Here is a 144179-nt window from a genome sequence, read left to right on the forward strand (position 1 = left end):
CTAATAACGGAATCATAAGTACTACAAAAAGGATCAACAATATAAACACCTAATATCATAACTATTGTCCCACAAAAGACCTATAAAAGACATTTATTAAAGTGAATGACTTCCCATAAAAAATTATGCTCAATACCTTATATACGAACAAACAATCTTATTCATCATGTAAGAAAAATCATATAAAAATTATTTTATAAGTTAGATCATAATTTTCTACACTTCATATGCTACTTTTAATGCACCAAGAGTAAAAAAAACATTAAACACTAGTTCGTGCAAAATTTCATAAAATTAGACTTGTAAAATACACACATCATTATTTTAAAATATCTCAAATTATTTTAAAATATATGACAATTTATCAAAAAACAAAACAAAACCAAGTTCAATAATATGAACATGATTTTATAAACATGGCTTGTTTAAATAAAGCATTTAAATGCCAACAATACATGCTCAAGCATACATGATTGTATACATATATATCAAATAAAACAAGTTTTAAAAAATTAAGATTCAAACATGATTTCAAAGCATACATATGTCTAATTTCTCAAAAATAAATAAGTCTTATAAGATATTTAATAAAAAACAAGTCCAACAATGATTAAAAACCATTTAAAGAGATTTTTTTGTTTTAATAATAATAACAAATATATATATTAACGATAAAGAAAATAAATGTTTTCTCGTACATAATGCATGGAATAGATAACACATGAAATAATTAAATATATAAGATACACATCGAGTCTATATTTTCCTTGAATCCAAATCACATAAAGATCATGAATCCTTCACAAACTCGAACTAAATAATCCCAAGACCCCAAAGAGGAAAAATGCCAAGAAGAAATTCTTGGCTCTGATACCATGTAATGACGAAAAATACAAAAATAATGTAAATAAGGGCTTTACAAGATTACAATCACAAAAGTGTATAGGTACAAACCAATGTCATTCCAAGGTGAAGGGGGCGTGTGGCGACCTTATTTTACTGATGCTAGTAGGGATTTGTTCTGGTTCTTCTTGTTATTATAATAGCTTATTTTACTGTCTGCCACCTTTATAGGTTTGTTGGCGAATCATTGGTATACAGCAGAAGGACAACGAAGGGACACCTGTCTCAAAAATTTATCACGAAGATGTCCCTGTTTTAATGATGCATTAAGTTTGATAATTACAATATGTCAACTTCAATAATTAATATAAATTTTTATACTTTGGTTGAATGGTAATCTCATCGCATACGTAATGAGATGTATGTAGGCTGCCTACTTCTAAGGTTGAATTGGTCTCTCTTGACCAAGGTATGCAGTGGATGAATCCAACTCCAAATCTTTTTTATTTTCCCTAATGGAGCTGACTAGTCGCAATCGTTAGAAGTTGGGTCTTCACAATTGCGATTTTGGTGTTGGCTTCGAAGCTCTTTATGTTTATCAATGACTATTCTATTCGGAAGGGTTTCATCCAATACGTGATGGGAATAGCAGAAGAAGATATATCTGCATATTAAAGAATAATCAATGCCCTTCTATTTTAGAACCAGAATAAACTTGGATCGAAATAAATCATTGGGTCGAATTCTTTTTTATGTCAAGATGGTAGCTATAAATAGCCATCTGCTCCTAAAAAAAATTAGAAAAAGTAAACCTATTATGTGACACATTTTTGCCAAGGATCACAGCAGGGGTCCCTTTTCATTAAGAGATGAATGACATCCAACCACCATGGCCATATTTTTTTTTTTTTAAAGGCAAGCTGGGGTTAGGAGAACCCCTACGAGGACAACAGTCGCCCCATGTGACAAGGGATTTGATCCTGGGCCTTCAGCTTGACACAGGACCCCTCTTACCACATGGGATACCACCTCGGTGGTAACCATGGCCATATTGTTTTGCTATCAACTGCCCATTTTAGACACTGTAGATGCCGTTGATCTAGAGCTTAATTGGACGGATTTCAAGTTCTTGTTGGAGCCTATCTACAAAATAATCTATCCTGCTGTAGTGGTTGGATCACCTTTCATCTCTTGGATGAACGGCAAGGGGTGAGAGTACCCTTGACCTGTTGTGTGCTCATTTTTCACCTGCTCTGTTCGCTAAAAAAAAAAAAAGAAGGGGGGTAGGGAATGGGATATGGCATCTCGAGTGGCAGAATCCCATCAGCTTAGCTGAGGGGTCTTGAATTAGTGTCCCACTAATAAGCATGTCAACATTCAAAAAGATGAACAAAATTGACTTATATTTTAGCTGTCTGTACAAACATTATTCTTGCCAGCAGAACCTGGCCTTTGAAGTTTACAAGGGCATATTGACAACGGACAGCTGAAATGCTAAGTTTACTTTATCATAGATTTTTTCCTCACAAAAATCTAATCTATATACAATATATGAGAAGGGAGACTGTTCAACCAAAGGAAGGTCTAAAATCTACAGACGTTTTTTCTTCTCTAATGGTTGAGCATCTAACCAAGCGTCAGCAATTTCAGAATCTCCCTGTTGAATGGCCTCTTCTCCTGGGTCAGAATAGGTAGGTCAATTCCTTCCCTTAGAATCGTACTTGAGAGTTTTCTGCCTCATATGGCTCAGCAGTCAACTCTTTCTTTGGCGTTACATGTTAATCTGAGATTTATCGGAAATCCATCCCATTTTTTCTGGGATTAGCCAAATCAAATAATGTGAAGAGGTTAAGTTAATTACATGAGTTTCAAACTCGGATTTGGATCAATAATCAGTTTTATCTCTTCTCATCTCAAAACTCATGTATTTATTTTTTATAATTTATTTAGCAAAAAATATGCTTTAACATGTCATGAAAAACATGCATTTAAAATTTTATAATACAAAGTATTGTGGGTGGGACGCTGATTTCATAATTCAAAGCATATCGTTCACTAAATGAATGATAAAAATTAGGATCGTTGAAAAACCCAAGTGCTAGAGAAAAACCCAACCGCTACGTGTGGCTGTTGATTTTAGACCTTGGTCCTCCTTTCCTACAGTATATAGTGAATTTAGGTGATTAATAATATCCAGTAATAAAAGTATTTGAATTCTGTAATAAATCTGAAAAGGACTTGCCACCACCAGCACCTGCATCACTGCCAACTGGCTTTCATTCCCAATATGCATTTTCTTTGTTGTAAAGGGAAGCACTGAAAAAAAAAGAAAATGAAAGCCAACTAAAACTTAAAAAAAGCATTAGATGCCCCTTAATCATAGAATTACGATAACGGAAAGACCAACGTGCCCTCAACCTTGTAAAGTGTCGCATACAGTTAAAAACGAGACTAATCAAATGTTAATTTCTAATAACTCAGACTTAGGACCCTACAGTAACGAGATCTTGTGGGTCTGGCCTGATTAGCTAGTTGGACCTATATCTTGTTAAGCTCAAGCCTGGATCCTATTGAGTTCGACACCTGAAAGCTGGTTATACCTGATCTATTTACAGCCCAAATTAGTAATTATTAGCTCGACACTTATTAAGGTTGCTGAATGACTATCTGATAATGGTCACCCATAGAAAGGTTGGTGAGACTTAATCTCCCTGTGGACCTATGCTTAGGATGGACCTGGGTTGGAAACAATTGCATATAGGTTGATCAGATTCATAGACGAATTAATAGAGCTTATGTCGAATACAAATCCAATTACGATGTATATACACTAATCAGATGTACATGTACGTATGAACAGTTCAAAATTTGTGGGTCACGGAGCGGGACGTAGATTCGGACAGAGGAACACCAAAACCGAAACCGAGTCTGATTATTAATTAGATATGGCAGTTTTGTGATTGATGACAAAAAGTAGGAGTAGTTTTGATTTTTAGGGGTAAAGTGACGGAGAGTTCACGGCTGGCGATGCGGATGTTGGGGTGTCAAAAGCAGACAGGCTTTATACGGGGCGGCTCTTTCTCTTTCTTCGATGAGATGACGGCGTCAAGTTTTACGACAAAGCTCCGTCAGACACGCAAAATAAATTTTCTGTGTCAGTAATTAATTAGTCGCTCTTACCGCTCTTTTTTAACTTTTAACCTCCTCAATCATTGTTAGTCACAATGACCAGAATAGCCTCGACACTTTGCGAGACGTGCAACCAAAACACCCCTCCGACACTTTGGAACAGGAATACCAGGAACAAGAGAGGTCTTGTGTCCCCAAGTCCCAACAGGGAGAGGTGTCTTTTTTGTCCCTCCAGGCTTTACGTAGGGCATAATACAAATTGCTCCAGAAGAAAGTTTTTTTTTTTCTTTTTTTGCACTCCTTTAAAGCAGCTAACGAATCTTGACTTATTATTAGTTTAAGTAAAATATAAAGGCATTGGCTTGCTTCTAGTTAGATATGATATTATATGACAGGTGAACTCCATCATGTTTGGTTTGAAATCATATGCATTCTATTTCTATAATCACAAGGCCAAAAAATGCAGTTTTGGCAAAACGAGCTCAAATGAAATTTCAAATTTGACTGCCTCATTTTTTTTCCATGTCCACTTATACAGTTATACTGTTGAGAACCTCATTGCCTCATGTGCCAAGTTCAGAGTCAATGACGAAACTGCCACTTAGGTCACTGCATGGTATTCTTGTTAAATGTTTTCGACTCAGGTAAAAGAATACAGCCATTTTTGTTAAAAAATTGGATAAAAATACTTTGTAATTATGGAAAATAATAATGAATAAATAAATAAGGTAAGAGGAATACACCAAAGGCGAAACGCGGGAGTTACGGTGTTCAATTTTGTCCAATTGTTATTATTATTACATTTTCTTCGTATTGCAAAAAAAAAGGAAATTTATATGCGAGCGGGAGGAGGGGAATAGACTGCCGCGCAGTCGAGAGAGAGTGTGTGTGTTGGGTGATTTTGGGGGGTCGGGGTGGGGGGTGGCCCTCAGAACTCTCTGGACGTCAAACTAGGAACTAAGGAAGAAAAAAATAAGGGAAGAAACTCAGGGAAGAGAGAGGAAGAAAGAAGGGAAGCACAGACCTCTCTCTCTCTCTCTCTTTCGGTGTTGCCTTTGGCGCGCTCTCCAGGTAATCTCTTGATTCATATTCTCTTGCTCAAATTTTCTGAATTTGGTTCTCTTTTAGTCTTGGAGAAATGCTGGTCTGAATCTCGGTTGTTTGTTTTCTATTGAAGGTTTAGTTCTATTTCTTGTTTTGATCTTTTCGATGTTGGGGACCGTAAAAACTATCGATTTTTCTTCTCCATTTTTGGTTAGTCGTTGTGGAGGTGGATTTGCTTATTGTCAGCCTGTTTATGCCTTGTTCGTGAACTTTTATGTAGCCGGTATTTTCGTGCCGTGAGAAAGAAGGGGCTCCGAAGGGAAAAGTTTTTCCGTTTTGGCTTTGTGGGGACGGTGAGTTAGAAGAGAAATTGCCAGAAGATCAATAAGAAATTTGGATGCTCCAGGACTTGCAAATCGTTTGTGTACAGGTTATTTATCTAGCCGTTGTGTATTATATTTGGTTTAGGGATCGCGTAATTGATGGCGGTCGTTCGATCTGTGCGATCTTTAGATTCGTTTTGATGCAAATTATATATCGATTTAGGACTGTCACCATCCGAATTGGGTATTGAATTGTTCTCATTTTTCTCTTCTCCCAACAAGAAAGAAAAATTCTCAGTTATCAAGTTTAAGATGCACTCTTCTAGTTTTGGAGGGGGTGTACTGTTCTCCATTAGTCACTGGAGTGTAACCGAATGTTTATAAGAAACTGTGGTGTTAATTTTCGTGCATCTGTTTGACAATTTAGGCGTAGCCCTAGCGTTTTGATATCAGTTGGATTCTTTATTTGTTTAAGGTGCATTTACCATGTTATTTAGACGTTGCTGAATCAGAATTCACCAAAATCAAAAGTATGGGCTTGTCAATGAGTTGAAGTTGAGCTAGTTTTATATGAACTTTGAATTTATGGTGTTGATTATGTAGTCGTGTTGGGATTATCTTGATTAGCTTCATTCCGGTGCCAGGTCTTATTACATCCTGTAGATTGAAGTTCCAAGCTTCGCTTCTGGTTAATATATAAAGTTGCATGTAGCTCTCTCTTTTTCCCTTTTTCTTCAAGGGTTGCATAGGATTATGGTTTCTGTTTTATGTTATTGAAATGTTCTTAAACAGATTTATAATACTGATCTTCTCCATTTGTTATGTTCTCTAATGTGTTTGCTTCTGCATGGTAGAATTTGAACCTTTCATGCATGAGCCATGTCTGACTGCATTGTGGTTTCTGAGATAGGTGAATAGTCTGCAAGATCTGAGTTATAACGGCTGGTTTTGGGGGGCTTGTGGCTTCAAGAGTGCTATCAGGGTGATTCTCCAGGAAAGATGAAAAAAGCCTTGGACCAAACTGTCAGGGACCTGTAAGTAGTTACTTTTAATAGGTTTTCTCTGTTACTGAAGAAATGAGCTAATTAGACATCATTAACAAAGAATTAACACCTTATTTTCTGTTTTGCAGTAAGAGAGAGGTTAACAAAAAGGTCTTGAAGGTCCCTGGAATTGAACAGAAAGTGAGTATATTATTTTCGTTTGTTTGTGATTCTGGATTTTTCCCGTTAAACTTTTGTGGCATCAAATTGTGCCCCCGCAGAATGATTACATAAGGTTGGAATGGCTAGTATTTGCACTGAAAAATACCAATTTTTCATATACTACATTATGTTGTAGTTCAGCCTGATATGCTAGTCCTGGCCAATGCACCTTTTCCCATCTTTTTTCTTTTTCACTTTTTGTCCTGGCAGATTCTTGATGCAACTAGCAATGAACCTTGGGGGCCTCATGGATCACATTTGGCAGATATAGCACAGGCTACCCGAAACTTGTAAGTTTTTTACAGTTCAACTCTAATTCTGGGCACTTGCTTGGTCTGTCTCTTGGTTGTAAAATTTATTCCATTTACACTTTACAGCAATGAGTATCAGATGGTCATGGCCATCATTTGGAAGAGGTTGAATGACACCGGGAAGAATTGGCGGCATGTCTACAAGGTATGATGCATGGTTTTGAAGTGGGATGTATTGATGGCAACTACTTTTATGCTCTTCTTCATTCACTAAGTGGGTATTAATTTATATTGAGCTGCAGGCATTGACTGTTCTTGAATATCTGGTAGCACATGGATCAGAACGAGTCATAGATGAGATCCGAGAGCATGCCTACCAAATATCGGTAAATTCTTTACTTATTTACTGCATTCAATCACAAAATCTGAATTTGTGTTGTCTTCTGCAAAGCATGATGGGTCTGGGTGGATACGGAATAACCACTTCTGCTATCGTTTGTTATGGTTGATTGCTAATATGTTCTAGGCATGGTGGTTCATGCTGGATCTGGAATGACTGTTTCTGCTAGCATTTGTGATGGTTGATTGCCAAGTGTTCATCATGTTGCAGGCTTTGTCCGATTTTCGGTATATTGATTCGAATGGAAGAGACCAAGGGAACAACGTCAGAAAGAAATCTCAAAGTCTTGTTGCACTTGTGAATGATAAGGAAAGGATACAGGAAGTCAGGCAGAAGGCTTATGCTAACAGGGACAAGTGAGTTGATATTTGGAAATAAGAGTTCATTTATGAGTGATTTCCTGTTAAGAGGTGCCCAAAATTCATAGGTTCTTTTTGTAATTGGGGTTGTCATCTGTAGGTACCGTAGTGCATCTTCAGCTGGTGGAATACACAAATCAAGTTCTTATTCAGGTACTGGAGGGGGTTATGGTGATCATTATGATGATGATAGATTTGAAAGCCGCTATGGAAGTAGAGATGAAGACCAAAATGGATATGGGAGAGACAGAGACTGGAATTACAGGGATGAAGACCGTTATGGAAGGGGTGGTGACTCATATTATCGGGATGGGGATCGTTATGGTCGAGACTCTGATGAACACTACAACAGAGATGGCTATAAAGATGATAATTATAGAGGTCGCAGCAGTGATGATTATCAGTTTGGATCAAGAAGTAGAAGCTCCGATAGAGAAAGAAACCGGTCATATGATGAGGATGACAATTATTCTTCTAGGTATCTATCCTTTTGTCTATGGTTATGTTCTAACATGCTCAAGTGAAAATGCTGACCAAAGGTTGTGTTCGATTTCAGTCTTTCTTCAACTTCATTTTTGTTTTCAATTGAAACTTTTCTTGCAACAAATTTTTTCTTGATTATGATTATTAGGTGGTCACTGTAATTATTCTGATATGTGCTTTAACAGTTTAACCTATTTCAGAGAGTTTCTAGTCTAACTTTTATCTCCAGTAAATTGATGGTTAAGGTATTTTTTTATATGTGCATGGGATTTGGTACATAAATTGCACGGAAAGGGGTAATGACCATTTTCAGGATAAAAGGTGATTTAGGGCAAGTCCTGGAACCTGATTTCTTGCTCCTCTTGTGAAGCACAATTTTGTTTCTCTAAGTTCCAGTGTAGATTTTCTTATGGTAAAGTTGATCTCAGTTCTTAACTTTGTTTTCCTTAGGCAATTAGAGCATCAGTCTTCTTCGCAACATAGTGCACCTCCAACATATGAAGAAGCTGTTGCTGATGCTCAAAGCGGTGCCCATGATGAAAGGTCTGTGTGGATATCTATTTGTATCTTTTGGAAACACCACATGGATTTGTGAACTTATTTAACAGTGTTGTGCGTGTGTATTTATTCATCTAAAGGAATGGGGGGTGTCTAGGAGGCTCCGTGCATAAATCATCTCAGCTTGGAAGTATAAGTCAGACTCAGAACACTACTGGTGCTCCTCTAAGTACTGCTCCTGTGAGCAAGGAAGTCAGTGAAGTAGATGAGTTTGATCCTCGGGGATCTGTATCAGGTCAGCAATTAAATGTGGTTCTTTTGCTTGGTAATGTAATTAATCTTGATTTTCTTGTGTTGTCATGCTCTCTAAACAAGTGCTTCCTGATGGATTTTTCTTGTTGCTTTCAAAGCATAAAATGCTAATTTCCTTCAGTTTCCTTTTATTATTTTAATGATGTGGCGTGAAGGCCGAGTCAATGTTTGCAAAGAAAGTTTACACTAATGGACTTTGTTTTAACTAACAATCAAGTTTCCTTGACTTAATTACGTGAAATGGTTTAGCTGAACTGGCTGAACTTAACCAAGTGGCATGTGGATTTTGCTTTTAGTTCCTTTGTGTGTTAGCTGGGTTTGCTTATTTTAACTAGCTTCGATCACTTATTTATGAGTTCACATGTAATCCATCTTTTTCCTGTCTGTCTTTGTCTTATTCATCTTTTTCCTTCTACAATTTTTTGATGTATCTAGCTGAACATGTTTTGTGTTCTTTGGTTCCAGAACAAGCTCAATTTTGGCTTCCTCATGATATTATACATAATAGAGGCTGCATGATTCAGAGAGGTCATCAATAGCATCAGGATGTTACTGATTACCATCTACCTGTATTCATTGAGCTCTTCTTGAACTTATTAGCTAGATGGGTGAGATCTGGCCTTGGCATTTAAAATCCAAACATGGAAAACAGGAAAAGAGGAAATTTTCAAGAAGGCATGTATAATTTTGCCAATGATCAATAAGGCTCCTATTTTTTTCCAACTTTAAATTCATGCCCTAGTCTTTCCTTTATTAATCAATGAGATCCAAAGTGTTTTTTTCATCAAAAACTGCCATGTATTCTATTTTAGAATGTCCATTTTAACTGCACCCCTCCCAATCCACATTTATCTTTCATTCTTCATTTAACCACCACCTTCCACCTCTTATTCACATCTTTCACCAGTCCCATCACCAATGCCACCACCTTTTCCCTGTATTCCCACTAGTGACCACCCTTCCCCTTTCTCCTGCCACCACCAGTGAACTCTCCTCCCTCTTCAACCATTGATACTACCCTTGCTCATAACCAATACTCTACTAGGCTGTCACATAGATGCGGGTGCGGATGCAGCGATGCAACACTTTAAAAAAACTTGGGTGCGAGGGTGCATGGAGGGTATATATATAAATATAATTTAACAGTTTTAAATTAACACTAATGAAATAAAAACAACTATCATATCATCAATTCATCATGCATAAATCAAATTAATAATCTACAATTGTTATTCTTCATCAATAAAAAATAACACCACAATTAAATCAACCTAAATATATTATAGCTACGCTAAGTGAATTAAGAAAACAAGAATCAAACAAGTCAAATAGAAAAAAAGTAAATTATACTAATAAAAGAAGCAAACAATGCATAATTGCATACAAAAGGTATATCATACACAGTGTATATGACGATGAGGTAATGATCCTATTAATTTTCTACTTCATCATCAAGTTCATCATAAGAAGGAAGAGTAAACTCAGTTAGGTCCATGTTTATAGTGGTGAAATCATGCTCTCCCTCCAAGTCACACTCCTCTGAGTTTACATCCCAAACTTTGAATGATCTTTATCTGCATTACAATTAAAATTTAAAAATGTTAAATGCATGCATATTTAAATGAAGAAACTAATAAATGGTCAAATAACTAAGAGAGTAATTAAAAAATAACACATATATTCCTCATTGGAATGAACAAAGCCTAAATCTTCTGCACGCTTGCTGGTGAGTTTGTTTCTCTTGATGTTGTGGATTTGGGCATATGTGCTCTAATTTCTTTTACAACATGATGATATAGCAGGTTGAGATAACAATTTTAATGCAAAACGTTGAAGAAGATGTGTTTCTGATCCATATGTTGACCACCATGTAATAGGATCTATATCACATGGACTCTTCTAACAGGGCACCGCACCCGCACCTAGGCAGGTGCGACACTTGGACATAGCTTTCTTTATGTTAGGTGAAGTCAACCACACTGAGGTCCATTTCTATCCAAAAGTAGATTCAGTTAACCCTAATTAAGTCCATTTTTATATATATTATATATATAAATACATAAATGCACACAAATACACATAGTGTTACCTTAAAAATGTTAAAAATTATATATATATAGATATATATATATATATCCTTCCTTCATCCCCGCACCCAAGTTTTTTTAAAGTACCGCATCCGCATCCGCACCTATGTGACATAAAATAGGATCTATATCCTCCTCTTTCACTAGTAGTGCATGCCCATAATATATTCTCAATAAAGTCTTGTCATACACATATTCTTATGCTTTGATAGTTCTGGGTGTCACGAGCATAAGGCTCGGTCCAGGAAACTGAGTCTAGATTTGGAGGGACACAACCAACGCCTCATTCCTGTCACTTTGCATAATATTTGGGATTGAGAGAATGCACCATGCAATGCAAAAAAGTGTTGCTTTTATCCTGTTTTTTCACTAAAATTGAATATATATAATTAAAAAAATCAGAATCATAAAGTGCAGGATCTTTTCCCTCGTGGATGAAAACTGCATCTTGAATTTTTTCAATCATATTATTCCAAATTTCATAAACTTTGTAAAGCATAGGCTCATCTTGGTCAACTTCTCTCAACATTTCTCAAATGGATTGCGTAAACTCAAGAAAGTACGAGACTCTATTCTAAAACTCATCATCAATAATGCATTTCTTAATTTCTTGGGCCTTGATACCATTATCAACACGATAGAATGTCCAATTATCATTAATCAACATGTTAGTTAAAGCATTTTTGACTTCCTTAATTCTTTTCACCATCACAATCACGGATGCAAAATGTGTTTCAACAACCTTTAACAATTTTAGATCATAATGCCTATTAAATATGGCATTAGCATGATATGATTGACAAAAAAAATCCTAATGTTTTGACATCTTTTTCTACTTTCTTAATCCATGAACATAGAGCATATGTAGGTGAATATTCTTTCTCTTTTGGGTTGCAGATGCTCTTGAGGGTCAGATTGAAGCTGAGGGTCAGATTGAAGTTGTGTATGAGGGTCAGATTCAAGCTATGTACTACATAGGGAGTCCAAAAAATTAAGGATACTCTCCAAACTCAATGTTGCACTTTTACACACTAGAGCATTGTCTATGATGATCTGCACTACTTTTTCATCACCTACTTCTTTTATTACTGTTATAAACAACCTTTTCAAATACTCAACATTTTTATATTACCCAAGTACATCAACTGCTTTCAAGAATACTGACCCATTAAGCGAAGAAGCAATGAAATTAATCAGTGGATGCCTTTGGATATCCGTCCACCCATCATAAACAATGGAAATTCTATTTTGTTCCCATGAAAATTTCTTAATCTCTAGCAAATCTCACTATTTTCCATCTCTTCTGCAAGAATTGTTCATAGTTTTTCTGAGCTTGGAGGTATATAACCACTCAAGTTACAATTTTTAGTGAAGTAATTAAATCCTTCCAATAAGGATTTTTTAGTTGCATTACATGGAAGTAAACTAGAATAAAAATACCTCCCTATTTTTTTATCTATCTCTTCCCTTTCATAAGTATCGAATAATGCTTGTATAGTTCCTCTACCTCCTACGTCCACTTTTTCTTTTTTTGAGCATCTTCTAAAAAGAAGTCATCATTCATATATGGGTTTGGATTCGAGATCCCGACCCAACTCGAGTTTGTTTAGTCACATGTTCATTAATGGTTCATTGTAATTTAGCTTGTTGTGTGAAGGGTATTTTAGTACCCAAGTCAAGAAATTGGAGTTGTTTAACTTTTCATAAACTAGTTGGCTAAGGAAGTTAGAAAAAAGACCCATTTGTGGGAAGGAAGAATCCATTTGAAAAGGACACAATAAGGAAATGATGTTGAAATAAGAGGGAAGAATTTTGGACCAGATTCAGTATACGGAAGAATCAGCCACTTTTAATATTCTCTCTTTTTTTTGCAGAAATTTATGATCTTTTTTTTGCAGAAATTTATGATAGGAATATTATATCCTGACGTGACCAGAGAACATGAGAGGTCTTAGCACTACACTGAATCAGTCCCAAATTGATAAAATCCCTCGTTGAATAAAAAAATGACTTCAAGAAACTTTGTAATCTAGAATAGTAAAGATAATGAATGTAAAGCAAAAGGTATTTCAGATAAATATCAGGATCCGATCGATGATACCTTTTAAGATAAATGAAGATTTTCAGATTGTCAGCAAGAGAAAATAGAGAAAGAATCGCTATTTCAAATATGAAGAGACGTTCTAGATTTACCGAAGAAAGAAGATTCAAAAATGTTTAACAGATTCTTTAGAGAGTAATGAATCAGATCTAAGCAAGAAAGAAGTGAACAAGAAGAGGATCTCGAGTTATTACCAGAGACGGCAAAGGAGATGGAGAAAATCGCAGATTGAAACACACAGATTTAAGGAAAAACGCAGATACAGATTTAGAGAAAGACGCATATTGAAAAACGCAGATTGAAAAACGCAGATTTCTCGGCTTGGAATTTAAGATCATCTCTTTGGACATACCTTTTGGAAAAACAATCCTAGGCCCAACTTTAACACAGCTTTGATACCATGTTAAAAGGAGAACTCCAGATTGACCTGCAGAGGGAAGAAGAAGAATGATAGAGAAGAGGGGTTGCAGAAGTTCACGGCTGAAAATCTTTCATACGTGACTGTGTTGTATTCAGTAACACATATCAGAGAGATTACAATCATTAGGGTACGAAAATACCCTTTAATAAATAACCAAATTTACAACATAGCATGATGGCATGTTCGGATCCGGGTTGGATCCAGATCCATGAACGACTTCTTTTCAGCACCCGCACCCGCGTTGCGTCGACGCTGGTGCGGCACCTGGTTGGCCGTATCCTTGTGACATAGTACACAGGTTTTGCCACTGTGTTTGGTGTCATTGGTTCATGACCTTTATATTTTTCAGATACTCTTGCTACCCCTGCATTTGGATGGGATCTTTATTAAGTTTTAATAGTTCAGTTATTTTTCTCTCCTTTCATCCATGCCGCCATGTCCATTTATACCGTCTACGCAATTAAATAACACCATCCTTCCACCCCTCATTATCATCATCATACCTTGTTGCATCTAAATTTCAGTCATAATTCCAATAATAGCTCCCTGAGTTTCTTCCAAACCTGTTGGTAAAGAAACTAGTTTATAATGCAATTTAGGCTAGTTTGCTTTTGTCATAGAAGTTCTGCTGCAAGGTACCCTATGGTTAAGTTAGTCATCTTTTACCATGGTTGTAATACCACAACAAGGAGCCTTTGTGTACGCCTGTTTCTGACCTTTATAAAATGGGAAAGTTATGGATGGTGCTTTTGCAAATTAAAATACATATCTTATACTTGCAACCTATCTGTCTCAAAACTTATGAATATGTACGTGAGCATGGTAAGTCAAAACATTGCTTAATTTAATCTCCAGAGAATGGGGTTTCTTGCAAATTTATGAACTGGAACCTGACTTAAGGGCCTGTTTGATGGCACGTCCCGCCTGTCACGCGGGATGAAAAGCACTATTTTCACACAATTTGTAACAAACATGGGACGTGGCGGATGAGCGGAATGCCGTCCGTCACGTCCAAAATACCGTGTAAACACCGTTCCGCCTCCCCCTTGTTACAAAAATAACAAGGATGATAAGAACAAATTAAAAAAAGGTGCATCGACCGGGGCACCCGTCTCTCTCTCTCTCTCTCTCTCCGCAGGAAAGATCAGGGCGATGTGCTCGTTGGCCGCAGCCACCGTCGTGGGTATCGCGGTGGGGGATTGCGGTGGGGAAACACGGGTTTTCTGTTCCTCCTCTCTCTTCTCTCGTTTTTACGAAGCACACAACTCCCTTTTCCCCCCTCGTCTTTCCCTCACCTTCATCTTCTTCTCCCATTCTCTCCTCATTTCTGCCGATTTCTCTCTGGCTGAGATTGATCCACCACCGGTGGGTGGTCATTTCCGCCTCCCCCCCCCCCCCTCTTCATCTCCTTCCTCACGTTTGAAAACCAAGGAAGCTGGGGAAGATCTGCACTAATCCACCATCGTGGAGGGGCAAGATTGGTGTTGTTTGGACAATGTGGGAGACGCTGGTGGGAGTAGGAACCATGCGGAAAAATTCTGTTGGGGTTTTGATTTATGGTTATATTTGAAAATTTCTGTTTTTGGGATTGATTTTAAGCAAAATAGAAAGTTGGGTTTTGGGGTTTCGTAATATCTTGTGGTTCATGTTCATATTATAACATGATTTTTTTTTCTGCTGAAATCATTGTTGATAAACCTCTGTTATTAGAATATGATAAACCTTTCTTATTGACGTGCTTTTCTGCTAAAATGTAGTATTGCTGATTTTTTTTTTTGAAAAATAAATATATTGTTGTTCATGTTTCATACTGAAAATTTTATACATAATATTATTCACGTTTTCTACTGTTATTATGTAAATTTTGTTGGGATTTCGATTGAGAATCCCATGTTAACACGAAATTTCTGTTGGGATTTCAGTAGAGGAATCCTCAGCTATAATGGGTAATTATGTTGAAATTGCTGTTGAGGAATTTCCTTGCTGTTAAACCGTGTTGCTGCAGGGACTTATATTGAATACTGTCTTACTGTTAATGTATTTTGCTGCAGGGATTTGTGATTAAAAATCCCTGTTATTAACGTGTCTTATGGCAAGGATCGGTGTAAATAGGTCATACAGACTGTGAGTGGGAGAACCCCAATTCCAGTGCTTGCTGTGTTTCTTTGTGTTTTTGTTTGTTGGGTTTTTCCTCTACAATGAGAATATCAGATGGATCCAGGAAAAGAAGGCTGGTGAGCTTCTGGATTTTAGATATACTCTCGTAATTGGATCCATATCCGGGCCAAAAATACATAATAAGCTTGTTAAAACATGTAAAATGATGGACAGATCGAGTCATGCGATCCAAAACGAAGTAATCTGACCCATTATTCATGTCTGTCTAAGTTGTCCGCACATCATCACCAAACAACGGACATTTGGAACACAAGATCCAAGTACGGTTCAAACAAATGTTGGACTTGGTGCAGTTGTTACGGAATGAACAGAACCAGTGTTCTGTCCGTTTTTTTGTTCATTTTGTCCAATCCTGGACAAGCCATCAAACAAGCCCTAAGTGAATTGGTCAATCATCTCATATTTGGAGTATTATTGTGTTCTTGATTTTGCTCTTTAACCGTGTAAAAGTCTTTACACATGATTACTGGAACTTGAATGCAAACAACTGCAATCAATTACTCTGAAACTTAGCTTGACATTGACTCAGCCATGTAAACTGGGTTTCTTGTTTGACTTCTTGTGGTCTGTGACATTTTTGTGTAGATGGAGAAGTTGAATAGAGGTTCCTCATAATGATTTTCAAATTAATCATGAATGGTTCTTCCCAGGTTCTCATGGAATATTTCAAGTGGTATGTCGGAGCTCAAGATTTTCCAGAGGGCCTGTTGCATTAGCACATATGTAAATGTGGTTAACTGGTTATTGTCATATAATGCCACCTAATGTTGTTGGATCCAATTCTTCCCTGGCTGTAGGGTAGGAAACATTTTCTTTACGTGGACTTTGTGGTTATAATAATTGACTAGTCATTGGGACAGCTGCTTTTTGTTTGAAAAACTCAAAGGACACTTCTTTAAGTACAAGCATAAAATATGTGTAATGTGAGATCAGTGTATACAAGAATCATTGATTTAGAAGTAAAAATGAGTCATGATAAAATCAGTGAAAATGATGACATATATCATGTTAAACTTGGTTATAATCACGTGTGATTCACTATGCAGCTGTACCTGTTAATGTAAAGTCACTAATTCTGCTTATTGGTCGTAAGCTCCTGAGTTTGTGAACTTATTCGTGCTTCAACTTCTGCTACTGGTGCAGAAGGGGATCTTTCTGGTTCACTCATGGATCCTAGTTCACAAAATGCATTGGCCATTGTTCCAGTGGCTTCCTATACTGCCACTTCTGGTGCAGATCCATATGCAGGTCCTGGTATTAGGACAACTTTTGAAGCTCTGTCACCTGCACCCACCGCGTTCGGTCGGGTATGGTTATTTGTTTCTTTGCATATTTTGATTCTTTATTTTTGTCTATGAAGCATGGATTAAATGATAATGTTATTTGTTCTTCCATTACCAAAAAAGAAAAAAGAAAAGGAATGCACACAAAGTTCTAAAGTCAAAGCTGATCAACTAATACTGGTTATGTGCCTAGGGTTGGGTTGGGTGCCTCGTATGGAATCTAGTCAAATATTTGACTCAGTGAGACTCCTTTTTGTGTCTTCTACGAAGGGGATATTACCAAACTTTTTTAAACAACGGAAAAACCACGTTGTCTTACTCTTTAAGGTGTTGCAATCCCTAGTCTGGTGCAACAATTAGACATTTATGACAATTTGCACTCTTTGACTGTGAGCAAGTTTTATTGAAATGCAATGCCAACTTCTATTTCTTCATGTCCAGCCCCAGTTGTTTCATTTGAGATTTGGAACTTATTCCTCAGAGCCCATTAGGTCAGTCATCCCATTATCTTTTGCTATGTTTAAATCACCTGGGTTAGATTGTTCTTTTCTTGGTTTGGATTGTGCTATTTATATCACTTGTGCATGTGTATTTTTTCTGTACACTGTTTGCATTTATTTGACTAATCATCTATAGCTGATGCTCTAAACAGCCCAACGAGGATCCTTTTGGGGATTCTCCATTCAAGGCTACACACTCTCAAGAGTCAGTGACCTCTCAGACGCAGAGTTCTGCTCCTACATCTACCTTTGCAGCTAAAATTCCAAGGAAAAGATCAGAGTCTCTTCATCCTTCAGCACCTAAGGTGGAGACCGTCACTGATTTAGGTTTCAATGGGTCATTTCAAGCCATTTACACTCCAACCACTGCCCAACCTCAAGCAAACCCCGTATTTCCACCCACTGAACAACCAAGACAACTTCCACTACAGCAATATCTGCAGCCACAGCTTCCACTGCAACAGTATCTACAGCCACAGACACTTCTACAGCAAACACCACTGTTGTATGTGCAGCCGCAGCCACAGCTGTGGCAACCTCCACAGCCATATTTGCAGACAACACAGCTGCAGCAACCATCACAGCCATCTCTGCAGCCACAGTCACAGCATCCACCACAACCACAACTGCAACATCCTCAGCCATATCTGCAGCCCCAGCTTCAGACACAGTTACAACCCCAGCCATATTTGCAGCCACAGCCGCAACCACAACCTCAGCTGCAGATAGAGAAAAGTAGTGATGTCCTTACAAATCTTCTTCCACAGTCAGCATCAAGTGTCACACCAGCTCCACAAACAGCTGGTCCAACTCACGTGACTTCTAAACCTCAGGCTCAGAAGGATAAATTTGAACCCAAGTCGGCAGTTTGGTCCGATACATTGAGCCGTGGACTAGTCGATCTGAATATATCTGGACGTAAGTATATATATATATATATATTTCATTTTAGTTGTAGCAGTGAGTCAGCCCAAACTGCTTCATTTTGTCTAATTAAGTGCTTTAGCACATAAAAAGTTTGAACACCACCAAACTTTCTTAAAGTGGCTTAATTGATCTTATGTGACTAAGTCCATGGGTCATCTAACCTCACGTCTAAAAGAAATCATGACGTTTTCTCCAGATCAGCCCCATGTACTGCTTAGTCACTGATTTTCACTTATTGCATCAATTGAAATTGAGAAACCAAAATATATTCCTATCCGAAGATTACATGTTACTGTTTGCAAATGAGTAATTTACATAATGAAACAAATTATTTCGGTTGAGTAGGTGGTAGTGATTCTTCAAGGAATATCAGATTTCAGATGTTGATGCTATCGAAAGTGAGATATTGTAATAAAATCGAATTGGATTTCTCTTTTCCTTTTTGCTCTTTCGTCCTGAACAGGCCTAATAAAATTTCAGGATATGGGGTTGATAACATTTGTGTTTTTTTTTTCAAAATATTTTCCCCTTCTACTTCTTTATGTTGAAAAAAATATATTCCCTTACACCAGATGCTTGGTGGTCTTTCAGCAAAAATCAATCCCTTGGCAGACATTGGTATCGACTTTGATTCTATTAATCGGAAAGAGAAGAGAAGGGAGAAAGAGAAAAGTGCTGCTCCTTCTACCTCTACTATGGGTAAAGCAATGGGAGCTGGTTCAGGGATTGGTCGTGCTGGTGCAACAGGTTTGGCTCCTCCTCCACGCCCCATGATGGGTGTGGCCTTGGGCTTGGGCTTGGGCTTGGGAAATGTTGGTATGGGGATGGACAAAGGCATTGGCGTGGGCGTGGGCACTTATGGTGTTGGCATGAATCAACCGATGGGCATGAGCCCAGGAGCACAATTTCGACCTGGTGCAGGACTGTCACCTTCTGGTCCAGGCATGGCAGGTTACAATCCGGTGATAGGCATGGATGGTTATGTTCATCAAAATCCGTATGGTGGCTATAGATAAATTCTTTCATGGTAAAAACAAGAGAGAGCAGAAAGAAGGGAGAAAAGTTGCTCAACTAGCAATTAGTTTTGAAACACGGATCATGACAAGAGACACTCGGTACACCTTCCTAGTGTGCTTTCTGGCGGTATGTGTAAATTTGATCTGCCTATTGTATACATCGTCCTTGGCCATGTTTCTGTTTGGATCAACCAATCTCTCAAGGCTTGTTGCAATACGTTTAGCCTGACTGGTCTCATCATCCTATTTTTATTGTGCTGCCTTTTTTCGCCTGTCAATTGTTCTTTTATTGTGGAAATGCTTTTAGATGCTATGGAATCATATCACTGTGTATTACTTATCTCATATTCATATTCTCTTATATGGATGCCTGATGATAGAGGAGGAAATAATAATTTGATGAATTTTAGCTTTTACGATGGCAGATAAGAGGGATACCAACTTTATGTTCTTGTTAGTTTAGTTAAAGAATTTCTGATTTAGCATTTTCCTGTGTTCTTTTGGGATTACCTGTTAGTATCAGTACGCATTTTGAACCGAGAAGAGGGACAAAGAAGGGAGAAAAAAGTAATATTAAAATAAATGCTAAATATGACTATTGACTTGATTGGCTTAATTTTTCTGTACATTCTTGACGTTCTTTATCATGATTCATGTAAAAATTGTTGGCTGCATGCCAAATCATGAGCCAGTGGAACCATTTTTTACTATTTTTTGGGTTTTCGGTGACTTAGTGAGTTAAAATTCAGGCTGTTTTTTGAATTATCCTTCTATAGTCTTATTCCTTTTGAATGTTGAAAATTAAGACCTCACGCTGGAGCAAAAGAACAGTTTGATCTGATTAATGATATGCTTCTCTGTTTAGATCAGTATCTCCTGCATCTGTATTTTTTCTACACTACTAATTTCACCTAAACTCAATCTTTTTCTTCTAGTTTGCTAGAGCACGTTATGGTTCTTGTTTTCTGTCTGTGCCCGTTTGATAGTGTGTGGAAAACTTGGTCTTTGAGGGTAGAAAATTGATGTAGAACTGGGTTTTGGTGTATATGTAATGAGCATTTTGCAGTGCAGCTTTTCTTCTACTTCCATTTTTCCAAGAAACTACAGAAAGGAGTTGAAGGAACGGCATTCATATGGACTAATTATTTCACAAAATCACATTTAAGATAAAATTTGCATATTAAAGAAAATTTGTTTGTGCAAAGGGTAAAAAGGTTCATTTATAGTCGGAAATTTGAGAATTTAGACATAAGGCAGGTTTTGAATATATATATATATATATTCAGGTTGGGCCAGTTCATATGAATGCCAACGGAGGTGGCGCTGGGTAGACTGGCAGCGATGATGGTGAGACGAGCGGTTTTTTAATGTGCATCACCAGTGGATGTGAACTATCCATCATCGATGCCACAGGATCGTCCATTTGATCGGAATACTTGTTGCGGACCAGTGGTGCATGCATACTGTCACTTTTCTCATCATCTATGCCGGTGGTCCCTGCATACTTTCATTTTTTTCATAATCTACGTGCTGCATAAACTCTTTGAACTTTTGATCTGCTTCTTTTAGTCGTTCATTTGCTTGCGCAATTATTCTAATCCCTTTTCTTATTTCTGTCATTTGTGAATAATCTTATGGCCACATGGCGTTGCCGTTTGCCATAATATATGATCGTTTGATGTGGTTTCTCGGATTGAATTTTGTGTGATTGGTGAACTAGACAAGATCGTCTTTCCGAATGAAATCGAGGCAAGGCCTGATACCACTTTTGATGCAACCTTGGAGTTTGAGATCATGAGAGAATAATTAAGTTACACTACCCATTCGAATTACGCTGTCAAATGATAGCGGAATTAATGAAAATAAGCAATTTCTAATGTACAAAATTAAGAAAAAACAATAAGTTTCAATCCAATCAATGTCTCTAAACAATCCTTATAATGAGTATTTATAGGAGAAGACGAGAAACCTTAACTACTTCAAATATGAGATTGATCAAAAGGATCCAAAGCTAAATATAAACTCAAATAAACCCTTGAATCTCTTATAGATCGTAGCTCTTCTCCTGCATCAGTTACGATTGATATTTTTTATCCGTTTGGTCATCATGCTGGAGTGCCCAACTAGCCAAGTTCATGAAATCACCTATTTCTACCCAAGGAATCTTGATAAGCGATTTGTTTTTTTGTGTGGCTAGTAGGTCCTTCTAAGTAGATTTTCCAATGGTTAAAATGAAAAGTGCCATCTACAATAGAAAGCTTCTGTTTTCCCTCACGAGGCACGACATTGACACAGGTGCTTCAAAATTCTCCTTAAAAAAATTAAATTGTCTGCCACCATCCTTATGGTGAGCGCAGAGCTCACGCAAGATCTGTTGTAGAGGAAACACTCCTGCCTCTTTAGAACTAGGAAGGCGAGGTCCTCAAATAAACAACAGGGTTTGGGTCCGGATATGGGGGTTACATTGGGTCGAGAAAATGGCAGCCAAACCTGACCCATGTAATCTAGAAAGTATTTAAAATGTGCAGTTTTACATAAAAATACAGATAAAGTATTCTGGATTCAGTGGATATGCTGAAAAATTCATAGTCAAACCTAACCCCCATGGTACTCGGACCGTGTTCACTTCAACCCAAATAAGATCCAAGTCAGCATTTTTTATGCCTACGCTCCCAAGTTCATACAAACGTGATACTTTGACAACCCTGCTGGCCGCTTTTGACATTCAACGAGATCTATTTGGGTTGGTAAACGCTCGTTGAGCACAGGACCAGGTTCGGGTTCATGTCCAGCCAAGCCAGGCTCATCCCTAAGCTGAGCGACCTGGGCTCCTATAAAATGGTTTACCTGTGTTTTGAAAGAATGAAACTGGTGATATTTGAACCATGAACCTCCATGGGCAAAAGTCACAGATTCTGGGGGCTCCGCTTGTCTGGTAGGAGCAGCTAGTGCACGTTACCAAGGTTGTTAAATGCGATGAGGCAAAGCGAGGCGTTGAGCCTGCGCTTCGCCTCTGAGGCATACGCCTCTCACAACGACCTTGCTCTCAAGTATCCGTGGTAAACTAGCCTTGAAAAAGCTGAAACCCCGATAATACCATTAATACGTATTCGAAGGCATCATAATGACCTTTGTTTAATGATCAGATTTGGAAAGCTGAAACCCCATCTTTAAATAATCAGATTTTTTTTTTATATTTACCTTAGGCGCATCACTGCAACGTCTGAGTACCTTCAGCGTGCGCTTCACCTCTGAAGCGTAAGCTTCAGGTACTGAGGCGTACGCCTCTCACAACACTGCACGTTACCTTGTGTTGGGACGTTGCAGGTTCAAAACCCAGTGGTATAGTTGTATAACTGGTAGAGGGTCTCCCTAACCCCAGCTTGCCTTTAAAAAAAAAATGTCACAGATTCTAACCAACTATGCCACTCTAGCTTTTTTACAACATATATTGCATATAAAAGATATATTTTATATACGCATGCTTACCTGTGCCGAGCCGAGGAGCCAAACACTCTTTATTTGTACTTTACTCATTTAACCTAAAACCTATCACAGGGACACGTCATTTTGACTGTGTCCCTGGTGACACGAGTGGATGCGACACATACAACATTATTTTAACATTTTAAAATAATATTGCATTATATTAATTTTATATTAATAAAATGTTATTTTAATGTTAAAATATTAAAATTTATTGATTAAAAAACAAAACAAAACAAAACAAAAAAACATTCGTGTCCTCGTGTCACACTTAAAAAAAAAATTGAACTTCTGAGTTGAATCCCAATCTTGCATCCTCAAGTCCACGAATCATTGTAACATAGCCTAAATGAGCTGCTTGTGGCTCCACTAACCAGTTCAACGAACTGAATACAAGCCAATTTATGATAAGCTGAGCCACAAGCTCTCCGTTCGTTTACCAGCCCTAATGAAATCCATTGTCGGATCTAGTAACTGATTTTGATCCAAGAACCAAATCTGAAGCTGGATCCATATTGTTTCTAACAATTGTCACCTATCACTACACGTTCCAAGCCTCCACTAACCCTATGAATTATCTAAAAAGTTTAATTTCATCCTAAAATTAATGCTGAACAATTTATTGTCATGGTGGCTAAAGGTCTCACTATTTACAACTTTTCTAATTAAAACTTCTTCACATGTTTGTGTAGTATGACAAAACGAAATAAAAAATGTGAGAAAAAAAAGAGAGGTCTGGGGAGGGATCAATCAAGCCCCTGTGTGTGTGTGTGAGAGAGAGAGAGAGCCGAAAAGCGATCAACGTTACTTAAAAGTGAAACTCAACAAAGCGTTGAGACCCACAAGCACAAACACAACAACATAACATGAGAACACCAATAACACAAAACAGAACACTCATAGAGGACCACAAACATCTATATGAGGATCGGTTTGTGGCATAGGCAGGTCTTTGAGATATATGCGTAAGATAGCATACACATCAGCCAAGACCTTATGGGTCAAACGGTTAAGGTTGAACAGGACATCCCGAAAAGTAGCATCATTTCTGGCCATCCATATGAACCACCACACTGTAAACAATCAAACTCTCCAAATAGTCCTCCACTTCTTTTCGTGTCTACTTATAGCAGGGCCGAGGATAAGATCTAACGCAAAGCAACCCTCCCGCACAACAACTGATGGAGCCCTCCAAGTTTTAGAAAACAATTCTTGAAACACTTCACACGACCAGAAAAGGTGTTGTGTAGTTTCTTCAGCCTGTCGACAAAGCACACACCAACTGGGAAACTGAAAACCCATCCTCTTGATATTGTTATGGGTCTGTATCCGGTCCTGAAGAATCAACCAAGCCAATACCTTGGTCCTCGGAGATGGTCCCTTCGCCCATAGAGCATTGTTGAAGATCCAGCCCTGACCTGGAGGCAGAAGAGAACGGTATACCTTGTGGACTTGGAAAACTCCCGCATTCGAGACTGCCCATTGAAGCCAAGATCCGTCTACCCCTACGTCCAAATCCCTGTCAAGAAACAAACGCAATGCCCTAAACCACATTTTCCTCAAATGCGATGTGTATGGTCCACGAGCCCCCCGACGAACAACAAGCGAATCAATTAGACCATATTTTAGCCGTAGAAAGTTTGCGCATGCATTCTGTGACGTATGAGCCAACCAGCACTGCTTCACAGCCAATGTCACACTCCTTTTACGCAAAGCAAAAATTCCTAAGCCAGCCATAGTCTTTGGCATAACGATGGAGTCCCATCCCACCAAGTGCCTCTTATAAGGTCCATTTACACCACGCCACAAAAACCTTGACAAGACGCGCTTCAGTTGGTGCTCAATATTGACCGGCATGACACAGACCGACATGAAAAATTCTGGAATTGCTGACAAAACATGCTTGATCAAAGTAATTCTGCCCGCAAGAGACAAATATCTTGCACGCCAAGACTGGAGCTTAAGACACACCTTGTCAACAACTGGTGCCCATGATGTTTTAGAGGTTGACTTGACTTGTAAGGGGAGGCCCAAGTACTTGATCAGCAACGGACCTATTGCGCAGTTGAAATTTTTTTTCACCGTATTTTGACTGGTCGGATCGCCATTCAGAAGCGTGATCGAACACTTATTTTCATTTAGCTTCAGCCCAGACAACGCTGCAAAAAACATGAGAATAAGCCTAACGTGAAGCATCTGCTGTATTGAAGCCCTTCCAAAAACTAGCATATCGTCTGCATATTGTATAATATGACCAGAAAAGCCTTGGATATCCAATGACTGTAAGAAGCCCCTTGTCTGCGCGCGTCTAAGAATCACTGCAAGTCCTTCTGCCACTGTATTAAACAAAAGCGGAGATAGCGGACATCCCTGTCGTAAGCCCCGCCGCAAAGAAAATTGCTCACCCTTTACCCCGTTAATGGACACCATGGCTTGTGCATTGGTAATAAGCTCTGACACCCATCTGAAAAAACGGCTACCGAATCCCATGTGATTCACCACTTGCGACAGAAAAGGCCAGTACACAGAATCATATGCTTTATTAAAATCAAGCTTCAACACAAAGTAAGGAGTCTGACTCGCGTGCATGGAGTGAATGACCTCTGAAGCCGAAATATATGCTTGTTGAACTCTTCTATTAGGAATAAAAGCAAACTGAAAAGCAGAAAAAAGATTAGACGCCACCAATTTTAGTCTTGAGGCTAATACCTTTGCGACTATACGATACAAGGCTCCCATTATGAAAATGGGACAGAAGCGCATAATATTTGTGGCAGCGCTTTCTTTTAGAATAAGAGAGATTAATTCGACATGACACTGCCTAGGCAGTCTAGAGTTACGATGAAACTCATCCAGCACTGTACACAAATCACTCTTCACTACTCTCTAAAATACTTTGAAAAAATCTACAGGGAAACCATCTACTCCCGGTGCCTTCCAACCTGACAAATCCTTAATTGCGTTCATGATTTCTGCTTCTGAAAACCTACGTTGCAAGGTTAAGACCTGATCCGGTTGAAGAGAAAGAAATAACTCATGCCCAATATTACCCCCTGTATTTGGCGGAATAGAATAGAGCTTCTCGAAATAGTCGGAGACCGCTGACACAAGATTCTGGCCTTCCCACAACACCCTGTCAATTATGATCGATTGAAGGATACTTCGTCTAAACCGATCAGAAGCAAAAGAATGGAAAAAATGAGTATTTTCATCCCCTGCTGCCAACCATTTCACCCGAGCACGCTGCTTCCACTTCAACTCCTCTTTTAGCCTCCAACGTTTCAATAACATTGTCCGGTCAGCAAGTCTGCTTTGCAACCCCTGCAGCTGCGCGTCCGACAACCCTTCGGTGAAAGATAATAGGTTGAATAGTGATGAGATCTCTGCCTCCCATTCAGCCATCTCGTGAAACTTACTCACAGACCACCTTTGCAACCAAAGTTTAATATTCTTCGCTAGGCGCGAAAGCTTCTTTTGATATCAGATAGCAGCCTTGTCTTCATGAACCCTCAAACCCCACGAGCCTTCAACCACTAAATGAAACTCTTGTTCAGTTAACCACCACTGCTCAAAAGAAAAGTGACGAACTGATCTAAAGCCTCCTCCCCATTGCATGATCACCTGCCCATGGTCGGACACGGTTGGGGCAAGAATCCACCCCTTTATATCTGGGATGATCTCAAGGAGTCCGGGTGAAATTAAGACTCTATCTAGCACCCTACAACATGGTTGTGCCCGTCGGTTAGACCAAGTAAACCTTTCTCCAGATAATGGCATTGGGTATAATTGATTGGCGGCAACGAAATCTTGGAATCCTCTGATCGACGGATTGGGCATCACTAAATTATTCGAGTATTGAATAGACAATAAACAGTTAAAATCTCCCAATATAATGTGGCAATCACCAGCCAGAGAGAGCACTCGATTAAGATCCTCCCATAACAATAATCTTCTAGAAGAGCAATTTGGGCCGTACACAGCAGTAAGCACGACCACACGGTTCAGAGCTTGTATAGGGAAAGCGATGAAAATTGAAAACTGACCTAGGTCCACCTCAGCCGCCCCCAATGAAGACTTCCACAAAATTAAAATACCCCCAGCATAGTTAACAACCGCTTTAAAACAGAAACTCGTGCCCCTCCATAGCTCTGAAACCGAAGCAATAGAAACCTCTTTCATCTTTGTTTCACAAATAGCAATCACATCCAAATTTTCCTGTCTGATCCAATTAGACAAGAATAAGCGTTTAGTCGGGCAGTTTAGGCCCCGAATATTCCAGCAAGCCATCTTCATTGGATACAATCTGAAATAATCCGAGGTCTGCGTGTCCGGGGTGAACGACGCGATGAAACAACATCTCTCCTTTGCACTCGAGGTATAGTCGTGTTGGTAGCCCTTCTCTTTCGCGTAGATCCCAAACTAGAGGACGTTGCATACCCATCATACGGAGAAGGCTGACTAACTAATGAATCCACAGCTGTAGCACGTACCGTAAGATCCTTTGAGATTTCCTGAAGTTGTGATTTCGATAAATCGATACCCAGTAGTTGTGCTGCCTCCGTGACATCAAAGCCCATTACTTGAGAAAGCACTCGGTCATCATCCCCCTTTTCCCGTAAGGATTCCCCTTCATTGATTTCATGCACAATGTCTATTTGCACCGCTTGAGGAGCCTTGGAAACGTTGTGTTCCTGACCCACGAGAGAGAGAGAGAGAGAGAGAGAGAGAGAGAGAGAGAGAGAGAGAGAGATGGGTATTCTCCCCTGAACATGCACATGCACTGTAGCTATAGTGCATGTTCTGGAGTCCCGACTGAGCGTCGCGTGGCGCTCAGTCGGGTGCACGGGTGCGCCGTACACCCACCTGCAGGATGTACGGTGCACCCGTACACCCCATTGAGTGTCACGCGGTGCTCAGTCGGGACCCAAAACATGCACTGTAGCTACAGTGCGTGTTGGGGGGGGGGACATATAACCTGCCCCCGAAAATGGTGGTGGGTGGGAGAAAGATAAAGATGGAGAAAACTCTTTTTGTGGCAGCTCATGGGATGAGATGTGTTGTGGGTGAATGGTTGCCCTAATCAAATAGAATTTTTGATAGAAAAAATTCATTCACCTCCCTTCAGATGGAGAATTTTTTTTTTTTATAAAAACTTTTCTTTCAGAATTTTTTGCTCGTTTGAAATTGTTGAAAAAGTTTTCATTTTTCTGTCGTACTTGCATTTTTTTGCTTCCAGACGCCACCTAAGTCATCGTTTACCCAGTAAAAATACTTTTACTTCAAACAAGATCATTTATCACCGCCCACAAGGACTCCATTCATCTTGCCAGGGGCGGCTTGTGATGTCCTACGTTGAAGGAGCACCACGAGTTTGAAACCTGTGTGCACTTCTCTCATGGCAAGGCCAAAGCTGGGTGTACTCTTTGGTGTACAAGACAACCTATGGTTTTAGGGCAACATATCTTGCAAATAGGGCACAAGCCATCCGATTGTACTTTTTGATGAACAAAAAACTTCATGGCTAAAAAAAAAGAACTCATCCAAAAAATCCCAATCTGGCAATTTATGCATTGTCTTAAACTGCTACGTGTTGTGACCTGAGTGGATATGATAGTGTGCATGTCAGGTCTAAGGGACCTTCAAAGTAAAAGCATTCAAAGTACGTGAGGGTTTGTTCATCTCCAAGATGAATGGCACTCATTGTCATGAGCATAAAATTTACTGTCAGTCCATGCGGCCCCAAACTACATAGTTTGACCAGCCTAACGGTCAAAGGCCTCACACAAACTCATTTTCGTATGTTGAATCATTTCATTAGCCCTGCACACCACCCCGTACCTAAGCGAAAGTTGATCTCATGCATATTTGCTTAGTTCAAGCCATTGGCTTCGTGCATCTTTCTCAAGTGCAACGCCATCGTGCTCCAATGAATGTCCAAAGGGGGTCGTACTACATGTTTCAAGGAAGCGGTGATGCTCGCACAAGAGAAAGTTATTTTCATGACTACCCAACCTTTCTCATAGTAAGCAACATTACCCAGATTGCTAACCGATGCCTAGGCATTCACTCGCCTAACCTCGAGTCACCATACTCAGTTAGAAACACCTAAGGTGATCCCTAGAAGAACTAGCCCTAACCCAATTGCACCCCCGTGCAACCAATGCTATGCGTGGGATACCTCATCCAAGTCGAAAGGTCTTTAACCTAATCTCCAAGTGAAATATTCTCTGATCTGTTGACATACTGCTTAATTAAACAATGCTCCATGTTTCTGTCATCATACATCATCGCAACAATGACGATATTGTTGTCTATCACATGTTCCTACATTTGATGCATTTTCCACTCAATAGAGCTCCACATTGCATATGCCCAATTTTGAAGGCTTGTTCTAGGACACTCGTAAACCCTTAAAATTAAAGGTTTAGAGCTGGATGGGCCCAATAAGCATTTATGATGTCGTACACACTCTAGGTTCGTGGCATCTACTTCACAAAATGGATGACTGTAATTTGTTTAGAGGGTTACTATTTGGTGGGTTTTTGGGTATCGTTCATCTTGGAGATGAAGGGCATATATTCAAAAAATCTTAGACACTTTTTTATCCAAGGTCTTGGGACCTGATATGCTCTCGGTATGAATATCTTAAATCCTTCATGCTATGATTTTTAGCATATCCTCAACTGGAATTCACACCAAATTGATCAAAATTATTCAGATATTCATGTTCCGCTAGTACAAGGAGGAATGTATCATATTAAGAAGAGAAAATGACTATATTGTATGACAAAATGATGTGTTTCTAAAAAAACCATAAAATTTGCCAAAATTTATTCGATGACCAAAACCGCAAATGGTGGGCATTAATATGATCATTTTAACCTTTGCATATACACTCCTCCTTAGGATATGCAAATTTTCTCTATGACAGACTTTACTATAATTTTCATCTGAGAAATTGAAGGATTTTGGAGAAACACAGAAAAGAACAAAAAAAGTAGACAAAAATACCTTTTCAACATTTAAATAATTAAAAAATAACAAATGGGCATTGAGATACAGTCTCAACAGTGTTTCGAAAAAAGAAAATGAACATGTGCGATTGTGCCTAGCCTAATTATTCTATGTAGTTTTTTGGCCACCTACATTGGAAATCAGAAAAAACAATAAATGAGACAGACAAATTGGCATGTTACCTTTCTAATGCCATCAATATCGCCTTGATTTGAAGAACGATTTGGGAGAAACGTTATCTGGAAGATAGACTTTTCGGTTGTATCATACCATCTGACTAAAAGATTGATTTACATGATTTTTTTAACCTCATGAAGTTCACATAAAATACAAGAAAAAAACCCAATATTTGTGAGGATGAGAAAGTTTGCATGTATTTTATGTGAGAATGAGGAAGTTTGCATATATTTTTTACAAGGATGAGAAGCTTTACATAAATTTTATGTGAAGATGAGGAGCTCCACATATATTTTATGTGGACTTTGTGAGGTCTTCCTCATAAACTATTTGCAAACTTATCCTCCTCGCATAAAATATATGTAGACTTTCTCATCTTCGCATAAAATATATGTGGGCTTTCTTATCCTCACAAAAAATATATGCGGACTTCCTCATTCTCACAAATATTAGTCATTTTTAGCATATATTTTATGCAAACTTTATGAGATTCGCAAAAAAATTTATGTGAATCTACCTTTTAGTTAGAGGATGTGATACAGTCGAAAAGTCTATCTTCTAGAAGATGTTTCTCCCAAATTACTCATTAAATCAAGGCAATCTTGGTGGCATAAAAAAGCTAACGCTTCGATCTATCTATTTTTTTATTGTTTTTTATTGGATTTTTAATGTAGTTGGTCAAAAATAACATAGAACAATCTGGCCTATTGTAATCGTGCATGTTCATCTTCTTTTTTTAGAACATTGTCAGGTTATATTTTAGTGTTCATTCGTTGTTTTTTAGCGACTCAAATGTAGTTGAGAAGGTATTTCTATCTAGTTTCTTTGTTCTTTTCTATGTTTCTTCAAAATCCTTGAATTTTTGGGTCAAAAATCAATAATAAAGTCTATCACAAAAAAAAATTGCATATCCTCATTAGATCCGCACATGCAAATGTCAAAATAATCATTTTAACACCCAACATTTGTGGTTTTGGTCATCAAGCGGATTTTAGTAAATTGTGACATTTTTTAGAAACATGTCATTTTTTCATACAGTATAATCATTTTTTGTATTAAGAAATCATATAACGAGTATGAACTAATATTTGTTATGTCCTCTTCTTTGTTGGTACATACAGTAAGAGATGAATGTGTCATTATATTTGGGGAAGTGATTTTCATTCATAATTGGTTAAAGTTTTAACCATAAACACTCGCCTTATTCTTTTTTTTTCTGAAAGGCAAGCTGAGGTTAGGCAAACCCCCACCAATTATTATTTAACGTACCACTTGGTTTTGAACCTACAACATTCCGCTACAAGGAGGTGCACTGATAGCTCTTACCACCACAAGGAGACGTGCACTGACACTCTCTTTATTCTTGCCTCCCACTATTTTCCTTAGTTTTTATGTATAAAAAATAATCAAGTTTTACGACAAAAAATAACATATTTCCCAAAATGGCCTACTATTTTTGAAATTCTTCCAATATTCAAATTCACAAATGTTGGACTCTTTTAAGACCATTTTACCCTTCACACGAGTGAACCTCTTAAGGTTCGTGCAATAAATATGTGAATTTTCCCCTCAAATATGCGATTTTATTTCTAAATATATGATTTTTCTAATAAATATGTGAATTTTTCCCAAATATGTGATTTTATCTCAAATATGCAAATTTTTTTTCTATATATGATATTCCCAAATATACGAATTTCATCCTAAATATGTGATTTTTCTACTAAATATGTATATTTGAGAAGAAAATCCCATATTAGGAAAAAATTTACATATTTGGAAAAAAATTGCATATTTAGAAATATCACATATTTAAGAAAAATTAGCATGTTTTGAAGAAATATCTCATATTTAGGAGAAAATTTACATTTTTGAGAGGAAAAACACATATTTAGAAGAAAATTAGTATATTTATTAGAAAAAATATAATTTTGGGAGGAAATTTGCATATTTTCGAAGAGCATAGAGATAAAAACACCATTTTGGGAGGAAATTTGCATATTTTCAAAGAGCATAGCGATAATGTGTAAACCTCAAAAAGTTCACTTGTGCGAAGGGTAAAATGATCATAAAGAAGTCAAACACTTGCAAATTTGAACATTGGAGGGATTTAAAAAATTATGTGACATTTCAAAAAACATGTCATTTTTTTTATCATACAGTACAATCATTTTCCATTTAAAGTAGAGTGTAACCAACCAATATTATGCTTTTTACTTGATTGTAGAGTGTAGGATTGACTAGATTGTGCATTCAGATTTTATTCAATCCCTGGTGTTTCCGACAATGTTTTAAACTGCATATTTTCAACATAAAGACCTTTTTTCTTTTTCTTCCATTAAGTTACAACAACATCGATAATGGGGAAAATTATATTGGTCATACATGACTGTAGTTGGCCATGTTCACACATGGGTTCATGTGTTGAGGAGAGAGGTAGGCCTTTCCAAATGAGGCACATTCAAAGGTGCTTCATTTGGATTAACATGGAGTGAGTTAGTTACCGATTTTCTCTCGTTAGAGAGAAAATTGGTAGATATCCTATTTTGCTAGGTAACAACCACCCAGGGGTGGAGTTCAACCAATAACTCTCCTTTATTAAAGGAGAGGTTCTCACTCAAGGATGATTATCTAAAAAAAAATCACAAGTGAGATATCCCCTCTGAAGAAGGCCTTTTACTCATTTTTCACCTCTCTGTTCCATTCTCGGCCTTCATCTGCACACAACGGGTTCATCAATCCCTTCAGTGGTGTCAAAGTGTAGGTTCCTGATGTGCGTAGTTCTGCCCCGAACTCATTGTTTGAAGTCATCGATCATTGATTAAAGTTGTAGATTGTCGCAAATCATCGATCGCTGATCATAAAAAACAAACACAAGGAAACAATGATTATGGTTAGTATAATTTTTTTTGCTTTGAGGTTTTGTCGAAAAACCGGTCACACTCTTACTGGAAAAAGGGGGAGAGAAAACCCTAAAGAGGAAAAATCTTCCTCATTCAACATTGCTACTATTTTTTTCTCTATGTGGGGTTGTCGAAATCGAAGGGGCCTAACCGCGTCCGAACCAATGACCCTTCATCCCCCATAACTAGATTTCCAACCACATTCGATGGAAATCCGGCCACCAGAGAATAGCATTATATATATATAACATTATTTTTTTTTTCTTTCAGATTAAGGCTATCACTTTTTGTTAAAAGACTATAATTGATAGGTCGCCAGATTCTAGTGACCTTTGTCTCTAAATCTAAATCTAAATCTAAATCTAAATTCTGAGTTTGATTCTCAAATTCAATACACTTTGAAATTCAAAATCAAGTTTTGAAATTGACTCTGAGTCTCAAAATTGACTTTCTCTAATTCAGTCCTAATTTCAAAACTTATTTCAAAATCATTTGAAAAAATCCTAAAATTTCTGAAATACTTCGTTAAAAGCATACATCTTTGCATTTTTATTGCACAAGTATGATTCAATGTGTATTTAGGATCTCAGAATAATTACTTAGACAAAATTTAGGCAAAGCAAAAGGCATTTATTCAATCCTTGGTTCAATTATCCCAAGTAAAGGCGCCAGGAATGGTTGAACCTCGTACCGACGAGCGAATCTCATCTCTCCATCATTTTTCAACAAATATTTTAAAAACGAAGGTGAGTAATTTCAAAATCTTTTTCAAATAAAGGTCAAGCGAGACCTTGCAAAAGAGTTTCTTTTCTTTCTTTCTTTTCTCATCTCTCTTCTTTCTTTTCTTTTATCCCCTTCAAAAAGGGAAAAGAAGCAAAAAGGAAAGAGAAAGAGAGAAAAAGGAAAAGAGAAAAAATTTTGCAATGATCACAGATACTACCTCAAAAACCCATATATAATTGCTCTTGGAGCAATATAATTCATGTAAGATGTAAGAAAATGATAATGTAGTTGACTATGTGAATAAAATATTAGTAATGACAAAGGACTTGACAATCGTTGAGAATGTGATTTATGATCGTATGCAGATATTTAGTATTCTGCATAGCTTCCCATCTTTATAAAATATTGTTCAAACTGCTCTTAGATTGAACTCTGAAAACCTGATACTAGAAGAGCTGGCAGCTCAACTTAAAATTGAGCAACAACATATGTAGCAAGACAAAAAGAGCGAATTACATTTCACTAAAAATGCTCCAAATAATAGTCATAGTCTTTCCAAGCACTCACGTTTCAAAAAAAAAAAAATTAAGTAATGGCAAATTTGATAAGAAAAATGGTCCAACATTCTACAAGCCTCAAGCACTCGCCTCCCAAGTAAAGTGTTTCAAGTGTAGAAAACCTGAACACTTCAAGAAAGATTGCTAGAGTCGGTCGAACAAGAACAATAGCAAGAACAACAAAAATAGCAAGCAAAAAGAGATGCATGATATAATATGCGTGATATCAGAATGATCATATGCAGACCAGTCATTTTCTGGATGATGGGTGGATTCTGGAGCGACACGACATATAGCCAAGAGCAAGGAAGTAATGGTGGACATGATCGAGTATAAACCCAAAGAGCATCGGGTGTACATGGGAAATAACACTTACTCTGATGTTATGGGTGTTGGGACTTATCGTATTGAAACTTTATGAACAATATTTGGTTATCAAATGTTCTGTTTGTATCGTCCATGAGACAAAATCTAGTGTTAATTTCAACACTAGTTGCTAAGGGTTTTGAAGTCAGCTTTTTACCTGGAAAGGTTACTATAGAGAAACATAGTCGGGTTTTGTCAGATGGGAATTTTGACAAACAACATGGCCTGTTTAAAATTTCAGATTTTAAAATAAATAAAATTCTATCTATTTCTGCTTATATAGATAATGTCCTTAATGTGGATATGAATATATGGCACCAAAAACTTGAAAATATTAATTTAAAGAAAATAAAGGAACTTTTTGAATTAAATCTAATGCCTGACTTTGATTAGTCTCATTTTCATGGATGTGAATCTTGTATTTATGGTAAAATGACAAGAAAACAATTTTCACATAGTGTAATTAGAGCATCTAAATTATTAGAAGTCATTCACACTGATATTTGTGGTCTCTTTAGAACTCAAACTCATAAAGGAATACAATATTTCATATCTTTTATTGATGATTATTCAAGATATATCTATATATATTTTATAACATATAAGTATGACGTATTAAAAAATTTAAAGAATATCGTCAAGAAGTCAAAACCCAACTTGGTAGAAAGATTAAAGTTTTACGATTCGATCGAGGAGGAGAATATACCTCAAATAAATCTTTTGAATACTATATGGCTAATAGGATCATAACTCAAACTACGATTTCGGGAACACCTCAACAAAATGGTGCAGTTGAAATATACAATAGGACCCTTCTTGACATGGTCAGATACATGTTATCTAATGCTTCATTACCTAAAGTATTTTGGATGAAGCAATACATACAATAACATATGTTTTAAATAGGGTTCATTGTAAGGCTATTGTTTCTACACCTTATGAATTATGTACTGCAAGAAAACCTAACTTAAGTTACCTTCGCAGATGGGGTTCAATAGCTCATATAAAGGATATAGAGCGATCAAGAGATAAACTCAATACAAGATTTATATGGTGTATCTTTATTGGATATCCCAAAGAATCTAAAAGTTATAGATATTACCATCCTAATAAGGGTTTAATCGAAAGTAGAGATGTATTCTTGGAAGATCAAAACATTGATCCAATTATTCCTTAAATAAATGAAGATGATCATCTTGATTTATATTATGATTTTGATGACTCACAAGAATGTTTAAGTAATGATGAATCAATTGTTAATTCTCTGTCTTCTTCTCATCAGACTCAGGTTGGCCATAAGAGGTCTAGAGCTTCCACGTCATACTTGAATGACTATTATGTCTACTTATCAGAGGAACTGTGTTATGCCTTAGACCTTGATGACATATAAGATAACCTGACATATAATGAGGCAATAAAATCACATAAGTCAATAGACTGGATAAAAATCATGGACGAGGAAATTGAGTCTATTGAGAAAAACTAAGCTTGAGAATTGACTGATTTACTTGAGAAAAGAAAAGCCAATGGATGTAAATAGATTTTAAAGAAAAAATTTAAATCCGATGGTAATATTGATAAATTTAAAGCTAGGTTGGTAGCTAAAGGTTTTTCTCAGAAAGAAGGGTTAAACTATGTTGATACATATTCACTTGTTGCAAAATTTGCCTCAATAAGAATAATTTTCGCTATTGTAGTTTGTTACGATCTAGATTTACATCAAATGGATGTTAAAACTGTATTTCTAAATGGTGAGCTTAAGGAAACCATTTTCATGGAACAACCTGAAGGTTATATTATTAAAGGCCAAGAAGATAAAGTATATAGGTTAAAAAATCTCTATACGAACTCAAGCAATCACTATGTCAGTGGTACTTAAAGTTTCATAAGGCAATTACTTCATTGAGATTTGTGATAAACAAATTTGACCACTGTGTTTATGTTTGAAAATGTGGGAGCAAATTTGCTATCATCTCACTATATGTAGATGACATTTTTTTTTATTAGAAACGACAGTTATATGATTGTCAAAACCAGGTCATGGTTAAATTATCAATTCGAGATGGAATACATGGGAGAGGCATCCTATGTTCTCAGAATTAAAAACACTTAGATAAAAATTCTAAACTTTTAAACTTGAGTCAAGAAAGGTATATAAATCATATACATAAGAAATTTAGAATGAGTGATTGTAAGCCTGTTAAAATGCCTGTGGTAAAAGGTGTCAAATTGAGCTAGAATAATAGTCCTGGTGATGGACAAGAAAGACTAAATGTCTCTTATGCACAAGCTGTTGGAAGCTTGATGTATGCTATGCTATGCAAAAGGCCTGATATCAACTTTGTTGTTGGCCTCATTCAAAGTAATCTTGATTGGTCTCACTGGTAAATAATGAAAAGAATATTTCGATATTTAAAAGAGACTATAAACTTGAAATTGTGTTTTCAAGATGATTATTTAAAAGTGACTAGATATTCTGATGCTGACTTTGCAGGCAACATAGATGATTGTAAATCCACTTCTGGATATATTTTTCTCCTAGGAGGATGAGCAATTTTCTAATCATGTAAGAAATAAGGTTGTGTAGCTCAACATACTCAGTTAGCAGAATATATTGTATGCAATGTTGCTGCCATATTTGTCGTTTGGATAAGCCGCTTCATTAATGATTTGACGTATGATATAACCAATAGGCTAGTTCAAATTTATTTTGATAACTAAGTTGCCATCTCTCTCATGAAGAGTAGAGTGAACAATTCTAAAATTAAACATATAATGGTAAAATATCATTATATTCATGACATGATTGAAAGGAATGAAATCAAAGTCAGTTACTTACCTACATCTGATATGATTGTTGATTCCTTAACAAAGAGCATATTGGAGAGAATGTTCTCAAAACATATATCTTGTATGAGATTAAAATATATTTGATAAGACATATGACTGGATAAGTAAAAAAAAAAAATCATTCCAGAAACATTATTGCAAGTGAAATACTCCAATAGTGGAACGCAAAATCCTTTATCGTAATTATATTCACATGGCCAAGTGGGAGATGTTGGTTATACATGACCATAGTTGGCCATGTTCACGCATGGGTTCATGCGTTGATGGGCCCACTCTCTCTCCAATGCATGAACTGCCCCGTAGTGAGCCTATCCAAATGAGGCACATTCAAATGTACTTCATTTGGATAGACATAGAGTGAGTCCTATTTTGTTGGGTAACGGGTACTAGGGGTGGAGTTCAATCAGCAACTCTCTTTTATTAAATGAAAGGTTCTCACTCAAGAATGATTATCTAAAAAAATTTACAAGTGAGATACCCCCCAAGAAGGCCTTTTACTCATTTTTCACCTCTCTACTCCTTTCTTGGCCTTCATCTACGCACAACGGGTTCGCGGATCCCATCAAATTAAACAATTTCTTCTTGAGTTTGGCACTACTATATCTTTTAATCATCGCATTTCTATTAAAAAAATGTACCTATTTTAGGTTGAAAATTGATTTCTAGACACTTCAAACCTATTCCTACCTTGTTTTTATCATCAACATTTCCCGCAATCTTTTTTTTGTCCTACTATATTTTGCTTGTTTGTCGTTAAAAGATCTCATGCTTGCTCCTTATACATACAAAGAGTAGAATTTTAGTAACTCTACCATCTCTAGTGTGAAATGAGAACCAATCTAAATCTAAAATTCAATCCTTAGCAAACGTTTGTTTAACAAAGTCATACTTTTGATATATATATTTTATCATTATGTCATTGTCTATAAGAGGAAGAATTGTTCAGTTTTTCCATGTATCAGAAAGGAATCTTGACAACTGACATGCGGGTGCACAATAATAAGTCATCAGGATCATTGACCTTGCTTTACTGGCAAGTTGTGAACGTGGTCAAGTCAAATTAACCTACCCTTTGTTTCCTCCTCAGGAAGTCTTCTTTGTATTCGTAAGTACAATATGAGGGCCCTCGTCAAGGGAGAAATTGGCCACCTTGTGTTTCCCTATAATGATTTCAGGTTTTTAGTCTGCCTTATATATTTCTAAACTTAGTCAGCGTTTTTCGCCCCCTTCTTAGAGTCTGAAGGCCTTTCAGGAGTTCCCAGGCATTCCAGATGAAAGGTGTTTGAATGGTAAAGTTTATGGCTCCTTTTCCATCTGAAATGCCATGACAGAAAATGGGAAAGAAAATTTTCATGGGCGGACGGAGGGCCAGCAGAAGTTTCGTTTCATTTTGAACATCGACACCCCTGTATTTAATCCAATATTACAGAGGTGTCATGTATATAAACGCTTTGTTTCCATCTCTGCTAAACTACGAGACCCTCCTCACTTCCTCTCCTCCTCTTAACAATGACTGGAAGTTCAGACCCCATCGTCCCCAATCTCTCTTCCAACCGCAAGTTCTTGACATTAGCCATTGTGAATGATGGTGCCAGAGTCCTTGGCCTCAAGAAACGCGGGTTCGTTGCTCTCTACTTCTTGTCTCTTTCTTCGCCGGTTCTCCCATTTTCTGTAAGCAAAAACCAGCATAATGAATGATATTTTGAGATAGCCATTTGCCGTTTCTGGGTTTTTTTCATTTGATTTCTGGTGGATTTTCTCTCTTTGGTGTGTTTTCGAAGGAGAGCTTTCAGATTTGGAGAGGGTTATTACAATGGCTTCGGGGGTAAAGTTGAAGAAGGGGAAACCATTGAGCAAGCTGCTATTAGAGAGGTGATTGTTTCGAAAAATATCTGTTACCCATGTGTTATTTTCTTTAGAGGAAGTGGAAGAGTTGTTTGGTTTTGATGATGATTTAAAGAAACTGGATTTTTCTTGAGTACATCTCTTGTACATGTAGTTTTCTTTGTGTTTGTTTTTTAGCTTGAAGAAGAAGCTGGGATATCCCCAGTTGGTATGACCAAGCAGGGGATCCTGATATTTCACTTTGATGATAAGCCTTGCCCTTGAGAGGTTAGTGCTCTTTTTTCTTTTCTGTCTTCGAAGAGTTTAATTTGCCGACTGTGGTTACTTTGTTTCTTCTATTTTATTTTGATTTTGTTTATTTACGTATTTAACTAAAGTCTTGATTGTATAAATTAAGTTATAGAGCTTTACCGTCAGTAGGTAACTGTAATCCTTTGAGACTTTATCAGAGAATGATCTTTATTATGAGGTTCTAAAAGTTATAGTTCAAAAGGAAATTGGTTCAGTTCGTAAGACAACCATGATTTCAGTTTTTGATCCAGAGTTACCGGAAGGTTCTTAGGTAGGTGGGAAGCTCGCTTCCCGGAAACTCGCTTAGGAAGCGTGGTACTTGCTTCTGAAACTTCATGTTAATCTCGATTCCTCATCCCACATGCATGGTCTATGCTTCCTATATGATTTTCTCACATTTTTTTTCATATTTTTCATGTTTTTCATGTATTTCCTCTCAGGCTTTCACTCACTTCTCATGTACTTTCTTTAAATTGGTAACCATCATTGTTAAATTTTAACAAAAATTTAACTCTTTTACTGAAAAATCATGAAATATAAGAATGATCAATTTTATTTTAATTTTTATTTGTTTCTTATTTGATTCTCATTCAGTTACCATATTGCTTCATTTTTTATTCATATTTCGCTTTTAAATTGATACTTTGCTTCCCGCTTCCTATAAATTTTAAAATGACTCACTTCTCGCTTCCGCTTCCCGTATCGTTTCCCGCTTCCGCTTCCTAGTTTGACAACCTTGTTTTGATCTCATTACTTTGAGGGAGAGTCTATGATTAATCACAAATTTGAAATTGGATAAATTTAGTGTAAATTGGTCACTTCAGTGATTTAATTCTTGTGCTTGAGCCAGCATAGTGCACATGGTGAGCCTTTTCCTTCTTTTTTTTCTCCTTTTCCCAATGTTTACCGACCATCAAGTCAACTTTGTGATCCTAGGTCTTTTGTTCTTAACAAGCTTTGTTTAGATATAGGAGTTCATTCTGTTTTGTCCATGCATGGCTTGTGCTTCTTTTCTTGTACTACCATACTACCATTAGTCCTTGTGCTGAGTTGAATTTATTGCATCATGTTTATGGTAGGTCTCAAAAGGAGTTGTACGTATCCCTGGATCTCGTGCTTTTGCTTTTCAGGACAAACATTGTTATATTGTGCTTCCAGTCATCTAATTTAGGAAATAATTGATAAGTTTGCTATCTACTTGACTTCTGTAAACCCAAAAATAATAGTTGCATCTGAATTTAGCTCTAGCCAGGAATTATAGATGGTCTTGCCTATCCATCTATTCTTTTTAGGATTCTGAAGCATTTTCAAATTCATCTAACAGGATTACCCATACTCCTATAAGTATCCATATTCGTGGGTTATAGGTCAGTGGTTCAGTCTCCCTATCCATTTCACATGGACATTCTATTTTCATCTTAGAAATTTTCATGGTGATTGTTCTTATTTATCTTTGAAATTGTCATAGCAATTGTTGTCTTACTTTTTTGTTAAATTATGATGCTTGGATTTCCTAGTTTGATTTGTTTGTTGCTGGTCTTCACAAAGAATGGCTTGCAGGTGGCGGGTTTTAAAGGTGCTAAACTTTAGATGGTCCAAGTGGGTCCCTGACTCATACAACTGGGCCTGATGTAGTTGGATCTGTTAATGGTCAGGATTTCATTGAGCATGATGTTCCTTCAAATGTATTTTTCATTTCTTGAGCATCCATCCATGTAGCTGGTGTGTCAAGTACCACACTTGTGTAACCTTTGCGTATGAATTTCCATGCCAACCTGTGGACCTGCTGCAGAGTTAGATATTGCTTATTGGCTTATTAGATCTCCACAGTTATCTTGAAAGTGTATGTGTTTTGTCTCTAAATTATGAGATAAATAGTTGATTTGGGTTTTCATATGGAGATGATACAGCCAAAAAATGGGCTAAAAAGGTTGGACCTGCATATTGGAAATAACTAACTGCATGCATTAGAAAGTGTGAGAAAATAAAAAATAAGGGCATAAATTATGTTTTTCCTCAAATTGGACATGCAAAACTTCAGTTCTTGCCTCTTGGGTTATCTTTGTTTGTTTCCTTGGACAGATGACCTTGTTGAACATGGTAGGATTCATCTCACTATGTATGTTGCTGCTCCCTGATGCTTCATTGCTAGCAGGGTGTCATATGTTTGGGACATAGCTTCAAGAGCACTTTTAGTAAGGGAACTTGATCGGCTGAACTGGAGAAAGCTCATAATTGTGGTGTGAAACTTCTGAGCATTCTTTGTCTATGTCCACTTTAGACTTGTCTGATGAGAAAGCTATCACAAAAGCTTCCTTCCTGTGATCTTAAGATAACTATAACAAATGATGATAAGACAAATGTTAAGATATTCATCTGAAAAGTAACTTCTGCAAGTTCAGTGGTTGACATTGCAGGTATGTTGCTGTTGAAAATAAACCATTCCTCCAGAGCTATGGAGGGCAATTTAAACCTTTGTAATCGGTGCACTAATTAACATCCATGGACCACTGGTTAAAGCAAATCTAGGAAACAATGTGAAGGTTGTAGTTCCCTGCAGTGCTGATGTCGTAGTGTCTCCATCAAAAGGCCAGTTCAGGCCTGATCTTAACCGAATCATGAATGTGAAACCTTATTTTTTAAATGTTCTATTTTTTTTTAAAGATCAGACCCTCCATATGTAATCTACGTGCTGAGCCCTTTGATCATGTTTTTTCTAGGTGCATGCAGGTTTTTTTAGAGGTTGAAAAATCAACAGTCCACAATGTGCCAAAATTTTACCCCTCGAAAAGTCATGTTTTTATGTAAAAAACACACAATCCAAAGGTTGTTCAGGTTGGCCCGACCCATGACCAGAACGACCTCGAGTTGGGTTCAGGTTGACCCGACCCATGACTAGACCCGACCTACCTCGAGTTGGGTTTAGGTTGGGATGGGTTTAACCTATGCTCAACCCAGACCCAACCCACCTCAAGTTGGGTTCAGGTTGGCCCGGCCCATGACCAGACCCGACTCACCTCCAATTGGGTTCATGTTGGGCTGGATGAGTTCAACTTATACCCAACCCAAACCCAATCCATCTTAGAAGGCTGAGAGTGAGAGTAAGTTGGTCCTTTATTAAAAAAACAATGCTTTAGAAGGCTGTATTAACTAATGCACCAAGCACGCCTTTAATGTTTAAAAGTTCTTTAAGTTATTGTTTTCAAACAACTTATTTATGCCATCTCTTCTAAGTTCATCCACAATATGGAGCACCAAATGGTGCCTTAAGGGTATGTTTGATACGCCGTTCCCAAGGGGATGAAAATCTTGCTAGGAACAGTGATTTTCAACAAATGTTAGACGCGGCGGACGGCGTTCTGCGCGTTCGCCGCATCCATAATTATATGTAATTTTCGTTCCACCTCCCCCCTGTTACAAAATGAACAGGAATGAGAGGAACAAAATTTTCTCGACGGGTGCGCCTCTCTCGCCCGACGCTCTCTCCCCCTGTGACTCGCTGGCGAGGCTTCTTCGACTATGCTTGTCGAGCTAGTGGTGTTCTTTGCTCTTGCCCCATCGGGAGGCTTCTTCGACTACGCTTGCAGAATCTTCAACCAAATCTCGTACCCCAATCTCTTCATTTACCAGACAATGATCAAAGGAGCTGTAAGGTGTGGTCGTCCCCATGAAGCCATTCGGATGTACAGAGCCATGAGAGATGAAGGTGTTCTGCCGAACAACTTTACCTTTTCCTTCATTCTCGGTGCCTGCAAGCGGTTGTCGGTGACCCTCTTCTGAAAATTGATTCGGTCGAAGCGAAACTAGGGTTTTGGCTACTGCTTTTGGGGCAAGATTTCTTCTTCTGATCGCAAGGGGAACTAGGATTTTGACTACTATTTTTGGGGCAAGATTCCTTCTTCTTATCGCAAGTGGAACTAGGGTTTCTTGGATTTTGGGGTTTTGAGTTGGGTGATTGGTTTTTAAACAAAAATTTGGTGAATTGGGGATTTGGGGTTTCGTGGTTGCTAGTGTGTTTTGTCATTTTGAGACATTTGTTGTTCGACTTCTCATATGAATTGAGTATTTCCTGTATTGAGGTAGTTTTTGTTCTAAATATTTCATTTTGTTCTGGTTTGATCTAGGGTTTATTTTTGGTCTTAAGCTCTTAATTTTGTTGACCAACTCTCCTCCAAGGCGTCTATGCAAAGTTTTGTCTCACCTCCAACCTTGATTCGATGGTCTCCAATCGAGTTATCAATGGAGGTGGAAGAAATTTGATCTTCAACGATAAACTTCAACTTAATGTCGAGAATATCGATGTCACTGAAATGCGAAATTTGGATGTTAAGCAAAGAGAAAATTCTCTTGGAAGATCAGTAGCTTGGGTTTGTATTGGTTCCAATTTCTACGGTGGTTGCTGCAAATGGTGGACTAAGTCAGGAGTTCTCACTCTCTTCAATAGACCTCTTCCATTCTCCAGCAGGTTTTGTCCAGTTATCGCTTGCTTACAATGGGCATTCACCTGATGTCATGGTGACTACCACATCTAGCACGACTCTAGTTCCTGTTATAACAGATGAGAGGTTGCTTGATTCAGAAACCAACAATTCTGTTTCAAGTGATTACAGTAAGATGAAATTTTCAGATCTGCAAGTTTCTAACGAGAATGACCACATGGTTTCTGAGTATTTTGTTATGGCCCACAATAATCTGGATTCAGAGAGCTCTGAGCTTTGAGAGCTTTGCCATTTTGAGCAATGAGAATCATGTTGACTCTGATATTGGCAGCCATGAGATGCAGAAAAAAGCAGTGAAGTTAGCGACATGAGGAACAATTCTGCAGTTGGGTTGCCCAAGAACACCTTGGTTCAATCTGTGATCAATATAAACCTTGAGCCAGAACAATCAATTGTGCAGTAGCAGATAGTTGATATGTACATGAAGAGTATGCAAGAATTCTGTTTGAGGTTCATGGTGCTTTTCTGTTACTTGTGAAAACTTAAGCAGTTAAGAATAAATTAAATAAGCCCAAATTTGATGACAAACATGGTGCTTGAATCACAATCACTATTATGATGTTCATCAGGATCATCCTTATCCTGCTATTCATGAAGTGCTTTGACCATTTTTAATTAAGGCCAAACTAGCTTGAGAAAATATTGGTGTTGGGAAGAAATAGTCTTTGAAAGACTGCTATTACAGGATCACAGTTCATCTACTAGTGTGAGGAAAATTTGATTTGGCCACTGTTATATCACAATAATATTAGCAAAAAGATTTCCTGAGAATTTGAAAATTTTGATTTTCTTGGGGAAATCACGATTTTTTTTAAATAGTAGAAAGATTAAATTTGAAAAGGTTGAAAGGTTTTTTTTTTGTCTATTGGCCTGATTTGCCCAATTTAATCTTCAATCGGCCTGATTCAAGCTGAATCGACCTTCTTTATTTTTTCTACACTTTTTTGTCTGTTCATTCTGTTCAGAAACCAATTTAAACAACATTGGTTTATAGCAAAATGGATCTGATCCTTCTATGCTACTATGGTATGTGGCAAAATAGTTTATGAAGTTTAAGGCTTTGAGATAGATGATGAGACTCTGAGTTTGGATTACCAACCATCAATGGGCTTTAACATGAAATGCTACTGCTTGGGCAAACCTTCTGCTCTCATCTTTTTTGCATACTCTGATCGGGTTGGCTGTCCCAACAATAAAATAAAGCAAGTGACTATGCCATTATCTTTGAGTATGATGTCATTTTCTTGGAGTTTCTGGGAACAAAAATTTGTTGCCCCCTTGAATATTGACTTAAATAATTGTGCATCGCCCATAATAGCGATGCAAATGGGTCACATCTTTTTTAATATATTGATTGAGCCTTAACTTTTGCTTTGTGCCTAATACCTGACTGTCAATACCAAGTCTAGCGTGTTTAGCACAAGGCATGAAGTGGCTCGATTTTGCCCAACCTATGGATGGCCTATTTTGCTTATCAAATCCCAATCTGATTGTTAAGCGGATCATGCTTGCTTTAGTGAATCTCGAGTAATCAGATTTGGATTCAATCAGATATCTAACCCAAACCCAATCCATTGACATCCCCTAGGTTGAAAACCCAATCATTTGCATACCAAATCCCACCCATTAGTTTTTGTATGTTTTGGTATTTAAATCCAATTCAAGATCCATATTCGGGTCAAAAATTCATATTCAAGGTAAAAATCCATGATTTTAGACATAGTTTCCTAATTGGATTCATATCCAGGCTAAAATCTACAATAAACTTGTTAAAATATGTAAACAGGTAGATAGACTGGGTCATATAATCCAAAACAAAGTAATCCGACCCAGCATCCATGATTTTAGACATACATTTTCATATGTTTCGGTATTTGAATCCAATTCGAGATCTATATTTGGATCAAAAATCCATATTCAACGTAAAAAATCATGATTTTAGACATAGTTTCGTAATTGGATCTATATCCGGGTTAAAAATCCATAATAAACTTGTTAAAACATGTAAAATGATGTACGGATCGGGTCATACGATCCAAAATAAAGTAATCCGACCTATTATCCATTACTATCCAAGTTGTCCGCACATCATCATCAAACAACCAACATTTGGAGCATAGCATTTGAGTACGGTCCAAACAAACGGTGGACTTGGAACAGTTGTTACAGAACGAATGTTCTGTTCCGTTCTTTTTGTTCATTTCGTCCAACCCTGGACAAGCCATCAAACATACCCTAAATTCCCTCCCATTGACTCTTAATTTTGGAAAAGTTGTCCAAACACAATGGCGTAGAGTAAACAACTTAACAAGCACAAGGGATAAAGTCAAGAGTCAATAGAAACAAGGCCGTCCTCATCCTCAATTATTTGATTAGAATCTTTGCAGTTACAAAAAGGATATTCTTCCTATTCCTACCTAAGATCCCACCCAACTGCCAGATTGAGAGACCACTCTTCTCTTCTATATCAGGCTTGGTCCTAAAAGTTTTTTTTTTTTTTTTAATTTCAATTAGAGAGTGGCCAATATGACCCCAAGGTTATGAATCTACCGGCATCCACGTGGCATCTTTCACTTTAATATGTTGAAATCTTTTTAGCATCTTGCCAATGTAAGGAACGACAAAAAATATAGATGACTTTGGGGTATATTGTGGATACGCCTTATGCTACGAAAATCTGCATATATCTTTTTTCTTTGGGGACCTTTTGATCTTTCTTGCAAAGATGATCTGAATTAAATTTTGGAAAATGACTGTAGCATCGCAAAAAATAACATTTTTCAAAATACTTCATAATTTTTTAAACATGCCTCACGTTCAAATTTGTAAATGCTCAACTTTTTTAGGATCATTTTATCCTTTGCACGAGCGAATCTTTTGAAGTTCACACAATATATCGGTATACTTTTCGGGTACCACAAACTCTCACTAAAAGGTAGATTCGTACTTCTTTTTTTTGCATACCTCACTAAATCTGCATTACCAAATACATGAACTTACTGTAATTGAAACCTTTTGAAACTTTACAACTATTTTACTAAATTCACATATATAGTACAAAGTTTATATAACTAAATCTGTGAATTTTTTATAACTGAAACATGTTGAAGCTTTATAAATATTCTACTAAATTCATATATATAGTACGAAGTTCGTATAACCAAATCTGTGAACTTTTTGTAACTGAAATATTTTGAAACTTCACAAATATTTTACTAAATTCGAATATATAATACGAATTTTGCATAACCAAATCTGTAAACTTTATGTAACTGAAACCTTTTAAAAGTTTGAAAATATTTTACTAAATTCACATGTATAGTACGAAGTTTGCATAATCAAAGTTGTAAGCTTTTTATAACTTAAACCTCTCAAAACTTCATAAAAATTTCACTAAATTTACATATATAATATAAAGTTTGCATAATTAAATATGTGAACTTTCGTTAATTGAAACTTGTCGTAACATCACAAATATTTCACTAAAATTTGCATATATAGTATAAAGTTTGTATAACCAAATATGCAAACTTTTTGTAACTGAAATCTGTCAAAACTTTGCAAATATTTTACTAAATTTTCATATATAGTACGGAGTTTGCATAAAACCGTGTAGATCTCCTTTAAGTAACTGATTTTAATGAGAAATGCAAATATGTGACAATCTTCGAATATAACACATTGCAAAGTTCTATGAAGTTTGCACTATGGAACGATTATCATAAATAAGGTACTAACTTCACAAATAAGGTTATTGTGAATATAGTCTTTAAATGCGATTTTTTTGACAATTTTGTGGATTTTAAAAAATACCCTAGATATTGGGGATGAATAAAATGTTATTTTTTTTTTGTTTTTGTGGAGTTTGTGTCATCATTAAATGCAATCTTTCTATTGTTTAAAAAATGATTGTATGCAACCCATGGTTATTTTCACATAATCTATGTTTTTTTGTGGTTCTCAACGTGCTTCCCCCGGCAACAGTTTTTGGCCACTATTATCAGCGATTAACTTCAGTGAGTCATCGGTGCCAGTTCATCGTCAAGCTTTTCAGAATCATTGATGACGAGTTTTTCCAGTAAGCAGATATTTAGAATTTAGACATGGGATAGATTTAAAAAATTGTGGAGCATTTTGAGAATCATGTCATTTTTGTCAAAAAGTAGGATCATTTTTAGATTAAATTTTGGGTGGTGTTAGTGCCACCGTATGTTCTTCTCAACTATGATGCAAACGATCAGGATTCATGTATGATGTGGCCAATAAAGATCGGACTAATGAGATACTGATTAGTAGGAGTCGGATTGTGATGGAGACAAGCACATACTGAATCTATATTTTTTTTACATGTAATCAGATTGGAATACATGCTGGATTCAATAGCAAAACTCAAAACCAATTCTGAATCATAGTATTAATTAGATTCAGTTGGATAAAATCCGATCCCTCTCTCTCTCTCTCTTAATTTGATGTTAAGTATGAGTAGTAAGTTGGGGTATAACTTATAAACTTATGATTGAGGATGATAATCTCCATGTCTATTATTAACAAAAATGCAAGGGCTAAACATGCACATGCTTGTAGTGGGTCTGGCAATTTCTTTAGTCACATAATCAAGCAGCCAGCTCGTCCCATTTACAAGAAGTTTAACTCGGTTAGCCCTATTTCCTCTCTTCTTTTGTAGCTAAAGTCAGGTTAGAATCCCGACAACCACTTTTCAACTTAAGAATGCATCGTGAATCGTTATGGGTGAAACATTTGTTGCGGTTAAGCGCTTAATCATGAGAATCAGCCAAATTAGGAAGAGAAGCATGTTATGCAAACATTTATTGACCAAACCTCAGCACAATAAAGTCTAGCTCAAGCCTTTATATATTAAAAAATAAAAAATTTCAAAGTCTAGCTCAAGCTGAGCCATGGCTAAGTCAAGGATGCTTGCCCAGAACCACGCACTGAATTGCTGGCATATTCGTTTGGACTAGTGTCACAAATATCGTGATGAAGAAAATCTTTCACTAGATTCAGAAAGTTTTGATTTTCGAGAAAACATTGGCATATCTAAAAGCATAAAAAAAATATACGAAACTACAAAACAAAATATAAAAACGTAAACATACTAATTCCTTATTGCATCAAATATCGAGACAAAAACATGATATCGTCAAAATAAATGACATTTTGAAAATATTTATCGTGAAACTTTCAAAATATAGCCGATATTTATTGCGTAGGTTTGGAGTTAATGGACCGAGCCGTATAAGTGGGCCCAACCCAAGTGAACACAGGGTGTAGTCGTAGGCAAGCGGGCCGAAGCATGTGGTGGATGGGTCAATTTTTCTCTCTTTTATATATTTTTTTTTTGGGTAATCTGAAATTTGTGGCTTCAGTTGGCTCTCGGAGGTGTCGAAAGGCTAGGGGAAGCTACCCAGAGTCAAACAGTCACCACCCGACCGTACGCTGACTGACGTGGCGAATTCGGCATCCATCCACGTCATCGATCTCCCATCAATGAGAAGCAGGCGGGTGCGTAAGCAGAACACCGTCACTCTTTGTCGTCGAGAATGTGATGACTCACATGCTAAGTCAGGAATCTAGGGTGATTGGTGAGAAAAATGAGAGACTAACGCCGTTTTAGCTAACGGCGACGATCGGGCTATAAAAGGTGGTCTACCGAGTAAACAAACCCCCAAGCGGGGGTGAACCGAGTAGGAGAAAGGGCCGCCACCGAAAAGGAAAAATACCGGAGCACCGTTAACGAGAGAGGATATCGGCGTCAGGTTTTCCTTCAAGATGGAGGCCGATCTCGACGACATACGGTGCCACCTTCTAGAAGATTCCTACTACGCCTCCGTCTTCCTGCCGAGCTCTCCGTCCGGGTCGTCTCTGACGGAGTGCCACTCACCGGAGTCCGCCATTCTCGGCCCCGCGGGAAAGCGCCGGAGGGTGGAGGAGGAGGAGGAAGGGGACGACGAGGGGGAGAGGTTCGTGCATAGCGCGCTCCGGTTCGACTCTCCGGAGATCGGAGACGCTCGTAAGGAGGAGAGGAGGAAAGGCAAGGTTCAGGAGGAGCGCCGCAGGAGGAACCCTCCTCCTGCCCCGCTCTCGCTGGCCTTCCCGCAGGCCGCAACGGGCTTCCCTGCAAGGGTCTCGGGTCCCACCTGCACTAGCCCGTGCTTCTCCGGCGAGTGGGAGAAGCTCCCGCTGAACGAGAACGACTCGGAGGAGATGGTCCTCTACGGCGTGCTGAAGGAGGCTTGCCTGAAGGGGTGGTTCCCTGCTACGGGGGCTCAGCCGTCCGTCTGTTCCGCTGCACCGGATCGAGCAAGGGGCGAGAGGAAATCTGGGGTCTCCGGTCGGAAGAAGAGCGGGAAACACTACAGGGGGGTAAGGGAGCGGCCGTGGGGGAAGTTTGCGGCGGAGATCAGGGACTCGGCGCGCCAGGGCTCGAGAGTGTGGCTGGGGACATTCAACACCGCCGAGGAGGCCGCGCTGGCTTACGACCGAGCCGCCTACAAAATGAGGGGGAGTCGCGCGCTTCTCAACTTCGCGCTCAGCGTTGTCGCGCCAGATGTCGACGCCGCTCAGCCAGCGGAGCCCAGCGGCTCAGCGTGATAAGATCGGCTCGTTCTTTGCTGTCTCAGGAATACCTAACTGCAGTTCAACTCTTTTAACCCCAGTTGAGATTCGGGATCGAGCTTAGCTTTGCCAAATGTGGAGCCGACAAGGCAAGATATTTGGTATTTCCCGACCGAGCCTTTACATGGGTTGGGTTGGGTTGGGTTGGGTTGGGTGGGGCCGGACCACCACTCCTTAGGTCCAACCGAGCAGATAGTCCCACATTGCAACGTTTCGGGATCTGATTGGCTGGCTCGCATTGTGGCAATGTCTGTGAGCCGTGGATCATACATAAATAATGGAGCCTAAGGGGTGTAAAAAAAAATTATTCAATTGATTTATGTTTGGGAATTAGGGCATCAAACGGACCGTGTGGGGTGTGATTTGTGTATATAGTTGCTGGTGAGTGGTGACAACGTGTAATCGATCCAAATATATGTAAAAAATAATATTCCAACGGAAAAAAGCTTATTATCCATTCCTCAATGAAATCCCTACTCTTTTTAATTAAAAGTCTTTTCAACAATGCAGGACACCCAGTTGCGACAATTTTGGGACCACCAAACGCTAGGGTGGTCAGGGGGAACTCCATGCCGGACCAGAGTTTTAGTTCTTACAAGCGGGGTAATGTGGATTCGAACCCACGACGTTGGCCTTCCATTAAACCAGGCCACACACTCGATCGGTCAACCCACGCTGGACACTCACCATTAATTCTAGGTCTATCACTTTCACTTATAAGTCGACCTGTTATACTGTCGTATCTTCAAGCAATGCAAATTCATCCCAAGTGGAAACAAACTTCATGGATCCTGAGATTCTTTGTCTTGTGAACTACGTTAAACAGTTCATGCATGATCCACAAGAATGAGAAGGAGGACTATTAGGTGAAGGACAAAATTGGCCCTTTCCCCAATTTTTTTTGTGGACTTCATGTAATTTGTTAAAAGAAAAGAAGAAATCTCAATCACCTATTATCTCCTTCTAACGTTGAACATTTAGATCTGGGTTCAACCGATTGAGTGACCCAGTTTGACATTAAAAGCATAGTGGGCTGCATAGTGAAGTATGGTTAATGGATAGTGGAGGAGGTTACGTGAAGGTGGAGTATCCACATTTACTGAACCACCTCCCTTACCTCTACTATATAAAGAGGTGGTTGGGCAATGCATGATGAGTGACATTGCCATTCAGCCTCAGCCTAACCTACATTCAGTGATTCACAGTCTTGCTAGCCATCAACTTTAGGCCTGGACTCATCGTGGGCATCCATCGGCTGAGGAGAACGCCGAATACCCTGCACGCACTCTATAACGAATACAAGTACACTTTCTGTGATTGTTTTGCAAGAAACACCAACATTGGGTTATGGGCCCACGTCCCACACATTCTGCTGCGTGTGTGGGCGCGTAGGGCCTTCCTGCATTTTTTGAATTCAGGCCACGCTCCAGTATCGCTGACGGCATGTCGTCATAGGGCACCAGTCATTCCAGCAGTCTGTCGCAAACAACGATAGATGATGGCAATGCAGTATATTCCTAGAAGACTGTTGCCATGGTGCGACAACCTTCACCGACAACAAACCCATTTTTGAGGTGATCGCTCATCGCCTTGGGGCGATGTGGGTAGTTGGTCGATGGCAACTATCGTCGTAGGGCGACTGCCATTCCCGACAACCGTTCGCTAGTGGCGACGAATGTCTCAGCGACCCTCTGATTAAAAAATACACAGAAATCAAGGGTTTAACCAGCGACATTGGGTAACAGGGTAGTCTGTCGGCGTCGGGATCACCGCGGGATGTCGCTGGGGGAGGGGGTTTTGCCAGACCGTTGAATTGTCGGCGGAGTGCGGTAAACTCCTTACCTGTTGCGTCGGTCGCCAGAAAAAACAGGGTTGAAAACCCCCCATTTTTTAAAACCATTCAGCCGTCAGGCTGGGGATTTTGGCCGGTGGCTTTTCGCCGGGGAGGTGAAGGAGCAGTGGCGGCCTTGTCAGCACCGCTGACTGCCCGACAGCATCGCCGATTTACCAGTTGTTCCAAGCAGCAGATCCATAAAAAAAATAATAAGCCTTACCTGTCGCCGGGGGTGCGTTCGCTATTGGGTCACCGAGTCACCAACATCCTCACCAGTGACATTCTCTAAACCGGAGGTCGGAGGGGATTTGATGTCGTCGGAGAAAGATGGGCATCGTGTTGGTCGCCGTGAAGGTCACCGTGATGGACATTGTCATCGGCAGGTCATTCGGTTGGTCACCGACCGATGACGTCAGGAATTTTTCTCTTCGCTCGCACTGTTTGTCGTCACTGGCAGCCTCACCAGTGTCGGTTGCTTGTCTTCTCCCCATCTTCAGAGCGACGACTTTCGGTTTCTGTTTTCACAGAAACCGAAAGCTGGTTTTTAAAAGGAACCCTAATGGGTCTGCCATTATTTATCGGGTCGACTCTGACCCAGGTCCGGACCTAGATTCATTCGGGATCCTGGTCTGGGTTTGATCGACTGGGTTAGGACCAGAGGGTCAAACCCGGGTCCATTTCTGACCGGGTCAGACTCGGGTCCATTTCTAATCGGGTCAAACTCGGGTCCATTTCCAACCGGGTCAGACCCAAGTTCATTTTGGACCGGGTCCAGTTCGGACCGGGTTAGACCGAGTCCAGTTTGGACCGGATTTGAATCCATGCTACTACAAGATCCAAGCACTATTTGGCCTGAACCGGATCAGGAACTGATTCGGTCCTTTTCGGGACCAGTTCAAAGTTGTTTTTGACCAGTTCCTTCTAGTTTTGACCAGTTCCTTCTAGTTTTTAACCGGTTCTGAGATGCTAAGACCATGTTTTCTTGAATATATGAAGATACAAGGATTTTGGCATACGGTTATAGGGTTTTATGAACTTTTATTCATATTTGGTATCGGTTCATAAGGTTCAAAACCGGTTCGAACTTTTGGATGACCGGTTCAGGGCCATTTTAGACCGGTTTGGGGTATTTTCAAACCGGTTCCTACTTGAGGACCCTGGGTTTTACCCATATGAGCATGCTTTTGTTATTTTTTATGTTTTATAAAGTGCTTATTCTAAATAATGCATGACTTGTGCATGTTAATTCATGTGTTTTGTGTTGGTTAAGTTGTGCATGATGGTTTTATGCATGAATTATAACTAAATTCATGACAGTTAGTTTATGTATATTAGTTGAAGCATGAACTTGTATTATGTCATGAATATACATGCATTAAAATATATGCATGGGCGTGCTCCATAATACGAATAGGTTTTCGGTAAAAGATCTTAATTGACTGATTCATGTAATCACCAAAGTGATCTGAGTCGTGTCGATTAAGGATTCTTTGAACTGTATTAAGATTCGTTATTATGATTATGTGTAAATTTATAAAATATCGATTCAACCCAAAGGTAGGTCGTTGTGTTCCAAATTTACATAGGGTGTGATAGTAGATGTGTATTTCAGCCTATTAAGCATGTTAGTACCCAAAGGTACAATGATGAATTGTCTCTGGATACATGATTCACTAGTTTTACTAACTGAAGTCAATTCCTTGAGAATTGAAGACATAGAACAACTATAAGTATTGTTATTTTCACCAAAGTGAAACGATAATGACTCAACTATACTTGTCTCAAAAAAGGTGAAAATAAAGGGTCTCACTTTTACCTTTTCAACACGAGTCTCATTTGAGCAATAATAGTAATGTCTTTCTGTTTTTGTTCCTTGTTGTATCAGGTTCCTTCCTTATTGACGGTTCTAGTAATATCTTCCTTTTAGATGGGTCTAACTTTTCTGATTAGAAGGAAATCATGTTATTCATTTTGAGCTATACGGATTTAAATCTGACCCTTAGAATTGATGAACCTCCCGCTCTTACAGAGCATAGTACAACCGATCAGAAGGCTACTTCTGAGAAGTGAGAGCACTCGAACAGACTTAGCCTTTTATTTTTGCAATCTCGGGTGGCTAAGAATATTCGAGGTGTCATTCTTCATTTCAGGATAGTGAAGAAATTTCTGAGAGCCATTGAGGCTCAATTCATCACTTCTAATAAGGCAAGGGCCAGTACGCTCATGTTCAAATTAGTGTCTATGACATATGCTGGTGACAGTCACATCCGACAACACATTTTGGAAATGAGAAATGTTGTGACTCAGTTGAATTACATGAAGTTCACCATCTTTAACTCTTTCTTGGTCCATCTGATCTTAACCTCATTACCTACTAAGTATGAACTCATCAAAATCTCCTACAATACACATAATGATGAGTAGTCTTTTAATGACCTCTTGGCCAAGTGTGTTGAAGAAGATGAGAGATTGAAGGGTGAGAGGATGCCAAGTGCACATATGGCCTCTCATAGGAATAAACAAAGGTCGAGGCCAAAGAAAAGCTCCTTCAAGAAAAAGAATCAGAAGAAAGCCACTGGAGAGAGTTCAATCTCTTAAGCTAAAGTTAAATCCCAGTTAGGAGGCTCTTCTGTAAAGTATTTTTTCTACGAAAAGAAGGGGCATAAGAAGGTGGATTATATGAAGTATAAGAAGTGACTCAAAAATAAAGGTAATAAGTCATTCGTTTATCATGAGTGCAATTTAATTCATGTTCCATTGCATAGTTGGTGAATTGATTTTGGTGCTACAGTACACATTGCCAACTCTTTGCAGGCATTTCTGAACAAGAGGGAACCAACAGAGCATGAAAGAAGCATCTTTTCTAAAAATAGGATATGTTTGCATGTCAAGAACGTTGGGCCTGCAGAATTGTGTTAGAGTCGGGATTCATATTGGATTTGGTCGATACATTCAATGTTCCATCCTATAGTCAAAACCTGATTTCAATTTCAAAACTTGATAAGTTTAGCTTTGTATTTAAATTTAAAAATTCCAAACTTATTATTATGAAAAATTCAATGAATATAGGTTCTGCATATATGTGTGATGTTTGTATCGGTTAAGAACCAAATTCCAAATTCAGGAATCTCACTCCATTGAGAACATAATGATTGGCAATAAAAGTGGCCTAAAGGATGATCAATCCTATCTGCTTTGGCATCAGAGGTTAGGACATATCTCGAAAGAGAGAGTCGAAAGACTCGTGAAAGAGAGAATCCTTGGATCCCTTGATTTTACGAATATAGAGCCATGTGTTAACTACATAAAGGCTAAGCGGTCTAATATGTATAAGAAAGATATGTCAAGCGCAATAATGAAAAGTTAAAAATAGTACATACGGATGTGTGCAGTCCTTTTTCACCGTGTTATACGGGTGAAAAGTATTTTGTCACTTTTATAGATGATTACTCATGGTATATGTATCTCTACTTATTATTTGAAAAAATCAGAAGTCTTTCAGAAGCTAAATTGTATAACTCACATATAAAAACTTTTGATTTTAGGACAACTAGTGGTTTCTTCATTGATTATCCAGAAAGGTCAAAGGGCTTTAGGTTTTATTGTCCGTCTCATACACCACAGATAGTGGAAACAGATAAAGCAAGATTTCTTGAAAATGATTATGTTGGGATAGATGCGTCTCAAAATATTAATTTTCAGAAAATACAGGATTCAAGTTTCACACCTGCTAAGGATAAGACCCAATTTTTTCTATCATTGTCCCTTTGGATGATGTAAGAGAAAACTCAATCAATGAACATCAATCCCAACTAGATCCAGTTGTTGATGAGGATATACAATAACATGATACAAATGCTCATTTTAAACCACCTATAACACCTGTATGAAGGTCCACCAGAATCAGGAAATTTGTTATCCATCCAGACTATGTGGTGTATTTACAAGAGTCAAATGATTCCATAGACATTGATGAAGATCCCTTCAGATTTGCAGAAGCCATTGAAAGTGAAAGATCAATATATTAGATCAATGTCATGAAAGAAGAGCTTGACTCTATGGCAAAAAACCAAGTTTGAGATCTTGTATCTTGACCTAATGAAGTTAGACCTGTTGGTTGTAAATGGGTCTATAAGACCAAAACAGACTCTAAAGGTCATATGAAAAAGTATAAGGCTAGGTTTGTTGCAAAAGGTTTTACACAGATAGAGGTCATTGATTATAATGAGACTTTTTCTCTTGTCTCAACTAAGAAATCATTGAGGATAATCATGGCCTTCGTAACTAATTTTGATTTAAAGCTACATCAGATGGATGTGAAAACTGCCTTCCTGAATTGAGGTCTGGATGAGGAGGTATACATGCAACAACCTCTTGGTTTCAGTATAGATGACTCGAATAACTTAGTTTGCAAATTGAATAAGTCAATTTATAGACTTAAACAGGCCTCTCGTCAGTGGTATAAGAAGTTTAATCAGGTAATTATGAACTTTGGATTTACTGAAAACAATGTTGATCAGTGTATTTACATTAAGACTAGTGAGAGTAAGTTCATAATTTTGGTTTTATATGTTGATGATATTCTTCTTGCAACTAATGATTTGAATTTATTACATGAAACAAAAGATTTTCTTTCTTCTCATTTCGATATGAAGGACATGGGTGAGGCCACTTATGTTCTTAGAATCGAGATCCGTCGTAACAGAACTAATGATGTCCTTAGTCTCTCTCAGAAATCCTATATCATTAAGGTTCTTAAAAGATATGAGATGGAGAATTATTCTCCTAGTTCGACACCTATAGTGAAAGGGGATAAATTGAGCTTAAAGGACTGTCCTCAAGATGATATTACAAAGGTTAAGATGGATGTTGTTTCATATGCTTTGGCAGTTGGGAGTTTGCAGTACGTGCAGACCTGCACTCGACCTGATATATCATTTGTTATAGGAATGCTTGGTAGATATCAGTCAAATCCAAGCATTGCTTACTGGAAGGCAACAAAGAAGGTCATGCGCTATTTACAAGGAATAAAAGACTATATGTTGACCTACAAAAAAGTTGACCACCTAGAGGTCGTTGGATACTCTGATGAGAACTTAGGAGAGTGTATTGACAGTAGAAAATCCACGGATACATTTTCCTACTAGCGGGTGGTGTTGTCTCATGGAAAAGTGAAAAACAGTCTACCACTGTTGCTCATACCATGGAGGCAGAATTTATTACTTTATACAAGACTTTGTCACAGGCTATTTGGATAAGAAACTTTATTATAGATCTTTATATTGTGGACTCTATTAAAAGACCATTAAAGATCTTTTGTGATAATGAAGCAGCTGTATCCTTTTTGAATAACAACAAGAGCTCAACATCATGTCGACACATGGAGTTAAAATATTTTGTTGTTAAAAAAAGGACTGAGAATCATCTGGTATGTATTGATACAATTGGGACGAAGGAAATGACTGTTGATCCCCTTACTAAAAGGCTAGCAACGAGATTATATTCCCAACATGTAAAAGGGATGGGTTTTTTTTATTCCTTCTGATGTATGACAATACATTAAGTGATCACATTTGTGTATATGAACTTGATTCTCTATGACTTTGAATATTGTTGATTTTGCATAAAGGATCTCTCATATGGGTTAGAAAAAATAGCAGAATAACAATATTAAAAGATTAATAGAATAGGTAATTAAGAGATCAACCTATTCATAAAGATAATTTCAATATGCTTAAGCACTGAAGGTGAATTGTAGTGTAGTACATAGGAATATGACATTTCATAAATGAGTGTTCATCTTCATGACTCATTTGATTCATCATTATGATAAAGGATAGCATGTGAACCTACGTGAAGAATTAAATTGAGCTAACGGTATAAACCTCAATTTAATATACTTTTAGTGTCAATGGGTCAAGTGAAAGAATGTTGGACATTTAGATCCGAGTCCAACCCATTGGGTGACCCGGTTTGACATTAAAAATATAGTGGGGTAGTGGGCTGCGTAGTGGAGAACGGTTAATGCATAATGGAGGAGGTTACGTGAATATGAAGTATCCACATTCACTGAACCACCTCCCTTACCTTCACTATATAAAGAGGTGGTTGGGCAATGTATGATGAGTGACATTGTCATTCAGCCTTAACCTAACTTACATTCAGTATCGTGGGTTCAGAGTTCTGCTCACCATCGACTTTAGGCCTGGACTCATCGTGGGCATCGACTGATTGTGGAGAACGTCGAAGCTCTATGGCAAATACAAGTACACTTTCTTTGATTGTTTTGCAAGAAATGCCAACATCCAATTCCATGAATCATGGTCATTGGTCTTGAATGCTGGTTCCAGAACGAACATATAAAAGGAGATAGAGAGGTTGGCAGGATGATCTGTGAGCTTATCCATATTGTGGGAAAAAAATGAGAGAACAAACATACATTTGGATGCTCTTTCGGTTAAAAAAAATTATCGCATGTGCTGAACAGTGATTTTAGATCATTTAAAATTTTTATTGGAGTACAAGGACATCTTGCTAATAATTCCAAATCAACAGCCATCTTATCTTTTTGGTGCACGCAAATCTTTAGCTTCTCATTATTAATTCCAATTTCAATATTTAATTATTGCCCACTAGGCTACAACCCATACTCAAGTTACCTGTCGTCTCGGAGCATGTGTGAGAGAAAGGATCCTATCCTACGATATATGAAGCTATCCTAACCATCCAATTGATGATTTGGACGGCTCTCGGGTGAGAATATGGACTAATCTTAGCCATTGGTTGGACAGCCAAGATTTATATATGATGAATCCCATCATATGCCATTTGGTGGAATCTGTGTTCGGATAGAGACTGTAACTGTAACAGAAAGATACACTGAAAAAAAAAACCCATATAAGTGGAAATGACCACCACCACGCATATCGTGCTATCAAAGGTCTAAATGCTAGGCCATGATAGCTGAAACCCTAAAGCTAAACTGTATGCTCTAGATCCTAAAACAGTCAAGAGCATTGATGGAGGGCTTATTAACAACAATAATGCTACTAAAGTAGAATTTCATTTTACTTTTACTTTTGTGGTATTCCACTTACATCCCACCTACCCAAAATGCGTTCGTTAGACAAAAAGAGAGGGAAGTAAAAAAGAAAAAGCACAATTTGCATGTTAGATTCCCATGGTTTGCTTAATAAAAAATGGCATGAGACAAGAAAAATAAGCAGAAAGCAACAACAAGATACAGATATACATGATGTCTCATTAGTTAATTTAATGCTAGCGACCAACATGATACACATGGTTTCTAGCTCTCCCTTGCAACCATGATTATCATAATTTAAATCAACCGAATGAAACGATAAATAGAATAAAGTTGGATGGCAATTGGCAGCTTAACAGCATTTGTTTAGTGTATATATATATATATATATACCGAGGTGGTATCCCATGTAGTAAGCGGGGTCCTGTCAAGCTGAAGGCCCAGGATCGAATCCCTGATCTGCCACATGGGGGCAGCTGTTGCTTTGGTAGGGGTCCACCTAACCCTAACCCTAACCCTAACCCTAGCTTGCTTTATATATATATATATACTGTAGCTCCGTATAGATAACCTTTAACCGTTAGATCACTCTTGATCCAACAGCTGTTTTTTTTGGTTAATTTTGTAAATGTGCTCAATCTTTTCACCGTTTCACTAAACTAGCAATTGATCTCGTTTATGAGCGTAAGGAACCGACTCTCATAAAATCGGCTCCCATCAATGCCAATGTTAAATGCTGCAATAGGTTCAAAACCCAAAAGTCTCGCTCTCTCTCTGGACCTTCTAAAATAGCACATTCCCACTCCATACATGAAAGATCTAATGGATTATTTGTCACTTGATCCAGCATTAGGAATGCAAAACTATTGGATATAATCAGATTTCTTATCTGAATATGTCTTATTTTCATGTTCAGGTCGTTAAAGTAAGATCCAACTTGGATAAAGATCTGTTTACTCAGATTATTTTTAGATATAAATCAGTTTTAGTTCTAATCTAACTCAGATATGGATGGAAACCCAATTTGATTGCAATTTTTACTTGTAAATAGCTTGTTTTATTTTTAATTCCGGCTCTAGTATTACCATTAATATTTTAGGTAATATATATATATATATATATATATATATATATATATATATATATATATATATATATATATGCCGGGTTGGGTTGGATTATCCAATAAAAATCATAACCCAAACCTAACTTGTGTATTACTTGGGTCAGGTCATCTCAACCATTTTTATACCCATACCTGACACAACACAACTGATTAACAACCCTAATTTTAGATTCGTATCAACTTTGCTTAATTAGATCTAATTTAAATCCAAATATTGATTTAGTTTACTGTTCATTTTTTAAATAGTCAAGCTGGGGTTAGGCAGACCCCTACCTGTTCATTGAACAACTATTAGTTGTGATTTGTACACAAAAAAATCACCCGTCTGTCAATGGGTGCCTGTCGGAGGGATATCTTTTCAAGTCTTGGTCATTCCTTCTTTCGCTAGTTGTGCTAGGTTTTCAACTAAAGAACGAGCTTTACAGTAAGTATGTCACAACCATATATAGAAACTCCCCTCTTGGTCCCCTCCTTATGGGGCTTGTAATAATTGATGATGAAAGTTCATATATGATGACTTTTCTTTTCACTGTCGCATCATGTAGGATTGTTGACCATGCAAACCATTCTCTATCCTCCAACTTTTCATCATGAGACAAACACGTTGCTTCCACTAAGATGCTTTTGCATGTTGACCTTTACCCACGCCTTGGGAGGGGGGGCAAGTATCGTAGGTGCCTCCATCGTGCAGCCACTGGGTGTTATAAGTGCCTGAGAGTGTACATTGCTCTTGCACTGAGTCACAACCATTGTAAATTGTTGTAGTGTCATGGCCATCCCTTCAAAAATTGCTTTAATCATTTTCCTCAATATCATCAAAATTACCATGTAATAAGCTATTTGTCAACTTATTTGGACATCTTTTTCTTTGAATTTCCTTCTTGTCCCAGGTCGTTCTTTAAATTGATGCCAGGTTTTCAAGCCTTTCCAAACAAGTTGGATATTGATTTTTATATGTGAATAGCCCAAGGACACCTTAAGAATAGGTGATTATCACTACCTACAAGAAAAACGTTAATTAGCGATAAAAATTTACAACATATTATTAGCGATAAAATTTTTCGATGAATTAGTTAGAGAAAACTAGTCGTTCTTAAAATTGAAATTAGTTGCAGAATTAGCGATAAAAAAATTCTGTCTCAAATTCTGTCGCTAATTAGTGACAGATTCACTAAAAAAAAATTTGTCTCAAAATCCATCGTTAATTTAGCGACGAATTCACGATAGACAAATTATGTCTCAAAATCCATTGCTAATTAGCCATGGATTAGCGACATAATTTTTTCGTCGCTAATTTGTAGTCGAAAATTCATATTGGTTGCCACGTTGGCAATCCATGTGCGGCAACGTTCTACCAATCAGAGCACAAAGTGTCGTGCACTTCAAACCTATATAAGTATACAAAGTGAGCTACTCTATCCTCATCCACTCCCTCAGCAAGTCACAGAAGCTCTATGAGGCCTTCCTCCTATCCCACCACCTCGACCCCATGACCCCCCTCACCTACAACGCCCTCATTGGTGTCTGCGCCCACAACGATGACCTCGAGAAGGCCCTACACCTGCTCTCGAAGATGCGACGCCTGGGCATCCACTCTGACCTTGTCAATTACACCATCGTCATTCAGGTCTGCACCTGTATCACCGTCAATTCCCGCATCCTTGACCGCCTCTGCGATAAGCTCCAGGATGACGGCGTCAAGCCAAATGCTCGCCTCTACAACGACCTTATCCTCGCCTTCAGCAAGGCCGAAGATCCCAATCAGGCACTTTTTTTCCTCTCCAGGGTTCAGGGCCAGGAGCTCAGCCCCAAGACCTCTGCCTACGTCGCCCTCATCTCCACCCTCGGCAATTTTGGCTGTACCGCCAAGGCAAAGGCCATCTTCCACGAGATCGGTGAGAGCGGCCTGCAACCCAAATCCCGACCTTTCAACACCCTGCTCAAGGAGCTCTTAAAGAGGGGGCGCCTCAACGATGCTGAGTGCATCATCTCTGAGATGGAGAAGGCCAGGATCGCCCCTGACGACCACACCTACAACCTCTTGCTCGACCTCTACTCTGCAGCCGGTCGCCAGGAGACCGCCCAGATCCTCCTAAAGGAGATGGAGGCCAGCAACGTTTGACCCAATTCCCATGTCTTCAGTCGGCTGCTCATGAGCTACCGTGACACGAAAGAGTGGTAGAGGGAATTCGAGGTGTTCAGGGAGATGTGGAGGGCGGGCATCTCCCCCGATCGACACCTTCGGTAGGAACAATTGCCTCCACTTCTAAAATCTATTTTTTTTAAATGTTGCGATGGATTAGCGGTGAATATTATCCGTCACTGTAAACACCCCAAATTTTTACCCTCATCCTGTGCTTACATTTCATATGTCATTGCATGCATTCGGCATATCGTTTCATTTGCATTACATAGCATTGCATGTCATTGCATCTCATTATCGAGATCCAAAACTCTTGTTTTCAAAATATTAAATCAAGATTCAAGTTTTTAAAACTTTTCTTTCAAAGTCAATTTCAAAACCTGGGTTTTGAATCGACATTCTACCATTTGTCAACCCCCAGGATCTTATATTTTGAATTGTTTTTCTCAGAAAATAATCTGGATTCATTTTAAACTCAATTTTAATTGATTTTAATTCTCAAATGAGACCCATTCAGGTGGTGTCGCATCCGGATTCCTTTATTTATCAAAAATCTCAAAAATTTCAGAGTCCTAGTTGGATCAGGACTTTGTATTTTCATCTTTTTGAATCTTTTTAAAAACTCTATTCTGATTGTAAACCAGTTGTGGTCATATCCTTACCCATTTTCATCATTTTTGCCAAAATTTCAGAATCCCAGTCCAATCAGGACTCTTTTTCCAGAATCCTAGTTGGATCAGGACTCTTTTTCCAGAGTCCTAGTCGGATCAGAACTCTATTTTTTACTACCCTTTTCATCTATTTTTGAGAAAACCTATCAAAATCCTTTGTTTTTGGCTAAAATTCTAGAGTCTCAATCGAATTAGGACTCTTTCTCAGAGTCCTAATCGAATCAAGACTCTATCTTTCATCGTTATTCTTACCTATTTTAATCAAATCTTTCAAAGAGAAGTAAAAAAACTCAAAGTTTTGGTTGACCCAGGACTCTGTTTAAAGAGTCCTAGTTGGATCAGGACTCTGACCCTGATGTCAATTTTGAGAGAATCTTTCAAAAATCCTTCTATTTATCTCTTCAGAAATCAAATTTTTTATACCTTTATCACAGAATTTCAAAATTGTGAGGTTTTATCCTAGAGTCCTGATCGAATCAGGACTCTATCCAAAGTTTGTTTTCGCACTTCATTTTTACTAGTTTTTAAAAGCTTTGTTTAAATCTCATCATTTGTTTCTTAGAAAAACAAAAATTTTCAGAGTCCTAATCGAATTAGGACTCTTCTTTTGAGTCCTAATCAGATCAGGACTCTGAACCAAGCTTTAATTCTATCTTGTTTTCACTTGTTTTTCAAAATCCTCTCATTCATTTTCTCAAAAAATCCAAGATTCTAAGAGTCCTACTTCAATTAGGACTCTATCCCAAGAGTCCTAGTTGGATTAAAACTTTATTCTGATTTCAATATTTGTCATTATTTTCACTATTTTCACAAGTTCTTTTATTTGTTTTTTCAGAAAATACCAAAAAAAATCTAGAGTTTCAATCTGATTAGGACTTTGTCCTAGAGTCCTAATTCAGTTAGGAGTCTGTTTCGAAGTCTGTTTTTACTTCCATTTTCATTCATTTTCATTTATTTTTCAAAAATTAGGTCATTTTGTAGAGTCCCAGTTGATTCAGGACTCTATCTTAGAGTTTCGGTTGAGTTAGGACTCTAACTCTGATTGTGTTTTCTGACTTATTTTTTTACTAGTTCTGATAAAATCTTTCAAAAACTCCTTCAATTGGCTTTTAAAATCTAAAATCTGAGAGTCCTAAAATTTCAGGACTCTAGTCTAGAGTTCTAGTTCGCTTAGAACTCTATTTTCAAAACTTTGAATTTCAAGTATTGATTTTAACCCTTTTTTAAAGTCATTTTTAGTATTTATTTCAAAATTTCCAAAACTTTGATGCCCCCCCCCCCTTAGTTGGCGCCATATCCAGAGAAGTTCTGACTCAGTCAAGACTCTGTATCATTTCAAAACTTTCAATCTCAAAGTCGACATTTGAATCTCTTTTGAAAAACCTCTCATTTTCAAGTTTTAAAATCGTTTTTGAAAATTCAAGTGGGGCCCACTCGGGGTGGTGCCACATTTGAAGAAGTCAAGGTTAGACTAGGGTTAGTCAATGTCCTAGTTAGGTTAGGGGTTTAGAGGAGTCAAAAGCAATTTTGAAAATCCATTTTATTTAAGTTTTAAACCATTGATTTTTAAAGGTTTTAAATTCAAGTTTTAAAAACCAAATGTGGGTCCATACTAGGTGGTGCCACATTTGGACTTTCTAGGGTTTAATTAGGTGTTAATTAGGGTTTAGTTAAAGTTCATTTAGGTTAGAAGACTCTAAGAAAATCGTTTCTTTTAGTGGATTTATTAGAAAGAGTCCTGAAAAAAAGAAAAACCTCTTAATTTACCCTAATTAAGTGACCTTTTGAAAACCTATAAAAAGGGGACTTCAAGAGGTCAAAAGGGGGCTCTTTTTCTCTCCCAATTTCGTGGCCTCTCTCTCCTCTCCAGCCCTTTCTCCTTCCTCCATTGAAGCTGCAACCTCAAGGTAAGTTTTTTCATAATTTTTTTACTTTTTTTAATATTTTTTCATGTTTTTAATATGGATTTAACCATTGGTATCATCTCTTTCATGATTTTAACTATGGATTCAACCTCAAGAACCTCAAGCTCCATCCAAGAAGATGATCTAACCCTATTTCATACTATTTTTTATGATTCTAATCCATTAGAATCGTTTATGCTATTGTTTTTCATGTTCTTAACCAAAGAAACATGAGATTTATCCGTTAAATGGATTAAATCCATGTTTTCAAAAGTAAAAATAATTTCAGCCATGGATTCCCTGTGTTTTATTATTTTTTTTATCATATTAATGTTCATTGTATGTGTTCCAACATTAAATTTAATTTTGTTTTGCTTTTATATATTTTTTTATTGTTTTTCATTGTTTAATTATGTTTTTTAATGTTTTATTGGATTTTCATATATTTTGATTCTAGATCTGTGAAAAGCATGTTATTTTGCATTTAAATATTTGTTAGAAATTGCTGATTTTTTATATGTGATACACGGATATGTTATTGAGTCTTTGTAAAAAAATCAGATGTTTTGGGATTCGGGAACCCTGTTAATAAAATATAAATTCGAATCGGAATTTCTGTTGATTAAAATCGTTGTTCAAATTCAAGCATAACTTGCAGATATGTTATTTCTTTCATCCGATATCCGATTCTAGATCCTTAAAGTGTAGTAGATTTGTGTTAATGCCTAGTATTTACTGTAATTTTACTTTATTTTTATATTTCTGTTTACTATTTTTCTCTTTCATAAAGTCAGGTCCATGTTTTGAAACTCGTTCAGATTTAGAAAAACTTTAATTCAAAATGTGTTGGTCATAGATCCTTAATTGTAGATCCGATTCATGATCTATAAAAGTGAAGTTCATTATTTATCTGTCTATTATTCATTGCTAAAATTTTAGAAATGTTTATTGAAGTCTGCTATTTTTCTCTGTATTTGCAATCGGAAGTACCTATTTTAATTAATTTTATATTCATTAAATTTAAGTCCAGATTGCCAGAACGATATCTCCCTAACCAAAGATTATTTTTCTGATCTATAAAAAGAAGATTCTCTATTTTTTTGTCTACTATTGATAAAAATGCTCCATATCAAGTTGTCTTTGACAGAGCTCAATGTCCTCACGACAATGCCATTTTGGCTCTAAAAGAGCTAATTCTCCCCCAAAGTTCAGACAATTCATTGTAATACTCTCATATGGTTTTGTCACTTTGAGTAATAGACCTAACTTTTTCTTGAAGATTGCACACATGTGCAATATCTTTGAGGGAATACATGTTTTTGAAGTATTCCCAAGCCTTATCAGCATGCTCAAACTTAGCAAGACTAGAGCATTTTTTGATGTCAACGCTATTGATTAGCCATGACATGATTTTTGCATGCCCTATCCGCCATTCCTTCCAACTTTTTTCATAGTTAGCCAAACCTTTGCTTTTCTCTCCTTTGGTTAGGAGAACCTCTTTATCACCTTCCATTTTGGTGAGGAATAGTTTAGGTTCTAAATCAGAACCATCTACTATTCTCCAAAGCCCCTTTCCCCATATGTGGTGCTTCATTATTGAAGCCCACATTACATAATTTGTGTCATTTAATTTCATGGGTATGATGGTGATTTTATTATGATCATCCATCTCTTACAAGGGTGATAAAGAGAGAGAAAGATGAAAAAAAAATAAAGAGAGAAGAAAATGGAGAGTAAGAGAACACAAACTCAATATTTTGTTGCAACGAATCTTTTTTGAAAAATTTCCATGGTAGATTGATCCCTAATTCGGGTCTAACACTGAAACTGGTACGCGACCATGGGTAAAAATAACATATTTTAGGGTTTTAATGCAATTTTCAAATTGGAATAATGTCAAAAATATATTTTTATGATTCCAATCTGATTTTAGGATGATAAAAAGTACAAGTATAAATTTTTATGAATTTTGTAATCTATTTGATGCTTGAATGGATTAAATTGCAAAATAGGGTGCCCACAGGATGCCGAAACATTGCCAAAATCATAATTTTTGTAATATTTTTAGTTTTTATGCATAGGTTCATGTTTTTAGGGTTTGTTCATGTTTATAATCATGTTAGGACACTTAATGGTCGATTTTCTTGTTATTTGATTTTATTTAAATCCTAAACCCAAAGTTTTTACCAAAATAATTTCTGAAAACCCTGATTTTAAGGCCATAGTCTTGCTATTAGAGGCATTTTGGTCATTTGACCTCAATTTCGAAATCCCTAACCTAGATTTTCTTATTTTGTATCATGTCATATCATCTTTGGCTTAATTTATCCTCATTTGAATTTCAAAAGTTGTATTTTACAAAATATCTTTCTAAAAACCTTGATTTCAAGGCCATAGTCTTGCTATCGGGGGTATTTTGGTCATTTTGACCCAAATTTCGAATTATCAAATCTCATTTTCATATTTCTTTGATTTTATTTCTTATTTCATTATGTTTATCTCAAGTAATTATGAAAAAAGACTTATATCTAGCAAAATCCAATAATTTTTAGATATTAGTGGATAAATCTAGAAAAGCCAACATATCTTCACTAACAAGTTTTCTAGTTTTGTAGGGATATTGAAGACTTTACTTTTCTTTAATTTCTTTTATTTAAATCCAATTAGTGATGTAAATTAAATGTAAACTTTGGAATAAGAATTTCAATTTCTACTTAGATTAGGATTTGCATTGCATATTGTTTGAACTTTGATATATAATTGTTATGCATGTCATTCATGTGCATATTTTTACAAATTTACCATGGTCTACACGAATGGCACGTGCACTAGCTCTTAGGGAGTTGACAAACTCGGTGGAATTCGTATTTATGGCCATAGTCAGAATATGAATGAGACCCAGATTTGTGATCTTCGTATTAACCACATTCAACCTACACTCTTAGGCTAACTTCAAAATGCACTACATTTCTCAAAAATACAAAGGGATTTTCTCAATTTCTCAAAATCAAGTCTTTCAAATCCATATTCATTCATTTGCAAATTCCAATTCCAACTCAGAGAAATCGATTTTATCAAAAATTTTCAAGTCTTATTCAGAAATTGATTTTCTCAAAATTTTGAGCTTTCAAATGGTATTTCAAGTATTTATCAAGTTTAAAATTCATTTTTTAAAGTTATATATTCAATTTCAAAGTTTGAATTCAGAAAAATCAATTTTTTCCAAAGTTATTTGAAATTCCTTAGAAATCTATTTTCACAAAACACTTGGATTCTTCAGAAATCGATTTTCATTTTCATCAGAAATATTCTTTCACCATGATTCACGATTTTCCAAGTGACATCTTTTCCAAGAATTTTCCAAGTATTTCAAATCTTAGAAGCAAACATCATGTTTTCAAATCTGCATTTTCAGAAAATTCATAACACATGCCTGATTCTTTGTTCATTTAGGAAATACAACACGATTTAGACAAGTTGAGCAAAGTTAAGCACACTTTTGATTCATGGTTCAATTACCCCTGGTAAAGGCACCAGGAACGGTTGAACCTCGTACCAACAGGCGAGTCTCATTCCTCGAATTTATTCCGCATTTTAAAAATGGAGACGAGTTATTTTTAAATTTTTTTTCAAATGTCAGTTTGACTTACAAAAGTAAAATTTTGCGATGATAACCGGTTTGGCGACCGAGATGGGACCTGTCTTCGCCTGATCAATTGCGTGCTTGACTTAGTTCAAATTGTCAAAATCATGTTCCATGAAATGTCAACTTTTATTTTCTGTTATCATGTGAACCTAAGAGCCTAGACTTGAACCCAACTGACATGGATTGCATGTAGACTAGGCATGGTTTGGTAGGACTGTATTGAGGAGAATTATTCATGCTCACATAAACCTAGGTCTAATACAACACTCCTTAATCTAGGATTTGTATGAAAACAATGTTTGCTTCTTCAAAAATTTTAAAATCTCTATCTCTTTAAGTTTTAGAGCCCTCTGTTTGCTTACATGTGCTCATGTTTTCAAAAACCACCCCATCTATCTCTACCCGGTCTTCACGTTACTGGACTTTCTTCCAGAACCATAGTTCAGGATAAAGCCCCACAACTGGGCCACCTATTTGGGTTAACGCCCCCTGCCACGTACCAAGGGCCATAGTCCAACGTATATCGGCAGGCGCTCAAGGATGTTGGAAAACTTGAACCTAGAACCAAAGAAATTGATTTTATGCCACTTACATCGAGCCTCGGCTCGAGTATATAGGCATAGCATGATTTGACACAGACGATCTGATCCTTAGAGTTAGGATTAAGGTCCTAAAGCTATTTCAAAACTTGTGCATCTAGAGTCAACTTTTAGAGAATGTTGTATGTGCATACTTGTTTGTACAACATGTGATTGAATGTTAGTTTCTTTTATTACATTTCCCACAAGTTTTCTAAAATACTGGATGATTTTAAAAAATCCCCAATTTTTTCATTTGTTTTCATATACTGTCTAAAATTCCTGTTTTATTCAAACCCCAGACGATTTTTCAAATTCTTCTTTATTTTCTTTAAAACTCCAGGTGATTTTCCATTCTTCCTTTCTGCTGGATCTTGAATTTTCTGCTTCATTTTATCCTGCCTGCATCTTTTTCAAAATCTTTATATTTTCCTAAGTCTTATTCCAATTTTCTATGTTTTTCAATCTGATGGCATCCGGTCAACTTGATTCGGTCTTCCCTGAGGGTCACATCTCCTACGAGGTGCGACAAGGTCTTCCAGAACATCGAACTCTCAGCACCGGATCCTTCATTCCCCGGTGGTACTATTCATGGCTTAAGAACTTTTCTCGTATGTTTCCGGACCATTTGAGCGATTATGGGTTAGAACTGGCATCTGCAGTGGGAAAATGGACAGTCAACGACAATTTGATTCATGCACTGGCAGAGCGGTGAAACCTGAGTACTAGTACCTTCTGGTTCCCATGGGGAGAAAAGACTTTGTTGATGGATGAGTTTTTAGAAATCATGAGATTGCTCGAGCTTGTCGGTCATCCAGGAGATCCTTTAGAGCAGCAATTCTTGATTAATGTCAAGGGTCTATATCCCCGAGACGCTTTAGCCCGCATGACAGGATGCAAGTCTTGGCCATTGATCGAGGAGAATGAAAATGAATATGTGAATCTGCTCAAAATCTACAGGCAGTATGGGGCATTTGTAGAAGTCATATTTTTATCTCGAACAGCTCGAGAGAGAATCCAACATGCGATGGTCCTATGCACTGTGGGACTGACTCTTCTACCAGATAGACGAAATTACATGGATATCAGGATAGTTCAACTTCTGCGAAGGTGGGGAAGTCGACAGACCAGTTGCCTCTCTATAGCCATGGCCACACTCGCTTTTCTGTACCGAGGATTGACTCGTTTCACACTCAGAGAATCAATTCTAGTCGAAGGGTGCGCCTATGCATTGCAATCTTGGTTCCTCCGACATGTGCCAGCACGAGCCAGTTCATTCAGATATAATGGTGAAAAGCTTCCTCCAGTTGCACGATACTGGTTCTTGATCGACAACCTTCAGGAGGAAGAAGTCGTGTGGGAATACTTTGATCGTCAGTAATCACCTCTTAGATATACGTATGCATACGACAAGCGGTTCAAGCTACTTGGCCCATTCTTCTGCGCATATTACCTTCCAGAGCGGGGTGTCAAGCAGTTCTCTCAGAGACAGAAGCGCATAAAAATTCGTCTACTATCAGGGATCTTGCCAGAGTTCAATCTCAGATCAGATCAGTGGTCCGGAGCATACCATTCTGCCAGACATGGCTGGGATTCTTTTGTTACTCTCACTATTTTTTCTGGTCCTCGAGTGTCCTCTGATTATCAGGAGTGGTAGAAAATTGTCTGCCCCCCTCCCATTTGTCAAGTTTATTACTAATAAAATCATGTTTTTCCTTCAATACAATTCCTTTAATTTTCATCTTAGTTTGACGACCTCATGTGAACACCCCAAATTTTTTAAAATTTTTGTAAATATTTCCTTTTTGCCCCTGACCCCCATTTTCTTAGTAAATTGGGTCATTTCACTCAAAAAACTCCAGTTTATTTATCGGATTTACTAGAAACAAATCCATTTTTTATATCTGACTCGATTTTGGATTCAGACCCAGTGTTAAAATCCAAATTTGAGCCTCGTTATCGAATTTTCAAAATTTAAATTCGCAAAAATGCCAAAAAGAATGTTTGAAAGGCTCAGACAGTTGATCTGGTATCCATTTGGATTCGATGCTCTGTATTTCTCGATTCGAGGTTCAAAACTCGAATATTTCCTCAAAATTCGGATCCAAACCCATTTTCTAAAGAAAATTCCAAAGATCAAACCCGAATTCTCAGAAAACCTTTCTTTTGTAAATATTTCTGAATTTTGCAAAGTTAGTCTAAAAGCATTTAGTTCTTTTTTGTTTTCATTTTAAAAACACCAAAAAAATAGAAATTACAAAGAAAAAGAACAAAAAAAATCAAAACGGAAAAAGAGAAAACAAAAAAAAGAGAGAAAATGGTTGAGAAGCCCCTTGTATAAAAGTTATTTTAGAACAAACCTTTTTTATATATATATTTTTAAAAGAAGCCATTTTTTCTAATTTTTCTTAAAATTTCTTGGACCATTTTTGAAAAATCTCCCAACGGCCTTCTGTTATAAGAAGAGTCGTGGGGGGTGTCGAGCATCATCCATCGCCATCCATCTTCTTCCACCTTTCTCCTGATCATTTCCCCCTTTTTTTCCCACTCTCTCTTCCAAGATCCCTAGAAGCAAGCCTCTCTTCTTCTTCAGTAGCAGAAGAGTCTCGCCACGAAGAGAAGGACTCAACTAGTCCAGAATCTCTGCAGCATTTCAGTGAGTATTCTTCCATCTCTCAAACTCTTCTATCAGTCTTTTCCCTTTTATTCTGACCCTATTAACGCACCTTTGGGGTAGTTGGATTGTTGTTAGCATCATCAACTCCCACTTCTGTGCAATATGAAACGGAATCTCTCAATTTCAATATTTCTTTCGTATTATTGCCTTTATTCCTCTGTTTGAATTGCAACTTGATTTTGTTCATGCTATTAGTTCAATGCTTCTCTAGGATTTATCTGAATCTCAAATTGGTTTCCTATAAAACTCTCTGGTAGTGGTCTGTTGTTGACATTCAGATGAGGCATAACTGGATATTGAATATCCGTTTGCCGGTGAGTCATGTGATGTCTAACAATGATCCAGGGGATTTGCTAGGCTTTCTTTGAAATCTTCATTCTATTTTTCTTATGAAGGTATGAATTGTTGCATTTTGTTTTATTGATTCCTCGTATTTGTAGTCCTTTTCATTTCTGATTTTGATTTTCTATATCTAATCCTTTGTTGCATCGATCCTCATGGCAAGTGTTGATTTCTCTTATCTATAATGAGTTTTTGCAGTTGTTAGAAATTGTTGTGTGTGCTTTACCTCATTGCTTTGAATTTATATCATCATTGCGATAAGTGAGTCTCATATGCCTTCCTCATCCCAAACCCAATCGCTCTGGAGTTTAGTTCAGAATTGCTTGGTCAGGTGTTTATGTCAACGTTTGATTGATGAATTGCCTTGATCCATCTAAATTTATGGCTCCCTCTAATTTTCGGTACATGGTATCTAATTTACTCCTCATTCTGAATCTGAGAATCCCCCATCGCTGCTCTTGGCAGAATCATTCTGTATGCTCTAATAAATATCCTATGTGCATCTTAGCTGCTCCATTCCTTTCTGATCTCAAAGTGAAAGTCTCATTACCTATGGAGATGATTTGTGATAATAGAGCTGCTACTTATATTGCTAATAACCGAGTGTTTCATGAAAGAACAAAGCTTATTGAGGTGGATTGTCACTATGTACGTGACCTGGTACAAACCGGGTACATTTGTACCAAGCACGTATCTTCAGAAAACCAAATTGTTGATGTCTTCACAAAACCCTTGGCTAGTTCAAATTTTTCAAAGTGGTGTGACAAGTTGAATATTATTGATATATAATATCCAGCTTGAGGGGGAGTGTTGAGAAGCAGTCATCGTAGCATTAAGGGTAGTTTAGCAATTATTTAATAGGTCCGGTCTATCGTATTTTCTTATTATAGCAAAGGGTATTATTGTACATGATTTATTTTTTGTCTAATCTCTCTATTTAAGTGAGATTAGACCTAATGAAAGATTAACGATTATTCCTCTCTCTCTCGCTCTCTTCTAGTTTTCTCAAAACCCTAGCCGACTTCAACACAGACATTTTACATGACCTGATTATGATGATCTCTTACATGAATGGTTGGGGTGGTTGGGGTTACTTAATAGAGGTATGCTTGAGCATGCAACTTTCCTTTATCCTATTCATGGTTCAGTTGCGAGGAACTTAAATCACCAAGTAATTGCTTATTCGGTGCTTCCCAGCTTTTTGACAAGTTGTATCTATTCCATTTTGGTATCTATGGTTATAGCACACTGCTGGGAAACATAATCAGTTAACAGATGTTTAAAACATGGTGATTTGGTCCTGCATTTTGTTCGAGTCTTTGATAGCCATCTTTTTGATCTGTTACCCTTCGTCTAAGTACAAATGAAGCAACTGACAACTAATTGTTATGTGCTGTATTCTAATTGCAACAATTACACTTAAGATTTTCTTATCTTGACAGCAAATTTCATTAGAGAAGAAAAGGTGCCACGAATAGGGTCTGTGGAACTTGTGATGAATTTTCAGGTAAAATTTTTGTCAGATTTTGATCAGTTTGGAACGTTTCTTAACTACACATCCACATAATAACCAATTGTAATAGACTGTTAAATCTATAAACAAGTAGAATACCAGAATTTAAGTGGCTCTTCTATCATAGGAGAACTTCAAATGGAAGCTGGGTGTCCAAGTCGGTTTAAGAAATTGGAAAAGTGAACGCTTTCAATTCCTGCACCTGGCAAATACTACCTGTGGAGGAGGTAGTATTAGCCAATTTGACTTTTTGGTGCGATCCTCAAATCAATGTTTTTCTTTCAAAGAACCATTGCAGAAAAGTTTGACTGAACTCCAACACAGTTCCTCCATTCCTACCTTAACTATTAGCTTCCGATTAGACCCTTAGAAGTAAAGGTGATGTCAGGAACTTATATAATTTCAAGTTGACACTTGTATTCTTGTGGATAATTTTTTTTTTAAGAATTTTTGTTTTCTTTGGATTGAAGTTGGTTATTATTTTTTTTCTTGTTCAGAGAGTTTTATAAGTCTCATGATGAAAACAAACCTTCTCATGGCTTATAGTGACAGATAGGGACGTAAATGTGTAAAATGTGATTCTGATAGTATGATCATGTATGGCTTTATTGGATATCGGTTCAAGCTTTGCCTGGTATGGGCAGAGCATCTGAAACTTTATTGAATTTGGGCTCTGCACAATGATTAAATTCTTATTGGACTCAAATTAGGTAACCTGGATTGGATTGAGAAATCATCACTAGATAGATCACAGATCCAACCAGTTAGAAACTGGAAGACACGTTATCCCTAGCATAGGAAAGCGGCAAGAATGGGAAGCAGTTTAATTAAAAATATATTATATACATTAGTATTGTTTTCAGTGAAGTACAAAACATGATGCATGCCTCTGTATGTGCTTAAAAACATTCACGTTCACATATAGACACAACACAGTGCACTCCATCACACACTGATCTAAAATATCTGTTCTAGCCGATGTTCTAATTGACTGACTAATTGAGATTTCTAGATAAAAGGTGTGGGGAGTAGGGTTCTTAACAATGAATTTTCAGGTTAATCACCATCAGTTCTGAGGTTGGTTTCTTTGTGATTGCAGTAGTTCTTTTTTTAAGTTACTGTGGTGTCTTTGTGGGAACCAATTCTAATATGCTTTTATTTTTAAAGCAATTAGGATGCCAGAATTTAAGAGGCTCTTCTGTGATAAGAACACTTGAATTTTAGTGCTTTGGGATGGTGTTTCGTTGTGTATTGGACTGTTCAGTGTTCACTATGATGACTCTTATTTCTATATATGTCAATGCTGTTCTTGCTAAGTTCCTGCAATGTCACTCATTTTTTTTTAACAAAGAAAACACGGAATATCATACTCTTATTAAAGTAACTAGGATACATGAGGCTTTTATGTCACGGGAAAACTTCAAGTTCGTTTTTTGGGATGGTGTTTGGTTGTACTGGACTATCCACTGTGGTGAATGTTATTTCTCCGTATGTGAATAATATTCTTGCCAAGTTCTCGGAACGTCAGCTGTGAATCAAATATGTGCCCTTTTTCAATGGCCTTATTTTTTTGAGACTAATTAGGGGGAGCTTTTGTCTTTCCTGAATTGGAGCTCCATGTTCTTAATCTAAGGTTCTAGACGGACACAAGTTAAAGGCCACACTACATACAACTTTAGCCATTCTATATCCTTGGTAGTAATGTTTGTCATAGGCAGACTGAAGTAGCTTTCGGCGAAATCAATTACCACCTGGCTAAGGTAAGAGTGGTTTACATCGATCCAGTAGTCAAATAAGTAAAAAAAATATAAATAAGATTCAAACAATATTTTAGAGGGCTATAATTATAACAAATTTTTAATTCAATTAATTATTTATGCAATAGTGAACAATTATGAAACAATAGAAAACACTATTAAGCAATAAAAAATATTTATCATGCATTTGATGACAATTATCATACGATCATCATATAATACAAGAGAAAAATAATTAAATATGCATGATCTAATGCATAACAGGAATATGCATAATATCAATGCACATGCATGAGTAAATTATTATCTTTTATCAGAGTTTTCTTTTATATGTATGTCACTATTAAATGCACATAATTTGTATTCTTTTGTTATTATCATAGCCCGTAGATACTCAAAATGGGTAAATAATTCTCGAGGTCAAGTTAGATTCTCAGTTATAGCTTAGCACATAATTTGTATTTTATTATTTGGTTTTACACTTAGCCCTCGATCGATATCAGGAATCAACATCATCCATCGAAATATTAGAAATCAACATCTAATGTTGTAACATTAAGAAAATCCACATCCATTAACGCCGCTTTCTTGGTATATCAATAACAACAGTTGTGTTTACACACCACCCTCAGGCAAAGTGACCAAATCTCTCTAATGTCCCTGCATTAGATATTGTTTTTTAATGTTTCGATGAATGATGTTGATTCCTGATATCGGTCGAGGGCTAAGTGTGAAACCTAGTAATAAAATATAAATTGTGTGCTAAGCTACAACTGAGAACCTAACTTGTCCTCAGAAATTATTTACCTGTTTTGAGTATCTGCGAGATATGATAATAAAAAGAGAAAAAAATGGTGTGCATTTAATAGGGATATGCATATGAAAAAAACTCTGATAAAAGATAATAATTTACTCATGCATGTGCATTGATATTATATATATTCTTGTTATACATTAGATCGTGCATATTTACTTATTTTTCTTTTGTATTATATGATGTTTGCATGATAACTGCTCTCTAATACATGATAAATGTTCTCTATTGCTTAATAGTATTTTTTATTGTTTAATAATAATTTCCTATTACATGAATGATTAATTGAATTATAAATTTATCGTAATTGTAGCCCTCTAAAATATTTTTTAAATTTACTTATTTGATTCATTAGAGAGACTCATACACATGATCTATGATTCTGACACCCTTATTTTTATATTTTTTATAGCCTTTGAGACTTAGTGAGGGGACATAGTGACTCTACTTTTTTATTTATTTATATTTATTTGAACATGTTCTCAGACTCTATGAGTTAATTAATGAATTGGTTTATTTTCGTTGATGGTAATGTAAGATCTCTTGTGGTTGCGGATTGATTATGACTGTAGAGGGTTCGGGTCTATGAGAATATTTTCGCAAATATTTATATATTTTTTTTACTTTTAACAGGTATGAGTGGGGGCGTTACAACTTTGGTATTAGAGCACACCACAAAAACTTATATTTTTATTATCTTGTGTACCAAAATTTCTTTTTTGATAATTGAGTCATGTCCAAAAATGCCATCTAGTCATGCCTCGTGCTCTAGAGCAGTCTTCATCACTGGTAAGACTATTAGATACTTTCTGAAAGTATTTGGATTTCTTATGATGAAATATATAAATTGTTTAATGTTAAGTCCTTCTGTGTAAATTAAGAATTTTGAAGAGATTGTATTGTTGTGTTTATGCATCTAACTCCGCCTGTGTATAACTGTTTAGTTATACACTGTCGGTCTCAAGCCCGGATAAAGGAGGAGGGTTGCGGTAGGCCTGTGACATCCAACATAAAAACTTAGTCATACCCTATGAAAATGAACCAATATGAGAATTTCGTTGGGGCGTTCCCTACTGAGCGACGCGCTGTACTCTCTAGGCTCGGAGGCAGTGATAAATGGGCAAGGGTTGCTAGGTCGTCGCCCAGAAGCGACGCGTCACACTGGCGCCCGGGTGTGGTGTCAAATAGGAAAGGGTTCCCTCACTTTGTTGGACGGGTGGGGGTAAAGAAGTTAGTCCAAGACCATAAAATTAGGTTAGCCACTTGGAACATAGGGTCTTTAACTGGTAAATTGGTAGAGTTAGTAGATGTTATGTGTAGGGGAAAGATTGATATTTTATGTCTACAAGAGACCAAATGGGTAGGTGAGAAAGCAAAAGTGATAGAACCTTGGGGATATAAGATTTGGTATACAGGAATAAATAGGAATAGGAATGGAGTAGAGATTGTTATGAGTCGTCAGTTTATAGATAATGTAGTTGAGGTCCGTAGGAAGGGTGATAGAATTTTACTTATTAAATTAGTATTAGGTACGGATATTATTAATATTATTAGTGTTTATGCACCTCAAGTAGGTTTAGATGATTCCATTAAGCATCAATTTTGGGAAGATTTAGATAGAGTAGTACAAGGGATATCTTATGGAGAAAAACTTTTCATCGGCGGTGACCTTAATGGACATGTAGGCATTAGTAGGGATGGATTTGAGAGTATCCATGGAGGCTATGGTATAGGAGAAAGAAATGAAAGTGGAGAAAGGATTTTAGATTTTTGTTTGTCCTATGATATGATCTTAGCAAACACTTGGTTTAGGAAGAGGGAGTCTCACCTAGTAACATTTAAAAGTGGGGTTAATACGAGTCAGATAGATTTTTTCCTACTTAGAAAGAGAGATAGGGGTTGTTGCATCGATTGTAAGGTTATACCGGGAGAAAGTGTAGCTACACAACATAGAGTCTTAATTTTAGATCTTAGAATTAGACAATGCCGCACAAGGGATAGACATAGGATAGATCCTAGAATTAAGTGGTGGGCACTGAAAGGAGCTAAACAAGAAATGTTTGTAGAGCAGGTAGTTAAGGAAGTTGATTGGTGTCGCGAGGAGGATTCAGAATCAATGTGGAATAAGATAGCGGGTGGCATGAGAAAAGTGGCTAAGGAGGTATTGGGTGAGTCTAAAGGCGGTGCACCACTAGGTAAGGATACATCATGGTGGAACGAGGATGTCAAATTAGCTATTAAGGTTAAAAGAGAGTGTTATAGAAATCTAAGTAAGAGTCGTGATAATGAGAATTTGGAGAAGTATATGATAGCAAAGAAGGAAGCTAAAAAAGTAGTTCGAAACGCGAGAGCTAAGGTATATAAGGAGGTTTATGACAAGTTGGATACCAAAGAAGGCGATAAGGATATTTATAGGCTTGCAAAGATGAGAGATAGAAAATCAAGGGATTTGGGTATGGTTAGATGTAACAAAGATGAAATGCAAAAGGTTTTAGTCAAAGATGAGAAGATTAAGGAGAGATGGAAAGATTATTTTGATAAGCTATTTAATGATAGTCATGCTCAAGATCTTGGAGACTTCTCCATTCCTTTTCATGAGATAAATCGTGATTTCATGCGCAAGATTCAAAAGAAAAAAATCGCAGAGGCTTTGAAGAAAATGAAATCAAGAAGGGCAGTTGGCCCAGATGGTATACCTATCGAGGCTTGGAAATGCTTGGGAGAGAAATGTTTAGAATGGTTGACAAATCTTTTTAACTTGATTTGGCGAACAAATAAGATGCCTAATGAGTGGAGGAAGAGTACTTTGGTGCCTTTATATAAGAATAAGGGTGATATACAAGATTGCACAAACTATCGTGGTATAAAACTCATGAGTCATACTATGAAACTTTGGGAGAGGGTGATTGAGACTAGGTTGAGGAAGGTTGTCATGATATCGGAGAATCAATTTCGTTTTATGCCTGGAAGATCAACTATGGAAGCTATACATCTTCTTAGACAACTTATTGAAAGATATAAAGAGAGGAACAAAGATTTGCATATGGTTTTTATTGATTTAGAGAAGGCATACGATAGAGTACCTAGGGACGTTCTCTGGTGGACAATGATGAAGAAAGGTGTTTCTCTTAAGTACATTAGTATAATTAAAGATATGTATGAAGGAGTAGTAACCAATGTCCGCACTTGTGGAGGGGTGACAACCAATTTTTCGATAACGGTTGTGTTACATCAAGGATCTGCTTTAAGCCCTTTTCTATTTGCGATAGTGATGGATGAGCTTACGAGATCAATTCAAGAAAATGTACCGTGGTGTATGTTGTTTGCTGATGATATTGTTTTGATTGATGAGTCTAGAGCTGGGGTTAATGCTAAGTTAGAATTATGGAGACAGACATTGGAAGCTAGAGGTTTTAAGTTGAGTAAGAGTAAGACTGAATATATGGAATGTCGGTTTAGTAAGCAACGAAGTAGTGATGGGAGTGTAGTGAAGCTTGGTGAGCAAGAAATACCGGTGAATGATTATTTCAAATATTTGGGATCCATCATTCAAAAGTATGGAGAAATTGATGGAGATGTAAATCATAGGATAAAGGTTGGGTGGATGAAATGGAAAAGTGCAGCTGGAGTGTTGTGCGATCGTAGAATGCCATTGCGGTTGAAGGGAAAGTTTTATAGGACGACTATTAGGCCCGCTTTACTATATGGTACGGAATGTTGGGCTGCCAAGAGACATCATATTCAAAAAATGAGTGTAGCTGAGATGCGAATGCTTAGATGGATGTGTGGAAATATAATAAAAGATAAGATTCGGAACGAGGAGATACGTAAGAAGGTAGGTGTTGCACCCATTGAAAATAAGATGCGAGAGAATCGTTTACGGTGGTTTGGACATATTCGGCGAAGGCCTAATGATGCTCCAGTTAAAAGGTTGGAGAAATGGGAAATATATTAGTTAAAAGAGGTCGGGGTAGGCCTAGGAAGACTTGGATGGAGATGATAGGAAAGGATATGAATGCTTTGAACCTCACCGAGGACATGGCATTGGATAGAAATGATTGGAGGAAAAGGATTCATGTGGAAGACCCAAAATGAATTTCTTTTTTGGTTCATATTGCTGACCCCAATTGTTTTGGGATGAAGGCGTAGTTGTTGTTGTTGTTGTATTGTTGTGTTTATGCTGAGATCAATCTTAAGGGGGTAGGTTTGATCAGGGTATAAAATTTTAATAATTTTTCATATTTTAGATATATACACACACTTTTTCGATACATTCTAATTTTGTGGACGAAATTCTTTTAAGAAGGTAGGGATGTAATGTCGCGTATTTTTACATAGTTAAATTCAAGATTTCTAAAAATTTGGCTAAGTATGAAAGAAAAATTTGTAAAACCTCGATAATAGGCATATGTCCTTTAAGTCTAGGATTTACCTAGGTCTCATCAACAAGGTCTAAATGAGTCAATCGAAAGGTGATAAAATATTTTTTTTTTAACCTTTAAATTCAAGTGAAATTCAAGTAAATTTTAGAAGCGAATTTTGAAGTATATATCATTGGATGCTCCTCAAAATTTTGAGTCCAATGATATTTTACTTTTTTGAATTTGGGCTACGATTGACCCAAAAATCACATTTTTTTTAAAAAGGGCCGCCTCAATGGGTCAGGTCGGTTCAGGATTTGGATCAGACTGGATCTAATCAATTTGATCCCAAATTAATATGGATATGGACTCAGTCTAAGGCCCATATTAATAATGAATTGATCCAGCTTAGGATCCAAATGAATTTTAAATAGGGATTTGGATCTTAAATCTAGATCTAGATACAATTAAAATACAACTTTATAATTATTATACAAGTTAAATTAAAGTAATTTTAAGGTTTAAAAGACTCTCAGAGGGTAAGGTACCCTATGATTTTTTTTAGAAATTTATTAATTAATAATTAATTTTTAATTAATTATTTTTAATATAAAAATTAATATATTCTAAAATTTACTAGGAGAGGCAGCTAACTAATTAGGGTTTCTATAAGAGTCCATTAGAAGCTTAGAAGGAATAGCGGTTAGAAATATTTGGAATTTTATGGAATTAGGAAAGAGTGAAAAAGTCAATAAATATAGAATTTAAAAAAAATCGAAAAGAGGATGGAGAAGGACTCCTAAATGGGAAGTCCTCTCTCCAACCCACACTAGAAGGGGTTGGAAGGATAAGGGCCTATTTTTTTATATAAGCTTAAAAAAAAGCAAAAGAAAAGAAAGAAAGAGGAAAGAGAGAAAGGAATAAGGAAAAGAAGGAGAGGGAAGAAGAAGAAAGAAGAGAAAATCTTTTTCCTCTCCAACCATCCGTCAATCCTCTTTATAGATTTTCAAACACTAAATAAGGTACGGGTGTTCTCTCTTGTTTCAGATGAGAAAAATAGACTAAATAAGTTTTAGGCAATATTTTTATAGGGAACCATGGATTCTATTTTGGTTTTTCATCTTTTAATCCATGAAAATCGATGTAGGTAGGTCTAAAATATGTGAAATTTGAATTCCTACATTATTTTTGCATGTATTTGTGTTTTTCAATATATATACATGAAGGACACGTGTGTGTGTGTGTATATATATATATATACATGGATATTTTGAACAGATCTGGCTATCGTGATGATGGGCAGATTTGAAACCTTATCTCTTCTGGACAGATTTATCTACTTAACTAGTGGACGGATCTGGTCAGGTTAGCAATCATCCGCGATTCTTGGAATTAAAATATGAACAATGAATATATATATATATATATATATATATATATATATATATATATATATATATATATGTCTATATATATATATATGTCTATTAAAGGAAAAATTGGACTTTTCATGATTGTTGTTCGGGATGGGATAGACAACTGTCTAGTCCCAACCGACTGCTCAGGCTAGGGTTGGGTCCTTGATCTTTAATATATATATATATATATATATAATAAAGGTAAAAATATATTATAAGACTCGATGTTTTGGGGACCGAACAAAATAATGTCTAGTTCTAGTCGACTGTTCGACTGAGACCGATTCTCTGTTACAAAAGAACATACATGTTTTCTTCCCACTTGAATGAGAAGTGATAATATATATACTTCAATGCTTTCGTAAAATTAAATATATTGCATAGATTTTATAAGATCAAATATATTACACTGATAAATACATGATTACTATCATGCATTAACTGAAGTTGTTTTAAGCACTGTTACGTTCTTGTATGTGTCATAGAGAATAATGAAACTGTCATGTGACCTGGTTTTTTATCAAACTTCTAGCTATTACAATGTCATAAAATCTAGCTTCCCGATGCCCAAAAGCATTTCATAAAAACACTAAATATCAACATTAGGCAGCAACTGAGAACTGGTTATAAGTGTTTGAGGAAAACTAGAACTGAAGATCAAATTTGATTCTTTCTCTATATAAATCCCCCCCCCCCCCCCCCCAAAAAAAAAATTTATTTGTTATGATGCTGGCAGACCCATCCGAACTCAGTCGGCTGGGCAGTTGCCTTGGTATGGCCCCCAATTGACCGAGTCGACTGAGTGAGGTGCAGTAGGTCATAGACCTAGTCGACTGGATCGGCTAGGCCAGGTGCCTATAATTTACAAAAAAAAAATAAAACTTTCCACATGTGTCGAACACAATATTTATGTAGATTCATGCTTGTCATACATTCAGAATTTTCGATATGGTTTATGTATCAAATTATATGGAATTGATAGTCAGATTTGTGCACATTAAATACTCTGTTTTGAGTTTAATGAAAATTTAGTTTGGTGTACTAAATTTTTAGATTTGCCTATAATGAACGATTAGGCTATACACAAGTTAAACATTGAGTTTTTGCATGCTTATGATTGATCAATTATGCATGATAAATATTTCTAATGCAGTGTTACTTACATGTGCAAACCTGAACATTTATGTTGTTTTGCATATGCATATTTGCATGAATGTTTGCATATTGAGCATGAGATGATTCATAAAAAGAAGCATGTATTTCGTGTAATCATGTGAACACATGCATATGAAAATTGTATGCATGTACATTCTTATTTAGCATGTTTGGATATACATTTGAAATCATGTGAAATGAATGCATAAGTGGCATGTCCATTATGGTTTTTGCATTAAATATATTCGGTGGTCAAAAGTGGCTCATCGTAGGTCGTGTGGGGCTTGAGCAAATATTGCTCTATGTATAGTTTTCCTTATGCATTGCAAAAATCAACTTAATGTTTATTGAACTAATTGCATTGTTTTATGTTGTCACGTGTTGTGGTATCGTGATGAGTTTTGCATATTGATTTGTGGAACGTATATTGTTTTGCATGTTGATTTGCAAAATAAAGAATTGAATAAATTATTCTTTTAATAAAAAAATAAAAAAAAAAGAGAACAGTGTAATTCATGCTTTTCTTAGATGTCCTTTCTTTAGTTTGGAAATCTTGGATTGTGGTTTTGGAGAACTGTGAGGATACTAAAACTTTGTGTGTATTTTGTGCCACTGAACCCAACTAGGTGGTTCACCTCTCAGCCACAGTTTTACGAAGTTTCTGTCACTTTTCTTGGGGGTGGTGTGTAGATACAACTGTTGTTATTAGTATACCAAGAAAGTGGCATCAATGGATATTGATTTTTTTGTCATTTGTTCATTCTTCTCAGACAGACCATCATAAAAACTCTGCATTATCTGCCACCTAGGTACCTGATGATGTGGACATTTCCTAAATAGGTCCTTCATACATTCTCATGTCTCATGAAATTGCTCATCATCCATCTCTGAAAAGTTGGTGATGGCTTGCCCAAATTGGTTTGTGCGATAAATGAGAAAATACTTCTTAAGAAATTCGTGCTGCAATTGAATCCATGTCTCGATTTGCCCCGGGTTCAAGGTCTTGAACCAATGCTTCGCCTTGTCCTTCAGAGAAAATGAAAAGAGTGTCAGCTTCATAGCATCGTCTTCAAAGTTATTGATTCAGACTGTTGAACAAATCTTGAGAAACTCATCGAGATGCCTATTTGAGTCCTCATGATTAAGGCCATAAAATGACTATAGCATTTGAATAATGCTGGCCTTGATCTCATATTAAGGCGCTTCTATGTCAGGTCTCTTAATGGTAGACACCTGGGTGTACTGGTTAGGGATAAAGAAATCCCTCAAAGGACATATTTCACTTTCCGCTGCTCCGTCATCTAATCCAAACTTCTAGATCTTCTCAAAATACGCTCTGGTTCTGGGTCAAATGGGTGAAGAGGAGCTCTGAAAGTTTGCCGCCTCTGCATACACCGAGTCAACCCGGTGTATGGATTAACTAAATCTAAATATTCTACCCTATCTAAACTAAATACACAATAAAATCACAAAAACATAAAATAAATAACAATAAAATTAATCTAAGCAATTTCAGAATAATTTATCTATTCTATAAAATTTAAATAACAAATTAAATCTACTCTAATTCACAAAATTAGCACAAAATATGAAAATCATAAACTATGTTCTCTAAAATCCACATGTCTATTCACTCCTTTAAGCATGCAATTTAGTGAATCCTAAAAAAATAGTATGTGAATCCTATATGTATTAACTAAGTGAAAGCCTATATTCACTTACTAATCCAACTAACTAAAAAGGAAAGAACAATAAATGAATATTAATAAACTGACATATTAGAAATAATGAATATCAATCGTCGCTCTTCGACAATGGCACCAAAATTTGGTTGTACTTTTGCAATGATAATTTTAAAATATGTTTTTCAATAAAAACTTTGGAAAATTGTCAACCAAATATATAAAAAGCGACTTTCCACAATCGTGGTGAGTGTGGGTCGAATCTATAGGGAATGGGACAATATTCAAGATTAACTCTAATTACATCAATTTATTAATAATTCAAAAGTTTACAATAAACACAAATACAAGTTAATCCACACATTAATGTAAATAAAAATTAACATAGAAAATTTCTAAACTATGTTGCTGAAGCCTCCTCCAAGTCCAAAGGGCATTTTCATTCTTTTACCAAATATGACATTCACGCTCTCAACGTAAATGAACCTTTACCTTGTAGTATGCTTGTCAACCTCTAGGGTTGTCCGACGATGAAGGAGGAAGGAAGAGTGGTTAAACGAGGTTGAAATCACGCCCAGCATGTCCTTGAAGGTCTGCATGGTTCCTCTACGTTGCTGCACTAATCTGGAAGTCAAATCAAGAAAGGGGAAGAGGAAGCGAAAAAAAGACCGCATGGGGTAAAGGATCGACCAATCCTCATTGATGTAGACAACACACCACCGAGAAAAACTTTTGCAAGATTTGCAGCACCTGCAAGAAAACCAACACATACACAACAAAGATAAAAAAAAACAAGAATATAGAAGAAGGAGGAGAAGAGGAAATGAAGAACACACAATAGAAATGGCGTGTGCAAGAAAGAGGAAGAGATAGAAGATTGGGCGTCCATTCCAAGACTCCAAAAATAGCTAACCTTATTTTTCTATACTATTTATACTACTTAAAGTCACCTAAATGCAAAATTAATTCTCATAAATGTTAAACTATGTACTATTTACCACTAACTACCTAAATACATTATAAAGAGAGGTTTTCGGTAAAAGCTCATGAAAAAATATTTTAGATCACGTAAGTTTATGGATACATAAGGTTTGGGTCCAATCAAAGATCTAAACTTGAGCTCTTGGGTCGGATCTATATCCAAATGACCTCGAAAACTGCTTTAAAATCTCAAAAGTGCTCTATTTTTCTCAATTTAACTCTGAAATTTGAACCATAGCTCTTTCATGCCTAAATATATTAATACATGGGTTCTAAATCTTTAAAACACAATAAAATGCATGCATATTGTATAAAAATGATGTGCATTTCATGCATCATCACCATGGCACAACTACACACTCTTTTTCGCTTGTTTAAGCCATATACAACCTTATCTAAAGCCCTATGTGGCTCACACGGGTCATGATGACCTTGTAAATAGCTTAGGGGAAACATGGTGCCAAGAGCTTCGTGCCAATGACTGCCCATGTTGCCTCCTCATGGTTAAGGGAAACCTATTAGAATTTTTATGGTTCTCCAAGTGTTTTTGGGGTTCCTCCTATCCTTGGGGAGTCAACACCTATAACATCTTTAGAGGGGAACTCGTTGGTAGGTAGAGCTCTCCATTCTTCCAAAACCGTCCCACCTCATATTGCCCCACAGTGAGTCTACCGTGTTGCCTCGCTTGCCACGCCTGTAAGTGTCTCTTGGCAAACTTATGAATATAAGTTGCATTTCTTGGACATTGTGCCTTCACCCCTTCAGTTGCTTGCTTGGTGTCTTGCCGCACCACCTTGCTTGCCTGCAGGTTGCACATGCGTATTGGTGATTGCCTACCACACCGCTTGCCTTTGTGGCTTCACGTGTGGTTGTCCCTCCCAAAGTTGTTGCTTGCCCACGAGCATTTATCCTCGTTGGGCCCCCCAAGTGCTGTGAGCACTGATTGGGCATCCGCTCCCACACGGTAGCCTTAAGAGTTGCCTCCATGCGTCACTTTCACTCATCGGTGCCGTCTCCTAATGCACCGCCTTGCGCTGCTCCGGGTCACGTTCGCATGCGGCTTTCACTCCACTGGCTTGCCTAGTCCACATCCTAGGCACGACACGGTTCTTAGCAAAAATATATATCGTAATATTGCATACCTGCTGGGCCGGCTGGCAAGCACATGCTGGCATCACTTCCCTGCGGCTGACTGGTGGTGCTTGCATGCTCGTGCCAGCTGTGTGCTCCTTAGTGCAGGTGCAATCAGCGATTCATCGAACAAATTGTTGATAAACTGATATGCCTCATAGATGAGTTGGCAACTCCAATTTTCTTTGAAATCGGTGGGTTAGGAGACGGCATTTGCATTTGCACTAAGGAACAATTTTGGGCGTTCCGGATTGAGGAGATGCAAAGGGAGAAACAGTATATCTAGATAGAGAGAGAGATCTTTATAATTTATCAATAAATAAAAGATAACATTAATATGGATAAAAAATAAATATAGAGAGAACAATGACAGTGTTTTGTGTATATTCACGGTTCTATAAGGTAATATTAATTTAATAGGCTCAATAATGGAGTAAAAATTAAACAAATTTTACAATTAATTAGACCATATGTTAGCTTTAAACTTTATTAATTTCAGCATTTTTATTTATCATAGTTTGTATAAGCTGATTTTATTGCTCTTAATTGATATATGTCTCTAAGAGTAGCGCAATTTTGACAGAATTTTAATGTATAATTAAGATATTAATATGCCATCAATTTTAAAAGCTTAACTAGCTGGACAAGTTTTGATTTATTTACATTTTTAAAATTTATCTGTTTAGAGTTATTAATGTTTGGGCCCAGATGGTATACCTATCGAGGCTTGGAAATGCTTGGGAGAGAAAGGTTTAGAATGGTTGACAAATCTTTTTAACTTGATTTGGCGAACAAATAAGATGCCTAATGAGTGGAGGAAGAGTACTTTGGTGCCTTTATATAAGAATAAGGGTGATATACAAGATTGCACAAACTATCGTGGTATAAAACTCATGAGTCATACTATGAAACTTTGGGAGAGGGTGATTGAGTCTAGGTTGAGAAAGGTTGTCATGATATCGGAGAATCAATTTGGTTTTATGCCTGGAAGATCAACTATGGAAGCTATACATCTTCTTAGACAACTTATTGAAAGATATAGAGAGAGGAACAAAGATTTGCATATGGTTTTTATTGATTTAGAGAAGGCATACGATAGAGTACCTAGGGACGTTCTCTGGTGGACAATGATGAAGAAAGGTGTTTCTCTCAAGTACATTAGTATAATTAAAGATATGTATGAAGGAGTAGTAACCAATGTCCGCACTTGTGGAGGGGTGACAACCAATTTTCCGATAACGGTTGGGTTACATCGAGGATCTGCTTTAAGCCCTTTCCTATTTGCGATAGTGATGGATGAGCTTACGAGATCAATTCAAGAAAATGTACCGTGGTGTATGTTGTTTGCTGATGATATTGTTTTGATTGATGAGTCTAGAGCTGGGGTTAATGCTAAGTTAGAATTATGGAGACAGACATTGGAAGCTAGAGGTTTTAAGTTGAGTAAGAGTAAGACTGAATATATGGAATGTCGGTTTAGTAAGCAACGAAGTAGTGATGGGAGTGTAGTGAAGCTTGGTGAGCAAGATATACCGGTGAATGATTATTTCAAATATTTAGGATCCATCATTCAAAAGTATGGAGAAATTGATGGAGATGTAAATCATAGGATAAAGGTTGGGTGGATGAAATGGAAAAGTGCTACTGGAGTGCTGTGCGATCGTATAATGCCATTGCGGTTGAAGGGAAAGTTTTATAGGACGACTATTAGACCTGCTTTACTATATGGTACGGAATGTTGGGCTGCCAAGAGACATCATATTCAAAAAGTGAGTGTAGCTGAGATGCGGATGCTTAGATGGATGTGTGGAAATACAATAAAAGATAAGATTCGGAACGAAGAGATACGTAAGAAGGTAGGTGTTGCACCCATTGAGAATAAGATGCGAGAGAATCGTTTACGGTGGTTTGGACATATTCGGCGAAGGCCTAATGATGCTCCAGTTAGAAGGTTGGAGAAATGGGAAAATATATTAGTTAAAAGAGGTAGGGGTAGGCCTAGGAAGACTTGGATGGAGATGATAGGAAAGGATATGAATGCTTTGAACCTCACCGAGGACATGGCGTTGGATAGAAATGATTGGAGGAAAAGGATTCATGTGGAAGACCCAAAATGAATTTCTTTTTTGGTTCATATCGCTGACCCCAATTGTTTTGGGATGAAGGCGTAGTTGTTGTTGTTGTTGTTGTTGTTAGAGTTATTAATGTGAAATTTACTGATTTGTAGATTAATCATGATATTACGACGATTAAAATTATATCTTATGAGAAGCTTGCATGTTAAACTTGTCCATTTTTTTCCCGATTAATCACGACTTATCAAAGAGGGCAAGCACCAAGGAATTGCCGAGGGTGAGTTTTGGCTATCATGTGCATGCAATATATTTATTCATTATGTAAAATATAAGAACAAACATGGTCATATTGAATATAACCAATCTTCAGTTAAATATTCAATCCCCATCGCACATCTCCCTCGAGAAGCGTGAGAGGGGCCCACGTACTAGGCAATATCTCCATCGAATGAGATGTGCATTGAAAATTGAATGTAACCGAGGGACAGGTTATATATATATATATATATATATATATATATATATATATATATATATATATACAACAATGGCCTGATCTACTGCCTTTGGAAGCAAATGACGGAGTCTCTCACTCACATTTCACCGTAAGTATCCCTCATCTAAAGGAAAAACTGAATGTCAGACAAGAAAACCAAGTCGATCTCGAGTAAAGGTAAGGACAGGGACAGAAAGTAGGTAGGCCAAATGCCAGCCTGACATGGGGAACGAACATGCAGGCCTGCAACTGCAAGGGTGACTCTTGTTAAGTGGACAGGTTGGCCAAGACAACTAAACTGGGGACCAAATGATTTTGGACCTTGCTCATTGACGTTTCAAGGCACGTTTTGTGTTCTGTCTTTGATGAGTTGGGGCTCAACACCATATGATAAGGCCCACCCACATACTGGGTCTGCCAAACTTGGAGGGTGAGGCTGGTCGGGATCCAAAGCTCGAACGTGGTTTTGGTATTTACTCATCGACTTTATCTGTTTCGGATGGAATCTACAAAAAGAACGTTTGTTCTTGGTTGGACCAAAGTCCGAAGTCCGCCTACAGTCAGTTGATGTAGTTAGGGTGCGGGGACCCAGATCCGAGGGATCTCTCTCTCTCTCTCTCTCCTCTTTAGAAATTTGAGAACCAAGTAACTCTCAGGTACGAAAGCACCAGCCCCCACCCCCAAGGGATTTATGTGGTTTTTTGAGGATCTCAGATAAGGATTTATGATCATCCGTTTTGTAGGCAGCGTGGATCTGGCATGAGCCCCATATCTTGATCTGCACGCCCATGGATATTTGGGCGAGATTCATGGCATTCAAACATTCACACTGGCGTCCCAAAAGCTTTGCAGTTCTGTTTCACTCACCCCCCTAAGTCATCCACCATTTTCATACTCCTCTTAAACCTTATGATGCAAGTTGTTTTGACCAAATCTGACCCTCCAGATGGATACAGCATGGATCATATTTTTTTCCACCAAAAGATATGATAAAAGTCGCACAGATTTTGTGTTTTGGTAACCATTGGTTTTTTAATCACTAAAAAATCCTTCAAACAAGTCAGATTTCGGAGATTTAAATGGTGATCTTCAATAAATGAATGTAGTGGGAAGATAGGGATGACAGAGGAGATGAGTGGAACTGATTTGAAAGCTTTGGTCCCCATGCAACCATTGTCTAACTCATGTGGTCCCTAGTTAGTTCTGGCAAAAAATGCAGAACTGTATGTACGTTTAAGTTTGCAGGGAGGGAGGAATGGTGGGTACGCCTATATGAGGTTAATTAAGCTGGGAATTTAAGGTCAAAGTGTCAATACTGAAGCCTGTTATTCATTAAGCCAGATTCACACATTTTTTTAGCTAATTGGGTTTGGAAGGGCTTATATTCAATTTGGTAAAATAAAAAAAGTCCGGTGAAATTGAACCAAAACCAACCTGCTAACATCTGTATTCCCTACCAATGGTGCAGGCCAATTCAGAGACGTTTGGTGCAGTTTCATGGCTCGAGTCAAACCAAGAGATCACATTGGGGAGCAGAGGAGGCTCATATCTTGGGACTGTTTTACTAGTGATGTCAATGGGGCACGTCCTAGTGGCAAAAATTTCAAAAAACAAATTTTCTACAATGAAGTTTATAGGGGATCTTAAAAACAAACTTTGAGAATTTAAACGGAAAGAATAATAATAAAAAAACAGTTAGATTTTTTTGCTATTCTTTTGTCGATAAAAAAGTGCATGTTTTGATAAAAACATAGTATTTTCATTTCAATGATAAAAATCATGTTCTGTAACCTGTACGAAAGTAGCCTGTTTCTTGATTGATATTTATCTAAATCTTGTGACACTTGTCACTGAGCTGAAGACGCTCTGGTTGAAGTTTGGACAGATGCATCAGGTTTGCCAGTCACTGGGACATGACCTTTTCTTGGTAAAAATGACCCTTAGGGACTACGAACGGAGCCAGTCGAGCCAAAAACTGTCCCACAAAATACTGCTTAATTATGACCTCACATTAATCAAGTCCTTTGGGGCTAAACAGAATCTATCTTCTGGATCATATTGCAGATACTTTTATGAGAGAGAGAGAGAGAGAGGGGGGGGGGGGTTGGCTGTGTCAGAGCGACTTCTGATGGTAACTCATTAGAAGTCACATTGATGCCTTTCATCCAACACCATGGCTGAACTACGTTTTCAGCCGTTTATTTTGTAAACTCCTGATGTCATTCATCTAAAGCATCAACAGTTCAAACGAAAAAACGCGACTCATCTAGAAGATGCTGAGTGCAAATTTGGTGTTTCCAATGCCGTTCATCCCATGAATGAACGACATCAGGGCGACTTCATAGGTCCGTCCGACCTAATTCGCACTCAGCCAAACCAGGTTCTGCTTGCTCAAAAGCATGACAATCTTAAAGGAAAAGGGGAGGGTGTTGTGTGTTCTCTCCTGAAGATAAATTCGCATGTTTCGGTGTGTACATAGGAATATCTTGGGACCCACAATAATTCATATGCCAATATTACTCATGATGATTTTAGAATAAAATAACATATAAAAAAAGGTAGACATGTGTTTGACGAAAATATTCTCTCATAAAATAAATATTCGTTTGACAAAAATGTTCTCCTATAAATAGCATTGCACATTCTTGCGACTCTTATCATTGCCTAAGTCGGAGCCCATCGGCTCTTTCAAGGAGACAATGCCTGATCTGAAGTTTATGAAACAAATTCTCAAGAGTGCATCATTGCTAGAGTCTCTAAGAATCAAATTCAGTCCGAGAAAAATGATGCAGCGGGCTGCCATTACTAATGAGTTCATTTACTTGGAGAGGATGTATCATCAGCTGCACATAGAATCGTTTTGCAGCAGGAAATAAATTCAATGATGAATGTTCTGGATCACCCTCTGACAACACACCATATGTTGTAACTTGATCTCTTTTTGACGATGCATCATTTGCCATTGTCTGCTGCTGCCAGAGCACCCTTTATCGTCGTCTGCTCGTAAGAAATAGTTAAACTACCAGATGAATCAACATTCTGCATATTGTTCATCATGATACCAGGGTGCAAGCGTCGAACTGAGTAAATAAAAAATAGTGATTTGCAGAAGAGATAATGGTGATAGTGTCGAACTGAGTACACAGAGAGCAGCGATTTACAACAAAGATCATATCATAGAGTAACGATTTATAATAGAAATCAGATCAGAGAGTAACGATTTATATTAGAAATCAAATCAGAGAGTAGCGATTTATAGTAGAAATCAGATCAAAGAGTAGCAATTTATAGTAAAAATCAGATCAAAGAGTAGCGATTTACAGTGAAAATCAGATAAGAGAGTATCGATTTATAGTAAAAATCAGATAAATGAGTAGCAATTTATAGTAAAAAATTAGATCAAGGAGTAGCGATTTACAGTAAAAATCAAAGCGATTTTACACTAGAAACCTACTTTCTGTAAATCGTTACTCCCTCTCTGATATAATTTTTACTGTAAATCGATATTCCTTGATTTGATTTCTATTGTAAATCGCTACTCTGATATGATTTCTACTGTAAATCGCTACTCTGATATGATTTCTACTGTAAATCGCTACTATGATATGATTTTTACTGTAAATTGTTACTATATAATTTGATCTTTACTGTAAATCGTTACTCTCTGATCTGATTTCAACTATAAATCGCTACTCTCTGATCTGATTGCTACAGTAAATTGCTATTTTCTGTCTACTCAGTTCGACGCTGCTACTATTATCTCTTCTATAAATCGCTATTCTTTGTCTACTTAGTTCGACACTTGCACCCTAGTATCATAATGAACAATAGACAGAATGTTGATTCCTATGATAGTTCAACTATTTCTCACGAGTAATCGATGACAAATGGTGTTTTGACGGTAATAGACGACTGCAAAGAGTGCTTCGACGACAGCAGACGATGATAAATGGTGCTCCGATGACAACATACAATGACAAAATGTGCTCCAGCAGTAGCAGACGATGGCAAAGAATGCGTCGTCAAAGAGAGCTTATGTTACAACAAATAGTGCATTGTCAAAAGGTGATCTGAAACATTCAGGTCAAAATATTGCAAGGAGCTCCTGTTATAGCAAAAAAGTTTACTACTTAGGGAAAAAATAGAACGTTTAGACTTTAAAGAGTTATGATTATCCTTTCTTTTCTAAATAGAAGATATTTTTGTCTTTTTTTAAAATTATTGTTTCATGATGAAAATAGCAAGAAAGGGTACTTAAGTTTTTACAACCATATCAGACTCCGATGCTAATTGATGCCCATACATAAGAAGATATGAGTCTCACGTGCTTACATACGTAATACTTATTCGGACATGAAGATGCACCTATGTGTTTGGGGGGGGAGAAAATATAACCTGTTTCAAGGAAAAGGATGGGTAATTGGATATCCAATATTTTGGGTTTCCTCGAGAATTGGGCATTTTGACAATATGAGTGACGTACGTTTTCGTTTTACTGTTCTTACTTTAGAGAGAGAGATGTGTGTACGTTACGCCAAATTTCGATGAGGCAGGTTCACAAGTCCACAAGAGGTCGAAGCCACGTTCCGAGGTCGTAACATGACAAATCTCTTAAATTTTTTTTGACAACCAGTTTTCGTTGGGAATTTCCACGTTCCGAGGTCGTAACATGACAAATCTCTTAAATTTTTTTTGACAACCAGTTTTCGTTGGGAATTTCGCTCCCAATCATACACATCGTTACAACTTACAAGGAGGAGCAACACACATTTACAGCTTGCTCTCCTTCATTCAACCGGTTGCTAGTCTTTTTTTGCTTTGGTGGTGCTAACCTTTTCACATTTACAGCTTCAACCTCACCTCCCCATCGGCTCGACAGGTTCCTCTCTCTCTCTCTCTCTCTCTCTAGAATTTTCTGTCAAATGCTGAGGTTTGACTGGACTCCCTCACAGCGACGCTACAAGTTATGTTTTTCATTAGAATTTCCTGCTATTTTTTGTCTTTGGAAAACGGGGGCCGGGCACTTTGAACCTTTCAAAATAACAATATTTCTTTTTAATCATCCCGTATATATATATATATTACTAATTTAAGAAAGCGGATATCAAGTCACAAGTGAGGTAAACTAATAAAACTCAACTTGTCAAGAAAACTTGGCATATTTATTTATTTATTTTATAAGCAAACTGGGGTTAGGCTGACTCCCACCCGTTATACAACCATACCATTCAAATTTGAACTTGCAACGTCCCCAACACAAGGTGACATGCACTCACTGCTCCTACCAGACAACGGGAGCCCCCGTTGGTAACTTCGCATATTTATGTGTTAGAGCAGGTGGGCATTAAAATATTGAGGCCAGTTGATCACGAGAACGATGATGATGCGACCACCATGTTTTTGGTAATTATGACGGCAGATACCCATAGTTTATGCCCTTGCATTGACTGCTTCTGGGCTAATATCATTGATCTCAGACGCCTACGTTGACCCATCTATCCAGCCCACAATACAAATAACCCGTAGGAAGGTGAGAGTGAGAGAGCACAGTTCAGGGATCTCCTTTGGTGGTTAATCTTAAGTAGCCTAAGTAACATAATAACGATAATTATTACTATTACGTATTTAATAAATTTGGCATTTGGAAAATATAATAATAAAGCAACAGTAACAATTATATAGGTAGAGCGTAGAGGCCCAGAGGGAGAAAAAGATTGGCTGGTTGTCACCTTCACCTGACATTCTCAGGTCGAAGGTGGGAATCCAGGCCCTGATTGATTCGCCGATTACCCTTGTGGGGGAGACCGGATATATTTTTCTTCTTCTTTTTGTTTAACCAGTGGTATAACATACACTAAGAACTTTCGTATATCTATGATGGTGGGTGTCTAGAGCCAAGGAAGAAAGAAAAGGAAAGGAAGAAAAAACAGAGAAAGGTGGAAGGTATTCAAATGGGTACCTCAGAAGGCGAAGGGAAAATGGAAGGGTGGTTGTATCTTGTACGTTCTAACAGATTCGGGTTGCAATCTTCAAGGAAGCGGTATTTCGTTCTCCAGGAAAATTGCCTGAATTGCTTCAAATACATGCCCGTGTCTAAAACAGAGGTATCTTGTGTTTCATCTTCTTCTTTCTTTCATTACTGCAAAGACGACTTATCACAGAACCTCTGGCTTTATTTGTTCCGGTGATTGGGTTTGCCTAGAATGATTTATGTGAATTTGGGAGTCTTTTTTACCCTGTTTTTACATGCATTGCCTCTTTTATCTTCCTCATAATCGTGGCATTGTTACGAGCCTTCTTTTTTATATTTTGTTGAAACAGGTGCTTAAATTGGGCACCATCTTCAACCGATGGTGTGATCTGTACTTGTGTTGATATCTAACATTCTCATTGGGAATCATTGTCAAGATTTCTTGTTTGGTCTTTCTGTTTTCTGCCTCTGGGGGTGTGTTTCATAGAACTTTGATCCTTTTATTGGTCTATGCGTGGGAAAACTGTTGTTCGATAAAGCTCTATTGTTATCAAGAATCAGGTAGTTGGTTTACGCGACCATCTAAAAGATCATCAATATTGAGCTATGGTGGGCACTGCTTATTGACGATAACAAGGAATCATTTCTTTAATCTGATGCTGTGTCGTTGTTTACGGACTTGGGGATTTTTATTCTTCATCGGTCAGTTTCTTGCCAAATGGATGCATCTTTTTATCATTTATTTATCAGTTGGTTGGGCTCTTCTTCCAGATTTTTTTTTGAATGACACTTCTTCCAGAATATTTAGTTGTCAGATATTCCTTTTTTTATCGTTGAATAAATCATTACCATTCGTTTTTGTGGTGACTAATCAAAGGTGAAGGAGTTTTAATGGGTTTATCACATCTGCCGAATTTATTGAGAAAATTGATAGGTAATGCAAGTATTGAATCTCAATATTTGCTCACAACTTGAAAAAACGTCTCTGCTGGTTTTCTATGGAGCTGCGTGCTCTGACAAACCAATTCATTTGATATGCTTCTATCTTTATTGTATGGGATACTAATAATACATTATACACGTTCTCTTTTAGATTTTACTCATAAGCCTTCAAGAAAAAATCTTTTCTACACCACCACATTCACTTGGATCATAGTGAAAATGCGTGATATGTCATATGTGTGGTCTAAGTAATACAATAGGTGGAACAATCGCCACAGTGCACCACCATCAAACAAAACCACAGTCTTTTGGCTTGAAGTTTAAATCTTGCAAAGAAAGGAAATTTTGATTTCTCTTCTCCTGGCACGCAGTGATGATGCATATGTTTCATGACTTGCCTTTTGCCCTGTGATCAGATTATATGATGGCTGCCGGTTCAAGTTTCCCCAGTTTAGGAACTCAATCATGTACCATATTCGGTATTCCTGTTGGGCAAATATTGAACCCATGCTTCATATTAAGATAACTTTTCCTATATGTCTAAGTAATTATGGAATTCTGATATGCAGTAGATCTGTAATATTGTGTCTCAGGATCCTATAAGAAGTGCACTTATTGATTCCTGTATACGTGTCACAGACAACGGGAGAGAAAGCATCCACAGGAAAGTAAGTGTTCTCTTGCACTTAATGGACACACCGTTTTCTTTGTTATATATATATATACAACTTCCAGTAATAAATTTGGCTAAAATGGCAGGTGTTCTTCATATTTACACTTTATAATGCTTCGGATCACAATGATCAACTTAAGGTCTGAGAGGACTTCTGTTTGTTGCTAGTTGTATTTTGCCTCATTAGATTTAAATACTTATCTCTATGCTTTCAATCAAAACTATCGATATAATGTGGTTTGACTATTTAATACAGTTGGGAGCAAGGAGTTCAGAAGCAGCAGCTAGATGGATACGTTCATTGAAAGAGGCAACCGTAAAGGTATAAACTAGCACAAGACTGGTGTATAGACTGCAGATGAAGTTTCAATGTGTTGGTTTAAACTAATCAGGACTGTCAATCCGAACTACTATTTCCTTTAATTTTCAGGAGCATCCAATTCAAGTAGATAACCTTCTGGTTTCTTCCAAAAAGAAACAACAATATTTCAGGTAGCTACCCCTCTGTGCTTTCCATCTATCTCCCCCAATCTCCAGCACCCTGATTTCAGATTTATCCCTTGAATCCTGTCTGATGTGCAAACATTCTCATTCTGCCAACATAATCTGGCTGTGAAAATTTAAAATGTTATACTCTTTCTAGTCATCCTTTCTTGTTAACTTGGCTTGATTTTCTTCAAACATTCTAAACTTATGTTTAGAGGGAGGAATTTTCAAATATAGATGTGTTTTATGACTCATAGCCCACTTATGAATAAATATATGGAATGTGACTCAAATCAACCATTTTTGTGGTCAAGTCTAGGTCATGAACATGGAAGGTTCACCAAGTTAATTTGCGAATTAACTTAACAGCACAGAAACCCAGGGAACTTGCATATCCATGTATATTAATAATTTTCTTAGTTCATGCATTTGCATGTATATGGCATGCAAACACATGCAGACACATTTATGAGTTTATGCTCTCTCTCTCTCTCTCTCCACACATGTTTTGTTTCTAACATTTAGTAGTATTCATTTGACATCGGTAATGGTATGGCAGGTTGAATCACAGCAAGGGGAATGGTCACATGTATTCTTTAAGTATGGGGGGAAGTAAGCATATGTGCTTTCAATATGTCTTCTTAAATAATTGTATATTGTTTGTTCATGTTTTATTGTGCAATTTACTGGAAATCTTGCTTGCTGAAAACTGTACTTTCTGGACTCATGATGCAAGCAAGCATGAGAACTTGGAATGAATGAAGTCTTGGGCCTTGTTCTTGCTGGGTGGTATTACCTAAGAAACACGTGGAATGTTACATGTCATATGTAGTCTGTGAAAACCAGGATTCCTAGACATGGGAGAGTTGTATAATCTTGCCTACTTGTTTAATAAGAGATATTCATATGTTAAAAAAATTAAAATTAGGGACTAGCAAATCAGTCTTCTTTTATCAGTTCATGTGCTATACCAATCAGATGTGTGCTGAAACACATTCAAGTGCACTCATATCACAATAATATGTTGTCATGCTCTAACTTCTCTTTATTTTCTTTCCAATTTACTCTAGGTAGGGACCAATTTACTCTAGGTAGGGACTAGAAAGTTGGATCTTAAAAAGTTCAGGTGCTGTACCACCCATATCTATGTTAAATCGCATTCGATGTCCTTTTGACAAGAACAGAAAGGAGTTACGTTCTATCTTTTGTTTATTTTCTCTCCAACTTTTGTCTATATGTGGAACATGGACCAGCAAGTCCCAATTTTTTTGTAAAGTTATGGTAGAACCTGCATTATTGTATGGTATAGACTGTTGGAACTAAAGATCTGCAAAAGGATAAGAGTGCATGTGGTTGAGATGGTCATGCTAATGTGGATTTACATATGACGCAGAATAAGTAAAATATAAGTTATGGGTTAAGAAAATGAAGGAGTACCATGTATTGTTAGAGCATACATAGGAAGGCATAAAAGGAATTATTTGAAAGGATACATGATATAGGCTGAAGGAACTAAACAATTGGGAAGACCTGTAAAGACTTGGAGGAAGACACAAAGTGGTGTGGGGACATAATATGTTGTTTGCTTGCATGACTGCCCATATTTGCATAAATTTGAGAAGATAGTGAAAAAAAAATTCCGGCTATTTCTAGTAAAGTACCATATTTAGGAACAAAAAGCTAAATGTATAAAATATTTCCCTGTTTAATGTCTCTTAAATTTTTATCAAAAGAAGCTGGCTGATTTTAGTAGTAAAGTTGCATTCTCCTTGCGGATCTCAGTAGAGGGTGGTTCCTGGGTTTGTCTACGTCTAAAATGCTTCTTACCCTTCATACCCGTGCCTCACATGTACTCATGCTATGTGATGTAGCTCATCAAGAATAATGTGCCTTGACATCAAGGCTCAACCTAACCTGGGACTGAAACATTACAGTATTACACCTTTTGTGCATGCATCATCATATTCAACAAATTTACATATTTCAGCTTTAGGAAGAGAACTTGTTGGGGTGACCTTGCAATTTTGATGCATGCATCATTGATGACTATCCAAAATCAAACCTGTAGAAAGCATGAAGTGTTGTGTGCTCAACAAGACTTTTGGGCTTGAAATGACCATATGGCAACTGAAACAGGGTTAGAGAAATAGCCTCTAAGTGTACAGTTGTGGTATCGACATAACTGGAAGTCTGGAAACTGTCAGCGTCTACAAAAGAACTGCAGAAAAGGTGAAGTGAACTAACATGCAAAATTTTATCTGACTGATCTAAAATTAAACTAACTAGTTGCTTGTTGGTTATGCTGTCTGCAGAATGAATAACTGGAAAATTGTTTATATTTTATGCAGTTAATTGTTGCATATCTTTATTGTGCCATTGTTTCTATTACTCCTTTGGTGCATGTGCTATAAGTACACAGAACTGAAATGAAAGTTTGACAAAATAAATGACTGGTTCAAGATATTGTTCTTTCTCTGATCATTTGAGAAATATAATGTATCATTTTTTTTGCCCCTTACAAAAGGTCTGGATTGGACCCATTGTTCATCAGTACATGCTGAGCCTGTGACAGCAGATGTTATTGCACCATCTCCATGGACAATATGTGGTTGTCAGAATGGTAAGCAGACTTCTTTCATTGTTTTGCAACAACAACAACAACAACTATGCCTTCATCCCAAAAATTTGGGGTCGGCGATATGAACCAACAAAAAAAATCATTCTGGGTCTTCCACATGAATCCTTCTCCTCCATTCATTTCTATCCAATGCCATGTCCTCGATGAGGTTCAAAGCATTCATATCCTTTCCTATCACCTCCATCCATGTCTTCCTAGGCCTACCCTGACCTCTTTTAACTAATATATTTTCCCATTTCTCCATCCTTCTAACTGGAGCATCATTAGGCCTTCGTCAAATATGTCCAAACCACCGTAAACGATTCTCTCTCATCTTATTTTTAATGGGTGCAACGCCTACCTTCTTACGTATCTCCTCGTTTCGAATCTTATCTTTTATTGTATTTCCACACATCCATCTCAGCATACGCTTCTTTCATTGTTTTGCAAAGTTGTTAAATGCCTACACTCAGATTTGTTGTCCATCCAGGTTTACGGTTGTTCAAGGAGGCCAGGGATAGAGACTTCCATGGAGAGGTAATCTTTTATTTTCAATATATTTGTAACAAAACCGCATCCTGATTCAATTGTAATTTTTTTTACCTTTCAGCATTATGATGATCATCCAGCGATAATGGCAGTTGGTGTGGTTGATGCAACTTCTGAGTCCATCTTCCAGACAGTCATGTCTCTTGGTGTATCAAGATCAGAGTATCATTCTTCAACATGCTCACTATCATTTTACTGCTGATTGCTACTAGCATTTGAATAAACCTGACTATTTTACTTCAATCTAACATTGTTTTGAAGATGGGACTTCTGTTTTTCTTGGGGTACTGTCATTGAGCACCTTGATGGCCACACAGATATTATTCATGAACAGTTGAAGAAGGACTGGTTACCTCGGTCAGATTTTAAACTTATCATATATCAATGGATAAATTGAATAAGTTATTCATTTCTGCACTTGTAGCTCTTAAAAAAATGGCATTTGTTTTGTATTTATGTTTCTATGTTCATGCCGCAGGGGAACAAAACCCCGAGACTTATTGATGCGAAGGTATTGGAGGAGAGAAGATGATGGGACATATGGTAATAGTTTTAAAAAGAAATTTTGCACCTGTCTTGGTCCTCAATGAAGCTTTTCCTAAGCAATTGAATGTATTATATATATATTTTTTGCAGTAATTCTGTACCATTCAGTGTTCCACAAGAAATGCTTACCTAAGAAGGACTATGTTCGGGCCTGCCTTAAAAGTAATGTATGCTTTGCTGTGGTTTAGAAACAATGGTTTTGGAACTGTTGTCTTTCTGAACGTTGGCATGGTACATTCAAATTGATTAAGAGATCTATTTTTTATTTTGTTTTTCAGGTGGTGGATATGTAATATCTCCATTGAATGAAGGGAGACAATCAGTTGTCAAGCATATGCTTTCTATTGACTGGAAATATTGGAAATCATATTTATTTAAATCTTATGCAAGATCTATAACCATTAGAATGACAGAAAGAATTGCAGGTGATCTTTTGATATTTTTTTGCATTTTGTATGCTCAGTAATCATAGCAACAAATATTTTCAGGCATCAATATTGTATGTGTTTTTCTTTTGCAGCTTTGAGGGAAATGTATAGGGCCAAGTTTGGAAGCAACCCATGCACTGATTGCTCATCAGGTGAGTTGACAAGTCGAGCTGTATTGCCACTGCCACAAAGTGACAAGGAGGACATCAAAGTCGAACTTCAATCTTCAATTCAGACTGGGCAAAGTGGGGATCTATTGGCAGAAGAACCACAGGAAGAGGCATATGCCAAACAAGGCAATCTGGCTGGATCTTTCCTTCAACTGAGTGATGCTGCAGATGAGTTTTTTGATGTCCCTGAGCAGTCAGAGTATGAGTACTTTGACCTTGAGTCAGATCACTTCATGTCACAGTGTTCGGAGAACACATGGTATCCTGATGCTGCAAAGGAAAAACAACCTCAGGTAGTAATCTCCAATGTATTATTACTTGTATGTTTGTCTTTCCAGCAATTGTCGTTGAATACCTGTGGCCATGTGGTTGAAGATTTAGCAACCCATTGAGCTAGAGAAACTCAACTTAGTGCTGAAATCTGGCTTTCCCCTCGAGGTCTGGGTTGGTGACCCATTGAACCAGCAGCAAGTCCTGTTAAATCAACAAGGGGTTTCAACCAACATGATTGCCCTTTTGATTCATAAGTAGATTGGCACAAGTTTGTTTTGGCCTCTTGGCTTGTTTTATAAGGTTTGCTTGTACGGTAGATGGTCAAGTGAAAGCTGCTTATAGTAAAAAGTTATGAGCTGATGCATGGTTTAAGCCAAATTTTGCATTGTTGTGAGTTTTATGAAAACGATTTTTAAAACAATATTTTTAATAAAAACAAGTGTGAAAGCCAGACACCAAATAATAAAAACCGGGTCGTACGAGTGGTGGAATCCGGGTCAATCTCAGGGAACGGGAAATACTTCGTATTCAACACATAATCTAAGTACGCTTTATTGCAAAAATTAAAAGAATTAATTAAATAAATAAATAAACAAGAGAGTGCTGCCCTACGCAGAGGGCTTAAACAAATAATAAACGGTTTTATTACAGACTCAATTAATAAATAAATGAATTAAAATCCTAATCTAAAACTAAAAGCAAAAGTGTCTTCAGTGCTTGAGGCTTGTAGTCCCTTTGAATTGATTTGCTTCCTTTTGTCATTCCCTCTTTTTGTTCTCTCAATGAAATAGGTAATGCATGTTTTCTTTTGCCCTCTGAGGGCTCTCTAAGGGCATTTCTGAGGGCTTGAGGGGATCTCAGAGGGTACTTCGAGGGCACAAAAAATGGCTCTACCACACTTTCCAATGCTTCCCTGCAAAACACAAAAACAAAACACAACAGTACGAATAAAACTAAAACAAATCTAAGCTTAAAAATACTAAAAACAAGATCTAAACTAACTCTAGCAAACCACTACAAGACGAATTAGTATAACTAATGGATTATAAATAGGAAAAACTCAACGTTTAACACTAAAAACTAATTATGAATCTAACTTAAACAGCTATAATATCACAAATCATCTAGTAACTAATTAATTACTTAAAAAAAGATTCGTGAATTAGACTAACTAATCTACGAACTGCTTGACGATAACTAAAAGATTTATAAAGCAAACTGTTTACTTAAACACTTTATGCAATGAGTAACTTATGAAACAAAATATGTTAATGGTATGCACTAGCAACTAATGAATAATGACTAATGAGATGACCACTTAATGAAATGCAGCCAATGACTAATGCAGCCAATGAACCCAACGACTAATGAATGACAAACACTAGCTTATTCAAAATAAAAAAATGACTTGGACTTTATTCACGTACAGCTTAATGAGACCTAATAGAATATACTAACTCCTAACCTATATGAAAATTAATCAATCTAACCTATAGCAAACGTGAGTTACTAACTTATGTACGTGAATAAAATTACTAACAAAACAAAACAAACATGAAACATACTAACATGGTAAAAAAAATTAAAACTCTAACACTTAACCAGGTGAACACTACCAAAGACGTTAAAACTAAATAACAAAGACCGCTAACTGAATAACAAAAAAAAATAAAACGTTGGACCAACAATCTGTTATACGAACCCTAATAAAAGAAAACAACTTGACACTTAAAAACAAAAACAAATAATCTAATACAAAAATCTACTTAACATGCTTATTACTATCTAATCTAACTAATATTACTCAACATTAACTCACAGAACAAAGAAACACTCATAACACTTAGCTAAGGTAATAACACTTAGCTAAGGTAAATCGTGAACAACCAGCGTCAATCACGCTGGACGTGATTTTGACCCAGCTAAAAAAATTCACGTAAGCTATGAACTAACAGAAAATACATAGAACAAAGGCATGACAATGCACTGAAATGGTAACTAAAAGAGGTGTATTCTAATATACGACTAAAAGCTAAGTCAACCCAAAAAAATCAAACACAAAAAAACTAATATTCTATTGTTATTCACTAATAATTAGCATGGACTACACAAACCGAAACTCTAGAACACACAATTGACTAATTTACTTCCTAATAACTCAATCTAAGAAAAACGATGCTACGTATATGCTGCAAACTAAAAAAAATGCAGATATGCTTATTCTAAGATTAATTAGATGAAACCAAGATTTTAAAATCAAACTACATGATGCACAACTCCAATAAACTATTTGATATATATATATTTCTTTTTCTTTTTCAGATGCAATAAAACTAAAATAAACTAAACTAAATCTGTAGATGATGTGAAGATCAACTAAAACTAAATGCGATGCTATGCTTTATGAGATGCAAAACCTAAACTACGGTGAAAAAGAGAGAGAAAGAAACGACCTGTCACGGATCGCCTCTGATGGATGGGTTGAAAAGAGAAGATGGTCAATCCAGCTGCATCCACGCTGCCCCGACGAAGAAGAAGTTGCCGATGACGAAAGGGTTCGAAGCTTGAAGAAGAAGAAGAAGAAGAAGAAGAAGAAGAAGAAGAGTAAGAGAGAAAGAAATCTGCAAAAGAGAGAGGAGAAGCAAGGGAGAGAGAAGAGTGAGGCAAGAAGGAGGGGAGGCTGTTAAAATATGTGTACTCGTACACATATATGTATGTTGAAATATAATCCTTAAATATATATATATATATATAAAGATACGTATATATATATATATATGTATACATATCTCTATTTATATATATATAAATATATATATTTTCTCTTCCTAAAATACCCTCAAGGGTATTCTTGTAATTTGTCATTTTACGCATATTCCAATTGGAATATGCATTGTAATATTTCTTTTATTTTTTGTTTTTTATTTTTTGTTTTTCGTATTCGTACCATATTGGGGGCCTCCCAATAGAGACGTTGGGAGCCCCCAACGGTCACAAATGTGACCGTTGGGGGCTCTCCAACGTCTCCTTTGGGAGCCCCCAAGGTGGTCCCTTTTTGTGCTTATAAATAGGGGCTTTCCCCTTTGTATTCTTCACTCCAAGAAAGAGCTTTTGCTCCATGTAATGGGTGTTACACCCTTATTTTCTTCAATGATATTAACTTATGCCTTATAGGCATTTTTGCCCCTTTGTGGGTTTATGTGTTAGCACATTATGTGCTTGTGTTTTCTCTTTAGTGGGTATATTCGCACTTCATGTGCATGTGTATTGGTTCATTATTGAACCTAATATATTCAAAGACGCTTCTTTACATGGTATCAGAGCAAGGTTACGATGGGGTTGTCTCTTGGTGCAACGGAAAGCGTGGTGCTCAAGAAATGGTGAAGTATTCATTGTTTCTCTCTTTTTTTATAAGTTTTCGGTATGTATCTCTTTTCTTAACATATTATGCATTATGAAACTATTTTTCTTGCACATTTAGTGTTTTCGATAGTTGAATCATTTCCTTTCACATTTCGCGTGTTCGTATATTTTAAAATATCTACTTTTAAATTTGGTAAACTTGTTTATTGTTCAAATATATAATTCTTGGTTATATATTTATAGATTCCTCATCACATATAATAGTAATTTATGTTTTGCAAAATTGTTTTTCAATTATGTGAGATTTATGATTTTTTCATAAGAATTTCGTGATTAACCTATAAGTTAACTTTTTATATACGATTTCTTGCTAAATTAATGATCTTTGCTTAAAAACTCTTGTGTATGGTTTTTTGGTGCATTTTTTTGTGATAACTTATATAATTCTTGTATAAGTTAATGATCTTTGCTATATTTTGATATAACTCTTGTATGAGAATTTCTCACATCTAAATCTTTGTAGTTTACTTTTTTATGAACCCTAAGTAGTTCTTGTTAATGATAAATATTTATGAACTCCTAAAAGTCTCTCAATGGTTTTGGTTTAATTAAAGAATTTTGAAAAATTATTTGTGATAAATATGTTGTATGAACCATTGTGTTCATTAGGAGAGATCTTTTAAAATCTTCTCACACTCTATAGAATGCATAATGTATCTATTGCATCCTTTGGTATAAAAGATTTCATTAATTTTTTATTTTTTCTTCTAATGATGCAACTTTATAAATATGTTTGTTTGTGTTTTTCACATAAGGTTTCAAAACCTCTTGATTGTATCTCTAAAAGGATGCCTACATTGGCCATAATATGGTCTTCTTTGTCTTAAATTGCATTTATCAAGCATATAATTGCATAATTAAAGCTTGAGAGACTCAAGCATTTGTTCTTTTTTATGAAATACATGCATTATTGCATATTTGTCTTTATTACGCTTTTTGTGTATTTTGTTCAAGTGATTGTGAGAGTGTCTTCGTACACTTCTTTTATAAAATATTTATGCTTGTATGCGTATTGTCTCTATTCATAGACATTTTCACATGGTACTCTTTTCAATAAAGAGATGTTTTTTGCCTTCTTTAGGGCTTGTGTTTGTTTTTATCCCTTAATGGACTTGTAAGATTGTTTCTTTTATCATTATAAATGCTTCCGCAATCTCTTGGTACATGTTATCCTAAATTTACACATTTAAGATTATTGCCATTTTACATCTTGGTATACATATAATTGCAAATTATAAAGACTTGATTTGTTTCTTGGATTATTCCAATTCCTTTCTCACACATGATATAGCTTAAATATTTCATGTTGTGTTTATTAAGTCTTTTTATAATGATCATGATTGAACATAATTTCGTATATATGCAACATTATTGTTATATGACATATTGTTGTGATTAATTATGTTGGACCTTTGAGTCGGCCCTCTTTGTAAAATCACATATTTGGAAAATGTTTTCTCTAAGAGTTCTTTGCCCTTTTATGACATTTATCTTCTATCCATCACAAGATATATGATGCATCAATCCTTTTTTATGGCTTTATTGTTATATTAGAGATAATTGTTAAGGTGAGTTATGGGCACCTTGTGTTATGTCATTTTAGATTGTCCATTTGCCATATTATAGATGGTGATTGAGGTGAGTTATGTGCACCTTGGGATAGAATGATTTTGTATATGATCTCTAATTATGAGTGTGTCACTCGTTTGATTTTGGCCATTGGTCTTATGGATGCTCTTATTTATATATGTGATGGAAATATGGTGTTTGAAATCTTAAACGTTTTAAGGTATATTAAAATCAAGGTTTTAGGGATTATTGCCCAACCTTTTATTGTTTATGAAACTTATGTGTGCATTTACACATTTTGTGATTTCGTGCTTTTATGCACAAGTGTTTCATGTGTTATTGGTGTGCGTATGTTCACACATTTATTCTCTAAAATATTGTTCTATCAGTTTTAGTATCTTGTTGAAGATACTTTTACATAGTTTATTCAAAAAATATGGGTATTCTTTTTTGAAAAATATTGTTCTATTGATTAAAGGTTTTATTTATATGTTTGTCATTACAAGTTTTATTGCCTCAAAAGTCTTCTCCTCTTATACCTCTTATCTAAGTGTCATCATATGTAGACAAGAATTTTATTACACCTTTGTGTGTTGGTAGCCCTTTGTTGGCTTTCTTCTCTTGGTCTAGTAGCTGAACGCACTTGTCTTGAGTGTTATTATATGTAGACAAGGCACGTTGATTCACACCATGGTGTGTGATTTTAGTCCATGTTGACATTTGTGTCCTTGTTCTAGTCGCTACAATGTATGCCCATGGTTTGTTTCTTTCACTCATTTCAAGTGTCATTTTATGTAGACAAGAGTTGTATTGTGTTTTAGCCCATGGTTGGCTTGATACTCTTGTTCTAGTAGCTGAACATACTTGGTTTTAAGTGTCTTTTTACGTAGATAAGAGATGCTTTTTGTCAATGTTGGCATGTATTTTCTTGTTTTTGTCGTTGATACACTCATTTCAAGTATTATTACATGTAGACAAGAGGTATTTTTACACATCTTTGTGTGTATCTTTTGGCATTTAATGACATTATGGTTATGTTCTTGTTCTAGTAGCTTATACACTTGATTTGTAGGTTTTGGAGGACTAATAAGGTAGTTGCTTGTAGTGGATGAACTACTATTGAAAATTGCAAAATTTCATTCATAACTTGTGTTTTTAGATACAAGTGAATCATATCTATGATATGTTTCTAAATCAAATTGATATTTTAGCATTTAATCTATATATTAAGTGCTTACAGTTTTTCGGCCACTTTTGTATTTGATATGCAAAATGAGTCTTTTGTCTCAAATGATATTCATTCTTGAATCTTGGGTGAATGTTTTAATATACTTTGTCAAATCATGCTTCTTATATATGACATTTATTTGACATAGATCTTCTCCCTAAAGATGTGAAGAACTCTATTGTTGATCTATGCGTGTTAAATATACCTTTATAAAGCTCTTCTTATTGAAGTTCATATTCGTCATGGCTTTTGAATATTTGTATCCTTGTTCATTTTGACTAAAGTATGTTTGAAGCATGTTCATTAATGATTTCTTTAAGTATTAATTCATTTTATGATAGTATATGCATATGCTCATTATGGCCTTTTAGGCCCTCATTCAATAAAGCATATGTAGCTTATGCTTCTTCGTAGGCTTATTGTGGTGTCCCTTAATGGACCATCTTGTTATTCTCCATTATGGGTTGTGTTTGTCTAATGTTGGACCTTATGAATGCGTTATGCATTTTTGCAATTTGTTTTCGCCCATTATTTAACATGATATATGATTTTGAAACCTTGGTTTTCTAAATTTTCTTTTCATGCTAAAGTAATTATCCTATCCTGCTAAAGTAATTATCATATCCTGTGCTTCAAATTTCTATGCAAAAGTTATAATTTTGCACCTTGTTAGGAATGTTCCATTTGAGTAAAGTGCAAAGATATTTTTTACTTGTTCTTTGTTGTTATTCCACAGGATCTTGGAGATAGGATAAAAAGAAGTACCCTGCATGGATCGGGAAATGTGTTCACCATTAGAAAGCAATTGGAGGAAGGCATTTTCAAGTTTCAATAGCATCCTTACCGAAGCCTTTTGGAGTCTTGTCCTTTTTTCAATCTTTTCGTTTCCCCGCAAAGATTGAGGGGGGGTGTTAAAATATGTGTACTCGTACACATATATGTATGTTGAAATATAATCCTTAAATGTATATATATATATATACGCATCTCTATTTATATATATATAAATATATATATTTTCTCTTCCTAAAATACCCTCAAGGGTATTCTTGTAATTTGTCATTTTACGCATATTCCAATTGAAATATGCATTGTAATATTTCTTTTATTTTTTGTTTTTCGTATTCCTACCATATTGGGGGCCTCCCAAATAGAGACGTTGGGAGCCCCCAACGGTCACAAATGTGACCGTTGACCGTTGGGGGCTCTCCAACGTCTCTTTTGGGAGCCCCCAAGGTGGTCCCTTTTTGTGCTTATAAATAGGGGCTTTCCCCTTTGTATTCTTCACTCCAAGAAGGAGCTTTTGCTCCATGTAATGGGTGTTACACCCTTATTTTCTTCAATGATATTAACTTATGCCTTATAGGCATTTTTGCTTCTTTGTGGGTTTATGTGTTAGCACATTATGTGCTTGTGTTTTCCCTTTAATGGGTATATATTCGCACTTCACGTGCATGTGTAGTGGTTCATTATTGAACCTAATATATTCAAAGCCGCTTCTTTACAAAGGCAATATGGCTGCTGGAAAAACATGAGGTGTGCTGGAAAAGTTTTATTTATAGACAAAAATTAGGTTAAAACACAATTTCTATGAAAGTCCGAAATATTTTCAAAAATTCCAAAGAGGGCCTTCCTCAAAAATGTGTTTTCCAAAAGGGGTTTTTCCTAAAACTAATTTAAAACAATTAATTAAATCCTAATCTAACTAAACTATAATTAAGATAATTCTAAAATTAGTAAAGACACTAAAAATGCGGGGTAAGCTTTGAAAAATGTGATTTTTCTCGAAAATTCGATTTCAAAGCAAATTATCGAAAACAACGATAAAAGATGGGTTTTTAATGCGATTTTATTATGGATCATGCATACATAAAGATGAATAAACATGTGAAATGTATGCATGATCAGACACATTCTAACTAGATCTAAGCACCAACATGTTCATCCTAATAGATCTGGATAGTGCTTATTCCTGTAGGAGATGATCATTGCTTCTCATTCATGTGTTCACAAGTATATTTTGATATGAAACTGTGTTGATGGGAAAAGAACAATGAACTAACTACAATTTTATGTTGTTGCATTAATGACACTGAACAACAGATGCAAGATCTATGCAACCCGAAGCTGTCAACAGCTGCAGTTTTTGTGAAAAAGTTGCATGATTTGGCAGGTGGATGTCATTGTGCTTGTTTCATTATGCTTTCACAGTTCTAGTTGTCTTGCTTAAAGTTCTCAAATTTAAGGTCTCATGCATCACAGTTCAGCGGAGGGCTTACATAGATTTGAGAGAGGTGACAGAGGAAGAAGATTCATCCTGCTCCTATGAGAGAGATTCATCCTGCTCCTATGGGAGCACTCTCCCAAAAGATCCTAGTTGTTCTACATTATGCAGTTGGACAACTTCAGATCCTTCAACATTTCTTATTCGTGGGAAGCATTACCTTCATGACCGGCAAAAGGTAATATTGGTGGTCAAAGAGCATTTTTCTGATGGCAAGAGACTCTACTTTTCTTATTGTACCTATAGTATCAAAACTTTAGATAAATGTCAAGCCTTTAAAGCCTACATATGTACCATTGACCACTATATTCACCCAGTGCTTAGTATTCAAGTTTATCTATGCATCAGATCAAGGCAAAAAGTACCTTAATGCAAATGGTTGGTGCGGATTGGCTAAAGTCAGATAGGCGAGAAGATGATCTTGCAGGCCGTCCTGGAAGTATTGTTCAGGTGATTGAATGGTCAAAATCTTTTGTAGCAATTAATAAGTGATGCTTATCTCTGTTAATAATCTACACGCTTGTATGTGCAGAAATATGCAGCACAGGGTGGTAGTGAGTTTTTTTTCATTGTCAATATACAGGTTTCTTCCTAAATTTTTATTCTTCCATTAGTTGATTGCTTGCTTTCCAATGACTCAAAAATTGACATTTGATGTATTGATCTACCATTCTATTATCCTCTTTCAGGTTCCTGGTTCGACTACATATTCTCTTGCTCTCTATTACATGATGGACTCAGCTGTGGAGGAAACTCCTTTGCTAGAGAACTTTGTAAAAGGAGATGATGCTTATAGGAATTCCAGATTCAAACTAATACCCTATATTTCAAAGGTTAAAATTTCTCCCTTTTGATTACCATATTCATCTTGAGATGATGAATATTCACTGATCTTGTCTGTGGCACTCTCAGGGGTCTTGGATAGTGAAACAGAGTGTTGGTAAAAAAGCATGTTTACTTGGGCAAGCACTGGAAATAAATTATTTTCATGGGAAAAACTACTTGGAGGTAACACTCTCTACCTCTTAAATAGTCATTTATTCTACCATATTTAAATGAAAGTACTTGAAGCCATGGTTGGCATGCTCGCCGGGTTGAACCGGCCAACTCGGCAACTTGCTTCGAGTGGACTCCCAACCGAGGGACGATTTGAGTTCAGCTCATTTTTTACAAAAACTCGGTTGAGACTCGGTGTCAACTGTTTTGTCCCAATACACTCGGCTGGGTTCTGAGTGGAGTTCCGAGTGAATTATATACTGCTAAATGCCTACATGATCACTGATAGCAAACATTATTGGTGGCGTCAGCATACGTGTTCGATACAGTTCTTCTCGTAGGGTTGAATGCTGATTAAATCTCTTGACCAAAATGACTTGGGGTTATCATCCCCATGACATACTGCCACAGCAACAGTTGGTGGATGTAGGTGCCCCTCCCACCCAAAAGAAAGAAAGAAAGAAAAAGGATTGAAGGAAAAGCGGCATCCGATGGGCTTATGACCCATTAGCAAGCCCTAGGCTGAATTTTGACTGATCTGGGTGCGGTAAGAACCTATACAATACTCGCACCCATGAAGTGTAGTTCCGGGTCTTCATGTCCTATTACTTTGGAATTAGAGGCATTAATGGATTGGATAAAGTTGTAAATATATGTTATTTTGTATACTCTATTATTTTTTGAGTAGTTTAAAAGTATTTTTGATATTTTAACAAAAATTTTAAATATATATAAAGTAAAAAAAATACCGAGTCATCTGAGTCGACAGTTTGAGTCACGATTTAAACGCCAAATGTTTTTTTTTTTTTTTCGAGTCACCGGGTGGGCCAACTATGCGTGAAGCTTTTGGTCTATTGATGTGCACTTGCGTACATGCACACACCTCCACTCATCCACCTGTATGTTCCTGCTCGTGCACATGGACAAGTGCAGAAGAGGCTGTAAACACTCGATGAGGGTTGCTTGTGAATCAAACTGGACATGATTTGCTTGGATAAAATCTCGATCTGCTCAAGAAGCAGGTAATATGCAGGCTCAAGCATGCATGACCACTAATTTTGCTTTCATGCACCATATATATCAAATCCTGCATATGAATTTGATTCAGATTATGCTGCCTAAGCATGATCTTGGATCTGATTGATCGTTTGACCATCCAACCTATGGCGCCATCCATTCTTAACCTGGGATTGTTGCTCAGGTGATATAGGATCAACCCTGATTTGAATGGTTGACAGGCCTTCACAAGCACACACTATCTGAATATGGCTTGTCAGATAGAACTTTTCCCTTTACCCTTTCATGCAATTTTTAATTTAAGGAATTTTATGTTTCAGCTTGGAATCGATATTGGTTCATCAACTGTTGCAAGAGGTGTCGTGGGGCTGGTTCTTGGCTACCTGAATAACCTTGTTATTGAAATGGCATTTCTAGTACAGGTAAGAGTTTCCTCTAGGTGTATGTACTTACAAAGATCCACGGACCCAAGTACATGACCTGGGAACTTGATTCAAGTCCTGCTGGGTGAACGCTCTCCTTGATTCTAATGTCCCAACCAACTTGAGCCACTTTGGCTGTCACCTAAATCTGTGATTTGGCTGACAAAAGATTAAATTCTCAGCTTGTGCTACTGTTTGATAATGGCACTGCAGTTTGGGATTTGAATCAGTTGCATGTTCAGGTGCAGTATGTTGTTTTCTTTGCAGCTGTTCTGTTTTCCAGACTTGATTCCCAGGCATGAACTATAAACATTTAATTGAACTTACACACACCTAAATATCCTGAAAGTTTGGGAAAAGGAGTTTAGTTCTTCATTAATATATTAGCTTTTTATAAACCAATGTTATACTGCTGACTGAGCTTTTTCTAAACCGACGAATAATTGTTTACTCAGGCAAATACTCATGATGAACTCCCGGAATTTCTTCTTGGAACATGCCGCCTCAATCATCTGGACATTGCTAAATCAGTGTATTCAAGACCATGATCATAAATTATACAAAACCATCAAATATTATTCTTCCCATAAAGGTGGGAAAGTAGTAGACCCAGTCTGAAGCTACAAGGTGCAGGGAAGCTTTGGAAATTCTTTTGTTCAAGTGAATTCAAATTCTCAGGTATTACAATGTTGGTAATTGCCATGGCTTTATTATGTATTGACGGGGGCTGGAAATGATGTATTGTAAAGGGAACTCGTTATCATAATTCATTCTTTAGTATAGGAAACTTGTCAATATATTTTATTCCCTTCTTTTTAGCTCGATTAAGCCAGAGAATGTACTTGAGCACGGTTTTCCTTGGAAAAGTTTAAGATCGTTTTATAAATTAAATGCGTGTCATCTCTCTCTCTTTAAATAAATTGTCTTACCAACGGGGGCTCCGCTTGTCTGGTAGGAGCAGCTAATTCACGTCACCTTGTGTTGGGACATTGCAAGTTCAAATCCGGATGGTATCATTGTATAACTGGTAGGGGTCTGCCTAACCCCAGCTTGCCTTTCAAAAAAAAAATCTAACATCTACCTTCCAGCCCCAATGAGAGTTGTCTTAGTGGGATTGGGCCCTGGCTAAGGGTATCAACGGGCTGGGTTTACCTGGACCCAACCCGTACCAAACCCTATAGGGTCCGGATAGGGGTGATAAATAAGAAGAGTCGGGTCTGGATCCACCTGAGTCCAAACCCGAACCATTGACACCTTTAGCCCTGGCCACTAGATGGGGTGGTCAAGGTTCTGATACCCAGCATAGGCCCCGGTGCGCCTGAGCCAACACGACAAAGTCTTCACGCTGAGTGCGTTTTTTTGGGGGATATAAATCCAAAAAAAAACAAAAATACCTTTGTTCCAATAAACCCAACTAGGCCCTCTCCAAAGTCCAAACATTCATGAGTTGGCGTGCCCCTTCAGTCAAGGTAAATGATTATGCACTTCAATCATCATGAGTTTGGTATCCAATGTCCAAACGGACGCTTATACAAGCGAAGCCACAAAAGGACTGACGCAGTTGAAACGGCTTGGTGGGTGAAAGTTGGGTTTGGGACTGATTAGGTACATGTCCAACTTCAATGGTGGAAAGGTGAGTTACGGGCACGGTTTTGGAATGGTAATGACCGCCTCAACCGAATTACGAGGGTCGGGGTTCTATTTTTGCCCTCTACTTTTTTGGAATTCAAGAGAAATCGGTGGCCTAATCCAATCAAAAGAATTGTGTGAAACCAAACTCACCCCCAACTACATCGATAGGCAAGTTGGTCCAGCTTTCATACGTGAGACTTGTACCCATGTTTGCTTAAGAGTTTTCAAACAGTCAGGAACTGGAAGCTGCACATGACTAGCATGTGGTCTGTACGCTCCGAACAAGTGAAAGAAATAAGGACTTTACACAGCCTCACTTTACTCCATCACTGGGATAGTGGGAACCGGGTCATTTAATGGGCGGAATCCAGTAATTAAGTTGTTTTCATTTTGGGGGTAACGCTCTTCTTTTTGTGGGCTAACTGGTACAAATGGATTAAACTTGTTGGGGGCTTATATCAAACTCAACGCCAAATTGTTGAAGAAAGCTTAATCATGTTTTAACACCAAACTGGTAGACGCTAACGTATATCTTTTTTCATCCCAACGGGGAAATATTTTCTCAACATGCGCAATTCCTAGCACAACCTTGCAAGCGTTTGCAAATTACAGTTGACGACCATGATATGGACATGATAGTGGTATGGAACACATTTGGGCAACAACCAAATGTAATAAATACAACCTAGCTATCATGCATCCACTGTATCAATACCAGATACTCAGTAAACTTACTGAGGAAACCCGTTTTATTTATAATAGAAACTCATTTCGGTTGCATTACAAATGAATATCAAACTCGTTTCTATTATCATCTTTACATACAAAGGACAATGTCCTTGCCGAAAATGCACTATTGTCGTTAAGACTTTTAAATATTATGGCATAAGTAAAATTAAATATTCATATTTTACTGTTTCCATTCACAAGTATTTTTTATGTAAATTATTTACTTTCATATCAAACTTTTAGAAACTTGTACCGATTCTTTTAGAAAATGTACCAATGTTGATTAGAAACTCATCAATAATTTTTGGAACTGTATCTATACGCAGTTCAAGTAAAAATAAAACCTTCACGTATCCATGCCTCTTTTTGGCAACTACGCTACAAACAAATTATAGCCTAGAGACTACGTGACGCTTACTATAGGGCACGTTTGGAAGCAAGAAAGACTTAGGAAAAAAGAACCAAGGCCTGAAAACAGTACTTTTTTTTAACCTTTTCAAACGAGTAAACATGTTTGGCTGAGAAACATTTTTAAAAAAAGTACAACTTTTGATAGGAAAGATTCCTCCAGGGAGGTGGAAGAGTTTTTCCTATCAAAGTTTTTCTGATCGCCCCCTCTCTCCTCCTGCTCTTTTAGAGAGCGCGAACCAGAGTTGTCGGTCGAACAAGCGGGAGCGGGAAGCGATACATGAAGTGGAAGTGGGAAGCGAGGCACTTCTAAAATTTTAAGAAGCGAGAAGCGCGGGACGACTTAGAAGCGAATCAGGAAGCATCTCGAAAGCGAACCGTAAGCGACCTAGGAAGCGAAGGACAAGACAACCTAGGATTCGAGTGGGAAGCAAATAAAAATCGAAAGGGAAGCGAAAATATAATTATATATTTTTATTTTATCAAAAAATAAGATTTATGTCATCATTGACAAAATAAAATATGTATCTAAGATAATAAATAATATAAGTTATAATTACCTAACAAATGCATCATATTGCAACTTTCAAACATTTAAAAAATAATATATCAAGAGAAGATCATAATTCATATTCTTGTTGCAACCATTTAACAAATGCATGCAAGCACTAAATATTTTTTTAAGAAAATTAATAAATTTGATTAAAAAACATACATTTTTCAATGAAAGAATCAAATGACTTGATTGTTGTAAAACTTGTGATATTTGTAACATAGAAAATAAAAAATCAATAAACTCAAAGATTAAATAGAGATGTGGTTAAATTTTTAAGTTATAAAGTCTTACACTGTAAACTATAAGCTATAAAGTTTGAAAGTGTAAAGTGTAAACTTAAAATTAACATAATCCACTACTTCACTTCATCATGCAAGCTTCAAAATAAAAAGTACATATCAAACCAACAAAATATTATAAGACCATGACAAAAAATTTAAGTAACATAAAAGTTTCTAAGTTGGACTACTCAAACTACATCATTAAAAGAATAATTAAGAATTCAAGAGTTCATTTCATTGTCAACAATCAATAATCTGTCATCTTTCTCTTCTCCTTTAGGTCAGTCATAGATCGAGAACTTTCTTCATCATCATGTCCTCCTTGTCCTCCACGACCAAGCCTTCTGCTCCTTTCTTTATTTCCTATAATGAATATGTTAAAAAATTAAAATATTCAAAAACCTTAATTTAATATATATATATATATATATATATATATATATATAGAGAGAGAGAGAGAGAGAGAGAGAGAGAGAGAGAGAAGAAAGTAAAAATAAAAAACACATGATCAAGATCAGCATACGTTGTCTAGATCTCCTGCTAAAGAAACGATCAATCCGACCTTGAGGAACTGATGATCGCTCTTGTATATCTGCATTAGTTCTACTAGCTCTGTTGGATTAATTTGTATCATCTTCAACCTCATTTGTATGCATGATTATTGAAGGTAATGGAGCTCTTGGTTGTGCATCTTTGGGTTTAGATTTGAAAATAATGCTTGATTGTTGTGCACTATCATCCAAATCTCCTCAACGCATGTCAACTAATCTTAATGTATTTTCTTTTACAATAGGAAGTTCCGGATTGATATCCATTTTCGACTAGGTCCTTCTTTGTAACGATTATTCCATCTTTTTATAACAAGAATATAAAATATGAATGCTAATAAATAATAAATGATAAAAAAAAGAAAAAGAAAATACCAAAATAAAAATACAACACTTTAATTATACCTGTCAATCAATCGAAGATTAGAATGAATATACACCAAGGTATCAATACGATCTCCATTGAGCCTATTTCGTTTAACATTATAAATATAACTATAGGTGCTTCATACTCTTTCTACAGAAGCTATGATAATAGATTGAGATAAAACCTTAATGGCTAATGCTCTCAACTCAGATGTATCACTACCATAAAAATGTCATCAATTAAGGCCCGTCATTGTAGGATTCAATGCATCTATTCTTGCTGCATTTTGGCTAAATATTTTACTTCTTGATGCAAAAGCCACAAGTTGTGACTTATAAAGTGTAGAGAGCTCTTCATTTTCAACAGATATGACTTCAAGCGCGAGCATTACACCATCTAAGATATTATTATCTTTTTTGTAGAAAAAAATGTTTAACTATTATAACAAGAAAATGCAAATAAAATAATAAAATAATTAAATCATTAAACTTTAAACTTTATTGAATAGATAAAATAAAATTTTTACCAGGAGAAACTCGTTTGACCCCTCTTGCTGCTGGGATCTTGAGATACTCTGACTCGTAATATTTTTGAGTAAGCATGTGGGCTAGACTATGGAGAGACACATTCATCCTATCACATCTATTTGAGACAATCTTATGAATATTTTCATACAAATCTAGTTGTTCTTTTAGATTGTCTTTGATTTTCCCCAACATGTTGTTCATGCCTTCATACACTTCACCAATTATAAGGTCTTCTTGATGATAAAATTTAATCATCTTATATATGAGTTTTGTAATCAATAATGCTAAACAAACAAAATCCCAATATTCTTCATCAATAACAGTTGTTTCTGTTATAACAACTCTTTTTTTCATAGTTTCATCAGTGCATGATTGTTTCTACTCAGTCAATCTATTTAAAATGACTGTGAGCTTCAAGCTTTCCCTCACATCAAGCAAGCGTTTCAAAGTAGTATAATGTGAAACAAACATTGTTTTTGTAATCCTTATTGGCTCTAATTTTTCATTGCTTCTAAAGATTGCTATTGTTTTTGAATGATTTGTGATATACTTCACAATTTCTTTACTCTGCAAATATGTTTCTCCCAACCAATGAAACTCATGTGCCAATCCTTGAAGATCAAATTAAGTATATGCACATCACAAGGTGACCGAAAAATATACTTATACATTTTTTTTAATTCTTCACCTGCTAACTTGTAATTTGTTGCATTGCCTATAATCACTTGTACTATATTGGAAGGCCCCACAAGTTTAAATCTCGTATTAAAAAACTTGGCAATATTTGCATCTAATTGTTGCACATTAAAAAAACCACTTGCATATAAGAACATCGAGCCAAAATAATTTGATGCAAGTATATTTATCAAGTGTTTGTTCTTGATATTTGTCCAACCGTCTTAGACAATGGAAACTCTAAACTCCTCAAACTTTTCTCAAAATTTATTTAACTCTCTATAAACATACTTTTTCTCACTGTCAAGCAACGTTGTTCACACTTTTTTATATGATGGGGGTTTATATCGAGACACTTTACTAACTGCAGATATTATCTCTTCCCAATACAGTGATCGAAACATATTGAAAGGTATGCTATTTACACACAAAAATATGATAATTTCATGATCTACATCATTTCTTTCTACCTTTTTAAAGGTATCACGAATATCAACTGTGTTTCGGCTTCCACTAGAAGATGTAGTCATACTAATAGGCTTCCATTTATCAATTCTTGATCTCTTCAACCCAAATGCACTTGATGAAACCTCCACTCATCGAACTTGCCTCTTAATTTTTTTTCTCAATTCTGTATTTTTTGCAACTACAAGACAAAAGGTAATCCCAACACTTTGTCCCTTTGGAGCTCCCATGAGATGTGCAAAAACTCAACTATATGACCCATGTTAAATATTTTTGCAGTGTCTACACATAAAAACCTGTGTTTCACCTTGCTTTCCTTGCCCATTCTTCTTTTGTTTCAATACATGACACCATAGCACTATTGTTTTATGCATGTTAGGTGGTTCATCATCTTGGTCATCTTCAGAATAGTAGTCATTCAAGTCATATTCTTGTTCATCTTTTTCATCAAAATAATTTTATTTTCTGTCCTCAAACTGATATGGACAATCAGAAGACCTCTTGCCCTTTCCTGCATTTTCATTCTCAACAGCACTAGATGATTCATGCTCCGAATTGCAAAAAATAATCATCATCGTCATCATAATTGTTATGATCATAGTTTGTGATGGTCATTAGTGAAGCAAAGAACAGGCAAATATACCTGCATCATAAAAGTATAAGAATCAGTCTAAAACACTTTAAAATATCTATTATTAATAGCAAAGGATGGAGAGTGAAGAACACAAATCATTACTCTCATAATTTACCAATTACTAAAACAAAAAAATAAACATCATTTAAGGAGGTGAAACCGTGAAATATCTATGATTCTATATCTTAAACACCAAAAATAAACAATCAGTAGATATCTTAAACACCAAAAATAAAAAATTAAACTCAATGCCTTCATGGGCTTCGTAACAATGAGACCACATGCATGATCAACTTGACCTTTTCCCTTCACTTCATAGAAAACACAATGTGTTAATCCAATTAATTGTGTACATCATCTCCACATATTCTGCTAACACCAAAATACATGCCAACATCTAAAAGTAACTCATTACTAAAAAAGACAAAACTCCTTATAATGTATGCATGTATATTTTGTTGACAAACCTCCACCCACATACTAGGATATTTTAGACTAAAGGAATGGGGTAACGAAGACATTAACACAACCAACATGATCCAAATTCCTTAGGCTTTTGCCTAATTAATCTCATCTGTGATTGCTGATATTTTTAGTCAAAGATAACAACTTTCTAGTTTTTCATTAGCATTGGAAATCTATACAAGAATCAGAATTTGGAAAAATGAAAACTAGCACCATAGATTCAAGGGATTAGATATAAGCCAAGGAAAACAACAAACAGGTCCAGAATTGAGCTATCTTTCAATATGAATGGAGAGAAATTTTAGTTTAAATATAATATCATCATAAATCCTGTTAGAAAGGAAGAAACATAGCTTTTCTTTCTGGAATTTAACAGAGGTAAATCATAATCTTGCAAATAAGTTCATTAGACTTATAGCAGCTGAGAAATTTTAGTTTAAGTATCTATTTATGCTATCTTATTTTTTGGTTTTACGCAACAATGATTTCCTGTAGTACTCCATTCTGTTGCTCAAGACTCTACAACAATGATTTTCTTAAGAACCAAGTAAGTCATTTTCATACATTTCATGTTGTTTTCCTAGTCTCTTGCATTTAGATCTGATTTGGGTATCGCTTTTTTTTCCTGTGGAATGCATATCTCATGACCCTTTTAGTTGCTTCTTTGATTTTTGTTAATAGGTTTTACTTGCATTTTCTCTCTTTTTTTGTTGTTTGCATTCTTGTTATGATTCTAGAATGAATGTTTTTCTGTTATTTGTCTAGATGGCCTTTGTTGGGTTTCCTAGATTTTGTTGTTTGTGTTGTTTCTGTTGTTGGTTATGAAAATTTGTACTAAGATGGGCGACAAACACAAAACTGGGTTGTATGCGGCACCACACAAAACCTCTCATGTTACACCTAAGGCTAGCAAATTGAGCAGGGCAGCATTCAAGTCTGAACATGATTCATCTCCTTCTCCTCTTCAACCCGGGAGGCTCTTGGTCGATAGGTCACCTAGATCGGTTGAGTCTCGGCTGAGATCAGTCGAATCAAAACATTTGGAACACCAATCACCCAAAATCTCAACGCCTGAGGTGAGCAATAGAGAGCCTAAAGCCCTCCATGGATCAAAATTTAAAACCCACCCCACCATCTATGTCGTCAGGCAGCAAGGGGGCTCCCTGCTGACGGTCGGTCCATGACTCAGACGTCAATGGATGAGAGGAGAGAGAATCAAAATAGAGAGAGAAGAGAGCGTACCTGGAGAGAGACATCGGTGGAAGAGGTCGTCAGTCGTCAATGGAGGAGGAAGTCGTTGTTTGCCGAAAATGAGAGAGAGAGAGAGAGAGAGAGAGAGAGAGGTCGGGTGAATAAGACAAAAACTCTAAGTTTCTTTTTTTTGTATTTTCATATTTTTTTTAAAATGTTCATTTTGCCCTTATTCAAAAAAAAAATTCTTTAAATTTTTTGTTTTTCACTTGTCAAAACTCTTTTTTAAAAAAAAGGCAAACTGGACATTTTAAAAAATGCATCCCCCTTTAAAGGGGGTACCCGCACCCCCTTTAAAGGAGGGCACATTACCCTTTAAAGAGGGATGTGCTTCCTACATTTTGCATGCACTTTCACATGCATTTCGGAAGCGCCGCGTTTTGTGCTTCCGAAGTGCATCTCGGAAAGCGCGCTTTCCCTAGTCCATGCGTGTTTCCGGTAACTCTGGCGCGAACCAGGAGCTGAGAGGCATCCGTACGATCCTAAGGTTTTCGATCGTCATCTCTCCTTCGAGCTATGTACAGAAGCACGGCATCTCGACTCGAGGATCTGAAGGTGAGTCATTTCCTTGAGCCTCTGCTTTCTGTAATTCACGTTTCCTCTTTTTGTTTTTTCTTTTAATGTTGATTTGTTGCTGTTGATGAGATTTGATTTCTTTTTCATGATTTCTGATCTTCCGATAATCTATTTGTGGTTTTCTTGAAATTTTTTGTGATTTCTGATCTTCCGATAATTTGTAAAAGGGGAAATGAGACAACTGATAAGTTCTATGTAGGGAAAAACATATTTGTTTGCTAAAAGGAGACGGAGGATGCTTAGAAAATGATTTTCGATTCCTCCATCAAGTCCATCCTAATACTTGATCTGATTTGATTTCCACACTTAACATATGTGGGTGTGGTTGAAGTCCATTCCGTATTAGAAATTTGCCTAAGAATTTGAAAAATACAAGTGGCTTATATTGGCCTCTCCTCACGTTAAGCAACTGATTAACATTGAACACAAAGAGCTTATCTTTACTGAACTCCTGATCTGTTTTATTATATTATTTACTGCAAATTGAACAGTCTCAAAGTTTGCCATTGTGGGTAAGCAGGTTCAATGTCAGTTTGCTGCTCTTCTTATTGGTGTGTACATTTGACAGTTTCTAAAATCCCTATATAATGAGCTCCATTAATGTTCAAAAACTATTTACATGGTTATCTTGACAGTTTCTGCAATTTTGTGCCAACAAGCCCACATGGCATCATGCCGGCAAGAAGATGGAAGTGGTGAAAGTATGTTGTTGAACTTCATATATCGTTACTTTCTCAAGGAAATAAAAGGGGTTCAGTTGTTTGTCTTGTACATTGTTCTATGGCATTGTGGTTCTTTTGCTTCAATTTGCCTTCATCTTTGAATCGCTTCTTATTCATGGCTGCCTGTCAGTGGGTTTGCATTTATGCAAGATAGACTTCTTTACTATATCAGTCATAGTTCGGCTGTGAAAAATGGATATAGTCCTTCCCTTTATAGATTTTAATAATCAGGAAATAGCTGTTATATAGTTCCTCTATTATCATACTTGATCTGATATGATTTTTTATTGTTAGCTAGGAAGAAAATTTTTCCATGCACAAACAAACAAGCGAGAAATTTTGTCGTCTGTTTTCAGCCCATTTTTCTCATGCTACACAAACAAGCCAAAAACTTCTAGTATCAAAAACTCTCATAGGCAAAACTTTCTTTTCCTATGAGAGTTGTTCTCACTTACAAACGTGTCCATAATGTCTCCGATTTTCATTACGTACTTTCTACGAGAGCCTCTGGGCTTTATTTGCAAGATTTCAGTTTTGGGTGCATAAAATTTAATAATAGACATACCATGAGATTAACTGTTTTTTTTTTTTGCGGGGTGGGGTTTGGGGGGCGTGTTAATCCGCCCTTTCCTTGCATTAAATTACCTGCCTGTTTGATCACAAGAGATTGATGAACTTTCTTAATTCAAAGGACAAATAAATCTGAGTGATAAAACTTAAGGAGCGTCAGTCATCACCACTACCTAATCACCCTCTAATGTACATAGATTCACTGCCAGAATGGCGTACCCCTTTGTTTCCATCAAAAAAGGAAAGAAAAAAAACCCTCTTTGTGAAGGCTCATTTTCTACATCACTGGTGCCACCATGAATAATTTGGGATGGGTGTATCGTTCCTCCTAAAACATAAGTGTTTTAGGAAAGGTAGTCACGTGGGGAGAAAATTATTTACAGACACAACAGTTAGCTTGAAAGTAAGGTCTTACATCTATGATGGCCTGGGTGGCAATTTCTGACCAGACCCGCCAACCCGCTTCTTAGGCGGGTTCGGGTTTGGCTTAAACGGGTTCGTATCGTAAACGGGTCAACCTGCCTAACCCGTTTATTAAATGGGTCGGGTTCGTGTTACGGGTATGCCTACCCGGCTGACCCGTTTAATAAACGGGTTAGGCGGGCGGGTCAACCTGTTTACACAACCTGCAACCCGTTTATATATATTAACTTATCGAACCCTAAAGTGTAAAGTTAGGTATCTTCCTACCCAGTCGCAGGCCCGCAGCCAAGAGCCCGAGACCTCTCCTCTGAGTCCTCTCCTCTCCACCTCGTTGCCATCACAACACAGGCGCACACCAGTTATTAGTTCTTCTGTCGGAAAGCAGTGGCCAGATCTCGACATCCTCATCAGAGGCGACTCTCTAGCATCTCATCGCGGCGATTTTATCTTCCGTTGAGGTATGACTCTCTTCTTCTTCTTCTTTGCATGTCGCATTATGGCATCTACTTTGGGCATGATACCATGCATTTTGGGCATTTCACAGAAACGAGATCCTCGTGAGAATGAGGAAATAGTTCCTTGTGTTTGTTGGTTGGCACATATCCTCCTTTTGTAATTTGTGTGAGGGCTTCTGCATTCTTTTTTATATGGGACCATTCCTATAAAGCCAATACCCTTTGCATCACTTGTCCCCAAGACTTTCCTTTTTTTCAGAATATCCCAAAAGCGAAATTTATGGCTATGGTTCAAGCTGGAGTTAAAATAAAGAAGATCTAGAGCAATTGGTCTGTTAATTGAATACAGCTAATTATGACTTGAAGCAATCCACAAGGGCATGGTTCAATGGCTTTTCAAAAGTGATAGATGAAGTTGAAACTTTATTAGCCTAGATAAACATTTGTTGTCTCGCTAAGAAGGGTTATGGTTGTTTGAATAACATTCTGCATACTAGGCAACAACAAATTATGTATACGAGACAAGGTATCTGATTCTTGACTTGTTTCTAATTAATCATTGAGGAAGCGTATGATATTTCCTTGGTGTGTGATAGTTTGTAGGCAGCATTGACTATTTTGAGCCACAAACATGTGCTATCCACTTGTTAAAATAAACTAGGATGTTCTATGTGATATTGGGTTCCATTTTATTCTGATGTAAAGACTGCATTTTCACAGTCCACCTAATTATTTCACATCAAACTTGGTGCCATATGATCTCTTGCAGGCTACAGTTTATGTTCTTGCGTCCAACCTTGGAGCAAAAGTTTGTGAATGGAAGACTCCAATTCCTACCCTTTGGCAATAATATAACCACTCTCCTAAGTCAGGTCATCATTTATGAATTTGTGGAGTTTGATTAGTGAGTTCTATGTTACTAATTATTTTATGATATATTACTAATTATTTTATGGTATAACAGAAAATTTAGTATCATTGGAGGAGCTGACAGAGGATATTATTGATTTGAACCCAACTGTGACCACGAGTGAAGTTGTAGAATCTGTTGAATGCTCAAATTAAAATACCAATATTTTGTAAGGTACTTGTAAAAATCTTGATATTTATGTTTTTTTTTTGTTTCATATGTTGTATCTTAATAATTTAACTTACTCTTTTATTTTTTTTTTGTAGGGTCATGATCTTTGGAGGATTGAAACAATTGATGATTTGATCTTAATGTTGATTGTTGACACAATGTATCTGATGATTAATGTTTAATTGTTATTGTGATGTGGAAGTTTAATTATTTATGTTTATCTTGATGATTGTAAGACAACTTGATGTATATGTTTGTAGTATGGTTGTAACTTGTAAGACAATTATGTTGATGTATTTTGTTCCTTATTCTAGAAACTAACATGGTAGGAAAGAATGCCTCATCTTTTCTAGATATATTCTGTTCCAAAAGGGTGGTGGTTGTGAGAAGAAAGAAGGTGGCATCGTTTTCTTAGTGGGAATGAAAAGGTGAACTTGAAAAGTCTATGATTTGGCAAAGCAGGAAAAAGCAAGGCCACGTGCATTGTTTTGTCTTGACTTGTTGGAATTTTATGGATTAAATAACACATAGTGGATGATCTAGTCTCTCTGATGTGTACCCCAACAATGTCCAAGTATATATGAAAGCTATTTCTGAAAGAGTTGTTTGTCCATCGGATATTATTTCCCTATATTATATAACCACTATTTTTATCCTGGGAAAGTTTAGCTTGAAAAATTAGTGGCCCTTAAAACAGTTTTTATCTACTGAACGTGCTAAACACACACAAAAAAAACCTAGTTACAACTATGTTTTGAGGAATCTATTATTTATGAAAATCATGCTTTGGATAGCATCAAGTTAACTAGAAATTTTGTTTTTTTTTCATCAAATTTTAGTTTCATACACATTTTTTTCCACTCTCGAAACACATCTAAACATGAAAAGTATCTTTGTATACCTCAGTTGTGTTAGATTCATATTTGGGTTGGAGTGTGCAATAACAGCAGCATACTGGATCCAAGGTTGGTAAATGAGCCAAACAAACTGAACAAAAGGTGTTCAAACTAAGCTCATTTCTTGTCTTTATGTTTATGACTTTATGTTGAAGTTTTATGTTAATGTTGGTAGTACAATTTCATATTGAGATTTGCAGAAAATAACTTTGTTGATGTGATGCTCTGCAATGTCTATCTGCATATGGTTTGATCTTCCAAAGTGCATAGAAATTATAGATAAGCAAGGTTGCTGCATAGATGTGCAACTAAAGCCATGTGAATGTCGTACATTTATGCAGTGTGCTATTTGCTTTCTTTGCAGGCTTCTTGTGTCTTTTGGTGGAAGGTACCTTAAAAATGAATATTGTCATGTTGTTTCAATTGTAAAAGGTGCATGCCAATCTGAAATCAATGAGGATCATGGCCAAGAACACAACTATGAGATATTTAAAATATATATCCCACACACTGATTCAGAGCTATATGGGTCTGCATTCATTGAGGTAGGAATTTATGGGGATACATACTCCTGCATGACCCTCTCTCTCTCATATACATTTTCACTAGTTTCTAGTTTTCTATTGAGAAAATGAAAGAAAATTTACAACTCAAATCCTTCTATTTATCGGCATACTAGTTGATATCTTAGGGCATTATTTGTGTCCTCTATAACTTTTGTGCAGAATAAAGATATCCTATTTATGCTTTCTATTTTGTTGCCTTCCAGTGACTTTTTGTTTTTTCTGTTTCTGAATATTGTTGGTTCCTCAACACATGGTATTTCCTCTTGAGTGAATTTTCTTGCTTCAGAAAATTTCCTTCATATGGAATTCCTAGCTGTTATTATTTGGCACCTTCCATGCATCTGGTCCTATACTGAAATTTGCTGGTTATCATCAGTTGCTTAATTGTTTCACTGGCAGATATCATCTGACATTCATATTATTAATGTCCATGCCGGTGGAACCATTTACATTTTGTGGCTGTGTTCATGCATGCAAGCAATCATCTTAAGGATATCCATGCAATGAAAGAGGGACTGCCACTTTTTGTTTGTTTTTGTGGCATTTGTATTATGTATCTTATGCGGCAGCCATTTTAATTTTCATGTTTGTGAATCACCTTTCATTTCATGGTCATGTAGGTTTTGGTGGTGTATTCTGATCACTGCTTCCTTTGTAGGTTGAAAATGACTCTGGGTTGTCCAACTTCATTCTTGTTCTCTTAGGGGATCGGCAGATATGTTCTGAATTTAAGATAGCTGAGCAGGTGGGTCTGCTTTCAATTTGGGTTATGGATCCCATTTTGCACATGCTGGTGTCTTTGCTGATTCATATACATTTTCTGAAGAAAAATAAAAGATGATCTCTGAGCTTCTTCTAGATATAGCTTGGTTGATTAAGGAGCCAAATAAAGATGAAATGTGTATAAGGTCAATTCATGTTCAGAGGCTGAATTGCCTTATTAACTTCCTAATAAAAAATAACTTTGTCAATATTTTGAAGAAGACACTGCAGTTGCCAAAGTTTGTGATGGTGGTAGAGGAATTGTATACCTTGCCAGATGGGGAATTCAATGTCGACTTGACTACCTTTCAAGACTGTATTAGAAAGGCAAGGCAAATCATTGTTGAAGGAGCAGGGCATGCTCACGAGGGCAGTCTTCGGGCGGGTTACAGGTTGGTTATCGTGTCTATGTTATTGGGTCGACCCGTTTAATAAACGGGTCACCGTGTCGTGTAATCGGGTCATGTCGACCTAACCCGTTTATTAAACAGGTTAACCGTGTCGTGTCGGGTTACCCGTTTAATAAATGGGTCGTGTTCGTGTTTGCCACATCTGACCTGTTTAATAAACGAGTCATGTTCGGGTTGAGGTATTCTGACCTGCCGACCTGACCCGATTGCCATCCCTAGATGGCCACACTGAAAGTGTAGCGGCATCTTCTATTTCCTACTTTATTCGGGTACAAGTAGGGGTGGGCAATGGGCCTGGCGGCCCGATGCACCAAGCAGACCTGGACAGTCATGAGTCGGGTTTGGGTCAAGATTTTATGTCCAGATCTGTTATTTACCGGGCCGAAACCCGGCCTGTTATATATGTGGACCGGGTCCGGGTTGGCCCATGGGCTACGGGGCCGGTTTGATGGGTTTGACATATTCATTAATTACTAATAATATAAAAATAAAAAAAATAATTAATTACATAGTAACCTGGTATTATTTACCTAATTAGTTGCATTAGTTTTATAAAAACTATAAAGATAATTAGTTGGGTACATGAGACCTTGTTAATTATTTATTATTTACCTACTTAGTTGCACTAATTAGTTGAGTTTGAACCATGCCGAGCCCGGCCCGCTTCACATTGGCCCATTGGACTAATGAGCGGGGTCATGAGCTGCTCTTCAAATCCCAGTTCGTTAAGAACCAGGCCAAAGCCCGACCTGTTAGTAAATGGGCTGGGACATTTCTAGGTCGGGCCGCACTTAAAGCTCGACGGGTCGAATTCTAAACTGTCTGGGGGCCGGGCCGGGCCGGGCCAGGTGAGCCCGATGCCCACCCCTAGGTACAAGTGGCACCATGAGTACTTTTTTCCCTACCAACTTGCCCTGTACATGTAATGATTACCTGGCTGTAAGTATGAGTGTCAATGGGTCGGGTTTGACCCGGATGCAACCCATATCAAACCCTCGTAGGGTTAGTGTTTGGTGATAAAGAAGGAACTCGATTAGAGGCCAGACCCAAAGAGTCTGATTAGTATATGGAGTTGGGTATGGTCTGTGAAATTTCATACCAGACCCAGATCCAACCCAAGTTTGGATTAAGATCTATGATTTTTTAATGTAAAAGAGAAAAAAAAATAGTTTATAGGGTATAGACCGTGTCTGGTTCATGTAATCATTATAGGACCCGAGTATGGTTTTCCTTATGGTGGACCCGATCAAACCCGGGTCCAGACATGGTACCAGCACCTCAACGTCGAGTTTAAGCCCACCTCTGGGTCTGAACCAGATCTGATCCGTTGACACCCCTAGTTATATAAGGCAAGGAAAAGTTGCAAGGATTGCCACCGCCATGTGATTTCAAAGGATGTCTCCAGCATGGTGACAAATCTCATTAGTGGAGGTGTAACTAAGACGGGCATACCTGACCCGGTATCTCGAGCTGATTATAATCGACCTGAACTGATTTTAGTAAATCCATCGGTTGGGGTCAGACTCAAAATATTGACCCGTAACAAAATCCGGATCGGATCTTGAGTATTATAAATGAAGACCCGAGCTTGTCTGGATTCGACCTGTGTTTTATAGCAGACCCAAATGGTTCTACATAATGTAAAACCAAACCGACCTGAACCCGAACCAGTTGTATACTGAACCCGTTTTATATTTGAACTGACCCAAACTCGAACCTGCTTTATACCGGAACTCATTTTATATGTGAACCAACCCAAATCAAATCCATTGAAACCCAACTCACAATTATTTAGAATTGTAAATAAGCTTTTGCATTTTTCAGCCATACTAAGACATGAACCCAGACTCAAATCAAAATGGGACGGGTTTGGGTCTAACTTTTAGATCCAATTAAAAAAAACAGATCTTTTAAGACCTGATGCGATTATACTTGGCCCAATACATACCCGAACCAATTAACCTATATGTGTATGCAATTTTTAGCCGTACCCAGAACTGAATTCAATTGGATCGGGTTTGGGTCTAACTTTTAGGCCCCATTCAGAACCGACCTAATTATACCCCTACTCAACAAAAATTTGGTTCTCAAAATATTAGTGTATACAAACAGAGAAAATATATTGTAAAACTTTGTTTTAAACACGTTAAAATTTTCACTAAAATTTTCAAAATAAGTGTTTTGTTTTAAATATTGCTTAATATCGATCGACCATTGAAAATATCTTTTAAAATCACGTTGGCTTCAATATATTGGTGATCTTTGTTACCATGTCTCAACTTCTTTTGTTAATGCTCTGATTGCCTCTTAAAATTCCTACCAGGCAAAACATTTGTTACGGGAGTAAGAAGAGGTGCGTCAAGCATGAAAAGAAAATCAAGTCCTTTAAGCGGAGCCTGATGCGTGAAGTATTTAAAAACAAATAACAAACGTCAAAGGAAAATTAACACTAAAATGACGTAACACCCTAATCACGATTTTTTATTTATTGTGAATTTAAGCCTTTTTTATACATAAATTATACAATCAAGACAATAAAATTTAAACAATAATCAAACCAATAAATGAAAAAAGCATAAACTTCTTAATTGAAATGATTTTCAAAATAAACCAGATTAGATTCAATCAAGGAAAAGCGAGCAGTTCATTTTCTAAAAGCCAGCTTCTCATAAAATCTTGAAAGCATAAAAGAAGCATGTAGCCTTGTGCTGTGAAGAAAGTTTATTGGAAAGTGAGCCTGATAATTACGGACAAACCAATTTCTTGTGCGTGTGTGTGAGAGATAAAAAGGATTTAACTAATTCTGAGTGGAACTTGTACAACGTCATTCTGACCGTGGATTTTATATTTAGCTCTTTTATTTTCTTGTAATGCATGTAGTAGCCTTTGACCTAAGAACCCTCAAGTACAAGGTGATTTGAGAGTTCCTAAGTACTTATTAACTTGCTAATAGAAGTTTATGCTTTCTTACCTTCTTCTATACCCTCTTGCCTCTATTCATTTTACGTGATTGTGTGGGCACATGATTGTGCTATTGTGCCCTCGTGCTTGACGAGCAACGTTTAGCTTGATTTTCGTTATGCACTTGAAATGTCGTTCTGGTGTTGAAGTACACTAGGGCACGTCACAAGAGCCTTCGCTTTTAGCCTGTGACAAGTTGATACCAGAGCCTTGTTAAAGTTTGGGACAAGGATTCAACATTCTTCGTTGAAAATGCCTTCAAAGAAGCATAAAGATATTCCTTCAGGTAGTTAAGTTTCTCCCAAAAACTAGTTTATGGTTGATGATCGTGTGATAGCTCTCGTGCACGATGTTCTCGAGTTGACAAAGACTGTGACCAACATGAAAATATTGGTTAATGACACTAATACTGCTTTTGGGGTGCTTGATCAAGAGATCAAGACTGCACTAGAGGGAGTGAAAGTTTCTGTGAAAGATCTTGCCACTAGATATGAAGACTCTATTGGGAGTCTTAATACCAAGTTTGATGATCTGTCGGAAAGGTTCAACATCTTAACTACTGAATTGGATGTTGTCCGATGAAAGAATGACCAGTTAGAGCGATAGTTGAGGAATGCCTTAGTTGTGCCACATGTAAGGTCACATATTAAGTTGCCTGATTCTGCAAAGTACAAAGGCACTCGAAACCTGAGAGATCTCGAGAACTTTATTTACTTGATAGACCAGTACCTCAAGGCTAGATATATGACAAAAAGTGCATATTTGTTGCGCACTACAACTATGTATTCTACTGATGATGCTATGCTTTGGTGGAGACGCCACAAAGGCAATGTTGAGTGTGGGCATCCTGCTCTAAACTCATGAGTGGACCTCAAGAAGGAATTACATGACTTCTTTTTGCCCAAGAATAAGAGTAGAATTGCCCATAATGAGATGTCTTTAAAGTAGACTGGGTCGATTTACGAGTATGTCAAAGCATTCACCTTATTGATGCTAAACATTGAGAACATGGGCGATGCAAACCAGTTGTTTCACTTCATGCATGGACTGCAGGGGTGGGCAACTACGAAGCTTAATCGACAAGACCCTCAAACTCTTGTTGCAGTACTTACTATTGCTGAGAAGCTCACTTAAATTGATAGGCGAAATATGACATCCTAAGGAAGACAATTCTAGAATGATCATAACAATAATAGAAGGGATAATTGAAGGAATGACTGAGGGAACAATGTTGGTAATGAGAACCAACATGGTGATAACCAGCAGAATCGTGGCAAATATAATAACTAGCAGAGAAACAACAACTATCGAGGGAGGAATTATCATCGTCAGGATTGTTACATCTGCCATGATGATCATCGGGCAAATCATTGTCTAAATAATAATCGTGGTCTAGGAAATAGAGATAACCATGAGCCTAGAGTTGTGAACATCATTCAAATTGAAGCCGATCATGCCTGTTATCATGTAAAATTTTACTTTTGCAAGTCAATTGACTTTTTGAAAAGTTTTTAGAAAATTTTCCGTCCTTTTAAAAAATGCAGAAAAACTTGAGAGAGGGGACTCGCCTGTCGGTATAAGGTTCAACCATTCCTATCGCCTTTATAAGGGGTAATCGAACCAAGGATTGAACAATATGCCTTGTTTTGTTAAAATGTCTAAGAGATTATTCTAGATCATAGAATGTAGAAAGAATCAAAGATACATGTGACATGTCTTTGAAAAGAAGTTTAATGAAAACATGATGCATGTCTGAAATTATTGAAAAATACTTTTTGAAGAAATATATTTTAAAAATGAATCAAATAATAGGGCATGTAGCCTTGTGGGCCCATGCAAGATGTAACCTAAGTCTAAATGATTCATGGATGCAATTTATGAAAATTTCTTTTTGAAAGATTTGAGAAAAATCATTGATAAATCTCCTTTGTTTTATAAAATTCTTTTGATAAAAGGGGGTTTTGTGCCTTATAGAATTTAGATGAAATAAATTTGTCACATATTTATGAATATGACCATAAATATGTTTTAAATATACTTCATTTAAATCCTAAAAGAAAGGTTTTGAAAAATATTTTGAAAGTATGCAATGATTTTAAAAATAACCTAAGTGTTTACGCTTTTGTAACTTAAAAGAGATTAATAAAACTTGAATTTCATTTGTATTATGACTATGGTCACAAATACGAATTCTATTAAGTTTATTAATTTCTTAGAATAAGGTATATGTGTCATTCGTGTTTTACTATTGTGGAATTTGAAAAGTGCATATGCATGATAAACCATAGCAATTAATATTAGAAAAATAAACTACATGCTTATGCAATCCTAAACTATGCATAAATAAAAAAATCCAACTATTTTTGGTCTTTGATTATAATTTACATTGAGAAATTGAATAATAAAATAAAGAAAGAAAAGAAAAATAAAGTCTTGAACTTTCTTGCAAAATCAACAAACATGTTAGTAGAAATATGTAAGCTTTTCAGAATTTATCCAATAATATCTGAAAATTGAGGAATATTATCCTGAAATAAGCTTTTCCCATGCATTCATAAAATAAAATCCTAAAATAAAATAAATAAAAATGCATGATCTAATAAACTATAAAACTAAGCATATTTTAGAAAATAGAATTTCAGAATTGAAGGCAAAATGATCAAAATACCCCTAAAGATTTAGAATAATTGCCAAAATAGTTTTAAAAATCATGGTTTTAGAAAATGATTTTGAAATATACCTAATGCAAGGACTAAGTAAACTCAAATCGACACCAAATCAGGTGGAGAGCACCCTGACATGATCAATAAAATAATCAGATTCTAAAACTATAAAAACTTTTTTATAAAGATGATAAAATAAACAAGAAAAGGTCAAATATGCCCATATTTCTGTAGAACAGGATTCTGCAGGAACCGATTTTTGGAAAACAATAAAATAAAATATCAAATGACCTTTTAAAATTCTAAAAATTGACATAGAGACTCTTGACAACCCTAAAAACAACATGCAATCAAAAAATAAATTTAATAAACACGCATGCAATGGAAACGGGCTGCAGAACATGATAGTCTATACCTGTCACGATTTCAGACTATAATAAAATAGCAGAAAATCATAAAATTTATAAATTTTTCTAGAGATAAATTAGACATGACAATAAAGAGATCCCTTTTTACGGATCAGAAAAATCATCTCCGGTTACAGAGATATGACTCCGACAAGATGACCCTAATTCTGAACAATGCCTGATAGTGTTGGGAAATAGGTTCTAGTTTTGGGTTAAAATAAAATAGCAAGCGAACCTTAAAAATCACCAAAATCCTCAGAAATAAACTAGACATGCAAACAAAGAAGTTATTTTTTATGGATTTGGAAAATCATCTTTGGTTAGGGAGATATGATTCTGGCAAGTTGACCCAGATTCTGCACAGCGTTTTGACGGTGCAGAAGATAGGTTTCATCTTTTATTTTTGAAAACTGATCAAAACGTTTTGAAAAATCATAAAATTTTGTCAGATTTACTTAAGCATATGAATATATTCTTCATAAAAAATTCATCTCAAAACAATGAAAATAAATACATAAAATAATGATGCTAACGTGAGAGCCAGAATCAAGATTTAAAGCATAGCTATTAAACAAGATTAAACCTAATCTACCACGCGTAAAAGAAAGAAAAGTAAAGATGACTGAATGATCTGGATGTTGTATGGATGCAAACAATGCAAACCTAAATCTATAATGCACATGAATGAAAAAAAAATGAAAACAAATGCATGGGATTTAATTTGATGTAGCTGATTGAAAGGAGGGACTCAGTTTATGAAAAACAGAGTTCCAACCTTTCTCGTGGCTGTAAAAAAAAAAAAAGAAGCACATCAATAAGAAAAAAAAATAAGAGAGGGATAGGATTTACCTATATATGGTCCCTCCTTCGCTGCAACCAAAAAGAAAGAAAAATGAAGAAGGAGTACGAGGGAGCAACAACTAGGGAAGAAGAGGGAGAGCTACTTCATGCATGCTGGATGCCCCCCCCCCCCTTGAGTCCCTATTTCTAAGAAAAAAAATGGAAGAGACAACTAGTTGTTTGAAATAACAAAAGTAAGAAAATAAAGAGAGGAGAATAATTTGAATGTGACGCCACCTAGGTGGGTCCCATCTCATGTGAATTGGATTCGATCTAAAGATCCATTTTAAAAATCGAGCCTAATAAAAATCCAAATCAAAATCCAATCCGGATCCAGATCTGACATACATTTTTTTTTGAAAAAGGCATTTTAAAATATCAAATGTAAAACACTGGGTTTAGATTAAAATATAAAGATCAATTTTGAACCCAAGTTTGAAATTGTAAGAAAGTTTTGAATTCGGATTTAGATCAGAAGTTTCAAATGACAAATGAATATGGATCTCAGACAATGAGTCTGACCCATGTTTAAAAATGATGGACGGATCCTAGATCAAAGATAAGACATTTAGAATGGATCCTGGATCTTGATAAAATAGATATAATGGCTCTTGGATGAGGCAAAGAGGATAAGTTGGATCCTGGATCAAAGATAAAATTAGAAAGTGGATCCTGAATCAAGAAAATATGATTGAAATTGATCCTGGATATTAAATAAGAATTGAAGAACGGATCCTAAATAATAAATGATTGATAAGTGGACCCTGGATATTTGATGAAATAATACAGGTTCATAAAATAAATTAGACTCTTGATATAGATAACAAAGTGAATCAGATAAAAGATCCAGCTCTGAAAACAAGATGGATAATGGATATCAGATCCAACACTGGATCAAATCAAATGTCTAAATTTAAACATGAGTTGGATCTCAGATATAGATAAAGTATCATATAAAAGAATTGATCTGAGTCTGGACTAGAAATTATCCTGACTTAAAAATTCACTGAATTGACCAAGATTATAAATGATTTTGCCCTGTAGGATGAAGAGTGACACTTAAAAGGTAATGTTTGAACTGGGTTGAACTGGGTTCTAAGGTTTCAAAACTCAGGTGAACTAAAAAGACACTATCTTAAGTGGATTCACAGACCAGATGATTGAAAACAGACAGAATTACAGGTAAAATGGTGAAAAATTCACCATAGAGTGGGGTAAGCAACGAGAGTGTACTGGGTTTGAACTAAAACCGTGATCAACTGAACTAAGGTGAACTAAATCTGTAGCTTAAACAAGCTAAATCCTAGCTAGGCTGACTAGGGTTAGCTCAATTCTAGCCGAAATGAGCTAAAATGAACTTCAACAATGTGAAAAAAAGGTTCAAACTAAAACTAAACCACTTGAACTCCTGATGAGCTAAAGTTAAACACAAATAAATAGGATCTACTGAAATTGACTGACTCTGAGCTAATTTGCTTGAATTTGAGCTAGAAATGAGCTCATTTCATATGAAATGAACTAAATTTAGCTGAAATGAACATGGTTTACTCATCGTGAACTCAGGGAAGCTAGAAATGATTGATATTTTAGCTCTTTTGAGCTTAAAATGAGCTTGGTTGATCCTAATTGACAAGGATCTGAGGTTACCTAGGGGTAAAATAGTAATTTTACTAGTAAAGTGGGGGGGGGGGGGGTGAAATGATACCTGGATTGGAATGGAACTAGGGGTTAGACTCCTATGTTGTGCTAAAAGGTTGGTATTTATGAAAGGGAGTGTCTAGAAATGAACCCAAAAAAATTGGGGTGTTTACAGATGCCCCTTTTTGCTATTAAGCCGGTTGAAAGCCGAGCTTAGTGGCAAAGAAAATGCTCCAAAATTTTGAAAACAAAATACCCCAGTTAGAAAATATGAATTAAGTATGAAAGATTGATTTGAAATGAAATGAGGTTCAACTTTAATACCTTATCCTGAGTGGCTTTAAAAAGAACAAAATCCTAGAAAACAAAAGGATTGATAAAAGGAGGTGAGGAAACCGTGATGAGGCTTCAGGTTTTGCCCTAAATCTGAAAAAAATTGCAAAAGGCAAGAAAACAATATCCCTAAAAGCTTTTAAAAAGGAAAGTAAAAAAAATGGGGGTCTTAAGACTGAGACATAGAGGAAGCTTTTAAAAAGAAATGGCCTTTTTTTCCAAAGATTCAGGTTTAACCCTTAACATGAATGAGATTAAAAAGAATAGAATCCTAAAAAACAAAGGGCTAATAAAACAAATATATACTCGAGCCGAGGCTCGATGTACGTGGCATAAAAATATTTTTTTGATTCTAAGCTCGTGTTTTCCAACATCCTTGAGTGTCTGTCGATATACTTTAGACTATGGCTCTCAGTACGTGACAGAGGAGATTCAACCCAAATAGGTGGCCCAATTGTAAGGCTTTGTCCCAAACTATGGTTTTGGAAGAAAGCCCAACAACGTGGTGGCCAAGTAAAAATAGGTGGGGTTATTTTTGAAAAATGATCAGCATGCAAAGAAAACAAAAAGCTATTATGACCTAAAGAAGTAGAGTTTTGACTTTTTTTAAGAAGTAAACAATGTTTTCAATCAGATCCTATGTTGAGAAGGATTGTATGAGACCTAAGTCTATGTGAGCATGAATAATTCCTCCTCAATCGATCCTACCAAACCATGCCTAAGTCTACATGCAATCCATGTCAGTTGAGTTTGATTCTAGGCTCCTAAGTTCATATAAAATAGAGTTGACATTGTAGAATACGATTTTGACAAGTTGAATAGAGCAAAGCATTAGATTGATCAAACAAAGATATGTCTCATCACGGTCACCAAACCTGTTATCATGCAAAATTTTACTTTTGCAAGTCAAACTGACCTTTTGAAAAAGTTTTAAAAATAACTCGCCTCCGTTTTAAAATATGGGAAAATTCCGTAGAATGAGACTCGCCTGTCGGTATGAGGTTTAACCGTTCCTGGCACCATAACCAGAGGTAATTGAACCAATGATCAATCTTATGCTTTGCTTTGCTCAACTGTCTAAATCATTATTCTATTTCCTAGATGTATAAAGAAGTATGAATGTGCTATGATTTAGAAAAATGCAGATTGAAAACATGATGTATGATTTAAATATTTGAAAATATCAGAAAAAAGGAGATGATTGGAAAATCATTTTTCAAACTTGAAAAACACTTTTGAAGAAAGGAAAACTTGGAAAATTGTGAGCCAAACTTAAAAAATATTTGAAGAAAGAAGAACTTGGGAAAATGGTGAATTGGAACTTGGAAATTTCTTGAAAACTGAAGAATTTGAGAAAATTGATTTTGAGGAAAAGACTTAGAGCATGATGCTGACTAACCTATATGATGAATAAAATATGGCTTTTGAAAAATCATATTTGGGAAAAGGAAACTCAAAAAATCTTTGAGAATTTTTCTTTCTTTTATAAATCGATTTTGTATAAAAAGGCTTTTATGTGCCTTATAAAATTTAGATGAAATAAATTCGCCATATATCCATGACTTTGACTACAAATATATTTTGAATATATCTCATATGATTCTAAAAGAAAAAATAATTAGAAAAGCTTTTGAAAATATATAATGATTTCTAAAAATAGCCTAAGAGTGTAAATTGATTTTAACTTAAAAGAAGATGATAAATCTGAGTTTCATTCGTATTCTAACTATGGCCAGAAATATTAATTCTACTAAGTTTATTAACTCCTTAGAAGCAGGTGCACGTGTCATTCGTGTTGACTATTGTAGATTTGAAATATGCATATGAATCATCATCCATCACAGTTAATATAAAAAATAAAGTATATGCAAATGCAGCCCTAATCTATGCAGAAAGGAAAATTGTTCTTATTCTAATATTACAATTACAATTTACATCAATAATTGAAATAAAATAAAGAAAAAAATAAAAAAAAAAATAAACTTCTTGGGCTTTCTTGCAAAATTATCAAACTTGTTAGTAGAAATATGTCAACTTTTTAGGGTTTATCCAATAATATCTAGAAATTAAAGGATTTATCTAGATATAAGCATTTTTTTGTGCTTCCCTGAAATAAAAATCATTAAATAATATAATAAATGATGCCTAACTAAATGAATAATAAAAGTAAGCAAATTAGAAATTCATAATTGAGGGGAAATGACCAAAATACCCTTGAAAATTGATATTATTTGCAAAACAGGGTTAAAAAGAGTTTTTTTTCATAATTTTTTTTTGTAATATGCTTGATCTAAGGATCAAACAGATTCAAAACAATGCCAAATCGGGTGAAGAGCACCCTAACATGATTATGAAGATGATCAAACTCAAAAATCATGAAAATAATGTATGGAAATAATAAAATAGACAAAAAAGATAAAATTTGCCCATGTTTCGGTTGAATCAAAACTCTACATGAACATTGCTAATAACCTTAAAAATAATATGCAACTGAAAAACAAATTTTTATGATTACTTAAGTAATAAATATTAAATAAAAAAGAGAAAAATATGCTATTTTACCTGTAGTTCCATACCTGTCACGGTGTCAGACAAGAATGACATATCAAAAAGAAATAAAACATATAAAATTTAACAGAGAGAAACTAAACATATCAATAAAAATAAACATTTTTACAGATCAGGAATACAATCTCTGGTTAGAGAGATACGACTCTGACAAAAAGTACTTGATTTTGGCCCGTGCATAACGATACAAGAAAAACATATCCGGTTTCAGGTTTAAGGAAATATAGAAAATAGTCATAAAAATTTATAAATTTTTTAAGAAACAAACTAGATATAATGACAAAAGAAACCCTTTTTATGGATTGGAAATACAATCTTTGGTGAGAGAGAAATCACTCTGACAAGATGACCTAGGGTTTTAATCATGCTTGACAATCCAAGAAACATAGACTCTGATTTCAGACTTCAAGAAAATAGAAAAAGATGGTAAAAATTTATAAAAAACACACCATAGAAAGTAGACACAGACAAATCAGTCACTTTTTACGGATCATTGATACGATCTCTGGTTAGGGAGATATTCTTTCGACAAGATGAACCTGGCTCTGAACCGTGCATGTCAATTCAAGAAACATAGGTTCAGATGTCAGAAGAAAAAAGAATAATAAACGATCGTAAAAATTTATAAAAATTTTACAGATTAAAGTAGACACTCTGACAAACACTCCGCTTTTTACAAATTTGAAATACGGTCTTTGGTGAGGGAGATATGATCTGTGCAAGTTGTACCTGATTTTGTTCAGCGTTTTGCTGGTGCAGAAAATGAGTTCCAATCTTGATTTTTGAAAACAGGGTTACAGAACTCAAAAAATTCTAATTTTTTATTGGAAACCGTAGATATATGCATGATTTTACCATAAAAAAACAAATTTAATCAATGAATATAAATAGGTAAAATAATAGTATAAACAAATGGCCAAATTTCAAAACTATAGAATTTAGAGCCTTAGAACTAATTAAGCATGACAAAACCAATAAAATGTGTTACTAAGGCTATAGATCATGATTAAACATATGAAATAATGAAAATATGCATAAGCATAATGAAATAAAAATAAAAAATTAGGAAATCAAAGTTGAGAATTTGATTTAGCCATTAAAAGAGGGATTCGATCCATACAGGGATCAAATCACATCTTTTTCTAGGCATATATGAAATAAACATGATTCTAAGCATTATTAATGGATAAAAAACGTGAGGAGAACATCAAACACTCAACTGAACATGTTCTTTGAATCATAAGTATGGTTTTTGCATGCAAAAGAACAAAAAAAAAATCCAAACAAGAGGGGGTGGCAGTGGTGAATTCAACAAAATAAAATAAAAAAAAGAAAAGAAAAGAAAAGAAAAGAAAAGAAAAGAGGAAAAAAAGGAAACTCACCTTGAATCTTCAATGGAGGAGGTTGCTGGAACTTGGAGGACTTGAGGGAGAGAGAAGGCAATGAGAGCATGGGGGTCGACCCTCTAGAGAGCTCTATTTATAGAAAAAAATGACTTGGGTTTAGAGAGTTCTGATCTAGTCCGAACTCTCTTAATTAAAAGAGATAGACCATAAAGGGGGGGGGGGGGGGGGGGTCTAAAGAGCCCTAATGGGCTTTAGCCTTGACTTTTCAAACTCTAACTTAATTAAAACACTAATCTAAACCTAAATGGGTTTAAATACCCCCAAATGTGGCACCACCCATGTGGGCCCCATTTGGTTTTTCAAAAATGATTTTAAAAAGATAAAATAAGGAGGTTAAAAACAAGATTTTCAAGAAGCTTTGAAAGACTCCTATGTTTGTAAAATTGTTATATTTTTGAAGTAGATAAAGCATGAAAATAAAATAAAATTGAATAAAGGAGGAGAAATTAGGGTTTGACGCCCCTGCAGTGTGGGCCCCACTTTGGTAAAAATTAGAAATTAATTTAGAAATCAAGTTTAAAATGAATCCAGATCATTTTTCTAAGGAAAATGCTTTGAAATAAGGAATGTAAAGCCTTGGGGGTTGGCCAAATGACAAAAATTGGTTTTAAAACTCAGGTTTTTTAAATTGATTTCGAAAGAAAGGTTTTAAAATTGAGTCTGGATATGATATTTTGAAAATAAGAGTGTTGGATCTTGAAAATGATATTCAATGACATGAAATGTGATGAAATAACATGCAATAACACGCAAAATGCAAACCTTGGATGAAGGATTTGAAATCCCAGACCCCTGGCAGAGACAAGAAATTGAAAATTCCCGTCTATAAATAGAAATTGGATATTGAATATCAGATTCAATCCAAATGTGCCTTGGACTTCAGATATAGCTAACATTTTAGAGAAGAAATTGATCCGAGCTCAGATTGCCACTTGTACCAGCTTGGGAAAGTGATGTAATTGATGGTTTGGATAAAATGACCTGAGAAATGATTTTGCCCCTATAGGACAAAGAGTGACCCTGGAAATTAAGGTTTGAACTGGTTTAAATGAATTAGACTGGATTCTAGGGTTTCTAAACTTAGATGAACTAAAAATACACTGGCTCAACTAAACTCCTAGATTGAATGATCGAGAAATGACATCATTCTCAAAGAAATGATGAGAAATTGACACCAGAGTGAAGTGAACAATGAGAGTGTACTGGGTTTGAGCTAAAATGGAGGCTAGTTGTACTGAAATGAACTGAATTTGAGGCTCAAACACTAGCTGAACTGACAAAGATTAGCTCAATTTTAGCTGAAATGAACTACTTAAACTCCAAGACTGTGGGAAATAAATTTAAAGTGAAACTGGACTGCTTGAACTCCTGGTGAGCTTAAGTTAGGTTTAGGGAAATAGGATTGACTGAAATTAACTGACTCGAGACAATTGACTAGAATTTGAGTTTATTCATTAGGAAATGAATCAATTTTAGCTGAAATGGTCAGAAATAAACAGGATTCGCTCATCGTGAGCTTAGGGGAGCTAGAAATGACATACATTCTGACTATTCTGAACTTAAAATGAGCTTGGTTGAGCCTAACTAACAGGGGTCTAAGGTGACCTAAGGGTAAAATGATAATTTTTTAGGTAAAAAGGGGGTGAAATGACACCTAAACTGAGACAGACCTAAGGGTTAGACTCCTACACTATACTACAGAGGGTCGGCTGACATCTGTGAGGGGGGTGTTCAGAATGGACCTGAAAAAATTGGGGTATTTACAACGATCATGATCCTCTTTTTATAGGCAAATTCTGGCGTGAAGTGTTTCGGTTACTCGGCTTCGATCTGTTATTTTCAACGAGTTTTCACCCACAGACTGATGGACAAACGAAGTGCTTCAATGGACTATTGGAGCAATAACTAAGGTACTTTATTAGCATCAATCAGAAGGATTAGGTAAAGCTCCTAGACGTGACCAAATTCTGCTATAATCTTTAGAAGAGCGAGTCTTCAGGCTATAACTCATTCGAGATAGCCACGGGACAACAACCACTGACCCCACACATTCTAGCCACGCGGGATAAGGAAATGCCATCATTTGCCTATCAGTTTGTTTGAGATTGACACGAGTAGACTGTGTTGGCGAAGGCATTTCTACACAAAGTGGTCAAGAGGATGAAGAAGTGGGCAAACAAGCATCGTCGTCCTGGTGGGTTCTGTGTTGAGGACTAGGTGTTGGTAAACTTCTACCCGGATCACACATGCATCTTTCGTGGATGGCATTGCGGGCTGATCAGGAAATATGAGGGTCCATTCACCATCACCAAGAAAATGGGCAACCTAGCATACAAGTTGGACTTGCCCCCAAACTTCAAGGTGCACCTGGTGTTCCATGTGTGCAAGCTGAATTTGTTTCATGCGGATGAGGGGGATCTGGAACGTAGTGTGCCACAACACGTTTATATTCTGTAGAGGGCCCCGATAGGGATGGCAGTGGGGTGGGGTGGGGCGGGGGACAAGGTCTCCACCCCCGCCCCGCCTCCCTGGCGGGGATGGATTTTATCCTCCACCCCCGCCTTCATCCCCATTTCATGTCCTCCATCCCTGGTTCAAACGGGGATGAGGCGGGGCGGGGCGGGATATTGCGGGGAAAAGTGGTTGGGCAGGGATGAGGCGGGGATCGTGGCGGGGCGGGGAACCGCTTTCCCTCGGTCCACTGCCATCCCTAGGCC

At 36.6% G+C, this 144179-nt stretch overlaps 3 protein-coding genes and 2 long non-coding RNA genes across 13 annotated transcripts; all 5 read left to right on the forward strand.

Moving 5' to 3' along the window:
* Nucleotides 1-4878: 4878 nt before the first annotated feature.
* Nucleotides 4879-19771, forward strand: LOC149819536 (clathrin interactor EPSIN 2-like). Of its 3 annotated transcripts, XM_089985739.1 has the most exons (15): nucleotides 4896-5043; nucleotides 5297-5446; nucleotides 6250-6373; nucleotides 6472-6523; nucleotides 6755-6834; nucleotides 6922-7000; nucleotides 7098-7181; nucleotides 7406-7551; nucleotides 7655-8032; nucleotides 8332-8358; nucleotides 8488-8580; nucleotides 8676-8830; nucleotides 16778-16941; nucleotides 17570-18335; nucleotides 18936-19771. In XM_089985739.1, exons 3-15 carry the CDS (start codon nucleotides 6339-6341, stop codon nucleotides 19358-19360), a joined length of 2484 nt encoding a protein of 827 aa, XP_089841865.1. In that variant the 5' UTR covers nucleotides 4896-5043; nucleotides 5297-5446; nucleotides 6250-6338; the 3' UTR covers nucleotides 19361-19771. The 3 variants fall into 3 exon arrangements, with proteins under 3 accessions (XP_089841867.1, XP_089841864.1, XP_089841865.1); XM_089985738.1 differs by lacking the exon at nucleotides 5297-5446 and having other exon boundaries at nucleotides 4884-5043; XM_089985741.1 differs by lacking the exons at nucleotides 5297-5446; nucleotides 8332-8358 and having other exon boundaries at nucleotides 4879-5043.
* A 19313-nt stretch (nucleotides 19772-39084) lies between these two features.
* Nucleotides 39085-91652, forward strand: LOC149819537 (uncharacterized). Its single transcript, XR_016427376.1, has 4 exons — nucleotides 39085-39308; nucleotides 39459-39548; nucleotides 40897-40939; nucleotides 91522-91652. It is a non-coding gene; the product is annotated as an uncharacterized LOC149819537 (long non-coding RNA).
* LOC149819538 (ethylene-responsive transcription factor 1-like) lies at nucleotides 49765-51172 on the forward strand. Its single transcript, XM_089984634.1, has one exon. The coding sequence runs from the start codon at nucleotides 49862-49864 to the stop codon at nucleotides 50681-50683; it is 822 nt and encodes a 273-aa protein (XP_089840760.1). The 5' UTR covers nucleotides 49765-49861; the 3' UTR covers nucleotides 50684-51172.
* Nucleotides 91653-95624: 3972 nt separating the features above from the next.
* LOC149819539 (protein ENHANCED DISEASE RESISTANCE 2-like) lies at nucleotides 95625-114541 on the forward strand. Of its 6 annotated transcripts, none has more exons than XM_089985934.1 (22): nucleotides 95634-96157; nucleotides 97539-97634; nucleotides 97726-97779; nucleotides 97896-97961; nucleotides 98070-98131; nucleotides 98685-98737; nucleotides 100650-100745; nucleotides 101233-101279; nucleotides 101353-101453; nucleotides 101553-101648; nucleotides 101770-101834; nucleotides 101928-101999; nucleotides 102116-102262; nucleotides 102358-102728; nucleotides 111032-111101; nucleotides 111191-111390; nucleotides 111561-111662; nucleotides 111745-111795; nucleotides 111902-112045; nucleotides 112125-112220; nucleotides 113546-113647; nucleotides 114103-114541. In XM_089985934.1, exons 1-22 carry the CDS (start codon nucleotides 96005-96007, stop codon nucleotides 114193-114195), a joined length of 2337 nt encoding a protein of 778 aa, XP_089842060.1. In that variant the 5' UTR covers nucleotides 95634-96004; the 3' UTR covers nucleotides 114196-114541. The 6 variants fall into 6 exon arrangements, with proteins under 6 accessions (XP_089842064.1, XP_089842063.1, XP_089842060.1 ...); XM_089985935.1 differs by having other exon boundaries at nucleotides 97560-97634; XM_089985938.1 differs by lacking the exons at nucleotides 113546-113647; nucleotides 114103-114541 and adding an exon at nucleotides 112520-112888 and having other exon boundaries at nucleotides 95625-96157.
* Nucleotides 114542-122618: 8077 nt separating this feature from the next.
* Nucleotides 122619-126335, forward strand: LOC149819540 (uncharacterized). 2 transcript variants are annotated; one of them, XR_016427092.1, is made up of 4 exons: nucleotides 122619-122740; nucleotides 125701-125803; nucleotides 125896-126015; nucleotides 126108-126335. It is a non-coding gene; the product is annotated as an uncharacterized LOC149819540 (long non-coding RNA). The 2 variants fall into 2 exon arrangements; XR_016427091.1 differs by lacking the exon at nucleotides 122619-122740 and having other exon boundaries at nucleotides 124645-125803.
* Nucleotides 126336-144179: the final 17844 nt, after the last annotated feature.

This window comes from Nuphar pumila, chromosome 13 (genome assembly GCF_984573655.1).
Source record: "Nuphar pumila chromosome 13, dmNupPumi1.hap1.1, whole genome shotgun sequence".
Taxonomy (NCBI): domain Eukaryota; kingdom Viridiplantae; phylum Streptophyta; class Magnoliopsida; order Nymphaeales; family Nymphaeaceae; genus Nuphar; species Nuphar pumila.

Bases quoted from the DNA above. Each gene is read 5' to 3' on its own strand.
- LOC149819538 (XM_089984634.1), top strand. From the start codon at position 49,862: ATGGAGGCCGATCTCGACGACATACGGTGCCACCTTCTAGAAGATTCC.
- LOC149819536 (XM_089985738.1), top strand. From the start codon at position 6,339: ATGAAAAAAGCCTTGGACCAAACTGTCAGGGACCT. The intron at 8,033-8,331 runs GTATCTATCCTT...TTGCACGGAAAG, and splicing joins GATGACAATTATTCTTCTAG to GGGTAATGACCATTTTCAGG. The intron at 8,359-8,487 runs GTGATTTAGGGC...TGTTTTCCTTAG, and splicing joins GACCATTTTCAGGATAAAAG to GCAATTAGAGCATCAGTCTT.
- LOC149819539 (XM_089985934.1), top strand. From the start codon at position 96,005: ATGGGTACCTCAGAAGGCGAAGGGAAAATGGAAGGGTGGTTGTATCTT. The intron at 98,132-98,684 runs GTAGCTACCCCT...ATGGTATGGCAG, and splicing joins AAGAAACAACAATATTTCAG to GTTGAATCACAGCAAGGGGA. The intron at 111,391-111,560 runs GTAATATTGGTG...TCTATGCATCAG, and splicing joins ACCTTCATGACCGGCAAAAG to ATCAAGGCAAAAAGTACCTT.